Source organism: Carassius auratus, chromosome 8 (assembly GCF_003368295.1).
Source record: "Carassius auratus strain Wakin chromosome 8, ASM336829v1, whole genome shotgun sequence".
Classification (NCBI taxonomy): domain Eukaryota; kingdom Metazoa; phylum Chordata; class Actinopteri; order Cypriniformes; family Cyprinidae; genus Carassius; species Carassius auratus.
Window position 1 is genome coordinate 16,462,338 of NC_039250.1, and position 115,963 is coordinate 16,578,300.

The 115,963-nt window shown below is 37.9% G+C and overlaps 5 protein-coding genes and 1 long non-coding RNA gene across 8 annotated transcripts; 4 read left to right on the forward strand and 2 right to left on the reverse strand.

The window, feature by feature from the left end:
* Positions 1-3,740: 3,740 nt before the first annotated feature.
* On the forward strand, positions 3,741-20,166 carry LOC113107424 (proteolipid protein 2). The gene is made up of 6 exons (XM_026269918.1): positions 3,741-3,995; positions 4,121-4,234; positions 14,202-14,357; positions 14,443-14,541; positions 14,662-14,758; positions 19,236-20,166. Exons 2-6 carry the CDS (start codon positions 4,136-4,138, stop codon positions 19,247-19,249), a joined length of 465 nt encoding a protein of 154 aa, XP_026125703.1. The 5' UTR covers positions 3,741-3,995; positions 4,121-4,135; the 3' UTR covers positions 19,250-20,166.
* On the reverse strand, positions 4,242-13,428 carry LOC113107425 (uncharacterized). The gene is made up of 3 exons (XR_003292659.1): positions 12,570-13,428; positions 6,623-7,510; positions 4,242-5,017 (listed from the first exon to the last, which is right to left on the reverse strand). It is a non-coding gene; the product is annotated as an uncharacterized LOC113107425 (long non-coding RNA).
* A 919-nt stretch (positions 20,167-21,085) lies between the features above and the next one.
* Positions 21,086-63,992, forward strand: LOC113107426 (prickle planar cell polarity protein 3-like). 2 transcript variants are annotated; one of them, XM_026269920.1, is made up of 11 exons: positions 21,086-21,394; positions 27,223-27,305; positions 48,345-48,528; positions 50,558-50,671; positions 51,078-51,215; positions 52,856-53,059; positions 55,107-55,293; positions 57,611-57,943; positions 58,876-59,154; positions 59,232-59,591; positions 63,001-63,992. In XM_026269920.1, the coding sequence occupies exons 1-11, from the start codon at positions 21,353-21,355 to the stop codon at positions 63,411-63,413; spliced, it is 2,337 nt and encodes a 778-aa protein (XP_026125705.1). In that variant the 5' UTR covers positions 21,086-21,352; the 3' UTR covers positions 63,414-63,992. The 2 variants fall into 2 exon arrangements, with proteins under 2 accessions (XP_026125705.1, XP_026125706.1); XM_026269921.1 differs by lacking the exons at positions 21,086-21,394; positions 27,223-27,305 and adding an exon at positions 44,975-45,056.
* A 2,502-nt stretch (positions 63,993-66,494) lies between these two features.
* On the forward strand, positions 66,495-70,768 carry LOC113107427 (protein FAM110A-like). Its single transcript, XM_026269922.1, has 3 exons — positions 66,495-66,666; positions 66,804-66,847; positions 69,111-70,768. Exon 3 carries the CDS (start codon positions 69,241-69,243, stop codon positions 70,516-70,518), a length of 1,278 nt encoding a protein of 425 aa, XP_026125707.1. The 5' UTR covers positions 66,495-66,666; positions 66,804-66,847; positions 69,111-69,240; the 3' UTR covers positions 70,519-70,768.
* A 12,163-nt stretch (positions 70,769-82,931) lies between these two features.
* LOC113107429 (peptidyl-prolyl cis-trans isomerase FKBP1A-like) lies at positions 82,932-85,298 on the forward strand. Of its 2 annotated transcripts, none has more exons than XM_026269924.1 (5): positions 82,932-83,082; positions 83,295-83,342; positions 84,090-84,202; positions 84,464-84,613; positions 84,940-85,298. In XM_026269924.1, the coding sequence occupies exons 1-4, from the start codon at positions 83,046-83,048 to the stop codon at positions 84,590-84,592; spliced, it is 327 nt and encodes a 108-aa protein (XP_026125709.1). In that variant the 5' UTR covers positions 82,932-83,045; the 3' UTR covers positions 84,593-84,613; positions 84,940-85,298. The 2 variants fall into 2 exon arrangements, with proteins under 2 accessions (XP_026125709.1, XP_026125708.1); XM_026269923.1 differs by having other exon boundaries at positions 82,933-83,082; positions 84,464-84,638.
* A 6,501-nt stretch (positions 85,299-91,799) lies between these two features.
* LOC113107430 (syntaphilin-like) lies at positions 91,800-105,123 on the reverse strand. The gene is made up of 5 exons (XM_026269925.1): positions 104,977-105,123; positions 99,252-99,342; positions 97,916-98,041; positions 95,666-95,815; positions 91,800-93,373 (listed from the first exon to the last, which is right to left on the reverse strand). Exons 2-5 carry the CDS (start codon positions 99,293-99,295, stop codon positions 92,101-92,103), a joined length of 1,593 nt encoding a protein of 530 aa, XP_026125710.1. The 5' UTR covers positions 99,296-99,342; positions 104,977-105,123; the 3' UTR covers positions 91,800-92,100.
* Positions 105,124-115,963: the final 10,840 nt, after the last annotated feature.

Genomic DNA, 115,963 nt, shown 5'->3' on the forward strand with positions numbered 1-115,963 from the left:
ATTTAAACATTTTTTAAGACAATAGACAGTGTGCCTTGCTTTAGTGACACACAATGTGTAATCTTTTAAACATGTTTAAAATGGTAGGTGTAATTATTTTACTGAGTTTAAGCTAAATGTATATTTGTTCATTTACAGTACACATACTACAGGTTAGATTATTAAATTAAAACATTTCTTACATAACACAAAGTAAAAACAACAAATACAAATTTGCTCATAAATAAAATTTAGTTTACTCAGTTTTACTGTGTGTGTGTATGTGTGTGTGTGTGTGTGTGTTTGTGTGGTTCAGGTATACCCCATGTTATGGGAAACAATGATGGCAATATTCAAAATCCTTGGGGATTGTTTTTGTCCCTGTGAGGAAACAAGTTTATAAATCATACAGAATGAAGTGTTTTTGAAAATCTTAAAATTAACAAAATTTTCTGTAAGGGGTAGGTTTAAGTGTAAGGTTGGTGTATGGTGATGCAAAATACAATTTGTACAGTCTAAAAAACATTACGTCTACGGGATGTCCCATAGAACATGGAAAACCAATTTGTGTGTGTGTGTGTGTGTGTGTGTGTGTGTTTAAAGTCGGTTTTAAAATTAGCGTGAGATTTCAACTCCTTTTACACATCAATTATGGATAGTTTTTTCTTAACATTAAGGAATGCCTGTTTGATTTTATTAATTCCAGATAACATTCAATTATTTATCTCTTCAGCGGCTTGGTTAGTTGATGATTTAGATAATTGTCTCTCTCACTCTTTGAAATTCTCACCTGGAAAGACACCAGACATCGTCCTCCTTTTCAAATGTGTTTGTAGAAGGGGAGCATGCGGCCTGTCGGTGCCTAGGTATCAACACCATATAGAGCAAACAAACATTGATCCTGTCAAGACGTCAAAACCCTCACTTTTGCACAGCTATTTTTTTTCCCAGGAAGAACCCAAACACCTCCCACTGTCTTTAGGTGTGAACAACAAGCCAGAAAGGAACTTCACAGAAACCCCCCACAGCTCTGGTTACAGATACAACCATCATAAGAAATCCCCCACTGCTCTGGTAACAGATACAACCATCATATATCCAGTAATAAACACAACACAAGTCAAATCTGAGATCTCTTTGATCTTTTGATTTACACACCTCTGCCATGTCAATCAAGGGTCACAGGACCCAGTGGCATGGCAACCGCTTTGACTGACAGGCCTTATAGTCATAAATCAATCCAAACTGACCATGCACACTTCTGACTACTTGTCAATCTACACGGACTGTACGGCCATAAATCAGGCCATAAATCAGGGTCATAAATCATCAAGACTTGAGATAAAGTGTATGATAGGCAGGCATGTACTGGCCATCGGGACTACCGGGAGATTCCCGGTGGGCCGCGGTCTGGTTGGGCCGGTACGTTATGTATTTTGTTCTTAAATCATTATCAATCGAAAATATATTCGTAAGTATATTGATGTATAGTCTAATTCCGGCCTTATGTGTCTCTCTCATGGAGCCGCATGAAGCTGATGCGAGCTGCGAGACGTGATGTCACTTGTTCACTGCTCACTGGCCAATCAGAATCAAGTTCTAGCCTTGAAAATCGGTCGCGTTACAACTGCAACAAAATTCAATATGTTAAATAATAAAATATCTAAGCGTAAAGGAGGGGCAGAAGGTTGAGAGAGAGAAAACGAAAAGGACTTGAGGCAGATGCCACCAAATGTGTCAAGGTAAATAAATTATTTGCTGGAAGGCAAAAGACTTAAGTGAAGATATCAGCAGGGCGGGACTTGACTGCTGAGGTGAGACAGAAATGTAATGATACACGGAGGCTACTGCATTGTTTTGTTTCAAAAAGTAAGGATATTCCAGCTGTAATACGCCACCACTCACTGATCCATATAAATTGCATTTAAAATTATCAGCTCTCATGTTCTGTCCATTACTGTCCAGTTCTGTATTTATTACAAAATTCAGACAATACTGTTTTGGCGTTAGAAAATGTGACGTGACAGATCGCTTTCCGATGATCTGTTACTTCCTGTTTAAAGAGACAGTACAACTTACCGAAATGTATATATGCCTCATAAATAATATCGATCAATCAGTCATCAGTCAAAACAGCAGGAGAACAATTATGTCACAGAACGTTACATTTACCTCAAGAAAGCCCTTTAAAGACCATAGCAAGGTTAGTTGAGAAAAATAGCAATAAGAAAGGAGTATTTCGCTAAATATGTGCACTATGGTACATATTTATTATATTTTCACCTGTCATTAAATAATTATTATAATGAAAACTGCATTATATTTTAACTAGTTATTTTTAACCTTTAATAATACCAGCTGATGCTCTATGTATCTGTATGTTTACAGCATTTATGTGAGATATATTTTTTAAATTTGTAATCAATTGAGAAAAAAATCTGTTAAAGTGCCAGGCAGAAGCCTTATACCTGCTGTCGGTCTGTGTCATTAATGTGAACAAAAGACAAAGAGAAATGTGCATGTGTGTGTATATATATATATATATATATATATATATATATATATATATATGTGTGTGTGTGTGTGTGTATATGTGTTAAGTGAAGTGTTTTACATTTAATTATGCAATATCTGTACTGTACCTGAAAACGGTGCTTTTTATGATCTTTTTTTCTTATTTTATTACTGACTTCACTTGTCTTCATTAATGTTTGTAACTTAATAGTTAGTGTTTATTGTGGTATTGAAATTGGAATTGTGAAATGAGATTGCAGCTTATTTACAAAGAAAACAATAGCAATTTTATTTTTATTTATGTTTTTATTTTTGGCAGAGCAAGTACAGTTTTGAACCCTAGCATCGAGCTCTGCATTTGAACATATCAGCCAGTCTACTTCAAGGATTTTTAAAGGCCTTTGATTATGTTAAGAAAAATTAATTATAAACCACTACACAACGTTCTTTGTCTTAATTACTCTTTTATTTTATTGTAGATAAATGGTCTTTATAAATCACGTTTACAGTAGATCAGTGGTCTTAATAGCCTATAAGCAGCCAACAGGTCTGAGGTAATTTGTGTAAATTAATATAAAAAAAAGTTGCAGCTCATGCAATATAGTTACAGCAGAAATTGTGTACCCTAAGCATTAATATTTTTATTAGAATAATAAGAAGCACATCAATTAAGACCTTTAGATATTTAAAATAAAGCCTGATAAAATAATTTGCAGTTTCTTTAATTATTTTAATAGTTTTTTCTTGGTTTTGATAGTAATACATTCTAATCATAATTTTGCATGCAGATTAATGTATGTATAGACATGTAGTGTGTGTGTGTGTGTGTGTGTGTGTGTGTGTGTGTGTGCGCGCAATAGTGGGCCGGTCTGGATGAAGTCCAGGGCTGATTTTTCGTCCCAGTCCAGCCCTGATGATAGGACTACTCACACACAACTCAAAAGCTTAAAAGAAAGTAAAACAATGACGATAATGAGAAATTTCATGGAATAACGAAAAAGTTAAAGTTTTAATATATATGTATATATATTTTTGCATGGTTTTGTATTTTTTAATGTCTCTCATATAAAGATATATATAAAAAATAGTTTTAGTTTTCCACTGCAGATATAAACTGGGGCAGCTGTGGTTTCCCTTTTAAAACTGGTAAAACTGTTTTTTTTAACTTCTGCTCTGCTGACTGAAGATTTCACCGCTCGCAGCTATGATTCGGGCTGCGTTGCAAAACCTCGCGCGCTGCAGCCGCCTACTTAGTTTTTTCAGGCATTTCAGCTGCTGAGAGGAAACGCTTTTATACTCTGTCTAGGGCATGGCGGTTGGTTTCGCTCTCTCTCTCTCTCTCTCTCTCTCTCTCTCTCTCTGTGATTTATCCTCAAGACACTACAGAAGTACACTGAAGCCCTAGCCAACGCCCCGCACACTCTCACGCGCTTAGTTTTGAGGTTCCTGTCTTCAACTGCTGCTCCGACACTCAGGAAGTTCACCAAGAAGTTACAAGCTGCGTAAGTTAGAAACTGCGTTTATATTTCCTCGTCACGGCGTATTTTTTTTAAATAACAGAATCGTGTTTGTGAACGCTCGCCGATACGGACGCTAGGCTTCATAAGAAAGCGTTATTATTTGACAGGAAAACATCTGGAGGATGGCAGCAGAAATGGAGGGAAGCTCTTCCGGAGGCTGTTTGGAGAAACTGACGAGCTATGTGCGGACTCGGAAAGGAACCATCCTGGCCGCTGAAATAGTAAGTTATTAACATGAATGTGACTTTAACTTTACATTTCATTTCATAACATGGTTGTAAAACGCTCAGAGGTTCTCCATCAGTTCTTAATTTGCCTTAATCGTTTGATGAACAAAATACCGCGGTGCATTATTAACATGAACCGTTATCATGCAGACGCTCCCACTCGCTGAACAAAAATATCTCTCCTGTTGATTCACACACTTGAGAATATCATTGTGTCTTTATTTCATATCCACAGCATATGTGGTAAACATTTAGTCTTATCGTGAGTCCATAAACAACATACTTTAAATTTTTAGAGCTAAAAATAGATTTAAAGAAAGTGCTAGAATTGTCATACTGTTGCATTCATGTACAGTAGCTGACTGTTTCGAAATAACAAGCTTGACTAAGATAAAGTATGGTGGCAAATATAAGTATAAACCTTCATCACACATTCAGTTATGTCTTGTTTTAAGCCTACAGTGTGTGAAAGAGTATTAACAGTGCTGTTGAATGAAGTAGCTCTCATCGCAGAGGCATCTCAAACTTCACACCAGTGTGTGCTTTTGGAGGAGACCACATGTGACTGGTGTGTGTGAGGTCAGAGTTCACGAGACGTCACCCATCTGCTGGATCCATAGACACCAGACCGCTGTCCTCTCTTATCTGTCTCTCAGTTGTGGGTGCCTGTCTGTCATCAGTCATCAGATGACATTTATTCTTTTTGGAGCTTGACAGATCATAGTCACTATTTGCTTCTACTTCAAAACTGTTCTGCAAAACTTCTGCTTTTGTGTTCTGGAAGAAAGCAGTAAGACACAAGGAACAATTTTCCGCTGTGGTAAGCTATTCTGTAATAGATCTTCTTATTGTAAAAACTCATATTAAGCAATAGCAAATGGACAAAAAGTCTATACAAAGTTCTTGTTAACAAGTTTGTTCAGAGTAAATAATTCGGTCACACTTTATTTTCAGGTCCAATTGTCACTATTAACTAACCATTAACTATGAATTTTGCCTTAATTAACTCCTAATTTGCTCTTTATTAATAGTTTATAAGGTAGTTGTTAAGTTTAGGGTATTGGGTAGGAGTATGGATGTCATGCATTATATGTACTTTATAAGCAGGGCTCCAAACAAAAAAAATCAAGTAAGGAGCCATTTTTAAGAGTGCATGTCTTTCACACTTTCAGCGGTATGCGTGCGTGCTCATAATGGAAGCGACACGCTAGTTTTTTTCCAGGCGCGTTCGCACCACATCGAGTTAAAAACATCTCAACTTTCCAGAATCCCGCAAGCGCACCGCAGGTCATGTGACAAGAACCAACCAATCAGCTTCATCCTTTCCAGTACCAACGTTGAAAGCTCAGCCAAGATGAAGGAACAGCTGATCATAGCTGTATATGGATAGCCAGTTTTAAATAAATTTAGTAGCAGAGCTACTGCAAGCGATTTTTAGTGCTGCAAATCCATTTATCCTTTGCTGAAATTTACGGGTCTTCATGGAGAGAGCAGGTCATGGTTGCTTAGCAACGGCAGACGCCTCAGGAGCGCAAGAGCCCGAAGGCTTTTGGAAAAAAATCAGAAAGCAGCGCGCCTAGCGTTTTCCACGCGTTTTTAGGCGCGATATGTGAACGGCCCCTTAAAGAGCACCAAAACTGTATTTATTGTTTGAATTTTGTTATGAATTTGGAATAATTTTAAAGCTGATACTTTGTAAATTAAAAAGTAACAAAGCACAAAGCTTTTTGCGATTACTGGACGGCAAGTGCACTTCAAATAATGAAATTCATGCATTAACAGAACACAGCATGGACTAAGATCTTGTTAAGAAGAAGCCTTATGATTATAAACGAGAACGGTTAACGATATTGCCAATATCCACACAGATGACAGCTTTACCTGTTGTAGTTTGTTCAAGTTATGAACGAAATAGACGCTGTTTTTCTGCACTTTCTCTTCAAGTCTCCATCATTTCTCTCTCGCGCGGGTTTATCAGGTGTGCGTCAGCGCTGCTGCGCGGCAGATGAGGACTGTTTAAAACTCTTTTTCCCTCTAAAACTTCAATGCGCATTCTCTCAATGCGTGAACATAACAAAAGATATGAATGCAAAACAATCAGGAAAAAAGATTTTTTAAGAGATAACATGTAAATACATAGGCCTAGTCGCCAGTGGCGACCTCAGCAAAAACTTCACTCGCATTTTAATATTTATGGTCGCAAATGCGACCGTTTTAGTTGCAGTTTGGAGCCCTGATAAGCACTAATATAAAGCCAATATGTTAATAATAGGCATGCTAATAAGCAACTAGTTATTAGTGAGAATTGGACCCTATACTAAAGTGTTAACAATAATTCAAACCGGATCTGACAGAGGGACTTTTGTAGACTCATAAACTCACCTTGTTTTTGCATACAAGACAAACCATCAGAGAACACACTGATAAATGGCAGAATGGTAAAGTAGTCCAGCTCCTGTCATTTATTATGCATCAGTGGCGCTTTCCTAGTTCACCACATTTCACATGCCCGACTTCCTGTATCCTGCTGAAAAAAAACATCAGCATATTGTGCATTGGCCTGTCATTGACTTCTGATGGAATACCTACCTAATAACACAGAATACTGTGTTACTGAGAGGAATAATCACATGTTGTATAACTAATAGCTGGTCAAGGACATTGGACATCAAGAACTCATTTACAAGAGTTCAGCTTTGTTGTTCAGACACACATCCAAACATGTTGAGTAACGGGCAACTAAAATTACACGCCTAGTGACTTACAGTAAGCAGCCATAGTAGTAGTACTATGTACAAGTACTAGTAAGTAGACTTACAGTAAACGAGGGATATACTGTATAGCTCTATTATACTTTGTGGATTTGAACAAAAACATGTGAACACATGCACAAATGTTTGCTCTAGAATCAAGCGGTGGGCTCCTTGCCATTGCTTAGTACATTTTGACTCTTTGCCAAATGATCAGTGTGTGGGTGTTGAATATTTCTTGTGCAGCCCGGAGCCATCAGTAGTGGATGTTCTTAAAGGGGCAGCGCTGCATTCTTGAATAGAGCTTCATTGTGCGCTGCCTAGAGTTCAGTCTGCTTGTGAGGTTCATAGACGCAGTTTATGCCAGTCCCCACAGCTCATAAAGCTCCGCTACATATGTGCCTGAAGGAGGGGTGCCTGATGACATCATTCTCTCCACGCCGCCCACAGGCCAGGCGTAATGACTTTGGGGTAGGCCAGGGATGTAGATTTAGCAATTGTTAAATAACTGTGTAGGGCTCTGGAAAAAAATGTTTTAGCATAAGATTAAACATCAAAATTTAGAATAGAGCTACATGTTCTTAGCTTACAATTATTTAAATGAGGCAATATAATGAAGTTAATAAAGCTACAGTGAGTTTTAGGCATTTTAGCGTGCTTTAAAATATAATAGTGTTCATAAAGAAATGAATTATAAATATACAATTGTATTTGTTTCCATGAAACAAAGTTAGTACAACTATGATTTTTATAGGCTACATTTTTAGAATTTCATTTAGAATCTTCTAAAAGTCCATCCCTAACTTCTCCCTAAACATTCGAAAATCACCTCAGATCCAAAGTTTCAAGGCTTTAACTGGGGAACCATCATGGGGTTATGCGTCCTTACAATATTCAGATTATTGATCAACAATTATGGATTTGTCAATGGTTGATCACAGTCAAATTCCAACACCCCGCTACAGTAGTGCAGGGCTCCAGACTAACTTTTTACACTAGGAGCACAGTGGCCCCCAACTGAAAATTTTAGGGGCACAACCAGAAAATTTAGGGGCGCACACCGTAAATCAACATGCTAACCAAATCTACTAATTTCCACTGTATTACTAATAAATACTTTAATAATAGATGCAGAAATTACAATGTGCCGTTTCAAATTCAGTGTCACATTTTATTCTGCACTTTTGAAGATGCAACAAGGTAAACTGACAGCACCATCGCTGTCATGACAGTACAAATAGTAAACAAAATTCCATACACTCAGAATAAAAAATGTGCATAGTAAAAAAGTTTGTGTGCATGCTTTATCGTTGTTGTATGTTTCGTTAAGTTTTAAGCCATTCTTCCTTTGAAGGTCGAGCTGGCTTTTGTATTTGGTGAAAAGTAGTTCTAATAATTATAGTACCTCAGCCATCTGAATTCTTACAGCCAGTCTTCTCGAAAATGGTGAGTGTGGACCAGGGCCGGCCCTGACCAATTTGCAAGATTTTACCTGGCGCCTCATGCATATATATATATATATATATATATATATATATATATATATATATATATATATATATATATATATATATATATATATATATATATATATATATATACACACACACACACACACACACACACACACACACACACACACACATTACAGCAGAACTGTTTCCAACACTCATAATAAATCATCATATTAGAATGATTTCTAAAGGATCATGTGATAGACTGGATGTCACATGTGACACTGAAGAATGGAGTAATGATGCTGAAAATTCAGCTTTGCAACACAGAAATAAATGATAATTTAAAGTATAATAAATTGAAAACAAATTATTTTAAGTTGTAATAATATAACACAATATTACATTTTTTTCTGTATTTTTGATCAAATAAATGCAGGCTTGATGAGCAGAAGAAACTTCTTTCAAAAACATTAAAAATAGTAATGTTTCCAAACTTTTGGCCTGTACTGTATCCCCCCAAAACTGCACAACTGTAGAGTAAAAAAAAACAAAAAACAAAACAAAAAGTGATAATAAAAAATGCGTCTTAAAACTGATTGTACAAAATCACAGTCTGGGGACTCCGATCTCAGAACAACTGCTAACATTAAGTTTAAGGTAAAAATAACTGCCATGAAATTATAGTATCTTCTTACTCCTATGCAATAAATTGCTATTTCACTACATCTCTTTACCTCTGTCTTTATCCTCTTCTCTTCTTTTTGGCACTGTATCTATCGCAGACTATGCTCATTTATAATGTGTCATGTAAATTCGGCCTTCCGTCACAATCAGGAAACTTTCACCGTGTCTAGAACTGGCGCGAGCTGCCAGGCCCGTTTCTACGAGCTGTGTGTTAACAAAAGCAGTGCTGTATACATTGGATGCGGCGTCGGGCACGCTACACAACAAATTACCAACAACTGATCGTGCGCGCACTCTGTTTCTGACACACTTCAAGCACTCGATGGGCGGGGGAAGATTGAAGAGCCGGATTTTTTTTTTTTTTTTGCTTTATTTGGAAGTGTTTTGAATTAATGGTTTTTAAATAGTAGCCTATTATAAAAAAATATGTAAAAAAAAAAAAAAAATCACTCGTTCACTCATTCTGGCGCCCCTATGGATGAGTGGCGCCCTTAGCATTTGCCTATACCACGGGCCGGCCCTGGTGCGGACTTTTTTAGCCACACCAACCTCTGACTCTGAATCATCATCTGACGGTGACACTAGGCTCTGGCACTGGTACACTAGCCGCAGGTCGGAAGAACGAATCAATAGTTTGCTTGCTCATAGCTCAGACGCACGCACATATCAGGTTGTGATGATATTTGTCTCGGTTTCCTTCCCACAGATGTTTACGCCCGCTCAATTATCTCTAGGCCCCTCCCCCTCCACACATTTTAGCCACTTACAGTGGCCATTCCCTATTCTTCTCACACGCATTTGCCGCCTCACAGACAGGCATCACTCAATGAGACGCGAGTGTGTGCAAGTGTGTGTGTGTGTTTGCGTGCGTGCGTGTGCAAATCTACTGGTCGCACATGTGCGACTGGATGTAAAATTCAGTCGCACACTCTCAAAATTTGGTCGCAAAATGCGACCATTTGGTCGCAGTCTGGAGCCCTGTAGTGTCATTTAGTTTGTGTGTGCCTTTGTACTAAATCATACATTTAAAAATAAATAAGTAACCTGTGTTTTGTGCAGCAACTTTTTAACCCTTTTACATTAAAAAAAATAATAATAAAGGTAACAGTTTAGTATATGGACCTATTCTCACTATTAACTAGTTCCATGAGTATTATACAAATATTTGCTGTTTATTAGTACTCACAAAGCACATATTCTGCATGACCATATTATATATCTGTAATAATACCCAATACCTGTAAACTTAACAACTGAATCAGTTCACATATTTGCGCGCTCAAGTTCGTTATTTCCAATGTAGGCACGCGGTATGCGCGCTCATGGAAGCGACGCAGTCGTGATGCGCACGCGGTGCGACGCGCCCATTTTTATCCAGGCGGGTTCGCACCGCATCGAGTAAAAAACATTTCAACTTTTCGGCGCGATATGTGAACGGCCCCTTATTCATTCATTCATTATTTTTTGCTTGCATACATCTTCAAATATGCTGTGGAGAATCACAGAAAGTGACCAAATTAGGTTTTATTGTGAACTAATATCATTTTTATTTATCAAATAATTAGAGCAGAACGAATATTCAAATGTTCGACTATCCGTGCACACCCCTACTTCAAATATATATCACTTCCAGGTTTTTTTTTGCCTCTCAGAAAAGAACTGCCCTCTGTTGCCTTTTTAGACAAATTGAGGTGAAAATGGGAAAGTTGTGGCCTAGTGGTAAGAGAGTTTGACTCCTAACCCTAGGGTTGTGTGTTCGAATCTTCGGCCAGCAATACCACGCACGACTGAGGTGCCCTTGAGCAAGGCACTGAACCCCAAACTGTTCCCCAGGTGCCACAGCATAAATGATGACCACTGCTGTGTGTGTGTTCACGGTCTGTGTGTGTGTTCACTTTGGATGGGATAAATGCAGAGCACGAACCAAGAGTATGGGTCACCATACTTGGCTGAATGTCACTTCACTTGCTGTTTGTGTGGCTACATCACCTAATTTACACAAGTGAGTATAAATAGTGAGTGACATGACATTCAACATACACACAAGTATGGTGACCCATACTCAGAATTTGTGGTCAGTATTTAACCCATCCAAAGTGCACACACACAGAGCAGTGAACACACACCCGGAGCAGTGTGTAAGCCCTAATAACCATCAGTATGTAACAGGACACAGATTCAGCATCACTCTCTAGTGAGGTTTTGTGAATGGATAATGGAAATAAAAACCTAAAATAAAAATAATAAAAATATCTATTCAAAAGTTGGTAAGATTCTTATGCTCAAAAGGCTGCATTTGGTTGTTCAAAGCATTTTTTTTCAGGATTCTATGATGAAACTGAATGGATGGAGAACAGCATTTGTTAAAACTATTTTAGATGTCTTTACTGTAATTTTTTATCACTTAAATGCAATATATCTATATTGTTGATTTGATGCAGGTGGATGGATTATGATAAAGCGTTGAAGCCCTGCTAACGTCACCAGAGAAAAGTCTGTTATTTTACCGGAAGGTGGAGTTAGGACATTTCAGTTTAGATATGATGTGGCCTAAAACCATGAGTCATTTACAGAAAGATCAGTTACATGCATTTTGAAATGAATGTTTATTTGAATGTTTATGATACCGTAGTTATTGCCTGGTAGCATAACTTTGTAATTTCCCCAAGTGACAGAAAACAGGAAGTTGCCTCCTAACACATTGAGAATCTTCCTGTCTTGATCTTCACACTTGCAGTGTTTTATCAGCTGTTGCTGTGGCAGCAGATCAGCGCAAACACAAGGCACAGGTGTTGCACAGTGGCTTGTGGACAAATCATTTACCCCTCATGGCAACAAAAATAGCACTTCAAGAGGAACCATGCACAAACACCTGTACTGTGCTTCCAACAAACTTGAAAGAAATAAAAGCAGCTAAATCTGAAATCTGCGACTTTTTTCATTTAATGTTTCTCACTTTAAATAGTTTGTTGAGTTAATAAGAACAGTGTCAAATTCTCACTATTATCTAAATCCTTCCCGATTCTTAAACTTAACAACTACTTTACTAAGTATTAATAAGCAGTAATAAGGAGTATATTGAGGCAAATCTAAAGTGTGACCAGAATAATTTATGTAGTTATCTATTATTTATTTGAAAGAGCTAAAATAACCATTTCATGTCAATCCTTGTATCATTAACTTGTCGAGGTTGATATAGGGTTTAAAAAGTATTAAGTAATTAAAGGGGGGGTGAAATGCTCGTTTTCACTCAATATCCTGTTAAGCTTGAGTACCTATAGAGTAGTACTGCATCCTTCATAACTCCAAAAAGTATTTAGTTTTATTATATTCATAAGAGAAAGATAGTCTGTACCGATTTTTCCCGGAAAAATCTAATCACACTGTTGAAGATGTAATTAGTAACTAGTAATGAATGAGTTTTTTAGAGTAACTTACCCAGCACTGCATCAGTCATAGATGAGATATTACAGTCCAAGTTCCTGAAGTCTGTAACATTCACTAACTTTTCCTAATTGTTCCCGGCAGTGTTTATTTAGATCAGCGCAGTGTTTGAGTATATGGGCTGATTTAAATTTGATACTCCCAAAAATATTCTTATAATAATTCACTGTTTATAACCCTCTAATGAGCTTTAACCTCTTCTATTGTGCTGTGTTTATGTCCACGCTGCGTTCCTCTCTTTAGTCCTCAACAGATGTTTTAGAAATCCCTAAACTTGAAAAGGCTTCAGAAGATGTGAGAGATCGGGAGCTCACTGTTAACTGACACCTAGAGCAGATGGCACGTTCAGATGAATTGTGGGGAGTGAACAGGAAAAAGCTTTGGTGATTTGGCAGCAAACATTTGTGACGTACTGGAGAGGGAGAATTTCCACTCTGAAAAGTCAAAGAGATTTAGGAAGATAATAAAACACTCGTACACACTGACAGTTTATACAGTCTTATACAAGATACAACTGAAAAAGTTAAGGATTGTTTCATTTGAGCACAGTAATACTATTTGAGAACCAAAGCAGTACTGTTAGAAAATAGACACTAGATGCATAACATAACTGAACAAGTTACAGATTGTTTTCATTCTGTTGTTGTTAGATTTAATTTAGTTATTTAAGAGTCTTCTAGTTTCAGACTGTTATATTTTTAGTTTTAGTAATGTAGGACTAACAAATTGAATTGATTTAATGAAAAAAGTTTAAAAAGTGATAAACATTGGACATTCTATTGCTGTCTAGCCAGATTTTTTTCATGTTTAATATTGGCCACTTGTGATGCTTTCGTGTTTTAGGATTTATCAAATTAACGTATCAAAAAAAATAAATAAATAATAATAATAATAATTGTGTATATATATATATATATATATATATATATATATATATATATATATATATATATATATATACACACACACACACACACACACACACACACACACTAACACACACACATATTTATAAACGTCAAATTAATTTGTGTACATTTCTATTTTTTTAATTACATTTTGGTATCTTGTCATTTTATTTAAGTTTCAGTTTGTAGATGTACTTTAGTTTCACTTTAGTTTCAGTTTTCCACTGTTGTTTCTTTCAGTTAATTGGAAAGTTTTGCCTTTTTTTTAGCATGAAATGAAATTTCTGAAATCTGTATCTATTTTGTATATGCATATTACAGATGTCATCATGAACAGTGCTTGTTTTATTTATTTATTTATTTTTTGCATTAGTAAACTCAATAGTTAGTATGGTAGATGATAAGTGTAGGTATTGAGTAGAGTTAAGGGATCTAAAATATGGTCATGCAGAATAAGGAACTAATATGTGCTTTATAAGTACAAATAAACAGCCAATATACTTGTTATATGCATGCTAATAAGCAACTAGTTAATAGAGAGAAAGTGTTACTAGTATCAGTCACTACTTCATTTTTATTGCGACTTTAACAATAATAATACTGCAGTAAAGAAACAGGCTATCTGCAGAATTGTTAACTAGCAATCCTCACATGCTTTTGTACACTGATGCGATCAAGTTTGAGTTATTAAACTGCATGCTTGTCTGTTTTTCTGTAGATCCTCGGTTTCATCATCCTTATCTGCTATGCCATGTCTATATATGGAGGGTATACAGCGGTCGCCATCTGTGAGACGGTCGTTGCCACCGTCTTTTTCGTTGTCTTCATGTTGGAGCTGGACAAACAGTTTCGGGTGGTGCACTGGATCTGGAGCGTGAGTATGAATTCACTCACACTTGCGTCTTGTTTCAGCCTAGCATTGCGAACGCTGTTTACAGCTTCTCTGTTTGTCTCTTCAGGATCTCATCCGCGCTGTAATCGGTGCAGCACTTTATCTCATAACCTCTCTGATCTGTGTGTTCAGGGGGCATGGAGACGGGGCTCTCATCACTGGTGGGGTGAGACATCCAACATCAGCATCAACACACACCATACTCATTTCTTCATGTGCTTTATATCCTCCTCGGATTATCACTCAACCAGCATCTGTTTATAATAATGCTCATCTTCTCTCGCAGGTGTTTGGTCTGGTGGCTGGGGTCTTGTATGCTTATGATGCCTACACGATTTACTTGGTCCTCAAGAGCAGCAGAGAGAATACAGCTGCTCCCACAGGTGCATGAGCACTCATTTATTTATTCAAACATGTTAGAACTTAAACCTCATTTAAATGCCATTGCATTAGACATCAAATAGCTGTCACGTAATGTGTTATAGAAAACACGGGAGAAGAAACCAATTGCAGGTAAGCCGTTTATTATAAGGGTTATCCAAGAGAGTAAACAGTCCAGGCAGGGTCAAAACCAGAGAAACCAAATCAGAACATAAACAAGACATAAACACAAGGCAAGACACGAATGACGGGCATGAGTAATACATAACATTAAACAAGGACTCCGTAACACAGACTAAGACAGACTGGGTATTTATACACAGAAGGATAATGAGGGAACAAGAGAATGGTGGGGGACAATCAATTAACTAAACAAGGAGGAAGGTGACCATATAAGGGAACAGGAAGTGATCTGGGACAGACACCGTGAGAAGGAGGACATCTAGTGGAACCCCGGGGAACAACAACCCAGACACTGTGACAGTACCCCCCCTCTACGGAGCGGCTCCCAGACGCTCCAAGACAAAACATGACACAGAGATCAGGAGGGAGGCGGATAGGTGGAGGCTCAGGGGGAGGGACGGAGGGCTGGAAAAGGAACACATGGGGGACAAACACCAGAAATCTAAACATAAAACAGGGAGACCAGGAGGGAGGAGGACCGGAGGAGGTACAAGGGGAGGGATGGAGGGCCAGAAAAACTAAGGGGAACAGACAGGAACATCACAGAACTCTAATACACAAAACAGAAGTCCATAAAGGGCATGTTGAGGCGCCCACCAGGGCGGAGCGGAAGGCCACCACGGCCTTGTGGTCAAAGTCAAAGCCCTCCAGGGCGGAGCGGAAGACCACCACGTCCTTGTGGTCGAGGCCGGAGTCCACCAGGGCGGAGCGGAAGACCACCACAGCTTTGTGGTCAAAGTCAGAGTCCCCCAGGGCGGAGCGGATGACCACCACCTCTTTGTGGTCAGGGCGGAAGCCCCCCAGGTCCAAGTGGAAGACCACCACAGCCATGTGGTCAGGACGAGAGCCCCCCAAGGCGGAGCAGATGACCCACACGCCCCCGTGGTTGAGGCCGGAGTCCCCCAGGACGGAGCAGCAGACCACCACGTGACCTGACCCGACTCCGGAGAGTCCACCGGGACCTGCCTCGACTCTGAACTGTCTGTGGAAACCTGAGGCACCTCGGTCTCGGGCACTGCCTCTGGAACGGCCTCGAGCATCACCTCGGTAACGGCCTCCGGATCAGTCTCGGGCACCGTCTCGGCATCGAGCACCGCCTCGGCATCGGGCACCGCCTCGCCATCGGGTGCCACCTCGGCATCGGGTGCCACCTCGGCCTCTGGAACAGCGTCGGGCACCGCCTCGGCCTCCGGAACAGCCTCGGGCACCGCCTCGGTAACTGCATTGGGAACAGCCTCGGGCACCGCCTCGGCCTCGGGCACCTCCTCGGCCTCCGGAACAGCGTCGGGCACCGCCTCGGCATCGGGTGCCACCTCGGCCTCTGGAACAGCGTCGGGCACCACCTCGACCTCCGGAACAGCCTCTGGCACCGCCTCGGTAACTGCAATGGGAACAGCCTCGGGCACCGCCTCGGCCTCCAGAACAGGATCGAGCACCGCCTCGGCCTCTGGAACAGCAACGGGCACTGCCTCGACCTCGGACACAACCTCGGCCTCCGGAACAGCCTCGGCATCGGGTGCCACCTCGGCCTCTGGAACAGCCTCGGGCACCGCCTCGGCCTCGGGCACCTCCTCGGCCTCCGGAACAGCGTCGGGCACCGCCTCGGCATCGGGTGCCACCTCGGCCTCTGGAACAGCGTCGGGCACCACCTCGACCTCCGGAACAGCCTCTGGCACCGCCTCGGTAACTGCAATGGGAACAGCCTCGGGCACCGCCTCGGCCTCCAGAACAGGATCGAGCACCGCCTCGGCCTCTGGAACAGCAACGGGCACTGCCTCGACCTCGGACACCACCTCGGCCTCCGGAACAGCCTCGGCATCGGGTGCCACCTCGGCCTCCGGAACAGCGTCGGGCACCGCCTCGGCCTCTGGAACAGCATCGGGTGCCACCTCGGCCTGCCGGAAGAGACAGGAGTGGCTGGGGCATCCCACCGACACCGAAACTGCAGGTAGCGCACAAATTCCCAGAACTCCAGCGTCTCCAACTGCGCCATCTCTTCCTGAGGCACTGGATCATCCAGCCCGCCATTGAAGTGGTCCTTAAGGGCCGTATCATTGTATCCCATGCCTTCAGCCAGGGACCAGAACACTTGAGCCAGGGCACCCACTTCGTTGCCCTCTTGACGGAGGGCGGTCAACCGAAGAAACTTGACCCGCCTCTCCGCCATCTTGGCTGGGGAAAGGAAAAGTGACATACCGCTGGTTCCTACGTGGACGGAGTCCTTCTGTCACGTAATGTGTTATAGAAAACACGGGAGAAGGAACCAATTGCAGGTAAGCCGTTTATTATAAGGGTAATCCAAGAGAGTAAACAGTCCAGGCAGGGTCAAAACCAGAAAAACCAAATCAGAACATAAACAAGACATAAACACAAGGCAAGACACGAATGACGGGCATGAGTAATACATAACATTAAACAAGGACTCCGTAACACAGACTAAGACAGACTGGGTATTTATACACAGAAGGATAATGAGGGAACAAGAGAATGGTGGGGGACAATCAATTAACTAAACAAGGAGGAAGAGGAAGTGACCATATAAGGGAACAGGAAGTGATCTGGGACAGACACCGTGAGAAGGAGGACATCTAGTGGAACCCCGGGGAACAACAACCCAGACACTGTGACAATAGCAAATCAAGTTTCCGCAGAATTTTATTGGATTTACTGTGCCAGTTCTCCTCAAAGGAATAGTTCATCCAAAAATGTACTCACCCTCAGGCCATTCAATATGTAGAAGAGTTTCCTTCTTTCTTTTTTTTTTTTTAACCACCTATGGATCTTCTGCAGTGAATGGGTGCCGATGACAAGAGAGTGGTGGATAAAAAAAACAATGGTATGTCGCATCTGCTACATGACAATAGGGTACACCAGCGGGAATAAAAAAAAACAAAAAAAAAAAAACAGCGCAAATACTTGAAACATGTCGACTCATTTACGCCGACATCACTTTAGTGTGTCAGTACCTGGGAAAAGACATTTCCAACTGACTCGAACAGGGCAAAAGACATCACCGCGGCGATTGGTAGGCTACATTTACGTTACATTTACATTATAGCCACGCATATGAGATCTTACTATTTACCATTAATTCTATTATCACCATTATAGCTTACAGGGAATCCAAAGTGCACCATATTGGAGGATCTTCTATTTCTGGTCTGTTAAACGCATTAGACATTTTGCAACGAGTCTTCAGCACGTGCTGAGTGAGCGAGCACCTTAGTTCACATATCGTGCCTAAAAATGCGTGGAAAATGCTAGTCGCGCCGCTTTCTCCTCCTTTCCATAGCACTCGGGCAGAAGCGCCCCTGAGGCGTCTGCCTTTGCTAAGCAACACTGACGTGCTCTCTCCATGAGACGCGTAAATTTCAGCAAAGGATAAATGGATTTGCAGCTCTAAAAATCGCTCGCAGTAGCTCTGTTACTAAATGTATTTCAAAATGGCAATCCATATACAGCTATGATCAGCTGTTCCTTTATCTTGGCTGAGCTTTCAACGTTGTTACGGGAAAGGATGAAGCTGATTGGTTAGTTCTTGTCACATGACCCGCGGTGCGCTTGAAGCATTCTGAAAAGTTGAGATGTTTTTACATTTTGCTGTATCTAAAACGTACCGAACCGAACCGAACCGTGACATCAGTGTATCGTATCGAACCGAACCGTGGATTTTGTGAACCGTTACACCCCTAATCTTTAATGACACCGGAGAGATTTGTATTCGTCCTCTGAAAGTCCATTACACCAAAACCCTAACACATAATCACTTTCATTAACAAACATATTTCATTTAGACTTTAACTTACATATGAAGTTTGACAGATCCTTATGCAGAAACTCAAAATATGTTCATTGGAAGCACAAATGTACTTGCAGGTTTTGTCAAAGAAATTATGATCTTTGTTTCAAAGATGAACAACAGTCTTATGGGTTTGGAACTAAATGATCATGAGTAAAACGACAAAATCTGAACACGTATTATAGAATAAAAAAGAAAGTTGTTTACATACATGTACAGTATTAGGAATAATAATATGAATAAATAAAAAAAGGAGTAAACTTACAGGATGTTGCATTAATATCCTGCCAATTGTTTGAGGGCAGAGACGGGTTTGATTTGAAGTGGTGCTGTAACTCTCTTTGAACAGGCTGCCGGATGCTTACGACTCACATTTGACTGAAACAGTTATTCTGACAGTGGCAACACTGGTATCTCAACGAATTTCTGTGTACCTACAACAATTTAACCTGACTAACTGTTCCCTCGTTGCGTCTCCCTTTTTTGTTTTTTAACAGATATCACAGTTTGAAACTACTTTCTCACTACAACATTAACAGCAAGCAAAACATGCAGAACAAGTCTACAAATGGCAAAAGGAGTGAATTCCTGAGAGTTATCGTGAGAGATGAAGACCAGAGGAAACGTCACACGGCAAAAGAGGTTCATGTACAAGGGATTGAAAATAAAGGCATTCAAAGATTCATTCCGTCATCTCGGTCAGGCGGCTTTCAGTAGCACACATTGTGTGTTGGCTTGGTCGGTTCTCACAACATTTGATAACATCTGATCAATCTGACAACATGAATACAGTGTTCAGAAGAGCTTCCCATTCTTTACTAGAGAAAGACACATTTTGACCAAGTCATTATTAGTAAATTGTGTTGGAGAACTTGATTTCATTTAGTCTGGTGCTGTTTTTTTTATAACATTTCACCTAATTTTTAGTAACTATTGATTGTTCTTGTGTTTTGTGCTTAAATTGAGAAGTTGTAGTTGTATAAGGTTAATCAAAAAGGATTTAAGTCGGATGTTTTCAACTCAATAAAAATTGTTTTTTAGAAGTCATAGAGGATAGATTTTTTTCTCCTACTTGAAAACCATTTATAACGTATAATTAGTTTTTTTTTGTTTTTTACCATTTAAAACTTATATATACCAGTTAGCTGAAGACAGTTGGCCTGTTTTTCCTCTCATGTCTGTATTGTTTTTGTGACCTCACCTCTACCCCAGTGATTTCCTGAAAACATTTATTTGTGAGATGATCAGAAATGCCATCACGTCTGTAAAAAAATATTAACTCATGATACTCTGCTCTTTTCAAACAGACATTTGTTTTGTTCTGTGTTTACAGCACGAGATTTAATTATGTAGGGTGTATGTCTTTAAAATGGTGTTGGTGGTATTTCGATTACATTTAATAAAATGCTGTTATAACGTTTCCAACTATTACACGTGTGCGTGCGTGTGTGTGTGCGCGCGCGTGTGTGTGTGTGTGTGTGTGTGTGAGGGATACTGTGCGCGCGGCGCCACCTGTTGGAATATACGAATGATTTCGACTACCAATATGACGTGTTATACACAAATGTTTTTTTATTTACACATATTTACTTAATATTAAAATGTTTGAAGAATTATTTTTTTAAATCAAAGAAATAAAGGAAGAACTTAATATAAGTATATAATATAATATAAGTACTTAATATAGTAATTTCACTATACTCAGTGATAAGCAGATGAGTCCAGGTGAATATCTATCACTAGATGGCAGCATCTACTTTAATTCAGAGTGACGTGAAACCTTTAGCATTTTTTAACAGATCAAGAAGACTTTGCTTTTATGAAAGTGCATTTATGTATTAGTAGTTTTGGAATGAAATTAATTAATTCACGTAAATAAATAAATAGGCAATATTACCATTAATATTTAATTCGTAGATTTGGCTCTGAAAGTGCAGGTAGGTCTAACAAATGTTTAAACATAAAATATAAATGTAATAATGTTTATAATTAAAATGTACAAATAAAAATGTACACGATTTTAACTTTATCTTTTAAAATAAATCACATGCTACGTTTAATTGTGAAGCATCAATTGAAAGCAAAATGTCTTAGTGATTCTAAACGTATACAGAGACATAGACAGATAGATGGAAGGATGGATGGATGGATGGATGGATGGATGGATAGATAGATAGATAGATAGATAGATAGATAGATAGATAGATAGATAGATAGATAGATAGATAGATAGCCTGAATACAACTAAAAAACAAAAAGTAATCGCTACATAGGCTTACACAATACACAATAGCAATGCAACACATATATATTTTAAAGGGTGAGTTTGAATGGGTTTATTTCTTGATTGATTGTGATGAGTATGATGTGCAGTAGTGGTGAACAGGGGGTGGTCCTGACCCTCTACAGTTAAACACTTGTCCTGTAGGTGTTGCCCGTCTGGTTAGTTAGGCGCTCTCGGGTAACTTCTCGCGCAGTTGTTTTCAGCTCGGAGGTCTACAGGCCAAAGACCAGACCGCGGAGACGAGCGAGAAGAGCTTAGGTTGCACTGTAGTAAACTTCAGCGGATATATGAGAGTCCTCGCGTGAATCCAGACACACCGGCGCCGTCGACATGTTCACGCGCGGATCGAAGAAGCGACGCTCCAATCGCTCGGTAAGTGTCGAGGCATCCCGCTTTTATCACAATCTGAAGGCATTTGATCCTTTATTAACTCTTTCCTCGGTTCTATGAACGAACACAGCCTGGTTTGAAGTTTTAGGGTCATTTTAAACCTATCATGTTGTGTTGATGATCGAAAGTTACTTTTGTGTCTCGCACTTATTTTACCTGAGCCTGTTTTCATTTCAAGTTAAAGGCACGGGATAAACATATCAAAACTTATACTCCTATATTTAATCGTATCAGTAGTGTGTTTTGGGTACGTTTTACATGGCAATCATAACTTTGCGCCTAACAATTAATGAGGCATTTTTCGTGGTCTTGATAACTAACTATTGTATTGAGGAGGCGTGGCTTGTGTGCCTACGTCACCATTACCTGTACAGGTGACGCCATCGTTTAAGGATAGCATTTCATATTAGATATAGAAATTAGTTTATTTTCCTTTAATTTGTTACACTGAAGTCGTTTTACAGAAAAAAACTATGCATTTTATGCATACATATATATATATATATATATATATATATATATATATATATATATATATATATATATATATTAGTATTCATTCATACTTGAAATGCACGGTGCATCTGCATCAGTTATCATTTTCAACTGAATGCTTCATATTATGTTTCGTCTTGTATGTATTTTCCTTCCTGAAAGAAAGAAGTGCCTTCTATTGAGAAAATGTTTCTCAAATATCTGGAAAGAACATGGTTATATTCACTAAAGATGTGCATTGGATTAGATAATTTTGAATGGATTAGAAACTCTTTGTTTCCTGAAGCGGCTCTGTGTAATGTGCTGATTCAGATGTTTACCAGATGGTCTTAATCTTGTAGTCATGGGTATAAAAATGAAATGAATGCAGATCTTTTGATATTGTCATTTAAATTTGGACCATTTTATATATGAACACAAACTTGACCTTTTAACATTCAGATTTTGTCCAGAACCTCCTTTTCATGTGTCATGCTAACTATTATCCAGAAAGTCCTACTGTGTCTGACTCTACTGTAACTCGGCACGAGTAAACAATGATGGTGGGCCTCATACAACTTTCTAAAAAGTGTTTTTGAGCTTCTGACCTCTCGTAGCTGTTGTCATGGTGACAATTGAGAGGAAATGTCCCCTGAGGGTGTGGACAGGAAGACACCCCGAGGGCATCCGGTCTCACCGTCACAGACGGGACACAAAGGTGACTCCCACACCAGGTTTCTACATAAAACCTTCAAGTTATAGTTGTTTATTCACATACACTGTACGTCATAAAATAATTTGATTAAGCTTTTTTTCACACTATCTTTACTATACAAACATATCCACGCACTAATCTGCTATGAGACATAACACTGCTAATATCATCTCTGGTTATCAAGTCATCATTTGTACTTTCAATTGCTTCTCTTACTTGCTTTATTCTTTATACATTTTTTACTTCTTTTACTTGCATTTTTATTTACACTTATGCATTTATCAGACTTCCAATGCATTCAGGCTATACATTTTTTTTTTTTACCAGTATGTGTGTTCCCTGGGAATTGAACCCATGACCTTTTGCACTGCTAACATAATTCACCACTGAGCCACAGTGATTTACACTATTTTCCATTACTTTTTTGTATTACTTTTCTTTCTTCACTTGTTTGCGTCACTTGTTACTTTTATTACGTTAATTTCCATATTTCCATATATTACTTTTGTTACTGTCCCTGCTTTACGTACTTGCATTACTAGTGTCACTTTTAGAACTTTTGTTATTTTCCGTGCATTCCTTATTCTGCTTTCCTTTAAATTTTTTAATTATTTGTTACTTGTCTTATTTTTTACACTGTTGTTACTTTACTCCCATATCTTGTGCTAGTTTTAGCATTTTTATTACTTACATTAAAATACTTTCATTACATTACTTATTTTACTTGCATTATTTTTACAGTCATTACTTGCTTTACTTTCATTTACTTAACTTACTTGCGTTAGTTTTAGCACTTTTATTCCTGTAGCTCAACTGGTAGAGCGTTGCGTTAGCAAGCAAGCTAGCGCAAGGTTGGGGGTTCGATTCCCCGGGAACACATGATAGGTTAAAATTGATAGCCTGAATGCACTGTAAGTCGCTTTGGATAAAAGCATCTGCTAAATGCATAATTTAAATTTAATACTTTCCTTATTTTCCTTACTGTACATACTCAGGTTACTTGTGTCAATAGTGTTACTTGCATTATTTTTGACAGTCATTACTTGCTTTACTTTCCTTGGTATTACTTTCACTTCCTTGTGTTACTTGTGGCACTTTTATTCTTACATTTCTTGCTTACATTAATACTGATACTTTTGTTGCTTACTTTACTGTTTTGTTGAAGGACTTTTGAGTAAGTCTGTGTAGCCCTGCCTGATTAGACAAAATGAAACACTTTAAATAAAATACTTTCCTTGCATATGTTACTTTAAGTACATTTGTTACTTTCCTCATTTGCATTACTTTGGATATTTGAGAACTTTTAAACGATGCATTTTGTAAATCCTTATACAACTCAGTCTTGCATTAGATCAAGTTTTCTGAACTGGGATAAAGTAAATGTTATTGACAAATGTCTTTAAGAGAATAAATGTTCGAAATAAAATGCATACAAAAACAAACGAACCAACAAAACTAACATGTTCTTGTCTTTTTCAAACTCACTTGTATACATTCACCATTATCATATATACTTCTCCATGATGGCTTCAGTTTTGTTCTTCGATGCACAATAGTACATTAAATCAGATCCATGAACATTAGCAGCTTTGGACCTGTACGGCAGGTTTTCTTCTTTATAACCGCCTGTAAAAATGTTTCTCACAGAACTCTTGGACTAGCTACAGTTGTGTCTGTGCAAGGTGATGCAGAAACAACTTCAGTGATTTTTTTTCCCTCTCTCATACCTCCCCCTTCTTTCCTATTCATTCTTTTAAACAGGCTAATGCAATTAACTATTCAGTGATGAAAAAACACTCAAAGATCCTGCCCCCCCCCCTCTCTCTCTCTCTCTCTCTCTCTCTCTCTCTCTCTGGTCTTGTTAGAGTTCACTGATCTTGCAGGCAGTGTTTGTTTTAGCACACGTGTCTCTCTCACACTCGCTCATCCTGACTGGGCTTTGCAAAAATGTTAAAAAGCTTCTTTTTTTTCGTCAAATAAAGTGCATTGTCTATGTTTGTGCAAACCCATATTTTCTCCTGAAAGAAAAAAGTCTATTTTTGAGTACTTAGCTAATTGTATTATAGTACTGTGATGGAATGATATACACCATAAACTATAACCTAATTATAAAATCCAACATTTTAATGCGTGTCATCTTTACAGTTAGAATTTGCTTCTTTATGTAGCCTAGCTGAAAAACTGTTCTTTGTCTTGTTTTCCAAATGGTTCACACACTTTCTCCCGGGTCCCCCTTCAGTATGTGTGAAAGAGCAAACCCAGTGTAGTAGTTTTATGGCTGTTGTGTTGACATATACAGGCATGTCAAAGATTTCAAACACCCTAACTCCGTCACTTGCAGGTTTTGAAGAACAAGTTCTCAGTTTTATTGCTTTATTTGTTCCCACAAACAAGCAGAAGACCTTGAGGCTAATCTAAACCTGACATGGAGCTGTACAGTACACACATCTCAGTTTGTACATAACACAGAGTTGCTCTTCAACATTTTGGTGCTGTGTGTTTTGTTGGAGAAATTTGTATCTTATTTAGGATGTTAAATGCGTCACCAGAAAGACCATTCAAAACAACTTAGAGCAACTTCTCTGCGACCACAACAAAATAACTAAACACTAAAAATTACTAAAAATACTAAATGCAATTGTAATTTATTTTTACTAAAAATGAACGAATGGCACACTTCATTTGCTAAGATTCTCAAGGGCACAGCTAGGGGACACTTTACAATCCCATAATGCCACGGATCTGGGAAATCTTCAGATTAAAAAATAAAAAATAATTATAAAACATTTTGGTTACATGATTCAAAATATCTTCTTTTGTGATTTTTTTTTTTTTTTTTTTTTTTTTTTTTTTTTTTTTAGATTAAAATGAAAGTCATACAGGTTTAGAACAAGTATGTGATGACAGATTGTTAATTTTGGGGTGAACCATCCCCTTTTACGAGGCCGGAGTGAATTATTTTCCAGATGGTTTGTATGTTACAGGTCAAAGGACAATGTCAGCTGAGTGGGTGTAGCAAGTCCAGGAATGCATTTATACTACACACCTGCATACCACAACAGATTTAATTCATTAAGTTCATTGAAGTTAATCTCTGTACACTCTGTATTATTCATGTAAAGATCAAAGTTGGTGATATCACTTTTTCTTGCTTACAGATGTAATCACCTCACCTTGTGTTCAAAATTCACCTTTTTGAGATCAAAATATTAAAATAGGTCACATATGAGATTCGTATAGAACTGATGAGAAACCTTTTGGCTAATTTTTGTTCTGTATGCTGGATCAGACAGATTAAGGTCAATGTTCTTGATGCTCTAAATATTACAAGAGAAAAACAAAGTATTAAATTGATTCTTCGCAATAAACGCGCCCTCCTAAGTTACTGTTGCTTGGTCTAACAATGCCACTCTCACACTAAACACATCATGTTCTGACAGTCACAAAAACATCACAGAGCAAATAGGGCACTGACAACACACCGACAGACAGACAAGGTCTCAGCTTTCAAATGTATAGTTCATAATAAACGGGTCGACATAAGAGGTCCGCATGCACGACCAAAATAAAAAATGCGTTACATAAATAAGTTCTGACAGCGCATTTGTGTACCGACATGGTTGACAGCTGTTAATACACAATTACCATTTTAGATCACAGACTGTAATATATAAGTTTTTATTTTCAACCTGAAAGCATAAATCTAGGCTATGCGCGTATACTTACTTGCTAGCTACCCGCCAAAATAAAAGCCTGCTGATTTTAAGTTTGAATATGCTTTTATTTATTTATTTTTAGACGCTTTTATCCAAAGCTACTTAAAATTGGGGAATACATAAAGCGATTCTTCTTAAAGAGGCAAAGAAAGAAAGTAGTAGTAAATATTAGCATTTTATTTTTACTATAAAAGTTTACTATAAAATAAATGTATTTGTATTTAATACTAGGACTGCCTTTTATTTTTAATAATTATCATACACAATTATTTAGTTAGTTTACTATAATTTTATTATAAAAAAACTAAATAAATAAAGGGCAATAATATTATAACTGTTATTAATTAATTTTTTATAGTTATATTTAATGTGTCACACTATATGCAGTGTGAGGACGGCTGCAGGATTATCACAAAAATCATAATTGTTGATTTATTCCCTTGAACTTGTAATTGGGATTATTAATTACGATTAATATTATTGAATGATATTTATACAATTGTTTGATGCAACTGCATGCCATATTTTTATATGAAAATAAACAAGTTGAAACAGTCAAACTGAAAAACTTTGTGCTTTTCTATAGTATAAAGCCTCAAATGTAAAAATATATAACAGATTGGTTTCTTTAAATGATAAAAAAAAAAGTTAAAATACGGTACCCATAAGATAACATGTTGTGAGAGAAAGTTCAAAACAAATTAGTTTGTGATATCCGGTTCGCGAACGAATCATTCGATGTAACTGGATCTTTTTGAACCAGTTCACCAAATTTAACTTTTTTTTTTTTAGTCGAAAACAGTATTGTGTGAACATTTTATTACCAATTTATTCAGAAGTTCTCTTTAATGCAACTGGCTGTAAATAGGATGTAAATTATGTGTGTGTGTATTTGTGTCCTGCAGATAGATGCTGAGGATCCGGACCAAGGGCAGCCGTGTATGCGCTGTGGAGAACAGTGTCCTGGCTTCCGCATGCATGGATGGAGGTAAGACTGCAGCGCTAATACTTGACGAAAGACCCAGAACTTCCTTGTCCTCCCTTTTTACGTTTTTTTTTTTTTTTACTTGAAATGAAAATGATGCACGACAGATTCAAAGCAACACTTTTGATATATGTACTACAAGATCCAACCCTTTACTTTTGAAGGACATTCGTCCCAGGCCTGGGAATGTGCAGACGGAAACATAACATCCTCAGACATAACATCTTGGATAATTGTTTTAGTTATTCATTTGTTTTGAAATTAAGTTGCAGAAAAGGAAAGGAGGGAAGATGGTACTGATAAATGACAGTCTGTGAGGACCAGATACACGTGTGTGTGTGTGTGTGTGTGTGTGTGTGTGTGTGTGTGTGTGTGTGTGTGTGACCTGGGATTCTTGTGTGTAACATGAGACCTCTAATCATATTTCCAGAGCAGGTAATAAAAGAAGCGCAGTGTTTACACTGAGCACACTTCACTGTTACACCATAAAGCCCCTTTCACACTACACGTGGGACCCGCAATATTTCCGGAACATTGCCGGGTCACCTTCTGTGTGAAAGCAACTACGTCCCGGAATTGATTACCTAATTGAACCCGGGTCGGGGACATAGTAACATTGCGATAATCGATCCCGGGACGAGCGCTGTGTGAACAAAAGCCAGATCTAATTCCGTATCGTAGCGTTATCGAGCTACTCTTTTACCGGCTGTTTTGAAGGAAGATCAACATTAGCGACGAAAACATATGTGCAAACTGTAATGAAGCAGAGATCAGTTAGTTCCTCACTTTCCGCGCTGATGCCGAGATCGTTTCCTTGCTTCAGTATAACGTGCCTAACATTCTCGACTCGTACATTACACGTCACTCGCTGATGTCACGTGTCGTTACGGGATCTTCAAGGGTTGTGTGTGAAAGCACGCACATATACCGGGTCATCGCTGGCAGTGTGAAAGTGCCAAATCTAGCGACCAGGGAACAATTGCAGGAACACTTTACCCCTGTATTTGCCGGAATGGCAGTGTGAAAGGGGCTTTAGACAAGCATCATCTGAAGAATGAGGAGCATTAGTGTAGCTGTAGTGTGTGTTTGTGTTCTCTGTATATCTTACTATAATATTACAGATTATTGATTTGTATATCTGGGAATGAGTTTATGAATCCAACATTATCTGCATGTAAACAATCCAGATCACTTGGGATCAGCTGGAGAATGTTCCTGATTGGCTGTTTAACTGATGCTGTTCACTTTCTCTTGTGTCAGTTCCAGCATTTCACAGACAGACAGCGAATTAATAAAACAAAAAATACTTTCTGTTCAGCTCTGTAGATTATGTTTCCATAAAATTAATTTTTAGATATCAGGAATAATAATCCAAAGGGGGGTATGTGACGTTAATGCATGCCAGCTGTTGATCCTTCTTCTTGTGTGCATTTTTTGTAAACCTCACAAATGGACCATGTGACTGCTGTAGTTTAGCTGCCTTAGAAATACATTTTTCAGAATCTCTTGCCGATTTCTTCATCAACTACAGCAATAATTTAATCTATTTAGCTTTTGGGAAAAAAATATGATGGCATAAGTTCTGAGAGGTATTACTTTTGTGCGACACTACATCCACACTGATAGGTCTCAGTATGCAGTATAAGACCACTGTTGAATTAAGGGCGCATAAAGGTTAATATATACTGTATATATATTTGATTGAAAGTACAAATATTTGTCCTCAAGTTTAGGGTCATATTTTGACCACACACTATTAAAAATGCTGGGATAAAAACAACCCAACTTGGGTTATTTGGCAACCCAGCGTTGGGTAAATATTGGCCAGGACACATGCTGGGTTATTCTGACCCAGCTGGTTGGGTTAAATGTTTTTACCTACCATGCTGGGTTGTTTTTTTAAGTAAGCTATTGTTTACAAATTATTTTTTTTCTAGCTTAAAATTGACTGGAAATTAAAAATCACACAGAATTTCTAGAGGCAACCGCATTATTAAAAAGATGAACATTTATTATTACCATATTTTCCGGACTATAAGTCGCACTTTTTTTCATAGTTTGGCTGGTCCTGCGACTTATAGTCAGGTGCGACTTATTTATTCAAATAAATTTGACATGAACTAACACAAAACATTGCCATCCTGTAGTCTACACTAAGCAGCATAGAGCGCCCTCTTGCGGCTGGAGAAGGTAATGTTTTCTCTTGGTTCTTGGTCCTAAATAAATGCGACTTATAGTCCGAAAAATACGGTAAGCAAGAAACACCCATGGAAAAATTCAAGACAAATTTAATTTATTTAGTTAAATAGAGCGTAGTTTAGAATATTACACACATTTAAACTCTTTAGAAATAATAATAATAATAAAAAATACATTTAAAAGTAGCATTTTAATTTAAGCGTATTCAACCATTCTCTGTAATCATTGTTTACTAAAATAGCACTAATTCTCTAATCGTTGTGCCGCTGAAATCTGAGCTGGTGAAGGGCTGCTGTTCACGGGGGAACTGTGAACTTTAGACTGCAGCCTTGCGTTTCTCTCGTAGCTTGAAGATGCTGTGTCTGACTCCAAAACCTGCCTAAAAACAAACAGTACTGAGATTTAAATCTAATTTTAATATCAAATTAACTTGCTGTAAAGGTGCTTTATGTAAGGTTTTGACTCTGCTAAAGCATAAAAGTACCACAATATGTTTGCAGATATTTAAGAAACATGCTAAGTTAACATACCTGTTTATCTGTTATGTTAATGTGCGTTCCGGTTTGTTCAGGTTTGTGAAACCCCCCCACCCTCTGCCAGTTTACCCAATTGTAATTTGGCACCCGGCTTGCTAGATGGCGGAAAACATAGCATACTTTATTTCATTCATCGACAAGTGCGCTCGTTTCTGTTGGTGTCATCAATCTGACAACCTTTGTGTGTGTCAAGTCTGAGGAGGATGGGCCGGGTGAAAAAAAAAAACTCTGTCCAATATTTTGAATTTGGACTGCAATACCTAGTTCAACCACTCGGTGTCAATTCTACATACAGCACCTTTAAACTCAGTACTATAACGAACAAAATCCATTTATGTTTTTTGCAAGACAAAATGTGTTTCCATCATGCAAAGTGATTGCTGCTGACGCAACTGACTGACTTCTCATCCTTGCATATTGTTGCATAAAATAATAAAATTTACAGCACAGTAAAGACTTCATAAATTTAAATGTATACAAACCTTTATTTCGCTGAAGAATTCACCAAATCGGCGGAACTGATAACCCTCTCAGCCTGTAGTGGATTTCAAAAGGCCGCCCTCAGACTGTAACTCAGCAGCTGGGCTGTTTTCCTGACAGGCTTAACCCAGCAGTTTGGTAGAAAAAAATAACTCGTTAAAAATGACCCAACAACTTAGTTACATTAAAACTTTCCAGCACCTGGGTAAAATAAAGTAATAAAAACAACCTAATAAAATGACAGGCTGAACCTAGCATTTGGGTAAAAAAAAAATACAAAAATAACCCACTATTTTTTTTTGAGTGCACACACACGCCTCAGAAACACTTACCTTCAACTGGCAGCCGGTGTGTGAAGAAGCCAGACAATGACCCAGAACAAATGCTAAAGGACATGAGGCATTCCAGTGAGTTCAAAGGTGTGTGTGTGTGTGCGTGTGTGTGTGTGTGAACTGGTACAGATGGTTTATGAGGACGCGAATGTCTATAATGACATGGGAACTACAACATAAACATGGTTTATGAGGACACTTTTTGTGTGCCCGTAAAACAAAAGGTTTAAAAAAACATACAAAAGTGTTTTACGAAATTCAAAATTTGGCAGTAGTTTTCTGTAAGGGGAAGATGTAGGGTTGGTGCGTGTAGGACAATAGAAAAGACAGTTTTTACAGTATAAAAATCATTACGCCTACAGAGATTACCCCTAAACCACAAATGTAAGTATGTGTGTTTTATACATAGCTATTTTGGAGGAAAAAAAAAAATATATATATATATATATATATATATATATATAATTTTATAGTGTTAAAAATGGTTAATGAATAAAGTAAATAATTTTTTAATCTAGAGTAATCTCACTGTGATCTTGAAATTAATCTAGATTAATCTAGATTAAAATGGCTCATTCGAATTCTGCCTAAGGCATTCAGAATATGTGTTACCCAAATAAAATTGACAAACAGTAAGTCTTTGAGAAGGGGTTTATCAAGCTAGGTGGTGCATTAGAAAAGGGGCTCATCTCCTGTTTCCAAAATGCATCACAAAGTGCTTGAAAAAGATGTAAACTAATTCCACATTGCACAAGGTGCAAACAACATTACTCCTGTTTCACACCAATGTTTAAGGTTTTTTTTTCAAGTTTGTAGGTGTCAAGGTACAGAAACCAAATAATAGCACTGGATAGTCTTCGATGTAAAAATGAAATATACAATCAAACCTACATTTATTCAGACACCTTAAACATTTCTCACATTATTACAGTTTTGCTATATATATATATCAAAAATTATATCTGGTTTCTGAATAATTTTTGGGTTGATTGTTAAAACTACAAAGAAATTCAGTCAAGAGCAGTGAGTGATTTTCATTTTCATTTTCTTGGATTAACATTACAGCAGCCAGTCGCTAAATTAGGCGCGGTCACTTTAAGAGACGATGAAAGCATCCAATATAATACACATCCCATTTTTTTCCTCAACTGTTTACTTTCCCTTAAGAAATAACTGACAGTTTTTTTCGAGCATAATTTCCAAGGTGGATATTTTGACTTATTTTGTATTTGTCGGCACAAGAGCAAAAATAAGCAAATTCCATGTTCTAGTGTTTTGAGACGCCTTTCTCTGCGCGAGCCCTGAACACCATGGTGTTGAATTGTGCTCTTTCACATCTTTTTGTTTGTTCAAACTGAGATTTGCATTTGTTCGTTCAGGTGCAGGAGGAACTTCGAGGTGAACTTCGCAGAAGAGAGCTCGGTTCAGTGTCGCTGTCTGTCATACGGGGCTCTCTCTCTGTCGTGCGCACCTAACACGGCACGCGCTACTCTATTCAGCTTTTTCGCGTCTAGTTTTTGGATGCTTTAATGTTTAAATCGACAAGCGGTAAGGCTTAACAACACGTGAGAAAGATAAGCTTTCGTGACGATGCGCAGCAGTGGCCCGTCAACTGTCCTGAGCATCTTTTTAGGCTGTCCTCAGTGAGTCGGTTATATAAAATATCAAGGTTAAAGTCATCATACCTTGCTTAGTATAGACCCAGCTCCCAACCCAACTTTGAGAATAGATTAACGGCCATGTTTTTTTTATCGCCCGATAAGAGTCTCGCGTTAACGCAGCACGTTAACGCTGATAACGGCCCACCACTAGTAAATAATAAACAAAACTATAATAAACTATAAAAAAAAAAACTATTGCAAGTTAGCTCAATGAATATATCATTTCAGACGTAATTTGTCTGTGCATAAATGCTGAACTACAATGAAGTCAGTAATTTGGGGTTTGAAATTCATATTTATTTTTGAGATGAAACTGCTGGAATGTCTTAAATTTGTTAGTAATAGCCTAATTTCTTTAAATTGAACTCATACAACATTGCCCTACATTTTCAAGAATTAGGATGCCATAGTAAATAAATATTGGACTACTATATAAACACACACACACATTCATCATTTTAGGGTATGTGTCAAGAACTTATACTGCTATAAATGAACAAGGGTGCATGAGATCTGTTCTCACCTTAAATTAGTGGATGGTACTAGCTTTTGGCACCATTGCTCTTTTCATTCCCATGTGTGTGTCTAATTTAACAGAGCAGAAAGTAGCCATAAATCTCATTACTGCACTCTTCAATCTGACGCCTGCGGTTCTGACCAGAGTCAGACATCAGCATAAAGCGAAATCTTCACATACTACAAACTAATCCAGAGAACAGAAACAATAACATCTAGATCTGCAACTACATGGCTTTAATCTATCTATGTGCTGCTTTAATCTATGTGCAGACTTCAGATTCTGCTCAACAAGCTCTTTTAAGCTTTTTTTTTTTTTTTTTTTTTTGTAAAACTGAGCATTTGTTGCAGTGATGTTACTGTTCTTCACTGCAACGTTCCTTTTTTTTCCTTATTCTACCCGTTGTGCCTTGTTTCTTTTCTTCAGTCTTTTTTCCCTATGTCCACCCGTCTGGCCCCCTATTTTGTGTCCTAATCCCTCCTGTCAGACTAATACGATTAGTCCTTTCAGGTCCTTCTGCAGCCAGACTGCAGGAATAGAGCCATCAGACTCCCACACGCCCCCTGCTCTCTGAAGAGTGTCCCTCTCCTGCCTCGCTGCTTCTTTATTTAGTTATTCACTCACTCTCATTTCCCTCCATTATGTCACACATGTTTTCCTTTAGATCGGTGTGGGTGAGTAACAATGCTACCTACTGTACTAGTAATATTTATCAGTATTCTGACAGTAGTTTAGCTGTTTTCACACTAGATGGTGTTTACGATAACTGCTTTTTTTCTTCTTCTTCTTTAATAAGCTTTTTTATTGTAAGTATATGGAAATATACTTGGAAGCACCAAGGAAGGAAGCACATCAACAGCTATTCATGTGTATAATCTGATGTTTATAGCTCTATTAATTCACCAGTGCACATGCACACAGATTCAGTGCTTCAGGCCAAACACAGCACTCACTGGATGACAGGATAACATCATATGCTGACAAGAAATGCATTTCTGAGACAACAGAGGCACATGTTTTTGACACTAGAGCCAGAGGCAGTGTGTTCATGCTGTTTATTTGCCCTTTAAAGATATTATCTAGCAGACAGTAGTGTTGGATAGGATTCATTTGAACAAGCTGTTTGTTTCACTGAACTGGTAGAAGTGAATAACTCACTGGGATCACTCAGAACTATTTAAGAAATATCTATTTCTCAGTTAATTATTACTATAAATCTAGCTAATCTATAAAAGATAACAAATTTTGTGTTATGGTTGCAACATTTCAGCTGGCTAAAGGTGTGAGTACATTTACAATTAGTCAATGAATTTTCGAGGGGGGGGTGAGGGGGTGGGGTGGACGGAGAGCGAGAGAGAGGGAGAGAGAGAGAGAGAGAGATCGAATATGCACTGGAGAGGACATCATGTCACACATGTCTGCTGGAGTACAAATTTGGATGTTGTCATGGAGGAGAATTTGACTATTCATTTAAGTATAGATCAATGAATCTATACTTAATGATCCATAGATCAGTCTTGCCATGCTTTGCTCGCTGCCACTCTTTGATTTGTGGAAGTTTTTGCACAGCATCATGGGTAATGTAGATTTTCACCATGATTTCCTCTATTAAACATGATTATTTGAAAAATAATTTGAATTAATGAATTTTGAATTAGTTGAAACGATAAAAACAATCAGTTGTTTTTCTCTTTTTCTATATAGAGAAAATTAATATAATTTTTTTTTTCATCCAGAAACTGTCTGTTGCGATGTATAGATATGAACTGATGTGCATCGTCTGTGTTTGTGTATTGTCTTTTTTGAAGAGGCCTCAGTTATCAAAATTCTATTTAGCGCATACACTGTAAAAAAAGTCTGTAAATATACAGTACAATATACCATAATAATTTAAAGGAATTGCCCGTATTTTCTTTTTACAGGCGCTTCTCCGTATTTTTTAATTTATGCTTTGCATTGTGGGTACAAGAAGCTCAGTCGACAATCAGCACGAAACCAGTGCTTGAGCAGGTGCCATTATTCACGGAGATAGTCTCGGTCAAAAGGTTCTCGGTTCATTTTAAAGTCGGATTTAGGATTTTGAGAATGGTTCTTACACTTCCTTTGTAAATTATTTTTTGTTAAATGTAACAAACTGTATCATTAACTTAGTTGCTGCTTGGCTTGTATGACAAATAAATGTCGGAGCCGTCGCATTCGACATTTTCCGCATACCATCACATCTTAACGTTAAGTTACTCGACGTGGAAGTACGTGTTACAGTGCTCACTTTTTGTTTTATAAGATGTATTAACTTTTCATTGTTGTTGATGCAGTTTAATGTGTTTGTTAATGAGCGTGACGTAAAGCATCCGGCATATTAACGTTTCTGATATTAAGCACCTGTGATAACGTTAAATCTGAAGTGCGGTACAACTGTGTTTAGAGCGCTTTATGCCTTCAACAGGATCTGGCAGAGTAATTGTCAAGAAAAGAAGACCCCATTAACGTTACAACTTATTATTTAAAAGAGATTATACGACTAGGTGAAGATCTGACGTCACGGAGTTCTTCAAGGATGACACACCTTTTCCGCCAAACGAGGTAGGTTTAGACATTTCATCGGCTTGTTTATGCTAAGCACACACACACAATATAAGATAATTCTGTAACTTTACTGACACACTGTCTGTGAACGCACGCATGTCATGCACGCGCAAAGAATGCAGGTTCATACAAGTTGTTTCAATTGCATTTTCATTTAATATCTCGCGATGAATATAAAGTCAATATGGATATGAAATGCATTTGAAAATGCAACACACCCCTGATCTTTCAATCGTTAGGCTACATCAAAGTGGGGATTGCCAACAGGATGTGCAATAGTTCAATATTCAGTCAAACAAACGCTTTCCACACTGACTTAAACTAAATTCATCACAGGGTATTAAATTAAAATGCTATTGAAACATCTTATATGTAAGAGTCAATGCATTTAAGAAAAATAAAAGATTTAAATCACCATTTTTCTGCATATTTGGCTCGGAATGCATTCTGAAATTCTCACTACATTTTTGCTACAATTATCACGAGGTATTATGATGAAAATGTAATCCCAAGTGTCCTACCCCCAAGTCTAAATGTATTTAGGAAAACTAATAATAATTTTGCTACAGTTTTTGCTTGGACATATTAAACATCTAATCAATTTGGGTAATACATTTTCGTTGTAATTTTGAAACTTGCAAAGATTATATAACTGCATTTTCATTTTGCTCTAAATTTGACACATGTATAGTAAATGTTGATGTGCTACCCATATGCGTCCATATTTATTTACCATTAGGGATGTTCAACACTGACAAAAAATAGTCATTGAGTCGTTTATTCAGTTAACTTGGTTAGTGAAGTTGTTTGTGTAGGAAAGATTTAATCAATGTTTGGAGTGGCTTTCTGAATTTACAATGTGTTGTTTATAATTTTTTTGTTTTTTTGTTATTGGTGATTCCAGATTGCTGTCATACAAGTTACCATTTCCTCCCACATTGTGGCCGAGCGACACATTCTCTTTGTTATTTTAAACATAAAATACCTGGAGGAGAATGGCACCTACGATGGAATTCATACAAATGTAAGGAACATATCTAATGAAACTGTGTAAGGCATTTTGTTATGTTGCGATTTAGTTGAAAATAATAAGGGTTAGTTCACTCAAAAACAAAAATTTTGTCATTAATTACTCACCCTCTTGTTGTTTCGAACCTGTAAGACCTTCGTACATCTTCAGAACACAAATTAAGATATTTTTCATGTAATCTGAAAGCTTTCTGACCCTCCATAGACAGCAGGGGCCCTACCACGATCAAGGCACAGAAATGTAGTATAAGGACATAGTAAAAATGGTGCATGTGACATCAGTAGTTCAACTGTAATTTTATGTTAATTTTGTGTTGGAGACCACTGGAGACCACTGGAAATGCAAGTTTATCTTATAAGTAATGTTTAAACTGGATCTTGATAATTCAATCTCAACCTGTTCTGCACGTTACTCTGTACTTCACTTTCATTCATTTTCATTTCTTGTCATTAACAGTCTTCCTGTGAAGAAATCCTGAACGAGCGTCAGAGGTTAAGATGAAGGGAATCTACGCTTCCAAGACTCATGTATGAACTACTTCTAGATTCCAAGTTTTTTTTCAAATCTCAATTTAGGACTTGGACTGAACATGCAGCATAAAAAGAAAAAAAGTAGTTTCCTCAAACGGGCACATGGCAAGAGATACTAAAAGCACACAGACACTTAGAGCCCTTATCTTAATTTAGATTGTATAGTTCTCCTAGTTTAACATTGAAATGTCAGGCATGAGTGCATGAATCTTTGTTCTTTATTTTCAAATGCTGTACAAGGAAGTTTTTTTTTTTTTTTTTTGACACTTGTTAATTTTTTGAACATTAATGTAGATCCATTTTATTGAAATCTGACTGCTATACTGTATTGGACCCTGAAATGGCAGTTGCATAGGCTGTCAATGGAGGGACAGAAAGCAGAGATTTCATAAAAAATACTCTTCATTTGTGTTTCAAAGATAAATGGAAATCGTATGTATTTGGAACGGTATGAGGGAGAGTAACTGATGACAGAATTCACATTTTGTGCTTTTAAATAATGTTGTGTTCTAGGGCTGCACGATGTGTCATTAAAGCATCGATATCGCGATGTACGAATCCACGATAGTCACATCGCAGGATGTGCGATGTAGGCTGTCGTAGTTGATCCGTTAGAGAGACAGAGAGAGGGTGCGCGCGAGAGAGACAGAGAGAGAGCGAGCCGTCTTCAAACAACATGAGCGCTGCTGTCTTGCTCTCTCTCCCTCGCGCATATTAATCAATTGACTCGATGGTGTCGATGTTTAAATCATTTAAAATGAGAATGTAAGTGTGCTCACACCATTTTTGTTTGTAAGAAAAAACTATCGCAATATATATCGCAGAAAAATAAAATATTGCAATGTCATTTTTTCCCAATATCGTGCAGCCCTATTGTGTTCTATATGAATGTGTGTCATTTCACTTGACTATTGACTATAAGTCTGTAGCAATTGTAAATAATGAAAGCCCTGTCTTTGTATTAATTTTTTACCCCATGTATTTTAAAATTTTTATCTTTGTGACCACTATTACAACACCAATATTGTACAAGTACCTGCTCATATTTTCTTTTTTCTGCATGTTGCTGTTTAAAACTTAAGTGTTCTATAATACAAACATTTTCAATGGTGCTCTTCACATTGTTAAATTAATTGATCTCATAATATTTTTGTCTTCACCTGTTTAAGGCAAATAAAAGCTACTAAACGTATTTTTAAGAATGTTCACATGAGGTTCAAATAAACCATCAATTCGTACATATTGTGCTGGATTTATTTGCTACAAAAGATAGGCCTATGCTATAATTTTTTTTTAAAATGATAATCTACAGAAATTTCCATTTTAATGTTGAAGGAAGTGGACGTAAATTTATGGGAAAATGTCCTGGTAATTTTCTTCCAGTACATTATCTGTTTTATTTTTTTTTTTTTTTTTTTTTTACATTGTACATAAAAGACTATAGAATGCCCAAGACGTGTCACTCTTATAGTTTTGAATGGGGAAAAATGCAACACTCAATATGGCTGCACTATCGAACAAAGTCCAGCCTTCTGAGCAAAAGAGCCAATCGGTAATCAGTAAAGTCAGCGCCATTAGAAGTCCTGGTTGCTATAGAAACAGTAAGCTTTAAGAGACGTGCGCTAAGGACTGCACATGCACACCGGCTGCTCTAGCCCAAAAAATTGGCTTTTTAAAATGCTATTTGAACAAAAGAAACTTGGGATGCAACAGTAATATTCTAGAGTATTTGACATATATATATATATATATATATATATATATATATATATATATATATATATATATATATATACATTGTATAAAATTAAAAGACATTACTTTTAAATGTATAGTAATAAAGGCAGCAACATATGATAGATGGGACAGAACAAGAGTCAAATTGCGCAGGTAAGAGATATTAATACGCAGTTAATTAAATATGTGCATTAGTTTTAACAGTTTTAAACTTCAGTTACTGTGCTCTATTGAAGAGAGCTTCATCGTTTTGACTAGTAGATCTATGCTAGACTATGCTCACTAGAAAAGTGCATCCTTGTTCAGAGTGTGTGCTATTTCTGTCCAGAACTTACAATAAAAATACCTTTGTACTCATTTAAACTACAGTTGTGTGTTTCTGCTAAACAACGTGGATGTCTTTTACTTTTTCTTCAGTTAGGACAAGAGAAGTTCAATATATGCAAACGATGCTTCACTGTTAGCAAACATCTTATCTTATCAAAATAATCATTTGTTATAGCCTGAAAAACTGTGAAGAAAATGTATCTTTATTTTTGGCATGTTTTGACTTGACTGCACCACATCAACTATCCAAAGACTGACGAGCATGAAGAAACTGACAAACATGCTGACAGAGACCTTGTTAAAACATTCTGGCTGACGGATACTTTCTCCATTGATTGACATGCTTATTGAAACATAACCCCATTCATTTGGTTTCAGCAGTCTTAGTAGTTGGATTTTTTGCATTTGCTTATGACATCATGAGTGCCGCAGCAATATAGACCATTGTCAGTGGGGCACCATATTGAATGAAAGTGAGTGGTGAAAATATTTGGAGGATTTAAAAGCAGAAATTTAAGTTTATAGTTTTGTAAATCTGTAATATTCAAGCTCTAAAGCGGTTTAAATAATATACAGTAGTTTTATAGTTTGTGAAGTTGGATATAACTTTACACAATAAAGGTTAGTAAGTTACATTAAAATTGTGTTAACATGTATATAGTTTACATCTTGTGAAAAATTAGTATATTAATTAGGGGTGCAACGATATATATCGCACAATGATTAATTTGCATCTTGTCAGTAAAGCCATAAATTCAGCGGTAAATTCCATCAGGTGCGTGATTTCACATAGAGCAGCTGTTACTACACAGACCCGTTGTTAAGTGACAAGCTGCGCAAATCAATGGTGATAATGAACGTAGATTTGCACAGCTTCTATTCAGATAACTGGCTTTACTGATGAGATGTGCATTAATCATCGGTGATTTATATCATGCACCCCTAATTTTAATGCTTATGAATTTTAAAGAATTTTTTATTTTTATAAAATAAAAGGTGGAACAAGTTGAAAGTGAGCTGTCCATTGAGCTGAGGCCATTAAAGACAGAATATTCTTTTAAGACAAATGAGGAAAAAGAGAGCAACTTCATACTGTACATCCTCATGATCACATGAGCTGCCTGTTACAGATGAGAACATGTTTGAAAAATGAAATTGGAAACATGTTGGTGAGGGAGGAGGCAGAGGGGAGGGATTGTGAAGGAAGCCACCTATTGTTTGGGTCCAGTGTTGGCTTCAGCGGCCTGAGGGGGGAGAATCAGAGAAGCAGAGAGGACTGTCATTTGACTCGGCTCAAGCGGATGACGTTTTGTTCACTACGAGGTCACCGAAGAATGGGGAACTTGCTTAAAACACCTCAAGTCTGAACAATTCAACATTTTAATGCTCTTAAAAATCAAGATGAAAATGGATTTTGTTGTGTCATGGACTACACTGTGATCAAGGTAATATACTCTGAATACTGATGACTTGGTGTTTGGTTACCTAGAATATGATCTTGTCAAGCGTATCTATTCGTTTTGTGTTTGAACTTGTCTGACAGGAAGTTCGTTTAGTCATAACAGCAGTAGCGATGATGATGATGGTGATGAATGATGATGTAGTTTGGCAGAAGTATGTGTTTTGGGCTTGTAGGAGTTTTCTATAACTTTCATTGTTGAATAACTGTTTAATCGTTATTAATGTCATAAATTAATGTATTCCAATTCCCCACAGTCAGCTGAAGTGTGAAAAAAGTGTTCATTACGTTTGATTTGGATATTTATTAGGGCTGGGATAAACGATTATTTTTTAAACGATTAATCTAGCAATTATTTTTTCTAATGATTAATTTTTCAGACCGATTCTATTTCGATTATCTCCCCATTAATTGACTACTAACAATTTATACATGTTGATTTACATATCTGAATGAAAAAAAAAACATAAATTCCTTAACATTGCAATATATGTTTATTACTTTTAAAATTACAAAATAAAAGACTGACTAAGAATGCATTATTTTGCACTTGTATAGAGATAGCATTCAATATAATTGATATATACTCAAGTGGGTTCATAACTGGACTCTGAATGCTCCTGGACTGGAACTGGCTCTTGAATTAACTCTGAAGACTACCAGACTGGAGTGAATTTATTAGTGGATTCTGAAGCCTCCCGGACTGAAGCGGGCTTCTGAGTGGACTCTGAGGCAGGCTCCTGGGAAACTGGAGTGAATTTTGAAGTGGTCTATGCACACAGAACAGTCCTAAGGTGAAAAGTAAAGATGGCCTTCTTGACTAAGACAGCAGCAGAAAAAATGGGTGGCTCTGTAGTGGTCTCTGTCGTCAAGACAAGGAGAGAAGTTTGCTCAGTAATGGCCCTAATGCCAACAGCAGTGAGAGCAAGCAACTCTATGGTGGCCTCCATGGCTGAAACAAAGAGCGGGCTAATCAATAATGGCCCTCATGGTAGTAGTAGTGAGAGTGGGTTGTTCAGGCTGTTCTGGAGTAGGTGGCTCAGGGGTTCTGGGACCATCGGACTTGGGACCACCTGAATCGGGTTCTCCAGGACCATTAGACTCGGGACCACCAGAGTCAGGTCGTCCAGGACCATCGGACCTGGGATCACCAAAGTCGCATCCTGTAGGAACACCAGAGTTGGGTCCACCAGGACCATCGGAATGTTAACAGCCTAGAGATGACAGCAGCTCACACGGACCTCAGCGGTGGGCCGCCAAACTAGAAGCCAGTCATAAAAGCCCTGTGCCCACCCAGGGAAAAGCCTATATAGAGGCTCTGGACTGGTGGCCATAACAGGAAACAGCCCCTCCTGTTCAGGTCTACAAAATGCCCCAAAAGACAGGAGCTTCGTGCCGTACCTCCTCTAGGTGCTGATGGACTCATCAAGTACCTAAGAAAACAAGTCCTTGAGAGCCACATCATTATATTCGAGACACAGGTGGAGTAACTAAAACAATAATGAGGTGACAAGATGGGAGGGGACAGACAATAAGACAGGAGAGAGCACAACAAATAACCAAACAAGCACAACACAAGCAATGTACTCACACAAAACCACAGGAGGGTCCTCTGGTGGCCATCTTGGGCACTCCAGCTGTAGACTATGACAACCACCTCACTAGAGCTGAAGATCTTTGCCCAAACCCGACGGGACCCGATGGGTTCAGTCGTGTCCGGGCTTAATTTATATCATCTTAAGCAGGCTCGGGCCAGGCTCAGGCTTGTGCTCCGGTTTGCGTGGTAAACGAGCGGTCATGTGATGTGTTTACATTAGCGCGAGAAAGATGCGAAAATGAATGCTGAATAGGTGTAATGGAGGCTTGCCTCTGGTGATTACGTTTTGGTTGCACCAGCAAGTAAAGCAAAGTCTGAAGTGTGGAAAAGTTTGACCGTGTTTATAATGAGAATAATGACGCACCATCAGTGAGCGCAGGAACACGCTGAAGCCATCTACAGTTGATTCAATAATTTTCCTCCACAAAAATGTAGACCTAGCCTAATCTCTGTGAGTAAAGGTTTTTCAAATGATAACTAAATATTAATTGAGTCTTAAATGCATAATGTGGACAGAGTATTTATTGGCATTATTCTTTTATTAAATGTCAGCTGCTACTGCAAAGCAAATTTCGGAGCCTTTATCTTAATTTCGTTATTGCCAAATACACATCTTAATTAAACATTTATCTTAATTTAATTTGTTAAAAATGACTCGTTTTTATTGGTGCTTTGGTCTATTTATAGGCTAAATGAGCCTATTTCTAGAATGCTGAGATGTTACGATGTCACAGAGGACTTATTTTATTTCTTTATTCCAACTTCCAAGTGGTCTAGTCTACGTTAGTTGTGAATAAATTATGTTAAAACATGTACAAATGACTCATTCTTGACAAAAGCCAAAAGAGCTGTGTGTGTGCGCACATTTGAATAATGTCGGGTCTGTAAACGGGTTCGGGCTTTTAAAAATCTGTCAATCAAAATGTACTTGTCGGGCTCTACACCTTAATTTTAAATTAATTTAAAATCAAAATTAATTTAACATGAACCGAGAGAAATGTACTTACAGAAAACATTACCGTCTACAGCCGCGAGAGGGCGCTCTATGCTGCATATAGTGCCCTCTCGCGGCTGTAGACGGTAATGTTTTCTCTTGGTTCTTGGGTCTAAATAAATGCGACTTATAGTCCAGTGCGACTTATATATGTTTTTTTTCCTCATCATGACATATTTTTGGACTGATGCGACTTATACTCAGGTGCGACTTATAGTCCGAAAAATACGGTACTTGTATTAATATCTTTTGGGGGACATTGATCATTATAAAGTGGAGAATACCAGGACGCACACACACACAGTCTTCTCTTTCAAACCATTTCTGTGTGAATGCATGTACATACAGTTAATGTGACATTATTAAGTGCAGTCATAGCATCTGCACATGCGCCGTTTCTTGGGGACACATCTGGCAGCAGATTGTACATTGATCTTTGGTCAGGATGGCTTTTGCCAGCAGAGCTTAACCATCACGGCTGAACCTGTTGACCAATGTCTGAGCTTTAACGTTTCCACACCGTTTTTGTAGTGTGTTAATCTGTGTTTGTCCCTTTCTGGGAACAATAGGACAAAAGGTCCCGTTTATGCAAGCTTTCCTGTAAGCTCTTATTCAGAGATTGTGTGGATTTGAACATGAATATGAATATTAGTTATTATTCTGGGAGATTTACGTGGAGAGCTTGGTTATCAGCACAAATGCATGAAAGTTTATATATATATATATATATATATATATATATATATTAGTGCTGTCAAACAATTCTGATTAATCGCATGCAAAATAAAAGTATTATGTTAACATAATATATGTGTGTGTGTACGGTGTATATTTATTATGTATATATAAATAACCACACATATATATTTAAGAAAATGTTTATTTTTGATATTAAATATTCATATCTAATAAAAAATTATACTAATATAAATATATGTAAATACATGTAAATATTTTCAAAATATATTATATATATATATATATATATATATATATATATATATATATATATATATATATATATATATATATATATATATATATATATATATATATATATATATATATATGTATGTATGTATGTATGTATGTATTACACTTAGGTACAATCTCGGCTGAGGACGTGGAGTGGCGGTTTATCACGAGAAGAAGGAATTGGTAGAGTGGGGGGATGGATAGTTGAAGGAAGAGAGTAAAATCAATGAAAAATTGCCTTTGTCTTCCATCTGTGCTTGTGAGCATCCATTCTGCACCTGCCACCAAAACCAATCTGAGGTGATACACAACAGCGAGAAATACACACAGACATACCTTTATATGAGAATTATTATTCATCTGCTGTCTATTTCTCTGTTAGTCAGCATGGTTGTAGCTGTCCATAAAATTAACTGATGTCTGACTTAGAAAACCGCAGCGCTTATCCCATAACTGTACTGAGAAGGATTAAACCCCCGTCCCGTACACACACACACACACACACACACGGACCGCCACAGTATTCCCGCTTCACCTCTGTGTGGACGTTGAGACCCGGCTCTGACCTCATTTTCATCATGAAACCGAGAGAAAGCGGAGATGAAGTGGTGTGATGTCATCAGTGGCCCTGTGAGGGCGGCTCAGACTGGGACACCCGTCAGTCTCAGCAGCGCTCCGTCCGTGGAGGATGTTTGTTTTGTTGTGTTGTGGGTCAAAGTCAAGGCAGATGATTAGTTTCTTTGAAAAGTGTGCCACACCTGGATGTTTTCTGGCTGATTCTTGAACAGTATCCAGTACGTATTTGTTCATTCTCTTTTAATAGAATATTTTAAGGATTATTGTTAGTTTAGGACTGAAAAACACCTACTGCTAATAATTAATATTATTACTGGAAAATATAAGGATTCATATTCACAGATGAACACTGAAGCAAGATGCTGGACTGAAGAAAGGTTCTTAGGTTTACTTGATTATCCGTACATAATATTTAAGCATCATTGCGTTGCATTCTATGTTTTGAAGCTACAAAACTAAACTAAGCATTTTTATATCAATACATATTATTGAGAGATATAGAGTAAATTATATTTATATATGCCTATTTTTGTTAAGTTTGTGCCTCTAAGGAAAGTTGTAATCGTTCAAATGATGAAAGTATTAATTTTTATAATTTGTTTTGGACTATTATTTCTATATGAAATAATGCATGCTTGGTTTGACTCTGATTTGAATAGTGTCTGTGTGTGTTGGTGGTTTTTGTTGGCATGGGTGTGACTGTAGTGAAGTATAAGATTTGAATACGCTGCCTCGACTCTAGTCATTGTTTCTGCTGTTGTCATGGATGAACCTGCAGTGCTTGTCTTCATCAGAAACATTAGATCATGTTGTTAATAATAGGTGTCCTAGATGTCATTAATTAAATTGCTGTGCTAACAGCAGGTGAATTAAAACAGGGTCAGGTGTCAAACCAATGATGTGGGACAAAGCTGGTCTGGACCCACAAGCTACTTTCCCTTTTCTGTTAAATATTACTCAACATGTCTTTATTTGTGTATCCATTTAATGCACTTCAATTTGTGTGTGTGTGTGTGTATAGTTTAATATGAAAGCTATTTGCAACCCAGTCTTTTTTCTTTCTTTCTTTCTTTCTTTTTTTTCCTTATTATGCCATACTTTTGAGTGAAAGAGGATAATCAGTAAGAAAAGAAAATAAGGACAGGGCTTGACTCTATCATTGAGGAATTGATTGGATTGTGAAAATTCTCATTATGAATAAAGAGAGCCTGAAAAATAACAGGGCTTCATAACATCAGCTTAAAAAAAGTCATAGAAAGGTGAAGCAAGTCATATCATTTTGATTTGATGTTGATGAAGGCAAACGTGTGTTTCTTCTATCTGAGCTAAATGATGAATTGTCCACAGTAAGACCAGTACTCAGAAAAAAAAAAAAAAAATGGACCTCCGGGTCTGTTTTGACGTTTGATTTCTGAGGAATGTCAACACTAGCTGATGTAACACCTTTTATGTGAGTGTGTGGTGCAAGTCATGAATCACTGGCCTGAAATGACGGTGTGTTTTGAGGAGTAATAATAGGTATCATGAACATCAGTCACGTCAGCCAGTGCTCAAGAATCTCAGTGATGGGGTTTGACCGCATTCAGAATTGAATAAATGCATAACTAATTAATTACACAGTGTCTATTATCACTGAAAGCTATTTACACTAGCTCCACCAACCTCTGACTGTTCACGCCAGACAAAATGAAGGCAGAAGCCATGTGTGGTAACAGAAACCGTGTTGTGGCCAGTAAAGGGACCTGTGCCTGGGTTACGTTTGAGGTAGGGCTGTCATGATATTAGATTTTTTATATCATGGTTATTATGGCCATATGAATTTACGGTTTGGATATATCGTGATATCTATAGAAACCTTGGGGTTGAGGGGGTTACTTTGTTTATTGAGTTTTTTTTTCACCTAATGAACATAAGGATACTGATAAACGCAGTTCACAAGACTCTGGCTTTCTCAGTTTTCTTTGAAGCTCCTATGAAATAACAAGAGAGAAACAGTATGATGATTAATTATTAATGGTAACACTTTACAATAAGATTTAATTTGTTAACATTAATGTAATAACTAACATTAATGAACAATGAACAATACATTTATTACACACTTCATTGATCTTTGTTAATGTTAATAAAAATAGTCGATCATTGTTCATTTTAGTTCACAGTGCAGTAATGTTTACAAACACAACTTGTGATTTTAATAATGCATTAGTAAATGCTGAAATGAACATGAAATAAGATTAATAAATGCTGTGGAAATATTGTTCATTATTATGTTATTTATATATGTTAACTCATGTAATTAACTGATGTCAACTAATGAACCTTATTGAAGAATGACCACAGATGAGGCATTAAGTGCATGGCACTGCCACCAACTTCAACTCATACAGAGTTTAATGTAGAAATGAGGTCGTTCAGTTTTTCAAGATCAGTTTTAATCGTGTAACTGTAAATGGATTTGAACAAAATGAAATGATCAAATGAAATGGTAAAATTCTCAGGAAGTTACTCTCAGAGTGGTTCTGGAGATGTTGTTCATGTATGTCCTCTTTTAGAGAGATGACAGATGCTCATCACTCGCTTCAGTATGTGTGTAGTAAATGAAACCATGCGTCTTCGCCATTCATTCACAGGGACACGCAGAACATACATGATTCATATTTAAATAGTTTTTTTTTTACTGTTTAATATTTACAGATACTAGTCCATATCACTATTTGATTTAAAGGTACAGGTTGTAGGACCTGCCACTAGAGGGCGCACTACCAAAACAATAACAATCGCGTGGTTTGATGACGCTAAGGAGCGTGGAATGATGGGATTTGTTGTCTTCTACCCAAAATTATCAAATTAATTGATTACTGTTTAGTCAGATAATATGAAAGCGTTTACCACTTGTTCAACAAATACAGTCGTGTACATGCAAATACAATAATTGGGCATACATAGCAAACGTGAGTTCAAAGATTTGCGCGAGTAGATTACATACAAAGTTGTGTTTTACTGTTCTGATAATGAAATTTGTGCCGCATGCATTGTACGCATACACTAGTGTAAGTGTAAAAATATACTAGTATAAAATACTTCGGGTTTTTGAATATAGCACACTAGTTGTGGATGGTTTCCACTTTGACTGTGGAAGTGAGTGGATATGTCCTGTTATGTTTAATGAAAAACATTTCAAGAATATTATTTTGTACATGGCGGAGAATAGACAGAATTTTTATTTTGGGTGAACTGTCTTTTTGAGGAAATGAAGTTGCTGAAGTTGCACAAATGTACCATGGGCAGTGGCGTCTCTCCCTCTTTTTCATGTTTCTCAAGTCTTTCTTTAACTACTTTCATTTGACCATGAATATAGAATTGTGTTTGCCTGATTGTCTTTTTCACAATAGTTTCCAATAGTATCCAAAATCATGAACCGTTTTGTATACGCCTATTTTGAGTTTAAGTCCATTGTTTTGGCTGTGTTTACTCAGCGCCATTTTGCTGACCTGTTTCCACAGGAAGATCTGTGTGCACTGTAAGTGTGTGCGGGAGGAGCATGTGGTGCGCTCTGTGCCCGGACAGCTGGAGAGGATGATGATGAAGCTGGTTTCAGACTTCCAGAGGCACTCCATATCCGATGACGACTCGGGCTGCGCCTCAGAAGAATATGCCTGGGTGCCGCCCGGGATCAAGCCTGAACAGGTGAGCAGGCAGCATTCAGAAGAATCTATACATACAAAGACATTTTAGTGAAGTGTTCACTGAATGGAGTGTTTGCTCTGAATCAGCCAATCACAGCCTCTCAGAACTCAGTCAAACAAAGCAGATGCTGTTTTCCATACAATGAGACATAATGGCGGTTCACACGTCAAGCTTCACTTTGGACAAAAAACATGTTGGTTGCCTCGTGTAGTTTTGATATTTAGCATTATGTCTTTTCCACTTTTTATTTAGTTCTACCTAGTAACCCACTTGCTCAGGAAGAGGCTGTACTCATGTGAAAAGCAACCAGTCACAGTTTGTGTGTAGTTTTCGAAGCCAATGTAAAATTGTATTGTAAGTGTGGATTTCTTTTTAAGTATGTGCTTTTTTTATTGCCTTTTTTTACCTATCACATATTTTAGGAATCATCCTAAAGTAGGTATCAATTGAAACCTTAAACCTGTTAAATGTCACTCACATTTTTTAAAATAGACTTGAAAGTGCATGATCCAAAACTAAATTTTTATCATTCATGATGGAAAACATTTTGTGACATGATTTTAAAGTGGGGTTTCAAAGGATGGATTTTGAGATTGTACGTTTTCAAGTGATATATCTTTTCTGATTAGTACTTTGTTAAAAGATTATTATTTAATTTTTTTGACAAAAGTCAGAACTTCTGTTATGATGTAGGTTTTTGAGGTGCAATCTTGCCATAAATTAATATTACTTTTCCTACATAATTTTTTAAAAAAAAGATTGGTAAAATATCTATTTAGGAGTCTTAGACCTTTCCAACGATATATAGTTTGTCATAATTAGATTAGGATTTAATTGTAATATAATGAAGTAAACGTAGGCATCCCATATACAGGACAGGCTCACAGTTAACAGGTTAAGTCTAGCTAACACTGTGTCATTTTGGCCTAAATTTGGTCGGCTTAGACAAATTTTTAAAATCCTAAAATATTCCTGTAATCCTAGGCTAAAATCTGTAGTCTTTGATCGCTGGTTTGACATGTTCACCGACAGCCGATTAATGGCCATTGTCATCGAATTTGACCTTCAACAAAATTCTGGCAGTGCCAGACGATTTGGCGCACTGTCCTGCAGTGTGATGTCTCTTACGACGAACGTCAAACTGTCTCTGTTTTTCAAGCCATTATCAGAATTAGAGATTTCTATAATCCCCATAAATTCCAGTGGTACCATCCTCCGCTCACGGAATTCATATGATATGTTGCCTTTGCTATATAAACACTGGTTGCCGCTGTTTTCATTTGGGTGTTTAGTGCATCTTACACGATTCTTCTTAAATACGCCACTATTCATTTAATTTTCATGATAGCCAACATTTCAGCCTTGTGTGTAATTCAGCTCACAGTCACTGAGCATGTATAGGCTGATAATGTAAAACTCCAGACAAGTTTTCTTGAATGCACCCGTTTTTGAACACGTCTTGAGACTGTCGTACAGTCTGAAATTAATACAGCTGAGATCCCACAGTTTGATCATGTCATATCATGTCATATTAACAGTCATGATCATGTTCATAGTCTGACGATCAACAATTGTAAAGGACTATTTAAATTGAAATCAGAAACTGTACTTTAACTGTACCTCCCCTAGTGGGAGGTACCACGTGTCATATTTCCAGATTCACTTTAATATTCTGTAATCAAGTTATTTGACAAACATCATTGGAAAGATCTATTTTAACTGGTATTTTATACCAGGGGGCTATTTTTGGTATAAATCTCACTGGAACCTCATTTTTTGTGATATCAACTTCAAATTTGGAACAGAAATTGATGTATAGCTTTGGTTTTACAGCAATTTTAGATTCCAAAATATTTTTGAATATTTTATAAATGCTTTTCACTTTCAACAATCTACAGTTTGTCTTCTTTAATAAAAGAGACCAACCTTAGGTCTGTATTTCAAAACATTCATGAATTTCATTTCATATGCATTTTCGCATCTATGCTGCGGGGGTGAGAGTTAATTATCCGTGTTTGTGTATGTACAGGTGTATCAGTATTACAGCTGTATTCCAGAGGACAAGATTCCTTACGTCAACAGTCCAGGAGAACGATATCGAATTAAACAGCTTCTACACCAGCTGCCGGCCCATGACAGCGAGGTAAAACTGCTTACATCCTCACACTCGTCTCTAGATCCCAAACCAGCTGGGAATCCTGACTCCATGAACCCTACAGCCTGGTTCTAGATTCTGATCTGAAATCAGAGATTAATTCTAGCTTATGCACACTGAGTACTTATTTTTACAGTAATAAGCAGTATGCAATGTTAATAGGGCTTCAACAACTAATCGATAAAATCTAAGAGAAGAGAAGAAAAAAAAAATTTATGTTGTATATTACGGTAGTAATAAATAAAATGAAATAATGGGCATAAAATAGCATTTATTTTCACTATGCAAGATATATGTTCTTAGGGTGCAATTTATGTTTTCATGAATTTCACCATCCATATTCACCTGAATTTACTGATGACATTGATAATGTCTTGAAAATGTGTGTGTGCAGCCTCAGTACTGTAACTCTCTGGATGAAGAAGAGAAGAAGGAACTGAGGTCATTCAGCCAGCAGAGGAAGAGAGAGAACCTGGGCCGTGGCATCGTACGACTGTTTCCAGTCACCATGACCGGAGCCATCTGTCAACAGGTAGAGAAACAGAGACACCACAGTGTGACAGTCTGCTGATCACATCAGCCCTGATGCTGCTTCTCACCTTGAAATCACAACTCACTGCTGCACTGCCCAGGGAAAAGAGTGTATACTTATCTGAGCGTCACTTCAGCTGAAGAATGGAGTGTGCATTGAGTTACTGAGCTGAAGAGGCTCTCGTCTGGCATGTGGCTTCAGGAAACTTTTGGATATGCTATGATCAATTCAAACTCCAGCCTGAGCCGAGCCAAGGCAGATATCATATGTACTAGATAAAAGCGCATACATTCCGTACATCCTCTGCTATATTCCAAGGGTTTTGCCACATTTCAACACCCATAATGCACTCCAGCTGATGAGTAGCTGCCAGGAGGGTGTGACTCTGTCGGGGAGAAGCAGTTTGTCTCATGTCTTTTTATGACCAGCTTTATTATAGCTGTTTATTATAGAGGCTTCGCTCTGCTAAATAACAAGCCAGTGCTGTTAAAGAGTGCTAGACATGATGTGAAGCAGATTTACCATTTCTGTTTGATCGTAAAATCACTGTTACACAAGCTTGAGTGGCTAAAAGTGGCTTAATTAATACATTACATTAAAATCAAGTTAAACTATTATTTAGCCTGGTATTTAAAAAAATAAAAATAATATATATATATTTATTTATTTATTTATATATTTATTTATTTATGACTCATCCTGCATTTAATGTTTAGTAATAATAATAATAATAATAATAAATTGTAGTATTTTAATTGTACTAAATTAAAGAAGGTAAAGAGATATATATTACTATAGTAATAATACTGTTGTACTGTAAAAAGAATGTAGTATTTAAATATAATAGTAATAATGATTATTTTACAGTACAATTAATAATAATAATAATAATAATTATTAAGTTACTTTATAAAAATGTATTTTGGATTGTAAAGTAAAAAAGTGGAGTATTTTTTTATTATTAATAATAATAACAATAATATTTATTATTATAAATAATTGTACTATAGTTAAATTTATTAACGTTCTTATGTAGTAATAATAATTATAGTAGTAGTATGTTACAGTACAATTTTAGTTTTGTTTTATTGAATAATGATAATAATAATAATTATTATTATTATTATTTATTAAAATGTATATATTAAATTAATAGACAATCACTATAGTAGTAATGCTATTGTCCTTTAAAAAATACATATACATAAACATACAAGTATTTAATAATCATATTTTTTTTTTATTTTACAGCATAGTAATACTAATTTATTAAGTTCATTTTTTTAATAATACTAATTTATTAAGTAACTTTTTTTAAGTTATACAAATGAAAAAAAAAAAAATAGAAATACTACTACTTTACTGTAGAAATGTAAAAAAAAATTGTGCAGTACAACAGTAAAATAACAATACCAATGTCTTTGCTTTTTCAACTATATAACTTTTATGTCATATTGTTATAGAAGTCATAAAAACTGCAGTGATCAGGAGATTTGATGGGATCTTTCTCTGTTCCTGCGGTTCTCCTCGTTTCTGTCTCATTCCTGCGGTCATGTGGGAGCAGCCAGTGCTTTCAGAAAATGCTGAGTTTCCACCGTGTAATTATGAGTTAAAACTTTCTAAATGTCTCTTCCTCTCAGTGTGGCAGGCAGATCTGCGGCGGTGACATCGCGGTGTTTGCGTCACGAGCGGGTCACGGCTCCTGCTGGCATCCTCAGTGCTTCCAGTGCGCTTCCTGTAGCGAGCTGCTGGTGGATCTGATTTACTTCTATCAGGACGGACACATCTACTGCGGCCGGCACCACGCCGAGCGCATCAAACCCCGCTGCCAGGCCTGCGACGAGGTCCTCTCTATCCCTGCTTATCACACACTTCATATTTCACTCAATCTGTTGGGTTTCAATATCTGAATTTGTTGGAGGCGTGCTTATCACACACGTGCAAGACACACTGAGCCTCAGGTTTCTAATTGACCAAAATAGAATTTGATCCGGCCCTGCATAAATGACCATTTAATATATTTTATTAATTATAAAATAAAAATAAAATAAAATAATGATAGAATGGTGTCATTTTAGTAGGGGTGACCCCGAATAGTCGACGAATCGATGCTTCAAATTAATATTTTAAAGTGCGTGAATAAATCCAACCAGCCCAGTGGATTTATGTTTCATTTTCCATAATCCGTGACCGACAGAGAAGCATCTTGTCGGCAGGGGTTTAAAACTTTACCAAGACTCAACCTGACACAGACAGAGACTGTAGGGTAAAAGTGATTTCAAAACATTTCAGCCGGTGTATATATATATATATATATATATATATATATATATATATATATATATCGTGGATATATTATTTACCTGATATAAGATGCATTTGGTTTTGAGTCAAACGCTTTATTGTAGTACTACGGTGAAATCTCTTCAGCGCACAGCGCGAGCAGGACAAACTACAATGCAGAATATTAATAACTGAGACTATTATATACATACTATTATAATGAGAAGACCATTATACTAAAACGTTGTGAATTTTTAGACTTTAGCTGCCGTGTTTCTGCACATTGGAGTTCGCATTCAGAGCCCCACAGATATATTCATGAGCATTCATTACAATGAGAGCACTATTGTAAAAAAAATAAATAATAATGATTATGATTTTGCCGACGTTAAGTGTTAGCTATCTGTTCATCAAAACATAAAACATTATTTACCCCGCTTATATATGCTAGATGTTCGTTACACATTTTTCCTGTGTGTTAACATCAGTAATTATGGCTGTCAAATGTCTGACTTGACTCAGTGTATTTTGCCCCGCCCCAAAAATATGATTCGACTATCAGTCGAATATCGGCAAGATTCGAAAATTCCGATTCGACTACGAAAATCCTTAATTGGGGACACCCCTACATTTTAGTGACACTATTATAGTTTGTATTTTAAATTAGATTTTATTTAGATTTTTTTTTTTTTTTTTTTTACGTTTTAGTAATTTTGTTCTGCCTTTTTATTATACTTTGTTTTTATTTTATTATTTCAACAAAACAAGAAAAATTTAGATTTTTTTTTATTTTTTTTTTTTATTTTATTTCATTGAATGTTTATTTTATTTCAAGGATTCAACATGGTTTTAGTTTTAGGTAACTATAATAACTCCCAGCCCCTCATTATAGTATTCAGTATTTAATAACAGTAATTCATATAATTTAAACACTATTTATTTCACTATGAGGTTGGGGGGTGGGGTAATTTAGTAATTTAGTTGGTAACACTTTAGAATAAGGTTCCATTAGTTAATGTTAGTTAATGTATTAATTAACATGAACAAACAATGAATAATACATTTATTACTGTATTTATTCATCTTCGTTAATGTTAGTTAATGAAAATACAGTTATTCATTGTTAGTTCATGGTTATTCACAGTGCATTAACTAATGTGAACAAGCACAACTTTTGATTTAAATAATGCATTAGTAAATGTTGAAATTAACATGAACTAAGACTTATAAACGCTGTAGAAGGATTGTTCTTGCTTAGTTCATGTTAACGAAAGTAGTTAACTAACATTAGCTAATGGAACCTTATTCTAAAGTGTTACCATTTAGTTGTTTAATCTGAGCAAACAAATGAGAAATGTTGCCTTTGCAAGTAGATGTTTATATGGTTTTTGTTTTCAGTTAATGTTTAATGTTTAAAAGTTAATGTTTTTTTTATTTACATATCAAAGATGTCTTATATAGATTTATTTTTAGTTCACTAATAATCCTGCTGTACTAATAATAAAATCTATACTATTTTATACTATTTATGAACTGAACTAATAGAGCTGTGCATGATTTACTGAGTGAGTGACTTACACCGTGTCTCGCTCCTCCTGTGGTTATCAGATCATCTTTGCGGACGAGTGTACGGAGGCGGAGGGCCGGCACTGGCACATGAAGCACTTCTGCTGTTTCGAGTGTGAGACGGCGCTGGGCGGCCAGCGCTACATCATGAGAGAGAGCCGGCCGTACTGCTGCCACTGCTACGAGTCTCTGTACGCCGAATACTGCGACACCTGCGGAGAACACATCGGTGAGAGCACACTGGGTACAAGCACCAGAGTACATGGACATGACACACAGCTTCATTTACAGCCATATGACTGCAAATGACTGCACAGATACTATTTAAACTGAACTGAGCTGGATGATGACATCACTGAATTCAATGATGAACTGCCCACCTGCGCCCTGGTGTTATTTTCACTGATGAGAAGTATAATGCAGCAGTTTAAGTTTAGGTATTTCCTACAGGCGCAGGGCAGTGTTGACAACAGCTTATGCGCTCCTTAATTCAGACACATTTGTCTGATTATCCCTTACATGTCACGTTTTTTTTTCCAACAACAAATATTTCCTATTTAATAGAGTGGAGGAACTATGATGTCACTTTGTAGGTAAAATCCCAGAAGCAAGTTAGCATTTTAGCACTTCATAGTCTCAGATTCAATGGGTTGTTGAATGGGATTTTGGTTGAATCCCTAAAATAAAAGGTCCTTGGTTCACACAGACTTTCGTTCTACGACATAAAACACACCAGTTACACCCCACTCGAGATTTTTTTTATTCTGTTTTCCTTTAAAAAGATGGTTGCTAACAAGTTTGTAAATGGGACTACAATAGACATAAAACGTCATCATGCTGAACAGTTAATCAATTTATAATAGTTTCCAGTCATGGTATAATCTGTAATACAGTTAATAGTAGAATAATTGATTAATCGTTTCCTCCAGTTTATTTTGGTGTTCGATGCTTTTTTGTTTTGCCCTGAAATGCAACAAGTCTTCAGATGGAAGATGCTCGTTTTATCACTTTTATAATTCGATGCTCGTTTAATCACTTTTTTAATCGTACCATATCCAAAAACTCGCTCACTCTGCTGTTATTTAATAGAGTAAATGCACCATAATTGTATAATACATTTTATTATATTCATATCAATCAAGGATTTATTTAAAATTCTGACTTTTTTCTTGCAATTCCGGGATTATATCTCACAATTCTGGTAAGAAAAATCATCTCGTCGTTCTATCTTTTTCTTTTATAATTCCACACTTTTGGCTTTTTTTCCCACAGAATTGATAAAATCACAATTGTTGACTTGAATAAAGTTATAAAGCCCGAACTAGGAGATATAAACATGCATTTGCAAAAAAAAAAAAAAAAAAAAAAAAAAAAAAGGGAATTTTGAGATAAAATAGGTAAATGTTATGTAAAATGTTATAGGTTTAAATAGTATTTCTTGCATATATTGTATTTCATGCTAATACAATATGTCCCCTATATGTATATTATATAGACCTATTGTTTAAATCATGTTTATGCTTTAAAATAGGGTTATCATAGCAGGTTTCATCCATAGTTTGTCCATTTAAATGTCTGCATTTAGCTTCAAATAGCATCTTTGACGACAGTTTTATATAAAAAATTATTGACATCCAAAGGCACAACAATAATTTTTTCTCTTATTCCTTGAATTTTACCCGTTTCCCTTCACTGGTTACCAGTGTTTTTCTGCCACCACTATGTGCGCGCTGCTGCAAGTGACATAACTGGGACGTCCGCTCCAAATTAGTCTGTAGAACGTGATTAATCTGACCTGAACCTATCTGTGCAACTAAATGAATTTAATCAACACCTGCCAGCCAATCAGAATCCAGTATTTAGACAGGATAAACAATGCAGATTTATTTTTACAGCCGCCTTTGCTCATATTTATCAAGGGTGCCGATATCAGTGGAGGGGACTGTAGATATTTACATTACAGTATTGAGAATTTAGGGGGAAACTTATTTATCATGAACTTATGAAACGTATCATGACATTTAAGTCTAATATAAAAGCCTCAACCTTATAATAATCTGTATTATATAATACCACCAGAACATCAGAAGCTGAACGTTTGGGATCAGCAAGGTTTTTTTTTTTTTTAGCTTTCTATTCAAATAATCCTGAAAACAAATATCAGCTTCCTCAAAAATATGATGCAGCAAACCATGTCAGAAATGTTTCCTGAGCATCAGAGCATCACATTAGAATGATTTCTGAAGGATCATGTGACACTGACTGGAGTAATTCAGCTTTGATCACAGGAATAAATTACATTTTAAAATATATTTAAATATTTATGCACTAGCTGCATATACAAAACATTTATTTGCTGCGCTGGCCACTTCCCATACCATGAGCACATTTCTTGATTGTTTTAACTTGAAGTTGTTTCTGTGTAAATTACAGCATTGCTACAGATGCAGAAGTTTCCATTCCATTCAATGATGGCAGTAAAGAGCTCTGTAATTACAGAGCAATGCTGTGCTTCCTGATTGAAGGGTTTGCATGTTTGTCTGCAGGTATAGAGCAGGGTCAGATGACGTACGAGGGCCAGCACTGGCACGCGACCGAGGCCTGTTTCTGCTGCGCCTGCTGTCAGCTCCCTCTGCTGGGCCGACCCTTCCTGCCTCGCAGCGGACTCATCTTCTGCTCCCGCTCCTGCTCGCTCGGGGAAGACCCAGACAACTCCGACTCCTGCGATTCTGCCCTGCAGAGCAAACCAGTGTCACACAAGAGCATTCAAGACCAGCAGCGCACATCCACACCACGGCCACAGGAGGGAGCCAGCGTCAGAGCCGCCAGCACAACAACAGCCAACGGGGCTCATGTCACACTGGGCAGCAGCGCTACATGTGATTATGCTTTTTTTCTCAAAACAAAATAAATAAAACACACAAAATTCAGGTGCATCTCACAAATGCTAGCAAGAAATAGTACAATTCTGAGTAAAAAAAAAGTAGAAGTCAATAGTAAAAAAAACCTCTTCTTTTCATGACAAGTAATAATATTTTCCAAAATATTCTCATTGTTGTACTATGTCTTAACGTATTATTTCTTTAGTTTTGTTTTTAAATTATTATATATTTTTTTTTTTTTAATGGAGAAAAGAGATATTCTTCAAATAAGAAAGTGGAGTACAGTAGTATTTTTTTTTCTCTTTGTTAACTTGGAAAAAATCTAATCGCAGTGGTGATTAAGCACAATTAAGCCATTTTCCTCTGAAAGAAAATTATCATAACAGTTAAATAAAATAAATCTTATTTTAATTGAAAAGTATAATTGTATGTATACATAGTTTCAAAAAAGGTTTGCAGACGTGGTGATCAGTGTTTAGGTCCTAAAATAGCTTAGATTTTCTTCATTATTACTATATTATTATTATTTATTTAAATTTTATTCAGCATGGATGGATTACATTTATCAAAAGTGTCAGTAAAGACATTTATCATGTTACAAAAGATTTCTATATAAAAAAAAAAAAAAAAAAAAAAAAAAAAAAAATATATATATATATATATATATATATATATATATATATAGTGATCATGTGACACTGAATGATGCTGAAAATTCAGCTTTGCATCACAGAAATAAATGACATACAATTTTTAATAAAACAGAAAATTATTATATTAAATTGTAATATTATTTCACTACAGTAGAACTATTTTGTATTAAATAAATGCAGCCTTGGTGATCGTAAGAGATGACTTCTCTCTCAAAAAAAAAATAAAGTAATAAAACCTTAAAAAGAAGAAAAATTATCCACTTGTTCATTTTGCAGGTGTCCTCACCTCTTTCCATCCTATACCCAATGGCCAACCTCCAGCGTATGATCAAATACAAACACAACACTCACAGCTCTGTCCAGCAGCCAATGACAGGACGGCATTCGTTTGCAAGGACCAATCAGGCGTCAGCAAACAGCGAGTGACTCACCGGCCAGACAGTCTGGAGTTTACAGTGGAGCTGAACGGATACGCAGAATTTGGCCCTTTTCCGCCGAGCTGCACGTCTAGAGGGACTTCCACTGCAAAGGATTGTGGGAACGTCAGTTGTACAGGTATGCTTGATTTCACAGAGTCAGATTCAGTTAAGCTATTTATCATACCTGAAGCTGTATTTCTTCCTCTGTCATAGGGATTTCCTCTCAGCTGGAGTCTTCAGATGCCTTTGACGATCTAAATGACTCCGACTCCTTCCCGCCTCCTCCGCCCCCTGTTTTCTTCGATCCGTCTGATTCCCGGGCCGCTGTCACTGAAGCCGAGGACGCCCCTGCAGCACCGGTCCGCGGCAGCACCGCCAGGGTCAGCTTCAGAGAGCCAATCAGCTGCAGCTATTCAGTGGAAGAGGAAGAGTGGGAGGAAGAGGAACAGGTGGAGATGCAGAGAAGAGAGGGAGAGGAAGAGGAGCAGGAGGAAGATGGAGAGGAAGTTGAAGGAAGTTTGGGACACAGGTTGCGTTACTGCATTGAAGTACCATCTCAAATGGAGCTGCTGGGTAAGATCATAATGCCCACTGAAACAATGTGCTATTATTGTAGGGTATTTAACAGCTAGTATTACATGCTAATAATCAACTAGTTAACAGTGATAATTGTTCCGAAACTAACATTTTACCAGCTTATTTAATGTTTCTAAAGTCTCACTGTTTCCACAATATATATATATATATATATATATATATATATATATATATATATATATATATATATATATATATATATATATATATATTAGGCAGAAAAAATGTTTTGAAAAATGTTAAAATCATAAAAAGTTTTCATAGAATGTTTTCTGAAGGATCATGTGACACTGAAGACTGGTGTAAATATGCTGAAAATTCACCTTTGATCAGAGAATAAATTAAAGTTTAAAAGATATTTAAATAGAAAACAGTTATTTAAATTTGTAGTAGTATTTCATAATAGTACTGTATTTTTTGTTTAAATAGATTAAGCCTTGGTGAGCATAAAATACTTATTTCAAAACAAAACATCTTAGTTATTCTAAACTTAAATTATTCTATTATTCTGTAGTGTGTGTGTGTGTGTGTGTGTGCGTACATGCTGGATTTTTGAAAGCAACGTCCAAAAGCACAGCTAAATGAAATAAGATTTGTTTAGTTGGACCTTTGAATCAAAATGTAATAAAAAAAAATGGATTTAAGAAATTAGGGGAAATAAATACAAATGGCTTCAAACCAACTTTTGGTCCCAATCTGAGCTCCTTACTAGTTTCTGAAGGTTTAGCATCATGTTTTGCATTTATTAGAAAAGCAGAAAAAATCATACCTATTCCATATGTCATACCCAACAAAGGGGTCTAATATTTTTCTGTCCTGTTTATGGAAAGTGCAAGTAATGCCTTAAAAAAAAAATAAAAAAATCTAAATACTAAATCCTCGTGGCAAAGCACCCGACGAGGTTGTGTAACTAACTATGCTTAAAGACAGGATTTCCCAAACATGGGTCAAATAATTATTTCAATAAAAAGTATTAAAATAAACCGATTGGTCTGTGAAGTCTTATTAAACCTTGATTATCAAGTCGTGCATTATTTTAGGAAAGACACTTTTGTTGAACATCATTAGAACAAAGCTGTTGGTGCACTTGAAGTCACACATTTCATTCTTTACAGTTTTTTTCATCCAAATTCTGGTTTGGACAGATGGATTCAGTGCTGATGAGGCCAGACTGAAACCAGAGAGACAAAACAAGAAATTCAAGAAGTTTATCATGTCTTGATTGCTTCAGGGTATTGTTCACCCAAACAATAATTCTGTCAACATTCACTCACCCTACAAACATGCATGACTGACTTTGTTCTGTAGAGCATAAAAGATGAATCTCTGAGGAAAATTCTCACAAATTTTCATTATAATGAGTGAACCAGCGCTAGGGCTGCACGATAATGGTTAAACTATTAATCACAATGAGTTTGCTCAAAAGAGAGAATGCCAAGTTAGCATGGTGTGCTTATAGATTTAGTCACACACTGACACTGTGAAACAAAACAGACTGGCTTTATGACACTTTTGAGTGGAAGATCTCAATAGTCTGTAAATTTGCCAGTGTTCTTCGCTCTTCAGCAGTTTTTCCATAATGTAGAGAGCGCATGTGTGCATGATTGCCAGGTTGGGAAGATTAAAAGGTTGGTTCATTGAAAAACCAAAATGATGTCATTAATAACTCGCCCTCATGTCGTTCCAAACCCGTGAGACCTCCGATCTTCGGAACACATTTTAAGATATTTTAGATTTAGTCAGAGAGCTCTCAGTCCCTCCATTGAGGCTGTGTGTACTGTCCATGTCCAGAAAGGTAAGAAAAACATCATCAAAGTAGTCCATGTGACATCAGAGGGTCTGTTAGAATTTGTTGAAGCAGCGAAAATACATTTTGGTCCAAAAATAGCAAAAATTACGACTTTATTCAGCATTGTCTTCTCTTCTGTGTCTGTTGTGAGAGAGTTCAAAACAAAGCAGATTGTGATATCCGGTTCGCGAACAAATCATTCGATTTAACCGGATCTTTTTGAACCAGTTCACCAAATCGAACTGAATCATTTTAAACGGTTCGCGTCTCCAATACGCATTAACATAATGGCGTCATTGGCGATGATTGCCTTTCATTCAAGCTTTCAGTTTACCCGCGCTCATAACACTAGCACAGAATCAATCATCAAAAGAATCAGTTCGGTTCAGACGCTCTGTGTGTCGGTCTGCTTCACACTGAATCACACATGCGCAGTATCATTAGCTCCTCGGATCTCAAATCGGACGCGTCTGACAGAAACGGTTCTTGAATCGTGAACGGATCAGTCCATTGTTCGTTATCTGCCTCGGCTCAGTGTTCATCTTCAGTTCTTTCTTCACAGCAGTTCAGTCAGTGTACTGTTTGAGTAAATGAATTACTCCGGGATATTGGTTTGTTTGAACCCAGAGGGAGTGTCAGCCACATTAAAAAAGTTACCAGCTTAAGTCATTTGTGGATTAATGCGTATTGGAGACGCGAACCGTTTAAATGTTTAAAACGATTCAGTTTTATTTGGTGAACTGGTTCAAAAAGATCTGGTTACACCGAATGATTCGTTCGCGAAGAGAAGACAATGCTGAATAAAGTCGTAGTTTTTGCTATTTTTGGACCAAAATGTATTTTCAATGCTTCAAAATATTCTAACTGACCCTCTGATGTCACATGGACTACTTTGATGATGTTTTTCTTACCTTTCTGGACATGGACAGTGTCCCGTACACACAGCTTCAATGGAGGGACTGAGAGCTCTCTGACTAAATCTAAAATATCTCCAAAGATAAACGGAGATCTTACGTGTTTGGAACGACATGAGGGTGAGTTATTAATAACAGAATTTGTGTTTTTCAATGAACTAACCTTTTAAGTAAAACACTGCAGAAAATGTATCCATTTAGGAGAAGAGCGATAGATAGGGTGATTTAAACTTTTGACCATGTTACCAATCTAAGATAATTCTTTGGCATTATTGTATTACACAGTCATGCTAATAAAGCTTAATTGAATTGAATTAAAGCTAAATGAATGAAATGTTTTGGGTATAAATAACCAGCAGGTTGATTATGCCTAATCAATTGGGAAAAACTGAAATCCTGGTCATGATTTAAATATAATTTATCATGCAGCACTAACTGTGGGACTTTGGTTGTGAGGCTTTAAAAAAACACTAAAAGAACCTTCTAAGTCTTATGAAGTCATACAATACCTTTGTGTGAATACAGATGATTACAATTAAGGTCAATATTCACAGATAATTTCAATTAAACCAGTGAGTTAAAAAGAACTGGATCAGCCTGAGTTTGTCTGGTTTGCAGTTTACTGTTCACAGTAAGTTAGAGTTAAAAATTATGACTTCTCATTTGATCATGTTTCCTTCAGATGGGTCGTACCACCGCAGTTTCCGCCGGGCAAGCGGTGGCCACCATCCCACGGAGAAGAGGCTCAGACGCTCCCGAGGTTCACGAAGCGACAGACCTCGTCTGGAAACCCTGGAAAGCAGGGTAGGAGACCGCAGGCGGTCCAACAGCATCCTGGACGGCAGCCTCACCCTGCACTCCACCCGCTACCGACATGAAGACTCCTGCTCCACCTGCTCCTCTTCCTCAGACTCCGAGGAGGAAGGCTTCTTTCTGGGCCAGCGCATTCCTCTGCCGCCGCAGCTGACGGGTGGAGAGAGAGCAGCAGAAGGACAGACAGAGGACGAGGACAAGAGCCGAAGAGGAAGCTTCAGGAGAAGAAGGACACAGAGTCTCAGTAGAAAAGACAAGGACAAGAACTGCATACTGTCCTGAGACCAAGACTCTCTGAACCAGCGAGCTGCTCAGTCCAGATCGAAGTTGATGAGTGACATTCTGTACGATAAAAATAGAACCTCTCTTACATTCTATGCATCTGTGTGATGATATATTATCCGATGTCCGTTTCAGTATCAGGGTGCCTAGTCAAATTTACTGGCATTATTAATCGGGCCGAGGAACAGTTCTAATCCAAATTTTGTTTGTTACAGGAAAAGTAGAACTACATTTTCTAAATTTATGTGAGAGCGCAACGGCTAAAGGCCTGTTTCGCGCAACACAAATATTCGGCACAATAAATTCACTCCAATTATGACAACAAACTTGTTTCCACCACTGAATAAAAGTAAAAGGTCATTGCGACTTCTTTTCTCTCTCTCACAGTTAGGACTTTTTATGTCGTAATTGCGAGTTTGCATCTTTTTCTCTCAGTATTACGAGATATAAACTCACAATTGCGAGTTCTAAAGTCAGAATTACATGATACAAAGTCATAGTTGCTTGTTAAAAAGTCTGAATGGAAAAAAACGAATATCAGAATTTGGTGGGGGGGGGGGGTCATTTGTGCGATATAAATATGCAATTGTGGAGTATTGTGTATAAGTCAGTATTGTAAGTTTAGATCTTTATTTTTTGCAAGTCTGAGTTTATAAAGAATTATCTCGCAATTCTGAGAAAGGCAAAATTACCTTTTCAAAATAATGTATTCAGTGGTGGAAATGGGCTTTCATAGTTTATAACAATACGTCAGACGGAATGTATGAAAATGCAGTTTCACTCATAGTATGTAAGCAGAGTTACATCAGCAACAACAACAAAAAAATGTTCCATTATCTTTTCATTCCATTGACATTTGCTTGGAAATCAAATCATTATTCACATGTTTACTAACAGCCGTTCAGATTTTTGTATTTATATTGTTTATCAAATTACACCAAACACAAAGACAAGAAAGCTGCTTCTGGATTCTTCCTTGGCTATTCTCTGTTGCTTAGAAAAAGCTGCTTCGTATATCCGTAAGCGCCACCAAGATTTAACTTCAAGTAACAGAAGCAACTTTGGGAATGTGACAAAAAAAGTATAAATGTTATTGGTTGGCCAGTTTTATTCACAGTACAAAATAGAGATTAGCTCACCGAAACCAAAATACAGATTAGAACACAGAAATTGTTTATTGGACCAGTTTTTTCAACAAATTTTTGTCAGTGTAAGTAATCTTGGAGTCAGAGCCATGGTAACTATGCTCAAATTGGAATATAAGCATACTGTAGCGCAGTATTGTATCATGAATGCAACACTAAATTGCAAGAGTAATGTGACACCGTGTTATCATATGACTTCATAAAAATAGTCATCTTGTGTTTTTAAATCTAATTTTGTGTTAAAATTTCTTATGCGATCAAATAATGAAACAAGGTGTTGAAAATCACAGATGTGCAATTACATGGAAAGTGTGCGGTCAAATCAAGCACATTGGAATGGATTACCCAGTGTTTGCCCTACTAAATACTGCATGTTTTGTCATATTTAGACAAATGTGTCAAATATTCAATGCATAAGGAAAATATTAATTGTATGAAAAGTATACAATTGTTATATGCTATTAACGCAGCCTGTGAGTTGGTGAAAGATCATTCAATTTATTCAGCAAAACCAGTTAAATCATCGTAATGAGCTGTTGTTAAATTCAGTTTTGGGGAAAGTTACTTTTAAAGTAATTTATTACAATATTGCATTACTCCTTAAAAAAAGCAACTAACTGCGTTTGTACTTTTTTTGCAAAGTGATGTTACTTTTGCATCACTTTTTCTCATCTGGCCTGGGCTTGCTGGTTTGTTAGTTTTTAATATAGAAAAGTTATATTTTTGGCAAATGTAAAAACCCTTTCACACCAAAAGTGAACTGAATAAGCCTCATGCTTAAGAAAATAATTAAATTATTGCAGGTTTGTGTCATATTCTGAGTTTGCATTTCACTGTGTTTATCTATTTTGAGGAACACCGAATCTGTTTTTTATTTTTTTCTTCTTATTTTAAGTGAGATGAGTAAATGCATGTTCGCACTTAGTGTATAACTACAGGAAGCATCATGTTCACATCATGTTTACTCCTGATTTCTCTCAACGTGAGAGCTGTCAGTCAGTAAGTGGGAAAACAAAGTAACCGGTGTTTACTTATTTGGAAAAAGTAACTCAAATATTTTCATGTAAATTAAAAGTAATGCATTACTGCAGTAGTTACTTGAAAAAAGTAATCTAATTATGTAACTTTCATTACATGTAATGCATTACCCCAACGCTGGTTATATTTCTAAGATGTGTAGTCCCTAAAGTTCCACATCTGCTAAAGCTGTAGTACAAGTGCTAAATCTAAAACAAACTAATTTAACGAGTGAGCTTGTTTGACTGGTTTTGAGAGAGCTGTGTAATTTGCATTTGTTTAAGGTTTAACTATATGTGAAACCTATTGAAATGCAAACACGTTGTTGTGGAGTTATTGTATTTGAGCATGTACTAGAAACCCAAGTCAACAAACTGTAAAGCAGAAAGTCATGAGTCTACGACAGGCCATATCAGAACAGAATGTGGGAAAATACAGTCTGCATCTCCTCATCAACTGTATTATATGTAAATGTTGGCATTTCAAACCTCTCTGTGTGTAAATGAGAGTTTAAATAAAGGCACATCACTTTCAATTTGTGTTTTGCAAAATAGAGATAAAAGTATGTTAGAATTGTATTTTTATAAACAACATGGTGATGGTTTTATATTCTTGCCAAAATGCTTTCTGGCTTAAAATATTTTTAGAAGTTATCTTTTTGAATGAGACGAATAAAACACTTGATCCTAAACATTATGTTCATATATTTTTTGTATGTTAAAGTACATTATTAAGATACTATGCAGATTCCAGACAAAAGGCGGCATGAGAATTTTCTCAAGGCAAAGGCTGCTTTTTTCTTCAGTGATCAGGAGACTCAAAGGGCATGTGGGACATACTTCCTGGAGAGTGAACGAGTTTCTGATTGGATGGGACAAGAAAAAAAAAAAAGCATAGTAGGAGTGTTCGAGGAGAACCAGTCTGGCAAGTTTTACTTTCTCCTTAACTCAAACACACGCGTGCACCATCTGCCTCACTTTCTTCCTGCTCTCAGGCACACAAAAGACATTAGTGACTGAATCCTGACCCTGTCTCTAGCTTTAGAGTTAAAGGGGAAACCGGTACTGATGAGTTTCCTGGAACAGTCACAGGTATGTTCGGCTGTGTGTGCATTGTCTGTGTATGAGTCTCAGTGTGATCTATAGCTTTAAACAATGTGGCTACATACATTATACTTTACTACATTCTGTCTCGTTTTAATTCCCCGTAACTGTTGTTTTGGTTCTAGACATATTCCTGGATCATGTAGAGACATGCCTGTCCCTGGAATCTGTAAGTGGAAACCTTGTGTTGCATTTATTCTTGGTGACCTTTTTTTTTTTTTTTTTTTTGCCTTAAGGGATCGATTTCATATTTACTTCATCTTGAATTATTTCCTTGTTTTTGAGTTTAAAACGGGTATATAGAAATGTATATAAAGGGAGAGTGAGGTTAGAAAGATTGATTGAGTGATGGAGACAACTGGAGAGAAGAGAGGAGGATAAAAGGATGGAATAATGTTCGGATTGTAGAAGACGGGAAAGGATAAGACACGGTGCACTTTAACCTTAGGTGGAGTGCTGGCTGTTAGGTTAAAGCAATGATAAACATTTAGACAATGAGCTGGTATATCGCTGGCAGTACTTTGAGGAAAGTATCTTAAGTCCATTGATAAAAGCAGCACAGCTGTCATTTATTAACAACACTGGACAAAAATCACCTTGTGACTTCAGTGTCACAGTTCTTCGTAAGGTGGGCATGTAAACAGTCACAATCTTTGACAAAAGTTTCATATCTGTCATGCTGGTTTGCTAAATGGAAAGGGCACTGAAATAAGCTTTCAGCCTGATTCACAGTTATTTTAGGAATTGTTCCATTAATAATTCCTTTAAAAATCAATTATGTGAATGTTACTTTCATCAGTATTCTAGAAGAAAGTGGCAGCCTTTTAGCAACTGCTAATGGAATCTTCTGAGAATGGCTTCATGATGCTTTCAAGCCATCCTGCAACATACATCAACAGCCTAAAGAGCTCATAAGTGGTGTTACGTGATAACACAAGTATCGCAAGTATAGTGATAGCAAGTATCACTATTATTAATGCTCGTAATTAGGGATAAGGAAGCATAACACGTCCTGTACTCTTTGTGTTATGGAAATGAAAGACTCAAATTGTGCAGCTTGCTGATGAGAGTTGTGCTATCTCATTTGTAAGCAATTAAAATAATTTTAAATTGCAGACAGTTAAACTGATGAAAGAAAATCTCATAGATTTATTTAAGGAAAGGGTGGTGAAATCTTTGTTTGAATCAGTTTACAGTCATACTGTACTAAATTGTATTTTACTGGAATTCTACTGATGTTGTTTCTCGTCAGCCATATGCTGGAAAAGCGCTTATCTGCTTGTGACATATCAATTGCTTATCAGCTTTTGACGTATCATATCCTGTATCCCGTTCCAAGACTTTAGTCTGTGTCAAATGAGGATAGAATCTCAATAGCTGTTTATGACCACTATTCATATACTGCACTCCTTTAAAGGGATAGTTCACCCAAAAATTTAAATTATCCCAGGATTAACTCACCCTCAAGCCATTCTAGATGTATATGACTTTGTTCTTGGCACTTATGCCAGGAACTCATATGGATGCACTTCCAAGTTTTATAATGGAAGTGAATGGCTGTTGAGATTTTGAAGTCCAAAAAAGTGCATCCATCCACCATAAAAATTGCTGCACATGGCTTCGGAGGGCTTAATAAAGGCCTCCTGAAACAATGTGGTTATGTAAGAAAAATATCATATCTAAAACTTCATAAACTAATTTCTTGCTTCCACTAACTGTAGTACACACATTCATTCACTGATGACGTACTGTAGGTGTATTGTTCTGTTTTCAGGAGCCAAGAAACAAAGTATTCCTTGTTTAGCAAAGGAAAAACAGTCTCCTTTTGGTTTATATCGAAATATTACTAATCCTCGTTTTGTACTTCTAATTCATGATGGGTGTTTGTGTTTCGTCACCTCTCAGCAGAGATCATGCTAGGTCTATGTCCTACATCATCTGCTGGTACAGCACTCGCTCGCATAAGACAGTTAGCGGAAGTTAGGTTTATAAAGTTTTAAGTATGGATACTTTTCTTACACAAACACTTTGAGTCACTTTAGGACTTACTACTTTAGTCTTAATTAACTCTCCAGAGCCTTTTTGGAGCACTTTTTATGTAGAATGCATTTGGGTTTCAATTAGACTATTGAATGTCAATAGCCGTTTAACTGCCATTATAAAGCCTCGGGAAGCCATGGCATTTTTAACATAACTCCGATTGTATTCTTTTGAAAGAATCAAGTTGTATACAGCTAGGATGGCCTGAGGGTCAGGCTTGCACAGTCAAGCAGAGCTAATATGTTCATCAGCAAATAAAAAATATAATATTATTATTATTATTATTATTATTATTATTATTATTATTAAGGTCTATAAAAGTGTGAGTGCACATAATAGTAAACTGTCTAGCTGCTTTTTTCTGATTGTGATAAATATTTTTGTTCCCCCAGAAATTAAAACTTGAATCCAGTGTCTCCAATGTATTAATGTGGAAGTATACTCTGCCTGTAAGTCCATTCATCTATTTCTAAGCAAACAAGTGGAGGACAAAAGAGAAACAGCTGAAGTTTTTCATTGCCAATGATGTCAACTGACACTCTCCAGCCATCTTCACGGAGAATAATAAGGCTAGCTGTAACTTCTGGCACTCCAAGTCCCAACCTAGAGTCCAGTTGTCCAGTCAAATCATCTCCAGGCATACGCAAACCAAGTGCGGTGGAACGTTTGGAAGCAGACAAGGCCAAGTACGTCAAGAGCCAACAGGTGGCTTTGAAGAAGCAACAGCCAGTTATCTGTCCTTCCAACAACAGCCAAAGTGGACAAGGTGCTCAACAGCCATCAAGGAAGATCCCTGCAAGACCTACAAAGTCGGAGATGCCACCTCTTAACCTGGAACATCTTTGCAAGCTGATTGATGGAGTCAGCGATGCCAACGTTCCAGACGTATCTACACAACTCAACAACAAAGAGAAAGATGCTGCAGATCCATCCAAGGCCACCTCTTCAACAGTGGAAGAAGCTTCTGTGGGCTTGACTTCTGCAAGTCAAGGAAAAGCTCCAGTAGAGGCTTTAGGGGCGAGCGGATGTCCTACCATGACAGTGCGGAGAGTTGACGTCAGGCCACAGTTACCTCAGATGAGGATGGCAGGTAGACCACAGCAACAGAACCGACCACCAGGGCAACAGACCACACCACAGGTCCCAATACAACTTCTGCGCTTGCTTAGACCATACACACAGCCAAATCAACAACCAACTGACTTCAAAAGGCTCCATAGAGCCACAAAAACAAATGCCAACAAAGGACCTATTAAACCACCAAACTGTGCTGCGCAAACCTCACCTTCTTCCAAATCCCCGACTAGCCCGCCTCTACCCCTCTCCATAAAACCAATCACAGAACCATTATCGTGTCCCTCACCGACCCCACTTACTCCAAACTCCATTGCTTTGCTCAAAAATGACTTCCAGTCCCCGCCATCTCCAGCCTTCACCCGCCAATCCTCAACAAGCTCCAGGAAGCGTCCTTCCCTAACGCGCTCAAAATCTGACGTCAGCGACTGCTTTTCACGAGTAGGAGCAGAACTTGAGCGCTTCTTTAATTATTGTGGCCTTGACCCATCGGATTTAGAGGAGCTGGCGAGACCGGGTTCTGACATCGTGTCTGTTTCACGTCTACGTAGCGCCAGTGCGCCGGCATCTGAGCGTTCGGCTGAGGGTGAAGATGAGGAAGAAGAAGCAGCAAAAGATGAACGTCCTGTTTACGGTGTGTCGGTCATTGAGAGAAATGCTCGCGTGATCAAGTGGCTTTATGGGATGCGCCAGGCCAAAGAGAGTCCCAAAGTGGCCAATATGTAACAGGCAACAAAGGACTAACAAACAACCACTATTCAGACTGAAATCAAATACAAAACATGTTGTACAAATTGCTTACTTCCCCATTCAGTATTTTGTCTTTCATCTGTATATTTTAGAGTTGTCTTGTTAAAATGGCTGTGCGTGTGACATGTATAACAGCTCATGTTTGTAGCCATGTTCTCAAACAGTAACGAAGCATGCATTGTTGCATGGTTATGGTGACCACCAATAAACTCTTAAACACAATGCATCTGTTGCATCGTTGTCTTCTCAGCAATGATAGGCTATATTAGACAGGCCAAATAAAACAATAACAGGATTTTTGATGCATGAAAAGGTACTTGCGTCATCCAAAAAAAATATTGTTTTACTGTTTAACTTATTGCAGCTAAACTTTAATGATTGGTTTTAATATATTTTATCTTGTGTCATGCAATGACAAAGATAGTATGTGAATATTTTTAACGTTTGTCAGTGTGTCGCATCAGATCTTTATTATGAGACAGAAGGAGGCAGGTAAACTTTGATGTTTAGGTAACATTTGGTACATTGAATGCAATTGTACATAGCATACTCCATGTAAATTTAAGTAAGTAGATTTAATTTGGTAAGGGGTCTGTCATCAAGTAGCAGTCCAAAAACCAATGATGTGTTGTACTTACAAAAATGGCGCTTTAGCAAATTGATCTTAAAGAATGGGAGTAAAAATTAAAGGTCCCGTTTTTCTTGCTTTTTTGAAAGCTTTGATTGTGTTTACAGTGTGCAATATAACTTGTGTTCATGTGTTCATGTTTCGCGTGTAAAAAACGGGCTGATGTCTTCCTTGTTCTATAAAGTCACTCCTTCAGAAGTACGTAACGAGTTCTGATTGGGCCAGCGGTTCCTGTGTTGTGATTACATGTTTTACATGTGGATTATAATTTTCCGGAACCGAGTTAAACATAAGTTGTAACCATTAATCTCCAAGTACAGCGTCTCTGGGAAGCCCAAACAAAGATGATTGGACTCAGAGATGAAAATAACAGCGTTTCGACGACATGGCGACAAACACAAACGCAGCTCTTCCTTCTTCTCCGTCGGAGCGCAACAAGACCACGCCCCCCTTTTTGTAAATTCATGTGGCCGGAGGTTAGTCAAAAAACTGTTTTAGTGACGTCATTAATGCAGAAACTAGAGGGATGTAGTCCAAACGGGTCGTTTTTTTTTTTTTTTGTAGGTGAATTCTGTTAAATAAAATATCTCGCTTGGCATTGAACTTTGAGCTTTAGAATTTTACAGATATTATTTATACTCTAACAGGAATATTACACAATGACTAAAGTTTAAAACATGGGATCAAGAAGAAGGGGACCTTTAATTTACTCCAGAGCACTTCCGTTTAGTCATTGTTTACAATGAAACAGTTTTGACTGTTAAAAAAAGACAGTTGTTTGAACATCAAAACTGATGTTTCCTCTGGCATAAACATAGCATTTAAAAGAATACAGTATTTGAAGGTCACAAGGTTTTTTCTGTTTTCACTTAATTATCACATCCTGTTATTATGGCCAGGAAAGCTATGGGGGATGTAGTTACTTTTTTAGACCACAGTTTTAACCTTGCTACTCTATATTTCCATCACCATTGTGGAAACGCTAGCCTTCTCTTGTGCCCAGCCCATATATATTATGTGGATGGCACAAATATCCAGAAAAAAACATGGATTTATTTCTTTTGTCCAGAGGGCAAAGTGATGAATACGGATCAGTGTAGTCCTCCAGCTCATGAGTCACGCTTTCTCAGAAGCTGAGAAGCTTTGGTTCCTGTAGACCTGACTATAGCTGTATTACTTTAAACTGTAGCATGACAAAGTATCGAAATTGCTTCTCCAACATTGAATAAAACTATGTAAATTGCTCCTGCTGTAATGTGCACAATATGGTTGCCGGCCATTTTGCAATTACTTTAAATATGCCTGTTTATACTTCACTTAGCTTTTTTAAACTAATAAACTGAGCAAGACCTAATACAATAATTTAAAAAACAAGTTTGTTAAAAAATGACATAATATACAATATGATTTTATAAATGGGACAAGAACCTTTTTGATATACTGAAATTCCAACAAGGTTTTTTGTCCCCAACTAAAACACTCTCTCCAAATGAAATCTAGAATGTAATCCAACAAATAAAATAATAATAAAAAATAAATCACTGTTGTTCTATAAATCCTGTTTACTTTGTAAAAGTAGTCCCTATGTGCTTGACGGCAGCTCTAGTTACAGTGTGCGGTTCCTGTGGGAGGATCAGTGAAATCAGGATTCAGCTGGACTAGTTTGACTGCTTTCACTGCTCTTAGTATTCACCAGGCACTAGTCAAACCAGCAGAATGAGCAAATGACGGTAGATTCGGTTATGATTTAAGAGTAAGAAAACAGACCACCAAAGACCAATCACACTGACTGACCGCAATACAGTGTTTTCACCTGTATCAGTGATGAACACGGCATCAGAGAAAGACAAGAGACCTCTGGAAGTTCTTCTTAACAAAGTGTTTTGTAACACATCCAGACAGAGCTTAACTTTTGTATGCGCTTTCATTTTTAAGAGGCCGACGTCTCTATCTTTGTTGCTCTTTCTGTGTCTTCACAATAAGGTGAGGCTTCCCCTTTCCAGAAAGCTGTGTTACGCAGTAGGTTGTGTACCGTATCAGATGACCAACATTGCTATGGGTTATATATTACATATATTACTACAGATATTGATAGATATGTAATATAATACTACAGAATAACGAAGGAGGTTTATAATACCTGAAAAAAGCTACCAAGCCTCCAAACCGAACAGGACATTGCCAAAACATCCAGTGTAATATAATGAAACGTTTGTTTAAAATTGTCATTAATGTTGCTAGTTTTGTATGGCCATGTTTTTGGGATTTATATATTTTAAAGAAATTGTAGTTGCACTATGCAAAGAAATCCATTTTGATTTTATGTTAACTTTAACTGCTTTGACTAGCTATGTCTGAGATTTTTTTTTTTTTTGCATAGAAGCATTTTATCAGCAATCTTATCACTGAAGTGGAAAATATCCTGTATGCAATCCCATATTTACCCTCATTTCTCTATTTCTCTCTTGTTTTGTATGCAGATGGAGGCTTTTTCAGTATCTCTGATTCTGTTCATCAGTCGTGCCTGGGATGCCGTGACGGGAGCAGGAGTGCAGGCGGGCTCCTCCCATGGTGGGTGGTCAGAGTTTGTGACATAAAGGGTATAACATTTTTAAAATGAAATAGTACTTAAAATCATGTCGTTACAAAAAAGGACTATTTTCTATTTAATGAGATCTTGCTAACCCACTTTTTTAAACAAATTCTGTTTGATTTGGGAACAAATTGCTTAGACCAGTTTTGTGAACTTATCAATGGATTCATAAAAAAATATGATTTTCCACGAAGGAATTAAAAGACCATTTTCATAGATCAAGAGGATAAAAAAAATAATAATAATAGATGTGTATGTTAGTGCTTTCAAACGGTTTATCACGATTTATCGCATTCAAAATAAATATTTTTGTTTATATAGCTTATGTATGTGTACTGTGTATATTATGTATATATAAATACACACACATACATTATATATTTTGAAATTATTTATATGTATATGCATTTATATATTTATATTCTCATATTTTATATTATATATAAATATATGTAACACATAAACAATATATATATATATATATATATATATATATATATATATATATATATATATATATATATATATATATATGCGCGCATGCATGTGTTTGTATTATATATAATTAATAAATACACACAGTATACACAGATATATTACGTAAACGAAAACTTTTATTTTGGATGTGATTAATCGTTTGACAGCACTTCATGACTCATCTGGTTGTTCCTGTCTCAGGGCTGTGCTGTCAGTGCCATTGGTCATTCTCTCTTACATCTTCTTTTGGTTCATACCTCACAATGCCGGGAGTTCAGCGTTCAGTGTGCCCTGGTACCTAACCATCAGCTGTTTTTCTGAGACCTCCATGAGTGTATGACTCCCTTCTTTTATTCTCTCAATCACTAACACATGCCCTGTCCTTTCTCCATGTGATGCTTTTTATGTAATATCCAAATTAGCCGGCTTCCATTAGTGGCACTCTAGTGTTCATTATTGAGGTCAAATGGCTGTTACATCACACAGCTCCCCCGCACATCTTTCATGTGCTGACTCCTTCAAAGTGAACGTTGTGCTCCCTGCAGTGCTACAGCGCTCCATACACATCCCTCAGCATGTTTCTGGGAGGAGACCAACAAGACACAGCTTACAGTGAGAACACTTCTATCGTCAGCTTTAAATAAAACTGTTTAAACTGTAATTAAACTGTCATCATTTTCTCATTGTTTCAAACCTGGCGTTTCTCCATGGAAAAAGGAGAAATTCTGAGGAAAGAGCAGGCAGAACATGCTTCACATATTTACAGAAACGCAAACAGGTTTGAAACAACATGAGACTAATCTTTTTACTATTTTACTATTAATATTGTGTTTCTAGATTAGTGAATGTAAAACATTGTTGCAATGGTGTTACTGTAAACTAAAACTTCTTTAAAATATTTTACTAATTGAGATTGCCTAGTTGAAATCAATTAAAATATAAATATTAGATTAAAAAGTTAAATAAATAAAAAGGTTAGCAAAATTAACTACATTGTCAACTAACTGAAATATTATTTGAAGTCCTAAAACTAAAAACTAGAATAAATATAAAATAAAGTAAAAACGTATAATAAAGTCAAACGCATATAAATATTATTAGTGATAGTTCACCAAAAAAATAAAATTCTGTCATTAATTCAAAATTACAGTTCAACCGTAATTTTACGAAGCTACGAAAATACTTTTTTTGTGTGAAAAGAAAACAAAAATAACATAAAGCATGTATGCTTTTCTGTCAGCTGCACCATATGTGGATACGCTGTTTATGTTGTTTGAACTTTGATCTTAACGTAAACAGTGTATCCGCGTATATACATTGCATACGTTGTTTATGTATGTGATACTCTCCAAAACAGCACTATAGGGTGACATGGAGGAGACAAATTGTTGAATAAAGTCGTTATTTTTGTTTCATTCACGCTCAAAAAAACTGTTCTCGTAGCTTTGTAAAATTACGGTTGAACCACTGATGTCACATGGATTATTTTAACAGGATGATTATTATTTCCTTGCTACATTTCTGAGCCTCGATATATAATTTCTTTTGAAATTCTATACTATTATGTATAATTACAAAGCAATCTGTGAATATAAATATTTCCTATTATTATTTAGTCATCATACTGCTAGCACGTTAGTCTGTTAGTTTGCATCTCATATTTCCTTTGATCAAATGGTAATATGAGAAAGTAATTCAAATAATACAATGCAAAACAATACAACTGTAATATCGTTCAAAAGACTAGCAGCAGTAAGGTTTACTTAATGAATACTTTCATTCAGCAAGGATGCATTTAATGGATCAAAAGTGACCGTAACGAGTCTAATGACTTTTACATTGTTTAAAAAAAAGTCTATTTCAATTTCTGAAGGATCATGTGACACTGAAGACTGCAATAATGATGCCGGATATTCTGCCTTGGATCACAAGAATGCATTACATTGCATTTAAAAAAAAAAATCAGCTGTTATACAATACAGCTCACTTCATTAGCGTTAACACACTCTATCAGAGATAACCATTACAGACAGCACTTAATCATTTACACCAGTTTTGTGTGGAGCAAAATTTGCCACTTCCATAGATCGTTCCAAATCCATCACTTAAAAGGTTACCCTTTGGTTAGAATGCTGCCTTATAAGACAGCTGCCCATTTAGGCAGTAGACAGCTCTCTAGGTTTTGAAATAGAGCTTATATAACAGACAAGACTGAAGAAAAAAACCTAACTAATTCCAGGCAGGATGTGTGTGATGGTGTTTCTCTGAGCAGTAGTTGGTGTTATCAGTTGCATGCACATCTGTCTGCCCCTCTTTCTGCCAGGGATGAGTGTGGAGGCGTTTGCTATGCTGATGATGGCTGTGATTGAGGGTCAGGTGCTGTGGGTGTATAACAAAGACCGAGATCAATCTGTCTGAGCGTGGACCAAACACCGGATCTCCCACACAGCGCTGCACTGCATGAAACTGTAACACGATCACACCTACACACCACCAGCACACTGTAAAATACTGTGTAATGCAACTGTTTTGATGTTACTCGGCTATTTTACTATTTATATTTACTGCCGTTTGCTGTGGAAAGCATTACTTGCCATAAAAAGTATTTAACCTAAGGGTGTCATTTAGGTTCTGTGTAGTGTGTTAATTATACAATTACTTTCAATGTTTTTAAAGCATTTTCTAGGGGTAATCTGCAGGTTGGTTTGGCACCTCAGGGACTGTTAGTCTCTGGTGTCATGTAAAATTACACACTCTGTCTGACATGTAATCGTATTTTTAACTCTTGCAGTCAAGACACTGTATGTAAACAGCTGAAAAGTGCCTAATATGTAGACTGTAGAATGCTGTAGACCCCTCACACGTTCTTTAGGGAGGTCTAGTAAAGCAACTATAATTTGCAATCTGAGACTGTTTGCATATACACTTACTGTGCATATATATATGTATGTCTGCGTTTCTTTGTCCTTTATGATATCAGCACTGGTCATGAGCGCTCTCTTCTTTGTTTGCTGTATGGTGCTGTTCCTGGGGGTCAAAGAGCAAAGAGGTGCGGCGTACAGTACATTTTTGCACCAATAAAAGTCAATTCAAAGAATGTTTTATTTGTCAGATTCTCTGAATATATTATTGAGCACGAGGGTTTGTTGAGAACTTTTACCAACATTCAATAATATCTTCATGGTAGGTCACATTTAGACATGTTTATCAGTGAAACATGGACTTGAATTTTATTTTGTATTTTTTGGCCAGATTCCCCAAGTATATTATTGAGCATGAGACTTTATTACATTTAATGATTTAACAACATTTATTGACATCTTGATGGCAGGCTACATTTTGGACATGTTTATAAGCTAAAAATATGTCCTTGGCTCATACAGAATAGCTTGTTTACTAATAAAACCTTTTATTTTTAGTGTTTTGTTTTCCTAGATTTTAGGAACATATCATTAGAGGCTTTATTGAGGACCCTTAAGAATATTTAGCAACAATACGGCTTTGAACTGCAGTTAACTGATTAAAAAATAAAACCATTTTTGTTTTTGCTTTTGTCTTGCCAGATTCCCTGAATATATCATTGAGCATAAGGCTTTACCGAGCACTTTACAACAATATGGCTTTGAACCGCAGTGAATTGATAAACAAATAAAACCTTGTTTTTTGTTTGTTTTTGTTTTGTTTTGTCTGCTTTTTTTTGTCTTGACAGATTCCCTGAATATACTATTGAACATGAGGACTCTTAACAACAATATGGCTTTGAAACTGTAGTGAATTGAATAACAAAACTTCTTTTCTTTTTTAGATTACCTGAATATCAAGCATGATGCTTTTATGGGGACTCTTAACAACATATAACAATAAAGGCTTGAACTGTAGTGAACTACTAATAAAGTATTTTTGTGTTTTGTTTTTCTATATTCCCTGAAAACACTATTGACCATGAGGGTTTGTTGAGGACTCTTAACGACCCTTAAAATAACTTTATTGTAGGCTACATCTTGGGCATTTATCAGGCAGCAAACAGTGAATTCTTCGTTTCTGAATCAAATCCCACCAAACTAGCTCTTAACGCTTCACCAGTTCAGTTTCATATTTCAAAGCTTTGTGCAGATGTATTGTTGTTTTTCTCTCTGGCTCCTGCAGGGCGTCTCGGTGGTAAGAGTCACGTGCACACTACATACCTGAATGCTGTGAAGAAGCTGATTGGCCATGTGTCACACCTGCGTCTGGTCCTCGGCTTCCCCTTCTCCACTTCAGCTTTTCAGGTTGGATCTCTGATTTACCTGTAAAGTATTTTAAAATTAAAAGACTACCTTAACATGCAATCACAAATTGTATTTGGTAAAAAATATATGCATAAAATCATCATGTTGTATTTGAAAGCTAGGGGATTAATACAGCGAAATTATTTATTTATTTATTATTATTATTATTTTTTTTAATGAGAGTGTTCCATTGCTGCTTACTGAAATCTCTGAAACATTATTGGGTTCATTTCCAGATGTCTTTGGGAAACTTCACAACGTTCACATTGCTGGCTTGGGAGCTCAGTTCCAGTATCTCATATTAGCCATACTGGTAAGTCTAGACATAAAAATGCGGTAGTTTTTATAAACAAACTCAAAACAGTATTGACACAGTAACATTTATCAGTAACAAGTCAGGGAGTGTTACTATATGATGTATTTTCGCACCACTTGAACAATTTATAGAAAGACCAGAATAGGTTACATGAACAGATGAACTTGTGAAAAGATGTTTTAGCATGGTTTATGAGATTTGTTACCATGGTGAGTAACAGTAAGACCTAGGTCTGTCCACTTCATGCTGTTGATCTGTGCTAATCAGCCCAGCATTCTCCAGCATTGAAAGTTTAGCACTCGGTTATCCATCAGTAAATCTTCATGACATTTTATGCAGGGGATTGCCATCACTTTTGGTAATATTTAAAATGTGCCTTTTTTTTTTTACATTATCAATTCAATTACGTTCCAATGGAGAGGTCATGAATTTAGTGGTACTTTTAAAGACGGATTTATTAATGTCTTCAAAACACATTAAAATGCAATCTATCAGGACTGTACAATTGACCACTCGGCACATGTCTTTTAAACAAGATTATTTTATTTTCTTCAACCTGTATGCTCTTATTGATTGTAGGATTTTAATTTTAGGGGGCTCAGCCCATAATAATGATTAGTAGGGTAGTAGGTAGGTAAATCAATCAATCAATAAATGTTTGACTATAGGGTGGTATACTTATTTCAGTATTCCACTGTATTGCATGTACTATGCATAATATGCTTAGGTATAATAATAAGCCAAATACAAGTGTTCCTCATCACACACACACACCTGTTTACTGTCCAACCACAACATTTTACTATTTGCATTTCTAGTACAAACCTCTTTTCCATATGCACTGTAATATGCTTTTTATTGAAAGTTACTTTTCAAATGAACATTGCAACATGATAATTTTAGAAAGTATATAAAGCAATTTATAAAAAGTTAATTTATGGCTACATTTTTGCTGGAGGAAGCAGTGGGATGAGGAGTGAACGCAGCGAAAACTCTACAGTAGATGGGAACCAATTGCTCCCACATGACATTTTGTAAACTGTATGCATGGCAAAGAATGGCACAGATGCAGATATAGTAACAATCTATTACTAAAGCCCACCTAAAAATGGCCTAGCGACGCCCATGCTCTTATTTATCATTGATTATTTATTAAACTTCTGTAGATAACTAGTCCTGAACCACACGTGCAAACTGGGCAATTACACATTAAGTCTTATTAGAGACAGGTGTGCTATTATTTCTATAAGCAAACACAACTTTGCATACTGAATGATAAAACGGTTGAAAAAAAAAACAAAGTAGAGGTTTGAACTTGGCCAGTAAGCAACACTCTAGAAATCAAATCTACAGCAATACAAATAACACTCCAAGCATCCTAACAACCACAAAGCCTACTCCCTAGCATGGTGGTTTCACATTTTTGCACAGAGAAGCATCACTCACATTTCTTCACAAAATGTACAAATTTGGTTTTAATACCTAAAATGACTTGTTTTGCTCAGGTCAATGCTGCCAGATGTAGTGGATGAGTTCACTGTTCAGAAACCGTCCTTCAAAAGCCTGGAGCCCCTGTTTTTTTTTTTTCCTGCTCGAGGTTTTGCAACAAGCTTGGAGGAGGCCTGTCTGCTGGCATCTCCACTATGACACTACAGTGAGTCAGCACTCGCTCGCTCTAAGCCAATGTAATGCCTGATTTACAGTGGCAGTCGGTCCGTTTTTTAAAATATTGGAACACGATTGTTCAAGCTCTGTGTGTCCTGCAAGTTTTTAAATACTGTCAGGTGAGACTGAGCTCATGTTTGCAATAGTTCAGCCTTTTTGTGGAAGTCTGAATTGTTTACCTTAACATATTTACACTGAGCAATGTGTTTGGTTGAAGCTTCACAGGATATAAAGCAGGTGCATGTATTCATGCAGATGGAGTTGTCTTGGCCCTAAAATAGCTTTTGCCCCCCATTCCAATCACCGTTTTGCTGGTAGGTTTAGTATTTTTCTATCTATACCCAATTAATGAAGTACGATGGAAGCAGATTCAACAAGATCTCGAAAACACAAGGTAAGATATACAAGTGTCAGCCAATGTCTTAATCTTATATGATTTATGAATGTTAATAATAGTGTATTCTGTATTTTCTCTTGCCTTTTTAGGTCTAACCGTGCCACACTTGCCAGATTAGAAGTCAGCAATCCAATGTCATAAACCAAGAAGTTACCCAACATCATCACAACAATATAACAATATAAGTGTGAAACGTCATAAATCAAGGTTGAGCAAAACACAATAGATATATTACAATAGATATGTTACAATAGATATATATTGTTTACATTATATGAGCGAGCAAAGCGATTGCCCGCGCTGCTGTCTCCACAGTCCTGACAAGAATCTGCACGCTGCTCAAGTCACACAGTTTTAAATGTATTTTAATATAATTGTTTAGGTTTTAATTGTAGCAGCATGTTTATAAGGATTAATCTTCAATCAGTCTACAATATAATGGAATCCAATAACTGCACTTAGATCAAACTATCTTTGAATAATCAACTCTGGGCTTGGAATAGCCTATTTTAGACTATAGACTATAGACTGAAGTTTAATTTAATACAGATATTTTATAAGAGGCAAATAATAATAATAATAATAATAATAATATTAATTATTATTATTATTATTATTATTATTCCCAGCAAACACATAACTTTGCCCTAAAGTTAGTTTCTGGTTCTCATTTGGTTATATTTTTGGGAACCAAATACTATCAAATACTTTCTTTCTTTTTTTAACATAGCCGTTAGACAGATCGTACTAGTTTCGGGGCACGAGGAGTTGTATGAAAATAAATAATAAAAAACTCTATCTAGTCTAAATATACCGCAAACTGTGCATCATCCAAACAGAGCTCCTGGACTAAATTGTTGAATGCACCACACAGTTTCCTTCCCCGTATAATGTCGCACTCCGACAAACATTATTGTGAACTTACATGAACTGACATTAGCCTCCCCATTAACTTCGAAAGCCAACATTTCTGCAGCACAAAGCACTAGGTTACCATGATTGCACTGCTGTTTTTATAGCAACAAAAGATGCCCTAGGCTGCTATTTGTAGCCAAAACGCTGCCAGCATTTTATTTGACAAAAAAAACACTGATTAACTTTCTCTTGTCAAGAAAATATGCCAAGTCTGACTTAAGTCATTATAATCAGTAATTATGTCCCCACTGGACGCAAAAATGCCTCGTTTGTAATGGGTTTTATTGGTTTGTCTCATCGCGCCGGTGTCCTAACATTTAATCCTACCCATCAGGCACACACGGCATTACAGTGTTAAGGGGCGTAACATTTCCGTCACGCGCTTGAGGCATTCGGGCAATCACAACGCATTGGATAGCTGGCCAATCAGAGCACACCTTGCTTTTCAGAACGATGAGCTTTGTAAAAATCGATGCATTTCAAAAGGCGGGGCATAGAGGAGAAACAATAATGTACAGCATGTGGAAAATAATGTTTTTTTTTTCAACTTAAATCGCATAAACACACTGCATTACACCAAATATACAAAATAATGTTATTTTTAGCAACATCATATGACCGCTTTAAGTATAAGTACTCTTCTATACACTTGTGAAATAAATATTGAAAACGGAAAAAATACACATAAGTTACAAGTCTATGAGTCATAAAGTGCTGCTGTATCCATTTCATATAAAGTTACTTTCCCTAACACTTAAATGTCCTTAAAGGTTTAAAACAATTACATGTTCATACTTTAAATGAGATTAGATTCAATAATATATAATATATGTTAAAGTGATTTCAATGCAGATTTTGTACAGTGCAGTAACAATATGCAAAAGGTGTTCTGGTTGTGATGGAGAGATATAGAATTGGTAGATGATTTTTACAGAGCACAAGATTTTTATAGTGCAAAAACAGATGCTTTCCAGTAATCATACAATAATAAGACATACAATTATTCTATTTATGACAGTAATGGCTAATACCAAGTAAGCGTATTGCTCTGAATGGAATTAGAGTTGATTCTTTGGTTAATATGGCGATTAGTGGTTGATGGCCGCTCAGAGGCAGAGCGCGGTTTGTCCGCTGGGGGCGCTGTAAGCGCGAGTGTGGCGCAGACTGGGGGTTTCTGCCCTCAATCACAATTACTGAAGCGCATTCTGTGTGCAGAGCTTCAGGAGTCAAAACAAGCTGCCAGGATGGGAGTCGAGGTTGAAACTATTTCTCCTGGAGACGGTAAAATACGCCACAGATGGAAACGCAACGACAATATACAAACCGCAGTTCTAATATATGTATACATATATATGTAAATCAAATCAGCCGCATTTTAAATCGACACATTTAGCCGGTTTAGGGCATCACGGGCGTTAGCCTGTTAGCTAAACACTAACCCCTTCCAACAGGATTTGCCGTTAACATTTTTCTCTTCTTGTTTTGAATTTTAGGAAGTACTTTCCCTAAAAAAGGACAGACGTGTGTCGTGCACTACGTGGGTAAGTTTGAGAAGTGATCGTGTTGATGAATGACACGAAGGGTGTTAGCCAGCATTAGCCGATTAGCCGCATCAACACAATAGACGTTTTCCCACCCGCGATCGGCTCATCGATTCTTTAAATCTTCAAGATTTTATGTAACGTTACATTTGATATTTGCTGCTTGTTGTATCTTTCATTTTACTATATAATGCGTCCAAAACTACAGGATTTGGAAACCGTGGCCTGTTTTTGCGGACATAGAGTGGTTATTTTGATGTCGTTAATGAGGTGAAAAAATAGCGCGCAGCCTCACCAAACTAATCTTTTTTTTTTTTTTGAGATTCTAAGCGCGTTTAAACATCACATTCGAAGTTTATTTTACCGCGATTATGATTCTCGATTAGAATGTTTAGATTCGAATGCTCTGCTGCTAAAATGTTGCAATTTGAATCCTCCGTGGGTGTGATCTTTCAGAATGTTTCGGTTTGAACGTGCCCTCGAACTGTCAGATTTTTTGATTTTGAACATCCGGCGTCTTTAATCCGCACATATTTACATTCAAACGGTCTGGGCGGCCCTTGTGTTTTCAAACCAACCTGTTTTTATTAATTCAATTTTTTGTGATCTGCAATCACGGAAGGCAGTTTGAATATTTGACGCTCACGGTCTGAATGAATGAAAAACCTTTTTTTTTTTTTTTGTGAAATTGTGCATGTGCAGGTTGATGGAGCTTCTTCATATGTGTTTATTGCGGTTTTTCCTCAGGCTCTCTGACAGATGGACGCACGTTCGACTCCTCCCGGGACCGAGGAAAGCCTTTCAAATTCAAAATCGGCAAACAGGAAGTGATTCGTGGTTGGGATGAAGGAGTAGCCCAGGTAATGTAAAATTACCTTTTCTTTTTTATATTTGCGATATAAATCTGCCTGATCTACATTGTGTTGTCATCTAAAGCCACATCATCTGTTCATAAAGTAGGTCTGGTACTAATTGGAAAATCTTCCCTTTCGCTCAAACAAAAAAACAAACAACACAAGCTGTCTATTATGCTTCTTATAACCAAGTGGTTTCACTTCTTTGAACCCCCGTTAATTGTATCTTACTATATTTGGTAAAATGACCTCTTTTTCTTGTAACAGATGAGTGTGGGACAGCGTGCCAAGCTGACTTGCACTCCGGACTTTGCTTACGGGAGCAAGGGGCACCCGGGCATCATTCCTCCCAACGCAACCCTCATCTTTGATGTGGAGCTGATTGGCTTGGAGTAAAGCCCCCAGAATTGGACTCAGGTTATTCCCTATTCATTCTTTCAGGGTAGGTGCAAAGTTCTTCACACGTCTCTTTTGAGTTTGTTCTTGTTACTTGGTATTTAATTAATTTTATGACCGCATTACACCTGAAAAAAAAATAGCTTATCATTGTAGTTCCTCCAGTTGCATAGATCACTTTAATAACTAACAGATAATCTTTAAAGGAGATTATTGTTGTCTCGGTCTTAGATGTCCTGTGGAGTTTATTTAACAGGCTCTTAGATTAAATCCTCGTAATCGTATTTATGGTCTTTGAGGAACACCGTTTAGTTGTTTAATAAACCTCTCTCTTTGTTTTCTTCCAGGTCAACCTTTTAAGGAACATTGCTCCATGCACGTGATCCTCAAAGGGGGCTAGTGTTAATAGCGATACCACTTAGCTTAGCTCTGTTTTGCATTTGTATATTTTGTTGCCTTTTTATTTCTTTTCTCCTTGACACAATCACTGGTATCCTCTCAATTATCTGATGTTCATTATTAAGACACAAGTTTCTTTTCCCTCCCCCTTCCATTTCCTTTTCTCGTTTTATATTTGATTTCTGTGTTGTAAACGCTATCACAGCAACAGGGTTGTGGCTGAGCTGGTAATAAGTACTCTGGTGGGGAAATCTGGTTAAATATAAAACAAAACTACTTGAAAATAAATTGTTTATAAAAAGATCAAGCTGGTCTCTGTGTTGATTGAGAAACTGAAACGTGTATACAGGCATGTCATAATCATGTCAGATATGATGAAGAATGGTGGTATATTTTTCCAGTCATTTGGTGGATCCACCCTCAATGAATCACATAGGTCTGAATCCCGCTCTGCATACTAAAGAACTAAATATTAAACATCAATTATGTTCTGATTTCCTGTAATGGTTCTTTATGAGTGTTTTGATTTTAGTGAGAACAAGGTGTAAATTAAAAACAAACAAAAAAAGTCATGTTAATGAAACGCTTTTATTTTCAAGGGGCGGCTGAATGAAACGATCCAAATTTACAATCAGGGTTGAATGTTGATGGGCTTTGTCTTAAACACACAATCCTATTTTGCAATGAGACTCATCAAATTAGGATCAGTTCTCTATGTGAATGTCTATTTGAAGTAGAATCTATGTTTACTGGCAATTAACCACAAGGAATTATTGTGCTAACATGCGATCTAAGCCCTTAAAAAAATCTACTGGAACTTCATGATAATCCAGTTTAATATGTATAAAAGAAATGTTGTGCTACTTCAAAGAAACAGAATAATTTGCTTTACAAATGCATTAATTAATTGCAAGTTTTTCCCTAATAGAGTTAACTAAAATCTACATGCAAGTTAAAGACCTATTTGTTTTGTGAAGTGATGGTCATCAGAAAATCTATTATGACGGTAAATCTAAATTTTCACAACTATTTTTCTTCTATACAAACCTTTTTTTTTTTTTTTTTTTTATGAATAAATATTTTGACATGGTATTCTGCTAATTTTACATCCTATCTAGTTCTATTCACCTGAGTTCCACCTGAGACTTGAGTTAAAAAGAGCAGAAAAATCTACCCCCCAAAGGACAGAAGAATAAAGTCTTCTTAAACCATCACCTTCCATTGCTTTGTCAATGAAATCTGGCATTTGTGAAAATTATTTTTTACACTTCCAAAAAATAAACAAAAAAAAGCACTGTAAAGCAGTTTATTTTTGCTCGTATTATTTATGCACATATGTAACTGATAAAACAACAAAAGATTACCTTTTAGAAGAAGTGCAGAATGACATCAGTATACTGATCCGTAAAACATTAGGAAAAACAATTTCATGTTTCATAGAATCAGTGTTCTAGTTTTATGCAATTAATGACTGAAGCATTTTTTTTAGATCCAAACATCAAAGTTGCAGGGTACCTATTGATTTGTGTGCAGTTACCATTTAATATAATGTTTCCCTTTTAAAATGCCTATAATTGTGAAAAGTTATGTTTCTCATGAAACAAGATTTTCACAATGATTGCTTAGAAACAGGTATGTAGAGGTTTAACATTTGAAAGCCTAGCCTTGCTAATTTGTTTGAGCTATGGACCTGAAATTTGTTCTTCTCATGAAGAACAGCTGTCACCAGAGTCTGTGACCTACCTAAAGTCTCATGCAAAACTTTCTTGTGTACTGGCCTCACTCAGGGAATGAGAGCAGAATTAATTCAGCTCAGTAAAACAGTTACGTGTGTGTGTGTGTGTATATATATATATATATATATATATATATATATATATATATATATATATATATGCACACATATATACAGTATTGTTCAAAATAATAGCAGTACAATGTGACTAACCAGAATAATCAAGGTTTTTAGTATATTTTTTATTGCTACGTGGCAAACAAGTTACCAGTAGGTTCAGTAGATTCTCAGAAAACAAACAAGACCCAGCATTCATGATATGCACGCTCTTAAGGCTGTGCAATTGGGCAATTAGTTGAAAGGGGTGTGTTCAAAAAAATAGCAGTGTCTACCTTTGACTGTACAAACTCAAAACTATTTTGTACAAACATTTTTTTTTCTGGGATTTAGCAATCCTGTGAATCACTAAACTAATATTTAGTTGTATGACCACAGTTTTTTAAAACTGCTTGACATCTGTGTGGCATGGAGTCAACCAACTTGTGGCACCTCTCAGCTGTTATTCCACTCCATGATTCTTTAACAACATTCCACAATTCATTCACATTTCTTGGTTTTGCTTCAGAAACAGCATTTTTGATATCACCCCACAAGTTCTCAATTGGATTAAGGTCTGGAGATTGGGCTGGCCACTCCATAACATTAATTTTGTTGGTTTGGAACCAAGACTTTGCCCGTTTACTAGTGTGTTTTGGGTCATTGTCTTGTTGAAACAACCATTTCAAGGGCATGTCCTCTTCAGCATAGGGCAACATGACCTCTTCAAGTATTTTAACATATGCAAACTGATCCATGATCCCTGGTATGCGATAAATAGGCCCAACACCATAGTAGGAGAAACATGCCCATATCATGATGCTTGCACCTCCATGCTTCACTGTCTTCACTGTGTACTGTGGCTTGAATTCAGAGTTTGGGGGTCGTCTCACAAACTGCCTGTGGCCCTTGGACCCAAAAAGAACAATTTTACTCTCATCAGTCCACAAAATGTTCCTCCATTTCTCTTTAGGCCAGTTGATGTGTTCTTTGGCAAATTGTAACCTCTTCTGCACATGCCTTTTTTTTAACAGAGGGACTTTGCGGGGGATTCTTGAAAATAGATTAGCTTCACACAGACGTCTTCTAACTGTCACAGTACTTACAGGTAACTCCAGACTGTCTTTGATCATCCTGGAGGTGACCATTGGCTGAGCCTTTGCCATTCTGGTTATTCTTCTATCCATTTTGATGGTTGTCTTCCGTTTTCTTCCACGTCTCTCTGGTTTTGCTCTCCATTTTAAGGCATTGGAGATCATTTTAGCTGAACAGCCTATCATTTTTTGCACCTCTTTATAGGTTTTCCCCTCTCTAATCAACTTTTTAATCAAAGTACGCTGTTCTTCTGAACAATGTCTTGAACGACCCATTTTCCTCAGCTTTCAAATGCATGTTCAACAAGTGTTGGCTTCATCCTTAAATAGGGGCCACCTGATTCACACCTGTTTCTTCACAAAATTGATGACCTCAGTGATTGAATGCCACACTGCTATTTTTTTGAACACACCCCTTTCAACTAATTCAACTAATTTCCCAATTGCACAGCCTTAAGAGCGTGCATATCATGAATGCTGGGTCTCATTTGTTTTCTGAGAATCTACTGAACCTACTGGTAACTTGTTTGCCACGTAGCAATAAAAAAATATACGAAAAACCTTGATTATTCTGGTTAGTCACATTGTACTGCTATTATTTTGAACAATACTGTATATACAGTGGGGAAAATAAGTATTTAGTCAGGCACCAATTGTGGAAGTTCTCCCATTTAAAAAGATGAGGCCTGTAATTTTCATCATAGGTACACTTCAACTATGAGGGTCAAAATGTAAAAAAAAACAAATCCAGAAAATCACAGAGTAGGATTTTTAATGAATTTATTTGCAAAGTAAGTTGGAAAATAAGTATTGGTCAATAACGAAAGTTTATCTCAATACTTTGATATATACCCTTTGTTGGCGATGACAGAGGTCAAACATTTTCTGTAAGTCTTCACAAGGTTTCACACACTGTTGCTGGTATTTTGGCCCATTCCTCCATGCAGATCTCCTCTAAATCAGTGATGTTTTGGGGCAACACAGACTTTCAACTCCCTCCAAAGATTTGCTATGGGGTTGAGTTCTGGAGACTGGCTAGGCCACTCGAGGATGTTAAAATGCTTCTTACGAAACCACTTCTTCGTTACCCAGGCGGTGTGTTTGGGATCATTATCATGCTGAAAGACCCAGCCATGTTTCATCTTCATGGCCCTTGCTGATGGAAGGAGGTTTCCACTCAAAATCTCACGATACATGGCCCCATTCATTCTTTCCTTTACACGGATCAGTCGTCCAGGTCCCTATGCAGAAAAACAGCCCTAAAGCATGATGTTTCCACCCTCATGATTCACAGTAGGTATGGTGTTCTTTCTCCTCCAAACAAGTTGAGTTTTTACCAAAAAGTTCTATTTTGGTTTCATTTGACCATATGACATTGTCCCAATCCTCTTCTGGATCACCCAAATGCTCTCTAGCAAACTTCAGACATGTACTGGCTTAAGCAGGGGAACACGTCTGACACTGCAGGATTTGAGTCCCTGGCGGCGTAGTGTGTTACTGATGGTAGCCTTTGACCCGCAGAGAGCTGGGACCAAAGTGACATTCACAAGGTCCCCCTGTGTGGTTCTGAGATTTTTGCTCACCGTTCTTGTGGTCATTTTGACCCCACGGGTGAGATATTGTGTGGAGACCCAGATCGAGGGAGATTATCATTGGTCTTCCATGTCTACATTTTCTAATAATTGCTCCCACAGTTGATGTCTTCACACCAGCTGCTTTCCTATTGTAGATTTAGTCTTCCCAGCCTGGTGCAGGTCTACACTTTTGTTTCGGGTGTCCTTTGACAGCTCTTTGGTCTCGGCCATAGTGGAGTTTGGAGTGTGACTGTTTGAGGTTGTGGACAGGTGTCTTTTATATTGATAATAAGTGGAGGGCAGAGGAGCCTCTTAAAGAACTTGTTACAGGTCTGTGAGAGCCAGAAATCTTGCTTGTTTGTAGGTGACCAAATACTTATTTTCCACCATTATTTGCAAATAAATTCATTCAAAATCCTACAATGTAATGTCATTTTCTGGATTTTTAGTTTTTACATTTTGTCTCTCATAGTTGAAGTGTACCTATGATGAAAATTACAGGCCTCCCTCATCTTTTTAAATTGGAGAATTAGCACAATTGGTGGCTGACTAAATACTTATTTTCCCCACTGTGTGTATATACAGTCTTGTTCAAAATAATAGCAGTACAAGGTGACTAACCAGAATAATCAAGGTTTTTAGTATATTTTTTATTGCTACGTGGCAAACAAGTTACCAGTAGGTTCAGTAGATTGTCAGAAAACAAACAAGACCCAGCATTCATGATATGCACGCTCTTAAGGCTGTGCAATTGGGCAATTAGTTGAAAGGGGTGTGTTCAAAAAAATAGCAGTGTCTACCTTTGACTGTACAAACTCAAAACTATTTTGTACAAACATTTTTTTTCTGGGATTTAGCAATCCTGTGAATCACTAAACTAATATTTAGTTGTATGACCACAGTTTTTTAAAACTGCTTGACATCTGTGTGGCATGGAGTCAACCAACTTGTGGCACCTCTCAGCTGTTATTCCACTCCATGATTCTTTAACAACATTCCACAATTCATTCACATTTCTTGGTTTTGCTTCAGAAACAGCATTTTTGATATCACCCCACAAGTTCTCAATTGGATTAAGGTCTGGAGATTGGGCTGGCCACTCCATAACATTAATTTTGTTGGTTTGGAACCAAGACTTTGCCCGTTTACTAGTGTGTTTTGGGTCATTGTCTTGTTGAAACAACCATTTCAAGGGCATGTCCTCTTCAGCATAGGGCAACATGACCTCTTCAAGTATTTTAACATATGCAAACTGATCCATGATCCCTGGTATGCGATAAATAGGCCCAACACCATAGTAGGAGAAACATGCCCATATCATGATGCTTGCACCTCCATGCTTCACTGTCTTCACTGTGTACTGTGGCTTGAATTCAGAGTTTGGGGGTCGTCTCACAAACTGCCTGTGGCCCTTGGACCCAAAAAGAACAATTTTACTCTCATCAGTCCACAAAATGTTCCTCCATTTCTCTTTAGGCCAGTTGATGTGTTCTTTGGCAAATTGTAACCTCTTCTGCACATGCCTTTTTTTTAACAGAGGGACTTTGCGGGGGATTCTTGAAAATAGATTAGCTTCACACAGACGTCTTCTAACTGTCACAGTACTTACAGGTAACTCCAGACTGTCTTTGATCATCCTGGAGGTGATCATTGGCTGAGCCTTTGCCATTCTGGTTATTCTTCTATCCATTTTGATGGTTGTCTTCCGTTTTCTTCCACGTCTCTCTGGTTTTGCTCTCCATTTTAAGGCATTGGAGATCATTTTAGCTGAACAGCCTATCATTTTTTGCACCTCTTTATAAGTTTTCCCCTCTCTAATCAACTTTTTAATCAAAGTACGCTGTTCTTCTGAACAATGTCTTGAACGTCCCATTTTCCTCAGCTTTCAAATGCATGTTCAACAAGTGTTGGCTTCATCCTTAAATAGGGGCCACCTGATTCACACCTGTTTCTTCACAAAATTGATGACCTCAGTGATTGAATGCCACACTGCTATTTTTTTGAACACACCCCTTTCAACTAATTCAACTAATTGCCCAATTGCACAGCCTTAAGAGCATGCATATCATGAATGCTGGGTCTCATTTGTTTTCTGAGAATCTACTGAACCTACTGGTAACTTGTTTGCCATGTAGCAATAAAAAAATATACGAAAAACCTTGATTATTCTGGTTAGTCACATTGTACTGCTATTATTTTGAACAAGACTGTATATATATATATATATATATATATATATATATATATATATATATATATATATATATATATATAGTTTTTTAAATCTTTTTTTTTATCTACATTGTGACTTCTCTGCTCAGCTTGTCTCTTGTTTGCAGCAATTTGTGACGTGTACTGCCTGCTGAGTTTCGTCCAGGAATGGGAGGAAATAAAGCAGATAAGAGAACCAGAAGGAAAAGAAAAACAAATGGTGGAAATGAGCAACAACCTTGAACCTTGTGAGTGACTGTGCAAATTAGGGCCACATTCCCTCGATCTTTATCCCAAACAAGCATTGGTGTGATGGATATAGTCCTCCTTGGTTCAGAAAACAAACTTCCACTCAAGATCCAGTTAAAAGTCTTTGATGGTACGCTAATCCTAAAGTTATCAGATAGGTGTCGCTCTTCCTGTTCCTGAGGGGCCACGGCCTCTACCAACCCGTCTTAGAGAGTGCAGCGCAATGGCACAGCAGCCGCGCAACAGGGAACACATGTTGTACACTGGCATGCCTTCATTCCGCGCCCCCCGGCAAAGCCACGCCAGTGTGGGAACTACAGGAACGGTCACCGCTAAGAAGTCAATCAGGAAATAACGGCTCCAGTGGCTCCTCTGAGGGGGAGCTGATTCTGTGTCCTCCCCCATTCCAGCTTCACCACTGACCATTACTACCACTGCTTCCTGTGGTGGCGGCTCGAGAGGTGGTGACGCTCTACGACAAGGTTGTTGAACCTGTGGCATCGTCAACACTGTTTGCGTCGTTGTTGATGATGTAAATTCAACTGTGTTGTCTAGCGGTGAAGTTTCTGTGATGTATGACATCTGGGCAGGGGAAGCAGTTGCAGAGGATGGCGAAAACACCTGTGGTTCAGATAAAGTAATGTCTGGCACACAAGCCGCTGAAGTGATGATGCTCAATTCCTCACCTGCGCCCTCTTCAGAGATCCAGGTTATGGTGGGGCTGCAGGCCTGTGAACGGTATCCTGGCCTGTCACTGACCGCTGATGCACTAGGGGGCGGTGGTGGAGGTGGTGCTTCCTCCTGTGGGAGGTGCAGAAACAAATGGTGGTGTGGGAGGTAGGCATGTGGAGCACAGCTGCAGTTGTTGTTAACAGCATGGCAGGATCGGCTTACGGGCAACTTCATCTCTCCGCCGCACAATCTCTCGCAGGTGGAGGAACGCGACATAGTGGAGCATAGTGTCGGGTGAGGAGCTTGCTCAGACAGTAGAGCTGCTTCTAGAAGTAGATGAGTACGTCCGTCCCCTCTTGGTAATGTCATCGCCCCTCTGTTGGCAGGAATGTAGCGATCAGAACGTACGTTTCCATTGCGATCTGTAGCACCAGGTGACATGTCACTGTTCAGCCTGGTGAAGGTGGCGCTGCGTCTCATGGTGTGGGCCGGAGAGCAGCCACAAGACCTGGATGCCCCAATTCGTGGGCCTATCCTACCAACGCCTAGACTTTCAGACTTACAGTCCTGTTGATCTGCCTCATGGGGCCCCAGATTGGACCTAACGGTTTCCACAGCCTGCTGAAGCTGCTGGATCTCCTTCCGGGCCTCTTTTAGGGCCAGCTGGGCCTCTATGCGATGACATTCCTCCTCGATCCAATCCTCCTGCATCCGAGTCAGCTGCATCCGCAACTCCTCGATCTCCGAGTCTCTGCCATGATAAAAAAAAAAAAAAAGCATAAGAAAAAGGGCATAGTAATACATTTAGTGCTTTGTCTGAAATGGCATTCTATGTAGTATGTATTACATTTGATTTGAACTTCACATCTGCTAAAAAATTATCCTATATGATATGATTGTTTGAGGTAAGATAATGTTTTATTAATATTATAAACAGACTAGTGCGGTCAATCAATTAAAAAAGATTAACTAATAAATTTGTAATTTTTTTCTGAAATGTATCAGTTAATCCCACCTAATATACTTTTATTTTGTAATAATTTCACATTCAAACTTCAAATTGATGTAGAAACAGCATAAAGACAGTATATTTAAATATACATATTTTTTTAATGACATCTTTTGGTGAGTAACAATGATACCAAGACTAGGATTTTTTCTACCTAATATTTAAACATTGACTATAGACAAAGTCTGCTTTATTTTAAATTCTTCCACATGTACAGGAAATACATACAGAGAATTGAAATTGTATTACTCTCAGACATGGCCGTAGCCAGGCTTTGAACATTAGTGAGGTCCAGGGAGTTCCTGTAATAACCCCCTTATAATAGAATTGTGCTATAATAACCCCTATAAATACAACTAATTATGTACTCTAACAGTTGAAAAGAGACAGAAATGTAGATGTTTTTGGAGGGGTGCTCATTTTTAAATCATACCTTATTAGTTTGTTAATATTATATGGGGTGAATATTTTTATCAGTTGTTTATTATTCATACAAACGTACATATTGCCCACCAAATGTTATTTTTTGATTGTCAAGATTACAAAAGTGTATCCTGTGGTGCAGCAGTTCGTGTGTCATACTGTACATACTTTGACACGATTGACCCGGGCTCGAAATTTGCCTTTTGGCAAAAAATTTCTCCGTTTTTAAATTTCAAATCGCATCAAAAAAAGCATTTAATTTCATTGAAAATTAAGTAAATAATCACAAAGTTAAGGGTAGGTGTAGGGAGGGCTTTATTGTCCCAATAAGATGGCATCCATCAAACTAGACTCAAGTTATTATTGCATACTGTTTTATAATTTACTACTGAGGTGCAGCTAATTGCCACTATTTGCAATAAGTAATGTAACTATTTTTTTATATACATTTTCTACATTTCTAATATTTTCAACTGTTTTCAAACATTAAGCAGGCACGTTAACCTTACAGTAGACCTCAACACTGATTACTGTCAGAATCCTTTATCAGTTGAAGGATTAATTATTAATTATCTCATTTTAAAGCACATGAGATCATTCTGTGGTTAAATACAGATTTAAAATCATAACAAGAAATAGTTTAGTAGCAATGAGATGGTTTTAGAAATCAAATCTTTGCATAGTTATGACAGTAAACACTGGAATTTAACAATGTTTTTGGGGAAAAAACTGTTAATCTTAAAAAATAAAGCATTTATACAAACCCAAACAGGAAATAAAGTAACTGTGCATAAACTTTAGGCTGCTTCTCGTTCTCTCGCTCACAATTCTCTGAAGACTCATTCTCGCAGCAATCATTTTCATACCACGGACGCTAAACATTATGAATTACATGCAGACATTTAATGAGTCATTTAATAAGTGAACTTTAATCAGTCTTCTCATAAACCCATTATAATAAATCTCATATTTACATGTTACCTGTACCTTTCAGCAAGTAGAAAATATACAGAAATTGTATAAAGTTATCACACACTAAATTCTAAATTAAATATAGATGATCATTGGATTAATTTTGTATTTTTTTGATTAACAGACATCATATCTGCTGGTTATTAGCTTAACTGGCTGCTACTACTTCAAGAACACCCGCTGCTTAATGTGACCCAGATATGACACATTTGAGAGAGCCACATCTGACACATTTTCTCACAACCCCTTTACCTTTTCTGACCCACTTGGGGTCTTATAATCTCTACTAATGAGCTGACGAGTTGAATCGGGTGTGTTAGATGAGGGAGTTCTTAAATGAGACTCATATATAACAAATACATGCATGCACAGATTTAAGGCAGCTTTATTTTTATTTTATTTTTATTTGCCTTTTTCACCTTTTTGTTAACTTCATGATGACATTACTACAATACTGCATACTCGTAGTTTCTTTTGTGCTTTATGAAATGATTGTTTCACAGACCACATAGTAGGGAAGTAGGTATATTCAGATGCAAGGTAGGTTCTGCTATATATGTCTGGATGTATAATACGCAGAATGACCCAAAGCTATAAAACTCCACTGACAGGATGTTGAGTGATAGAAGCATTACTGACCGGTCCTGAAGCCTCTCCACCTTTTCTTTCAGTCGAGATCTTAAGTGGCGAATACACACTTCCTTCTGCTGCAGTGGGGTGAGATACTGCTCCGGAGCAGGCGGACGGATCCCGTGATTCTCATTACAGGTTGCATACCTTCCCTGCCGTCTGGTCAGAGAGCAAGAAATACATAATGTACATGTATATATAATAACTTATAATTGTGATTTATCTCATATAATTACAACATATTTAGCATATTAGGATAAAACTAAATAGCTTTCTATTTTTTCTATTCTATTTGTTTTTCTTTGTGTGTGTGTGTGTGTGTGTGTGTAAAAAAAAAGAAAACAGTCAGTATCTGGTGTGACCACCATTTGCCTCACGCAGTGTAACACATCTCCTTCACATAGAGTTGATCAGGTTGTTGATTGTGGCCTGTGGGATGTTTGTCCGCTCCTCTTCAATGGCTGTGCGAAGTTGCTGGAAATGCTGTGGTATACGTTGATCCAGAGAATCCCAAACATGCTCAATGGGTGACATCTCAAGAGAGTATGCTGGCCATGCAAGAACTGGGATCTTTTCAGCTTCCAGGAATTGTGTACAGATCCTTGCAACATGGGGGCGTGCATTATCATGCTTCAACATGAGGTGATGGTCATTGATGAATGGCACAACAATGGGCCTCAGGATCTCGTCATGGTGTCTCTTTGCATTCAAAATGCCATCAATAAAATGCACCTGTGTTCATTGTCCATAATATACACCTGCCCATACCATAGCCCCACCACCTAGAATGGCTTATGGTAGAGAAATGAACAATCAATTTATGGCCAACATCTCTGGTGGACATTCCTGCAGTCATCATGCCATTGGCATGCTCCCCCAAAACTTGCGACATCTGTGGCATTGTGCTGTGAGATAAAACTGCACATTTTAGAGAAGGCCTTTTATTGTGGCCAGCCTAAGACACACCTGTGCAATAATCATGCTGTCTAATCAGCATCTTGATATGTCACCTGTGAGGTGGACTGATTATCTCGGCAAAAGAGAATTGCTCACTAACACAGATTTAGACAGATTTGAACAATATTCGAGAGAAATAGGCCTTATGTGTACATAGAAAAAGTCTTAGATCTTTGAGTTCATCTCATGAAAAATGGGGCCAAAAATAAAAGTGCTGCTTTTATAATTTTGTTCAGTGTAAGTCACTTTGGATAAAAGTGTCTGATAAATGACTAAATGTAAATGTAATGTAAATAACAGGCTCAAGTTTACTGGGAACTGGTGCAACACCCATAGAGTAAATTTATGCAACAAGGATGTCTACCCATCTCATCTGCACAAAAACAAAACAAAAAGAAAATTATATATTTCGGTTGAGGAGACAATTAGAGAAGCCCTAAGTGGCAATACATGCATGATACATAACAAAAAGTTGTCTCATGATCTCAACATATTTCCTCAACACATATATATATATATATATATATATATATATATATATATATATATGTATAATTTTTTTTTTTCTTAAAGCGTCAAAAGCTTAGCGTTCAATGAATTAATTGGTTTTTACTTTAATCGCAGATTTGAGAAGCTGTTGGGTCTACAAAGTTATCCAACACTGAACATGTATTATTATTATTATTATTATTATTATTATTATTATTTATTTATTTATTTGCCAGACAATAAATGACATTTGCAATGATATCAACACCATTTACAAAAGTTAAATATAAAATTATATTGATTCAATCGCACAAATGTAATTGAGATCTACAGGAAAAGGCGTTTTAGTAAATTAACAGCTTATGTATAACTTTAGCAGACTTAATGTGTGAGAACTATGATCTACATCTATGGTGCCTTTTATGATAGTTTTACTCCCCTTTCACTTTTATTTAAAAAAGAGCAGCCTGCACATTCTTATAAAATATCTCCTGTTGTGAACCACAGAGAAATAAAAACAGCTCTGTATTTCGGTATTTCGGAAATCTATATTTTTGAATATCCGATTAAGGCACAAATAAGTTTCGTGTTTATTTGTATATTGCTTTTCACAACACACATTATTGCAAAGCAGCTTCACAGAAAGTAACCCGACTTTTAAATGTATGTAGTATCATGTCTGTTCCATCAGTTCTATTTCTGTACTATCCTTTCTGCCACCATGCAAAATCTGGAACACGACCCTGATGGAAGACAAATCTAATCTGCCTTTGAGTGTGTGTGTGTGTGTGTGTGTGTGTGTGTGTCGCTCACCGTGGTGTGGCTGGGTTGGAGCGTGATACAGTATTGCTCTCTGTACACTTGCAGGACGCTGCTGAGTAACTGCTACGGACAGACGAGTCTCCATGCGAGTGTTGAGTGCCTGGGGCAGCAGGCCTTCTGTGACACACACACACAATGACAGCTGAGCTCTGACGTCTCTATCAAACAGGATGCCACAGTGAAACGTTTCACATCGTAAAACTGGATGTGTTTTAAAGGAACTGGCACTGAATGAATATAGCACTTTATAATAATTAGAAAACATTTGTATGTTAAAGGTGCCATAGAATGCATTGATACAATATTTTAAATTGTTTTCTGATGTTCCCAGAGTGTGTATGCAAAATTTTATCTCAAAATACCCCATAGATAATTTTTTATAGCTTCTTGAATTTACCACTTTAAGGGTATGAGCCAAACGCTCTTGTTTATGTGTATGTCCCCTTTAAATGAAGCTGAGCTGGTGCTCCTGCCTCCCTCCCTCCCAGTTTTGCCATGTAAATGGGCTTCTTTACACTGTTGCTGCGAGTTGCTTTTCATGTCCGCTGGAGGGTTTTGTTGCAAAAATCAGGCAACCCTGCTCCCTTCAAGAGCTCATGCTCGTGGGCAGACCTGTGTTACTAACCTCACACATTGCTTTCAAACGCAATTTTGAACTACCACATTCCTATTCATGATCATTCTGGTATCAGGTGAAGGCAGCATTACGTGACAGTGGTAGCTTTAGCAACATTATCCTTACAGAGAGCCAACAAGCTTTAAAAAAAAAAAAAAAAATATATATATATATATATATATATATATATATATATATATATATATATATATATATATATATATATATATGATGCTTACTTTGTCTGGAGGTTTGTGCACGAAGCGCTGGTATCGATCCCTCTTTCAGAAACAATCTTTGCACAACTACAGCGCTGAACTGACCCTCCTTTGTGAGGCAGTTGATACCCGTGTAAAATGTTACCACAAAGTATATATATTTTTTCCTTCGAAAATGAAAGTTAACCACTGTGTCCTCAGTGATCTATGGAGACTCAACACACAACACTTTTAATGGCTCTTTTGTATCTGACATTGTACCTCCAGCTGCTCACATATGAGTGGGACTTTCACAGACTATGTCATCATAGTCTGGAACTGTCACTGTGTAGAGACTGTTTATGATTTTTGGGAAATATAAAACCATATATGAGTGGATTTTTACTATAATAGTTTGGTTGTTTTCATGCACTGCGCCCACACAGTGTTCAAACACCTTATAAAAGCGATTTTTGCATTCTATGGCACCTTTAAAGGAGAAGGTCTGCATTACCTGCGGGAGCCAGCAGATGGCACTCGGTTCTCTGAGAGGGACATTGACCTTGTAACAGCACAATTACAAGGATTTCTCAGGACAGATCTCTCTAGAAGACACACATACACCGAAGAATATGAAATACAGTTAGAAAAAAAAAGCATATATGAATGACACAATATTAATCTCTTTGTACTTAAAGGGACATTTTTTAAAGAAAAACAAAAGGGTATGTGTGTTTCTTAATGTTAGCCATACATGAATTTGATTAAAGAGCCACACAGATGGGAAATCAAAAATTACGTTTATTACAGTGTATGATGTAGCTGTCCATCAGTGTAAACAATGTGCAAAGTAATTAAACCAAAAAGTACACGATTTATAAAGTTATTGGCTTCTAAAGTAAGGAGTCGACTCTGAATCGCTGAAACGAGTCGTTATAGATTTCAAATCTTTTGCCCATCTCTATGTACGTCACTAGGAGCACTTTGCATAATAAACTCCGCCTACCGTCTTGGGAGAAACGGAACTCTGACCTGCCCCTCCCCCACACAGACGCTCTGGTTGGTGTGATAGCATCATGTCGAGGAGACCGTTTGTTTTATTTTCACTGCCAAAGAATGAAAATCAGAAGAACCAATGGCTAAAATTCATTTTCACCACAATACCAGAGCAGTACAACAAATCCTTGTTGTGTTCACAACATTTCACTGATGACTGCTTTTCTAATCTCGGTGAGTACAAGGCGGGATTTTCAAAGCGTTTGCCATAAAAGAGGGTTCATTACCAACTTTATTTAGATGAACGAGCATCTCCGAATCACAACGCGAAGTATGATTATAGTGCGCTAGTAGTGCGCTAGCACTAACAGTTATATGTTAAAACCCTCTGGAGTCGATTAACGCGGATACGCGTTATGAGTCATTTTCCCCTGATAACCTCGAAAAAGTCTGCGCTGATCTTCATTTACAAACACGTCATTAAAATGAAGTGTAACTCCGTGCATACTCAACTAAGAGACATGAGAGAGATATCTATAGAAAGCTTGACATGTCTACTTTAAAACTAAACAAGTGCTGCCGAAAACAGATATTCTGTGATAAAGTAATCCATATGAAAACAACTTGATGTCCAATCTTTCACGTCTCCCTTCATTATATCTAATGTGACCACGCCCCTGCGCTGAACGCACTATTCAGATTCAAACTGAAGCGCGTGGCTTGAATACCCACACACAGAAGAAAAAGCAGCCAGACTGTTCAAGTTTTTTATTTTACTGTTTGCTTCACGATGAGAGGAATAAGACATAATTCACCCCAAAAAGATGCTTACGCATTGTTTACCATGAAGTTGTGTGCGGAACAACCAATCAAAACTATGTCAGTTGACCAATCAGAACACAGTATGCTACCGAAAGGCGGGGTTTAAGGAAACTGAATCCTTTGAACAGCTTCGCGCGAACCGTTTGGGGATCTCTGAGAATTGAGGTAATTTTAAAATGATATTTTGACAAAATGACAATGTTTTTTTAACCTTGGATGGATTTAAACCTGTTGTACAGGACTTATAAACGGTGATAGGAAGCTTAGAATTTTCATCTTACTGGCTCTTTAATGAAAAAAAAGAAGAAACTAAATAATCCACGTCCAAGCACTCACATAGCAGGCTAAATATAAAAAGCAAGCAGGCCTTTGTCAGGGTGGAAGGCCTGCTTGGGCTGATACGTGTTGGTGTTTTTTAACATGTAGCCCTTTCTTACAATAAAGGCTTTTTATATTTTGCTTGCTATGCGAGTGCCTGGACGTGGATTATTTTTGTTTCTTGCAATAGAATCCACTTTTTGTTTCTGACGGTATGTAAACTGTTTTGGGGGTTTGGGGTTCGATTTTTTTCATGTTTTTGAGTCTCATGTTCACCAAGAATTTTATATTGTATATGTTCAACATTTTCCTGATCAAAACTACAGTACAAAAAAGCAGTGATATTGTGAAATATTATTACACCTCAAAACAGTTGTTTACAATTTTAATATATTTTGAAATGTAATTTATTTATTTGATACAAAGCTGAATTCTAAGCATCAGTACTTCAGTCTCCAGTGACACATGGTCCATTAGAAATCATATGCTGATTTACTGCTCAAGAAACCTTAATCGTTATAGTTGGAATATAGTGCATAGATCATTTTTAGATGATAGATCATCACTATTGAAACTTGACCAGTAGTCCACATTCACTCTCATTGTATGGAAAATAGCAGCGTGAAGATTCCGGTAAAAATGCTTTTGTGTTCTATGGAAAAAGGTGATGAGTTTATAATAACACAATGGTGAGTGAGTATAATTTGCTGGTTGGCCATTTGATAGCCACAAACACAAGCGTGTTTATCTGGAGACTCTGTAACCTTGCATCCCATTAAAATACCAAATCAAAAAAGACACATGCCAGACAATATTAGAACATCAGATGCTGAACAGAATCCAACAGAGAGCATTTCATTCTGGATGCCACATTACGCACACGAAAATAAATGCTTATGTAAAGCATTGAGAATGGTAAACAAAATTAACTAGACAAAGACACACACACACACACACAATAGAGCTGATGGATTCTTCCACACTTTGAACTGAGCTATTCAACACACTCACAGAAACAACGATTGTCTCTCCGGAGCATGAAGAGTGTGTGGGTGTGACTGATGTAACACTGGCTGCCATGACAAAGCTAGTGTGAACTATTGATTCGTGTGCTGCTAAATTATTCAAACACAATTTTGAATTTTTTCTTTTTTCTAATTGGAGGCATTGTGATTATTATTTCAAAAACTGATTACACTCTAGATTACTGGCTCTCAAATATGCTTGCACTTTGCATATTTTTTTTAAGCCTGAGGACGGTCAATTGACTGAAATGTCATTTAAATATTTTTGTTATGATGCAGACTTGTGGATAGTGTGCAGGATTTATATTTTCGAGTTTATAATGCATATTTAATGAAAGGGAAATTAATGAAATACTCTGTTGTCGGTAAGGTGTCTTTTTTCTTTTTTTTCTTTTTTTTTTTTGCATGACCCAGTTCTGATTTGAGTCTGCACTTTCATCAGTTAAAAAAACATTGCTTCCACAATAAATAAGAAAAGTGTGTCTGATATTAGAGCTGGCTGTCAGTATACTTGGCCCCTGAAAGCATCTGTCAGACAACAGGGTTCAGTTCAGGACATCACATCACAGGGTGTTTGTGCTACAAGTAACATGAACAGAGACACACACACATATCTGGAGCTGCTGGTGTTACATAAGCTTTGACACGAGGAATCCTTATGTTCAAAAGCCAGACTGAACAATCAAAATCATTGCAACTTTCAAGTCACTTTTTTTTCATCTCAGAAAATCCCTCCCAAAAAAATTGCTCACTTTCATCTCTGTTCTAGTCTGTAGCTCAGAACACTGTGTTACGGCAGTTCTTATGTTACTATGGATGAACTAGACATATTATTGGTGTCAAAAAGAAACCACTTGTGGGGCAATATTTGCTTGCTTGTTTGAATTTTCAGCATTTTTACTTTTTTATTTTCTATGTATTTTTTCTTTTCTTAACCATATAATGACATGGTGTGCTTCTCAATTTTTATTTGTGTATCCTTGTTTCCTTTCCTTTCCTTACTTCCTTTCCTTGCGTCTTAGCTCCATTCCTTCAGGAGGCAAGGAATTGAATCAAGTGAAATGAAATCTCCTCGCTCCCTTTAGCATCACTTCAAAGCGTCATCAGCTCTGCTAAAGGGATCTGCCCTTATGTTGTTAAGGTTTGTTATTTAAGACATTCATAATAAATATTAATAAAGCAAGATGTCCTGTTCGAAGTGTATCACATGTATGATTTATTTAAACTGTAATTTATATGTCTGTCAGGTTCTTCAATGAAAAACACTTCCGTGAAGGATACACCTGTCCATTTTTTTGAAGGCAGATTAGCACCTCCTGGTGAGAGCAAAGAAAGGAAGACCTGTAATCTCATGGTGTAACCACTAGATGCCTGTATAGGAATCTATAGAGAGGCTTTTGAATTCCCTAGCTGTTTTATACACAATTATTACATTTTATTAGGTTGTGGATTTAAATGTATATTGAGACGTTCTTGGAAGTCGTGGCCTAGTGGTTAGAGAGTGTGACTCCTAACCCTAGGGTTGTGGGTTTGAATCTCGGGCCAGCAAAACCACAACTTATGTGCCCTTGAGCAAGGCACTGAACCCCCAAATGCTCCCTGGGCACTGCAGTGTAAGTAGCTGCCCACTGCTCTGGGTGAGTGTTCACTGTGTGTGTGTGTGTGTGTGTGTGTGTGTGTGTGTGTGCTTTGGATTGGTTAAATGCAGAGCATGAATTCTGAGTATGGGTAACCATACTTGGCTGAATGTCACTATTAAAGACTACCTTTTGTCAAGGTTTGTACACACACACACGTGTGTGAGTGGATGTTTCTGTTTTGCACTCTTGATGTTTTAGTGTTAACCCTTCCTTGCTGTCCACTTTTGTTTTTTTACTAAATTGTAGTTGAATTATTTATTTTATTTTACATAGTTGATGTGTTACAGGCACACCAGTTCATAATTGTTTGTGTGTGTTTGTGTGTGAGTATTTTTGACCGGATACCGGTATGTGACTTTTTTTATTTATGTTTTTACAGGCACTTAGCTTTTTCGAACCATGTCCTCAATTTTTGTGTGTGTGTGTTCACATACCAGGTGCCATAAAAGTCACAAAGTTTCATACCATTCTGATGAAGCTACGATAAAAAAAAAAAAGGTTTTCAAAATTGGCTGAAGACCACAAGGACCTTAGCTATCATGAACTAACAATGAAAAGTTGTACTTTTATAAACTTTGTTTATATTAACAAAGATTAATAAATACAATAACAATTGTCTTGTTAAATGCTAAATGAGTCATATGAGGCAATTTTTATGCTCATAAAAGAAGAAACATTCAGCTAAAACTCCTTTTTTATTTTATTTTCATTTATCTATCTATCTATCTATCTATCTATCTATCTATCTATCTATCTATCTATCTATCTATACACACACACACACACACACACACATAATACATATATACCAGTTTATTTCTTCTATGTTTTGGAGTTCCATCCATTGTTTCTAGGGCTGATTTTACTTTCATTTGACATTAGCATATTCAACAACACTTGCCTCAGAGTAATATCTGACAGCTACAGGTCACTGTAAAATGCAGAGATCCCAAGCCAATGGCTAGACAGACCTAGAAATTTATATATATATATATATATATATATATATATATATATATATATATATATATATATATAAAATACTAAATAAATATTTTTTTTCCCCACATTTTTAATATCTGGGACATATCCCTGGTTAATTTCTGCCTCACAGAGTAGTACTGCAGTATAGCACAAGACTACATTTTTGTAGACGCATCACTTGTAGTAAAGGGCACAAGCTGTCTTATGTAACCGTTTCTGAGACTGAAGCGCGCCGCTGCAACAGTGCGTCGGTGACTTTGTTCAGCATGAAACTAAATGACATAATACGCCTAGTCTATAGAAAGTGTAGGATGCTGAGAGACGCAGTTACTCATGATGTACAAATCGTTATGATGATGATGATGAACATTTTCACCTGTCATTATTTCTGAAACAGCTGTGAGTCGAGAGAATTCATGACAGAGAAGAGTGAACCGGGATGAACGTCACTTACATCCTCTGCTCTTCCCAGTAGTATCCCAGTGAAGTTTGTTCATGGATGTTGGCGTTGCCCTGTGCTCGAGTCGGGCCAGTGATGCGCGCGGCGTCATTGCGCTGATGGACGGATGCTGCTGCAGCTGCTGAGAGCAGAACCGACGCATTTGCGTGACGCTGCGACCGCGATTCTTAAAGTGACAGAGACCAAATGTAAAAAAAAATTTCATTTACATTTTTTTTTTTTTTTACTGCAAATTGTATACAACAAGACAGGGAACACCCAGCAAAATAAGGTACATCCAATATAAATAATACAAATAATCAACATAATATTTATCTATTTAGTTTCAAAATAATAATTGTTGGCATCAGAGCTGCAGATGTCAAGGGATTTTTGTACTGATTACAAATTATGAGAACAGGTTAATTAATGTATTTTAGTGCTCTGAACTTTTAAAACGTTGGTTCACCTCAGTTGCAACTGCTTTAAGACGGTTTCCTCTAAAGTACAATCAAACTTTTCATGATTATATTTGACCCATTGCCGTTCATACATGGGAGTCTTTGGCAATTGCTTGAACCACTTATTTTACTGGAGCTAGTAGGCTATCGATGTTCATTGAACAAGAGGCCATTGACCACTTTGAGAGGTCAAAATACATAAAAGAAAACAATGTATGCAATATGTTTTTGTTGTTGTTGTTGTTGTCTAGCTCATGAGATCCACTTTCCTGCAGAGTTTAGCTCAGAGTTTAGCTCTAGAGTTTGCTAATCAATGTCTTCAGCAGCATAAGAAAATCACAGGTAGGTTTGTTTGATAAAGGTTGGAACTAAACTCTGCAGTAAAGTGAATCTCACAAGCCAGATTTGAGGATCACTGGTTCAGGTGTAGGGTTGATAGAAAATACTGTTTGTACAGTATAAAAACCATTACGCCTATGGAGAGTTGGGGGATGGAAACTTTTGAACAGGATGAAAATGTCAAAATTTTTCTTCTTTCCTTGAAATATATATATTTTTTTTATTTATTTTTTATTTAAAAAAAAAAAAAAAAATCATTTAGTACTGTCCTTTGGAAGCAACAGAAGATACTTGCTTGTTTCCCGGTAGATAAATTAAGTACAATTTACCTTGATATTCAAATTCATGCATCGTGTTTCCTTCTGGAGCATCAGTGAATGTTTAAACCTTTTTTAATAGTTGTACAACTATTACAATGTATTAGTCATACATTTGTCTTTACTTTTTCTCTATTTTAGAAACTTCTTTATACACACTTGGTTTTAATGTTCAAATATTGCTATTAACAAGCCATTACAATGCTTATCAAGAATTAGTAAAGTACAGGTAGTTGTTAAGTTTAGGTATTGAGTAAGAATAGAGATGCAAATGTGGACATGCAAAATATGTGCTTTATAAGTAATTAACAACCAATATGTTAATCATATATTATTTTAGGCATGCTTTTAAGCAACTATTTAATAGTGAGAATTGGTATAGTATGATACAGGAGAATGGAGAAAGACTTAAGGAGAGAGAGAGAAAAAACACTTTTATTCAAAAGCCAAAGTAAGAAAAAAAAGCAACTTGGTGCATTTGCTTATATTTATATGGCCATAAAGTCAGATTAAATTCTAAATCTTTATTTATAGTAGTGTAACAGACTCCTTAAAATACACAATACAAATGTTGTGCTTTTGCCTTTACACACCACTACATTGGATTTGAAATAAAACAATCAAGATGTGATTGAAGTGCAGACTTTTAGCTTTGTTTTAGGTTCCACAACAATGACATTTACCATTTAGAGGTTACACCTATTGTGACGCTTGCGTATGGAAGACAGGAGACAATAGCAAGTAAACAGAGTTTATTGGATTAGATGAGATGATGGAAGGTCGGAGAGTGACGCAGGAACCACGATGGCAGCACAGACTGGTGAGTAGATGGGTCGTATGATCAGCGGCAACACCCACATGAAACAATCAACATGACGTAACATGAATACAACTGGAGACGGTGCATTCACGAACCGTGACAGTACCCCTCCTCCTAAGGACGCCTCCTGGCGTCCCCAGAATCTCTTACCTGTTGATTGTAATCATCGATAAGGGAATGATCCAGGATGTCCCTATCAGGTACCCAACTTCTCTCCTCCGGACCGTAACCCTCCCAGTCCACCAAGTACTGAAATCCGCGAGTCCAGAATGCGATTAACCAAATAGGTGGTCTCCCCATCTACAAGACGCGGTGGGGGAGGGACCGGGGTAGGCGGATTAATGGAAAATTGAAATACTCCTGTACGTAGGAGGGAGTTTAAGGCGGACTGCCACCGGACTAATGATCTTGGTGACAGTAAACGGGCCGATAAATTTGGGAGCCAATTTATTAGATACGGAACGGAGAGGAATGTTCTTGGTAGAAAGCCACACCTTTTGACCCACGACATATACGGGAGGCCTAGACCAGTGGCGATCGGCTTTGGCCTTGGTGCGCGGCCCCACTTGGAGTAGAGTCTCGCGGGCTCTGGTCCAAGTACGGTGACACCTCTGGACGAAGGCATGAATGTAGGGGACCGCAACCTCGGATTCCATACTGGGAAAAATAGGTGGCTGGTAACCTACATTACACTCAAAAGGAGATAGGCCCGTAGCTGATACTGGTAAGGTATTGTGGGCGTACTCCACCATAGACAATTGTTGGCTCCAGGAGGAAGGATTCTTGGAGACTAAACATCGCAACACCCTTTCCAAATCTTGGTTGGCTCTCTCGGTTTGACCATTGCTCTGGGGGTGAAACCCTGAGGACAGACTTACAGTCGCTCCCAGTAATTTACAGAATTCTCACCAAAATTTAGACACAAATTGGGGTCCCCTGTCAGAAACCATGTCTATCGGGAGGCCATGTAAACGAAAGACGTGGTCTATGACGGTCAACGCTGTCTCCTTTGCTGAGGGCAATTTGGCCAAGGGAATAAAGTGGGCGGCCTTCGAGAACCGGTCCACCACGGTTAAAACAACCGTGTTGCCCTGGGAGGGCGGAAATAAAATCTAGTGCGATGTGGGACCAGGGTCTCGAAGGAACCGGCATCGGTTGGAGTAACCCATCAGGGGGCCGATTAGAAGTCTTACCAGTGGCACAAACCGAGCAAGCCAAAACAAAACTGTGAATGTCGCGAGCCATAAGTGGCCACAAGATTTGTTGGCTGACTAAAAATCTAGTACGGTTAACCCCTGGATGGCAAGCGACATTAGAGCAATGTCCCCACTGGATAACGTTAGACCTTAATCCCTCCGGCACAAATAAATGGTTCGGTGGGCACCCGGGCGGAGGCATTACCCCTTCTAAGGCCGTTCTGACCTTCGATTGGAGACCACTAATGTCTCAGGAAAAATACACTCGGGAGTAGATGGACGCAGTCTTGGTGGAGGTCAAGGCGGTCAGAGGCGCAGCTAGTTGGCTGAAGTTGCGAATGAAACGCCGGTAGAAGTTAGCGAACCCAAGAAACTTCTGTAGGGCCTTACGGGAATCTGGGCTTGGCCATTCTACCACAGCCTTAACCTTCTCGGGATCCATGCGTATTCCCTCAGTCGACACGACATACCCCAAAAATGGAATAGACTGTGCATGAAACTCGCATTTCTCCACCTTGACAAAAAGCCCATTCTCTAACAACCTCTGAAGCACTCGTCAGACGTGCTGCACATGTTCCTGGAGAGAGGAAGAAAAAATCAATATGTCATCCAGGTAGACATAAATGAACTGATCAATCATATCTCGCAGCACGTCGTTGACGAGTGCCTGGAAGACCGCTGGGGAGTTGGAGAGCCCGAAGGGCAAATATTCAAACAAATATTCAAAGTGCCCTCTGGGGGTGTTAAAAACGGTCTTCCATTCATCCCCCTCCCTGATCCGAAACAAATGATACGCATTGCGTAAGTCCAGTTTTGTGAAAATAGATCGCTCCCTGCAACCTCTCGAAGGCTGAAGACATCAACGGCAAAGGATAAGTATTCTTAACCGTGATGTTGTTCAGCCCTCGGTAATCAATGCAAGGTCACAGTGATCCGTCCTTCTTTCCCACAAAAAAGAACCTCGCCCCCGCAGGAGAAGAGGAAGGACGGATGAATTTGGAAGCTAGAGAATCAGAAATATATTTCTCCATAGCCTCCCTTTCTGGAACAGAAAGTGAATAAAGTTTGCTCTAAGGCGGAGACTTACCTGACAGTAAATCTATGGCACAGTCGTAAGGACGATGTGGAGGAAGAGAAGCAGCCCGAGACTTACTGAACACTTCCTTCAGGTGGAGGTACTCAGCGGGCACGTTAGATAAATCCACCGCCTCCTCCTGTAACACAGACACAGACGGACAGGCAGATACTAAACAAGACTCATGACACTTTTTACACCAGGACAAAATGGAATTAGAGGACCAGTCTATTTTGGGGTTATGGAGGAGGAGCCAAGGGTGCCCGAGGACAATAGGTGCCAGGGGAGAGTCAAGGATGTGAAAAGAGATGGTCTCGGAGTGATTGCCAGAGGTGATGAGTGTAATGTCTTCAGTAATGTTTGAGATGGTGGGGAGTTGCTGTCCAGTGAGGGCGTGAACCGTGATGTGGTGCGGAAGGGGTCTGAGGGGAATGTGGAGCTTGTGTGCTAAAGTACTGTCCATGAAGTTACCTTCTGCCCAAGAGTCCAGTAGTGCTTGACAGTGGTGTGTCTTTGCTGACCACCGCAGCCTTACCGGAAGGAGCGTAGATGATGATGATGATGGTGATGAGGTCTTCTCGACGGAGATCCCACCCGATAGTAGCCTCATGCGTACTACCGGGCTTGGCCTTTTACCGGAAAGGCATGGGCTTGATGTCCAGCTCCCCCGCAGTAAAGACATAGGCCCAGGGACCTCCGCCTCTCCGTCTCCTCCCGGGAAAGCCGAGCTCGCCCTACCTGCATGGGCTCGTGATCGTAGGCGGGGCTCACCGCGTCCCCGCCGCTGAATCGCCCGTCTGCCGGTCCCCTGGATGGGGTGCTGAGTAGACCCCTCCTCTCCATCCGTGTGAGACATGCATCGAGCCGTAACGCCAGCTCAATAAGTCCATTGAGAGAGGGGGGAAGATCCAGGGCGTAGATCTCCCTCTGGACGCGGTCAGCTAGCCCATGCAGGAAAATGTCCCACTGCGCCTCCTCGTTCCAATAGCACTCTGCCGCCAGGGTCCGGAACTCGATCGAAAAGTCTGAGACGGATCTCTCGTGCTGGATTAACCCCGCCAGCCTCCTGGCTGCCTCCCGTCCTGCGACGGCCCGATCAAAGACCCGCCTCATCTCGGCGGAGAGCCTCATCTCCCAGAGAGCAACGTTAAAACAAAGGCCACCTTTGCTCTTTCGTTTGAAAATGTTCTGGGCTGAAGGGAAAAATGCATATCACAACAGGTTAGAAATGCTTTACAGAAGCTAGGCTCACCCGAGTATGCCTCCGGGATCGGAAGGCGTGGTTCTGGCTGGGAGGCAGTCACTGGTGGTATTGGGAGAACGGGCGGTGTGGGTGGTGCAGTGGGAGCTCGAAGAAGATGGAATTGTTGGGTGAGCTCGGACACCTGCATCACCAGGGCTTGAACCACGCGACCAGTGTCGTTAAGAGTCCTCTCCTGGGAGTCCATCCTCCGAACACTGGCGCTGAGAAATTGCTCAAGAACAGATGGTAGAGTATTTGTTACCTCCATGTTGGTCAGATCATTCTGTGACGCTTGGGTATGGAAGACAGGAGACAATAGCAAGTAAACAGAGTTTATTGGATTAGATGAGATGATGGAAGGTCGGAGAGTTACGCAGGAACCACAATGGCAGCACAGACTGGTGAGTAGATGGGTTGAGTGCGCTGATGATGATGACGGTGGTGGTAACTCCAAGTGCGGTGAATATAATCCGTGTGTGAAGGCAAAGGTCCAACAGAAACCAGACAGGAGACAAATCAAGGCAGGAACACACGAACAAGACATCAGCCACGGATCTACAACCAACCATCTGACAAACAGGAGACGAAAGACAGGGCGTTAAATAGGCTGTTGGAATGAGTAGCACCTATACAACACCCACATGAAACAATCAACATGACGTAACATGAATACAGCTGGAGACGGTGCATTCACGAACCATGAAACCTATATTACGCAAAGTACCAACATTTCCAGGGGCTCAATAGTTGAACAAAGTGAAATAATTGTAAATATAAGCACAGTTTAAATACTTAGATGAAAAATCCTTTGCAGTCAATGACTGCCTGTATAGTCTGGAGCCCATGGACATCACCAAATTCTGAGTTTACTCTGTAGAGATCCTTTGCCAGTTCTTCACTACAACCACCTTGAGTTGCTGCTTGTTTGTGGGTCTTTCTGTCTTCAGGAACGGGAAATCATACTAAAATAGATTGGGATCAGGTGACTGACTTGGTCACTGAAGAATATTCAATTTCTTTGCCTTCGAAATCTTTATTTAAATGTCCCTGTTTGTCATTTGTAATTTGTCAAGCATTTTGTGGCCATCTAGTCTCCGTTTTTTTTCACCTGAGTGGAAACTGAAGTTCCACACAATAATAATAATAATAACTACGTTTGAATGCTGAGTTTTTAAGGTATCTGACATAACTTGCTCCTAAAAGCAGCTGGTGGGGTGGATTCCAGACAGTTTTGAGACCACCAATCTTTAGGCTTTTCATGTCTAAAAACAAGCTCTTGTGAGAGTTGTAACGGAGGGCACTGGCGGATTCATTGCCAGAATCAGCTATTATATGCATTTTTAGACTTGTATTTTCCACTTAATTTGACACTTAAGTTAATAAAGAGGGAAGTTGCAGTTTAGGTTCAGCAATATCGGTTTTTGGTTAGTTAAAAAAACTATATAGCAACACTGTGTAACGAATTGCGCAGCAGAGAGACACAGGGAGAGAGCGAGATCCAATAGCAGATGTTTATTCAAGGGGTAATCCAAATCGTAGTCAAATATAAGCAGAGGTCAAAGCCAAACAGACAGTCCAAAAAATAAACAAAACAAATAAACCAAGGAGGGAACCGAAAAGGGAACTCGGAAGACGAGAGGTAGGGTCAATCTCGGGAGATGAGAAGAAGGGAAAACTTGGATGACGAGAAAGATGCATACACGAAGGGTAAGGACTCCAAACAAACAACAGGGAAAGACTGGTATTTATAAGGAGGCTAATGGCAATAGATTGCCTGCACCTGGTGCAATTAACTGGAGTACAATAACTGTGAAGACAGGACCAGGCTAGAGGAATTCTAGTGCCTATGGTGAAGTGCCTAAGGGGAAGTGAGCTCACTAGTGGACACCCAGGGAAACAGAGACTAGACACCGTGACATTACCCCCTCCTACACGGAACAGCTGCCAGATGCTTCACCCGAACCCAAGGGAAAACCAAACAAACAAAGAGACCAGGAGGGAGGTGGAGCGGCGGAGGACTAGGGGAAGGGACGGAGGGCCAGATAACATGGTAAAACAGAGATAAGAGGACCAGGTAGAATGGGGAAACAGAGACAAGACAACCAGGTAAAATGGGGAAACAGAGACAAGACAAGTGCAACAAAAAAAAAAGAATTCCAGGAGGGGTATGGACCGGCGGAGGATCAGGGGGAGGGACGGAGGGCCAGGTCCTAGAGGGAAACGGAACGACAGACACAGACTAGAAACCCAGGAGGGAGGTGGACCAGTGGAGGATCAGGGGGAGGGATGGAGGGCCAGGTCCATAGGAGGAAACAGACAGAAAAAACAAAAACATAAGTCCATAAAGGACATCACATGATGCCCACCAGGGCGGGGCAGAAGACCACCACAACCGTGTGGTCAGGGTGGAAGCCCTCCAGGGCGGAGCAGAAGACCACTACCTCCGTGTGGTCGGGACGGATGCCCCCCAGGGCGGAACAGAAGATCACCACATCCTTGTGGTTGAGGCCGGAGTCCCCCAGAGCAGAGCAGAAGACCACCACAACCATGTGGTCAAGGTGGAAGCCCCCCAGGGCGGAGCAGAAGACCACCACAACCATGTGGTCAGGGCGGAAGCCCCCCAGGGCAGAGCAGAAGACCACCACCTCCGTGTGGTTGGGACGGATGCCCCCCAGGGCAGAACAGAAGACCACCACGTCCTTGTGGTCGAGGCCAGAGTCCCCCAGGGTGGAGCAGAAGACCACCACAACCATGTGGTCAGGGCGGAAGCCCCCCAGGGTGGAGCAGAAGACCACCACCACCGTGTGGTCGGGATGGATGCCCCCCAGGGCGGAACAGAAGACCTCCACATCCTTGTGGTTGAGGCCAGAGTCCCCAAGAGCAGAGCAGAAGACCACAACAACCATGTGGTCAGAACTCAGGGTTTCCGGTGGGCCATATGGGAGAGTGATGTCGGCACTTCCTTTCGACCACTCACTCCTGAGCGACCTCCCCTGGTCCCATGGAAAACAACCAGGCGAGTACCCTCAAAGCCAATCCTCTCCCGCTTGGTGGCTGGGGAGGAGATTGGAATAGACAATCTGCTGGACCTCTGATGATGGAGTCCTTCTGTAACGAATCGCGCAGCAGAGAGACACAGGGAGAGAGCGAGATCCAATAGCAGATGTTTATTCAAGGGGTAATCCAAATCGTAGTCAAATATAAGCAGAGGACAAAGCCAAACAGACAATCCGAAAAATAAACAAAACAAATAAACCAAGGAGGGAACAGAAAAGGGAACTCGGAAGACGAGAGGTAGGGTCAATCCGGAAGACTAGAAGAAGAAGGGAAAACTCGGATGACGAGAAAGATGCATACACAAAGGGTAAGGACTCCATACACACAACAGGGAAAGACTTGTTATTTATAAGGAAGCTAATGACAATAGATTGCCTGCATCTTGTGCTATTAACTGGAGTGCAATTACTGTGAAGACAGGACCAGATTAGAGGAATTCTAGTGCCTATGGTGAAGTGCCTAAGGGGAAGTGAGCCCACTAGTGGACACCCAGGGAAACAGAGACTAGACAGCGTGACACAATGTATCTTAAACTGACAGTAATCAAAAGCACATGGTCAAGTTATTGCTGACAGAATACACAGTCCGACAGAAACATTATCAACTTTGTCAAAACAGTAGCATTTAATACAGAGTACAGTACACAGATCTGTACAACAGGTTAGAATGAAATGAAATACTCAAACACTAGCCATGAAGAAATCTATGCTTTGTCATTCAGATTAGTAGTTAAATTTTCACAATTCATAAAAGCACTAGACAGTTTTATCAGCTATAAAGCACTATAAAGTATTATAAAAGCACTAGACAATGTTATCAGCTATATAGCAATGGTTATTAATTAATAAAACTATAACAGTAATGTGTAATATGTATTGTTGCATGAACAGTAAACAGCTGATAAAAGTATTTACCCCTAACTATAGAAAAGTATTAACACATTTTGATTATATATTTTGTTTTTAGTGTATATAATTAGAGTTGTTTTTGTAAGGACCCCCCCCCCCCCCCCCTACATGCTACAGCCTGAAGAGTCATTTTGGTATCATGCTTCAATTTCGTCGCTGTGTTATGAGACAACGGTTTTGTCTATCGACACGAAATATGTCGAAATATGTCAAAGCTTTGCAGAGATACAGCCTCAAATGCATTTTGGCATCCTTCCAGCAAATTCGTTGATGTGCTAAATGAGAACTGGTTCGTATATATCGACCCGAAATCCATAAGTTTTGGCCAATGGGGTCTAAAGATGATCCGTGACAAATTAAGTGAGTCTGACTAACAGTCTAGGGGGAGTTCGAAAAAGTAGATTTTCAATATTAATCAAAATGGCGGACAGGGAGTTCAGATTTCCTACAAAAAATTGGTATGTCTATTGTTGGCACAACCAAAGGAATATTTTGAGATCTGTTTCATTACAATAGCCTAATTCAATCAAAAGTTATTAGCATTTTCAGATATTTCATAATTGAAGGTTAATGAATGGTTAATTACGCTTGGCCAATAGGTGGTGCTGATACCAAATTGATGTGGCATGGTCAGTGTGGTGAAAATGACACATACAAAGTTTGGTGCAAATATGTCAAAGCTTTGTTGAGATACAGCCTCAAATGCATTTTGGCATCCTTCAAGCAAAGTCGTTGATGCGCTAAATGAGAACCATTTTGTATATCGACACGAAATCCATAACTTTTGGCCAGTGGGGTCTGAAGATGATCCGCTTCAAATTAGGTGAAAATTGGGCTAACGGTCCAGGAGTTTAAAAAAGTAGATTTTCAACATTAATCAAAATGGCGGACAGGAAGTATGGCCAATTTTGGCATAATTGGTATCTATTAGGGGTGCTCCGATCACGATCGGCCGATCGTTAATGCGCATCTCGTCAGTAAAGCCGGTTATCTAATCAGCGTTTAATTCCATCAGGTGCGTGATTTCACATAGAGCAGCTGTTACTACACAGAGCCGTTGTTAACTGAGAAGATGCACCAAAAAACGCTGAAAATGAAGTGGATTTGCGCATCTTCTCTATTAACAACGGCTCTGTGTAGTAACAGCTGCTCTATGTGAAATCACGCACCTGATGGAATTAAACGCTGATTAGAGACCCGGCTTTACTGAAGAGATACGCATAACGATCGGCAGATCGTGATCGGAGCACCCCTAGTATCTATGTTCTCAACATGACCCAAAGAATATAGGGAGACCATTTTGATGTCAATAGTCTAATCTATTCAAAAGTTATTAGCATTTTTTTATATTTCCTTATAACTCTTGACCACAAGGTGGCGCTGCCACCAAACTTTTTGAGTACCTTCAGGGCATGGAGCCGAATATTTTTGTAATTATTTTCGTAATGATATGATAATGCGTTCAAAAAATACAGCTTTTTAAAAAATGATTCAAAATGGCAGACACAGGAAATCATTTGACTCGCCATGACTCACAGAATCTATAGAGACCAGTTGTGTGATTTTTGGCCAAACCATTCAGAAGT

Coding starts and splice junctions, on each gene's coding strand:
- LOC113107429 (XM_026269924.1), top strand. CDS start 83,046: ATGGGAGTCGAGGTTGAAACTATTTCTCCTGGAGACG. Junction 83,343..84,089: donor GTGTGTCGTGCACTACGTGG/GTAAGTTTGAGA, acceptor GTTTTTCCTCAG/GCTCTCTGACAGATGGACGC. Junction 84,203..84,463: donor GGGATGAAGGAGTAGCCCAG/GTAATGTAAAAT, acceptor TTCTTGTAACAG/ATGAGTGTGGGACAGCGTGC.
- LOC113107430 (XM_026269925.1), bottom strand. CDS start 99,295: ATGTCCCTCTCAGAGAACCGAGTGCCATCTGCTGGCTCCCGCAG. Junction 95,816..97,915: donor TCCAACCCAGCCACACCACG/GTGAGCGACACA, acceptor CTCTCTGACCAG/ACGGCAGGGAAGGTATGCAA. Junction 93,374..95,665: donor GTGGAGAGGCTTCAGGACCG/GTCAGTAATGCT, acceptor TTATCATGGCAG/AGACTCGGAGATCGAGGAGT.
- LOC113107426 (XM_026269920.1), top strand. CDS start 21,353: ATGTTCACGCGCGGATCGAAGAAGCGACGCTCCAATCGCTCG. Junction 53,060..55,106: donor GCTGCCAGGCCTGCGACGAG/GTCCTCTCTATC, acceptor TGTGGTTATCAG/ATCATCTTTGCGGACGAGTG. Junction 59,155..59,231: donor TGGGAACGTCAGTTGTACAG/GTATGCTTGATT, acceptor CCTCTGTCATAG/GGATTTCCTCTCAGCTGGAG.
- LOC113107424 (XM_026269918.1), top strand. CDS start 4,136: ATGGCAGCAGAAATGGAGGGAAGCTCTTCCGGAGGCTGTTTGGAGAAA. Junction 4,235..14,201: donor CCATCCTGGCCGCTGAAATA/GTAAGTTATTAA, acceptor GTTTTTCTGTAG/ATCCTCGGTTTCATCATCCT. Junction 14,542..14,661: donor GGGCTCTCATCACTGGTGGG/GTGAGACATCCA, acceptor CTTCTCTCGCAG/GTGTTTGGTCTGGTGGCTGG.
- LOC113107427 (XM_026269922.1), top strand. CDS start 69,241: ATGATGTCAACTGACACTCTCCAGCCATCTTCACGGAGAATAATAAGG.